The following is a 121,362-nucleotide window of genomic DNA, read 5'->3' as shown; positions in this document are numbered from 1 at the left end:
TGCACACCTGTGGACAAACAAGCCCCTAAAATATGTTCTCCACAGAATCAATGTTTTGAAGGCATTTTACAACTCCAAATCTGTGTATGTTTAAATTAGATAGGAAATTATCTATCTCGAAGTTGGGTTGTTGAATGTAAGCAAAGGGAGCAGAATGAGCACTCTGTGTGAGCAGCCTAATGTGAGAACTCTGCCTCATAACAGTTTGGAGAATGTGTTGGATTGAACACTGTCCCCCAAATCCATGTCTACCCAGAACCTCAAAATAGGACCTTATTTGAGGAAAAGGTCTTTGCAGATGTAATTAACTAAGTTAAGATAAAGTCACATGAGATTAGTGAAAGTATTAATCGCTCAGTTGTATCTGATTCTTTGACCCCAAGGACTGTAGCCCATCAGGCTCCTCTGCCCATGGAATTCTCCAAGCAACAATACTAGAGTGGGTTGCCATTCCCTTCTCCAGGGGATCTTCCTGATCCAGGGATCAAACCCGGGTCTCTGCATTGCAGGCGGATTCTTTACCGTCTGAGCCACTAGGGAAGCCCCCATAGGGTGGGCCCTAAATCAAATGACCGGTGTCCTCATAAGAAGATAAATGAAGACACAGACAGAGACTGGGTGTTGTCACAGTCACAGAATTCCAAGGACTGCTGGGAGCCACCAGAAGCTGGGAAAGAAGGATTCTTCCCTAAAGCCTTCAGAGGGCACACTGTCCACCTTGGTTTCAGACTTTGCCTCCAGAACTGTGACAGAATGAATTCCAGTTGCTTAGATCACCTGGTTTGTGGTAATTCATTGTAGCTGCCCTAAGAACTAATACAGGGCTTCCCAGGTGGTGTAGCGGTAAAGAATCCACCTGCCAATGCAGGAGATAGAAGAGATAGGGGTTTGATCTCTGGATCAGGAAGATCCCCTGAAGTAGGAACTGGCAACCCACTTCAGTATTTTTGCCTGGAAAATTTCATGAACAGAGAAACCTGGCGGGCTATAGCCCATGGGGTCGCTAAGTCAGACATGACTGAGCACACAAGCACGCACACATGCAAGAACTATTACAGTGACTAACAAATTTAATCACAACTTCTCCCATTAGTAGCAACAAATCTGAGCCATTGTCTTGATTATAATTGGGATTATTTTCTAGAAGTGACTGAATGATGACAGAGAGAGGACAATGCCATTGAAGAAAGCATTATTACTCACAGTTCCCAAGGGAAGAGGGCATACTTGCCGGGCTGGGCCACGTAAGAAAGTTCCAGGATTGGTCAGGAGGCAGTAAGAGTGAGCGGAGAACATGGTCTAGAGTCTTTTGGGGGGTTTTCATGGAAAGGAATGAACAAGGCAGAGTAGGCAAGTTTTAGCAAGTTTAGGACTAGATAGCTTGAATAATTCCAGTGGGCTCTGGGCTACAGGCAGGAGATACAAGAGACCTGAGTCAGGAAGATCCCCTGAAGGAGGAAATGGCAACCCACTCCAATATTCTTGCTGGAAAATCCCATGGACAGAAAATCCTGGCGGGTTACAGTCCATGGGGTCACATAGAGTCAGACACAACTAAGCGACCGAGCACACACACATTGGACTATAGGAGTAGTCTTGACTTGTCTGATACTTGGACATGGGGTGGTTTGAGAAAGAAGAAATATTGACTTGATGTGTGAAAATTATGTAAAGGAAGTATTCAGGGATATGAACTTCAAATTACTGTTATGGACTGAATGTTTATGTCCCCACAAATTCATATGCTGAAGTCCCAACATCCAATGTGATGGAATTTGGAAGTGAGCATTCGGGGGTATAATTAGGTTTAGATTAAGTCATGAGGGTAGGACCTTTCTGATGGGATTAAAGTCTTTGTAAGAAGGGGATGAGAAGGAGAGATCTCTCTCCATGAGAACAGGCCAAGGAAAGCCCAGCTGAGCACACAGCAAGAAGGCAGCCATAAGCAAGCCAGGAAGAGACTTCTCACCGGGAACAAATCTGCTGGCACCTAGATCTTGACCTCCCCAGTCTCCAGAACTCCATGTAGATGTCCGTTGTTTATGCCATCCAGTTTATGGCATTTTGTTATAGCAGCTTGAGCTAGGATAGTTGGTTTATATATGAAAAGAATGTTTGAAGGCAAATTGCTTACTCTCCTAGGAATTAGCTAGCCCTGGGAGGGGCAGTCTCTCCTTGGGTCAGCAAGCCCCCAAAATGTTAAAGTATCATAAAACACAGGAAGTAAAAAACAGAAACAAAAAACATGATTGTCAAATGTATAGGCTTTTGCATAGCAAAGGAAACCATAAACAAAATGAAAGACAAACTACGGACTGGGAGAAAATATTTGCAAATAATTCAACTGAAAAGGGTTTAATTTCCAAAATATACAAACAGTTCATACAACTCAACATTAAAAAAAAAAAACAATCCAATCAAAAAATGAGCTGAAGATCTAAATAGACATTTCCCCAAAGAAGACATACAGACAGCCAACAGGCACATGAACAGATGCTCAACTTCTCTTAATTGTTAGAGAAAGTCAAATCACAACTACAAACAGTTATCACCTCACACTGGTCAGAATGGTCATCATCAACAAATCTACAAATAATAAATGCTGGGGAGGGTGTGGAAAGAAAAGAACTCTCTTAAGCTGTTGGTAAATTGGTGGTCATTATGGAAAACAGTATGAAATTTCCTTAAAAAACTAAAAATACAACCACCATTTAACCCAGCAATCTCACTCCTGGTCATGTATCTGGAAAAAACAAGAACTCTAATTTGAAAATATATGCACCCCAATGTCCATAGCTGCACTATTTTCAATTGCCAAGACAGAAGCAATCTAAGTGTCTATCAACAAATGAATGGATAAAGAATATATGGCATATCTGAACCACTTTGCTGTATACCTGAAATTAACACAATATTGTAAATCAACTATACCTCAATGATAAGTATACAAATAAATAAAAACATGATCATTACAGACATACAAACAGAAGTTACCAGAAGCAGAAGCAGTAGAGAGAAGTTGAGACAGAAGGAGGCAGAACCTGAAATTATCTTTCTTTTCAGAGCCAAATTTCTTGAAAGAACAACTTACATTTCTTGCTTATTTCTCATTTATTCCTTACCAACTACAATTTGACTTTTTCCTTTACTTCTAAAAAATTCCTCTTATGCCAAATTCAATGAATGCTTTCACATATGTCACCTTTGTATGAATCCTTTTGTTTTCCCCTGCCCTCTACAGGTAGAATTGGTCTCTCCTGCATTAGCATTCTTTGGGAACCTTATGGAAAATTTTATCAAGTGCCTTAAATAATTCACTGTACATATTTGCTTATATAAATATTCCTCTACCAAAATGTAAACTACCAAACTCTGAATTTCTGTCCTTAATATTTAGAATTGCTCCTATTCTTAATGTTTAGAACCTAACACAGGCTAGGCTCCCAATAAATATTTTACAAATGAATTTAAGGACTAAAAGTACTCCTCTGGAGCAGAACTTATCATTTTGGACAGTCTCTTGAGTTTCTAGGTGAGTTCCTCCCTCAGTGTCTATGGCCTTTTTGTCTTCCTGATTTTTCCCCAATTTCTTACTATTTCTTTTCTATCCCTTTTTTCTCACATTCTTTCAAGATTAGTGTTTCTAAGTGTTCCCTAGTGTTCCCAAGGACTTCATAAAATCTCCCTGGATGATCTCATGTACTTTCCTGTTTTCAGTTTCCACCTTCATGCTGATGACTTCAACAGCTGTATGTCTTGGCTACTACATCCTCCACCATAGCCCCAAACTGCCTCAAACTCAGCTGAATTCACTATCCCCCTTTCTGTGACATTTCATAATCTCCTGGTCAGGCCCTATTTTGAAATCGGTTCCTAAATGTCTCTTAATTCCATATTCTCTTCTACATCTCTCTGCCCCAATCACAAAGGACCCATTCTCTCCTTCCTCCAGGTCATTCTTTCTATTTGAAGACTTAAAAAGAGAATCAGGTCAATGTTTTTAGTGTTTCAGTAGTTCTCTGTATACTTCAGGAAATCATCTTTCCCTAAACATAACACGCCTCTTCCTTTGTCTTCTACCTGGAAGATCCCTCCTGTCTCATTAGCCAGCCAGTCTCTTGGCCATGTAAATAACTTTAATGTGTGCCTTCTATGTGCAAAACCCTGGGCTCAAGTATCTTTCTTCAAAAAGCTTCCCTGATCTGTCTCCTCATTTCATAAGATGGCCACATTCATAGAATTTGTCAAACTCTATTATGATTACTTACCTACATATTTTTTCCCTCAGCTTTATTGAGGTATGGTTGAGAAAATAAAATTGTAAGATATTTAGTGTACAACATGATGATTTTGATACATACATACATTTGTGAAAGGATTTCCCCTTCATCAAGTTAATTAACACATCAATCAACTCACACATTTCCCTTTTTTCTAGTGAAAACATTTAAGTTCTATTTTTTAGCAAATTTCAACTTGTGTCTCTTATCATCTCTTTCCTGTGGAGCCTATTATAACATCCAACCCATATCAGGCATTTAACAAATTACCACTAATGGGATGGACGATTGAATCTTTCATCAGATCAGATTAGATCAGTCGCTCAGTCGTGTCCGACTCTTTGCGACCCCATGAATCGCAGCACGCCAGGCCTCCCTGTCCATCACCAACTCCCGGAGTTCACTCAGACTCATGTCCATCGAGTCGGTGATGCCATCCAGACATCTCATCCTCTGTCATCCCCTTCTCCTCCTGCCCCCAATCCCTCCCAGCATCAGAGTCTTTTCCAATGAGTCAACTCTTGAGAGTCCCTTGGACTGCAAGGAGATCCAACCAGTCCATCCTAAAGGAGATCAGTCCTGGGTATTCGTTGGAAGGACTGAAGTTGAAGCTGAAACTCCAATACTTTGGCCACCTGATGCAAACAGCTGACTCATTGGAAAAGACCCTGATGCTGGGAAAGATTGAAGGGAGGAGGAGAAGGGGATGACAGAGGATGAGATGGTTGGATGGCATCACCGACACAATGGACATGAGTTTGAGCAAACTCCAGGTGATGGTGAATGACAGGGAAGCCTGGTGTGCTGTAGTCCATTGGGTCGAAAAGAGTCGGACACAACTGAGTGACTGAACAAAAACAACAGTGCGATTACTAAGTGCAATAGGCAGACTTCTAAGATAGTCTCATGATTCTCCCTGTCTTGTACTCATACCTTTATGTAATCCTTTTTTCTTGAGTGTGGAACCTGTGACCTATTTCTAACCAGTAGAAAATTGTAGTGGTGGTAGGATATCACTCCTGTAATTTGTAGTTAGGCTACATTATATGGCAAAGGTAAGGTATGTTGCAGCTGTAATTGAAGCCCCAAATCAGTTTATGTTAAATCACTTAAAAAAGAGATTATCTTGGGTAGACCTGAGCTAATCAGTTGAGCCATTTAAAAGAGGGACTGAGGCTCTCCCTAAGTTCAAAGAGATTCTCCTGCTGGCCTTGAAGGAATAAGCCACCAAGAGTTCTAAAGCTGCAGGGAAATGAATTCTGCTGACAACCCTTTGAGCTTGGAAGAACATGGCATGCTTCAGATAATGTAACAGCCCTGGTCAACACCATGGCTGCAGCCTCGTGATATCCTCAACAGAGAACCCAGCTGAGCCATGCCCAGACTCCTGACCTATGAAAACTCTGAAATAAAAATATGTCTTGTTTTAAACTGTTATCTAGGTGGCAATTTGTGATGCAGCAGTAGAATACTAACACACCAGTGGAAAAAGAATATGAAGAGAACCGAGGAGGTTCAAAAAATTCTGACAAATATATCCACATTTGAGTGACTGGGAAAAGAAATAGGTACACTAAGAATTATTAGAAGGAGGTGGTGGTCAGATGGTGTCTTAGGTAGTGTGGGCTGCTATAGGAAGAATTCTGGAGACTCAGTGGCTTAAATAATAGTTATTTCTTATCATTCTGGAGGCTGGAAGTTTTAGATCAGGGTGAAAGCATGGTCAGATTCTGGTGAAAGTCTTCATCTTGATTTCCTTATAATGTGAAGAAAGAACTTAGGTTTCTTTAACCCCATAAGAGAGCATGAATCCCCTCATAGGGACTCTATCCACATGACCTCATCCAAACCTATTATTCCTAAAGGCTACCTCCAAATACCATCACACTGGGGATCAAGGCTTCAACAATACGAATTTGGGAGGGGAGGATGTAAACATTCTGTACATGGGAGGTGGAGACTTCCTCATAATAATACAGCAGCTGATACAAGAAGCTGCCTCTAACTCCAAACACATAGAAATTTTGAATTTTTAAAAAATTGTTTAAAATTCATAGCCAAGCCAAAAGCAAGAAAGAACAACCTCATTTGCCAGAAATGAAGATAGGCCCAAAGTAAGAGCACTAAGTAGGAGCTAAAGCAAAACAACTCACAGGGGTGAAGGAAATAGAAATCTTTAGCACTCAAGTTTTACTACTAGTGAGAAGAATAAGCACATAGACTCAGACCCAGGCTTGATAGAAAGCTTGAATAATCTTCTGGACCACATGAGGTTGACTTTGTTAGTGAAAATGGTACAAGGAAAACTCCATCAAACAAATACACTAAGATAATTAAAAAGAATTAGAAGAGATAAAGTTTGCAAATTTTTTGGTGATATATTTACATAAAATAAGATAAATTATAAAACCAATAAGATAAACTATTATAAAAGATTTTTATAATAATTTATCAGAACAAGATCTGTATATAAAAATCAACATCAGTGCCTCCTGGTTCCAGCAATATCAATTAGAAACATAATAAAAAGATTTCTTTTATAATAGCAACAAAAAATAAAATTGGAATTAACATAATAAGTAATGTCATACCTATATGTAGAAATTTCAATTAAAAATTATTCATAAAACAAGCATAACATACATACAGTTCAAAAATTTAAAATACATAAAGAAAGAAATAGTACTTTAAAATGCCCTTCTACCCTTTCTCAGCCACTTAATTCCCTTTTCCTTATAATGTGGAAATCATCTTGGTTTCTTATGCATTTTTTCAGAGATACCCCAGGGATACATAGGCAAAATCTATTTTTTTCTTTTTGTTTAATAAGATGGCAACAGAGTGGAACATTGCTTAGTATCCCAGCTTTCCTCATATATCAATATATCTGAGATAATTTTACATCAGTACATATGAAATTGCCTCATTCTTTCAAAATGTAGCATTGCATTCCATTTACATAACCAGTCCCACACTAATTAATATTGGTACAAACAATGTTATTGTGAAAATACCTGTACAAAATATCTCAAGCTCAAATTGCTAGAAAAGGAAGTAAGTCAAAAGTTATATGACTTTTAAGTTTTTTTTTATGTTTAAGTTTGCATTTAAAACACTGATAAATAAGACAAGTAAGCCAAAAAAACCTCCCTAGAGTAGCACTCATTCACATTCCCACCAGCAGTGTTGGTGAGTGCCTATTTTCACACAGTGTACTCTCCATGTCAGTGTTTATTCAAAATTTGATCTATGTCAATATGATAGGGTTAAAAACGGTCTCATGCAAGTAAAAACCACAAAGAGGTACTTCACACACAGTAGGATACCTAAACTAAAAAAGACAGATACTAGGTTTTAGTGAAGAATCTTTACACACTGCTGATGCTAGACATGTTAAATGATTCAGCCACCTTGGCAACATATTGGACATTTCTCAAAAACTTAAGCATACAGTTACTATATTAGACCAAACAATTTCACACCCAGGAATATGCCCAAGGGAAATGAAAGCATATGTCCACACATAATTTTGTACATGAATGCTTATGTTATTCTTGTTGTTATTTAGTCACTAAGTCAAGTCCCACTTTTTGCAACCCCCTCCCCCCCATCCCCAGATTGTAGACCAGAAGGCTCCTCTTTCCATAGGATTTCCCAGGCAAGAATACTGGAGTAAGTTGCCATTTCCTTCTCCAGGGGGTCTTCCTGACCCAGGGATTGAACATGCATCTCCTGCACTGTCAGGCGGATTCCTTACTGCTGAGCCAGCAGGAAGCCCTATATGAATGCTTACAGCAGCATCATTCCAACAAAAGATAGGAACAACTCAAATGCCCATCAATTAATGAATGGATAAACAAAACATAGTTTATCAATTGAGCATGTACATCACTTACCACTCAGCACTTCTGTTGATATTTCTGGGTGCACACCTTTGAGAACATTCACATACATGCACAAGAGATATTCAAGAGGATGTTCAACATATTATTTGTGGTAGCAAGGAGTTGGAAGCACCTGAGAAGCCCATCAATATGAGAATGAGTGAGGAAACGTGGATTAAGCTTTTGAAGGAATGCTATGCAGTAAGCTGAAACAATGAACCAAAGCTACTTGCAACAGTGTGGATTGATCATAAAAACATGATGCTGAGAGGGAAATAAAAGTAAAAACAGTATTATATTTAAATAGCAATCAGTTCAGTTCAGTTCAGTGGCTGAGTCATGTCAGACTCTTTGCAACCCCATGGACTGCAGCATGCCAGGCCTCCCTGTCCATCACCAACTCCCGGAGTTTACTCAAATTCATGTCCATTGAGTCAGTGATGCCATCCAACCATGTCATCCTCTGTCATCCCCTTCTCCTCTTGCCTTCAATCTTTCTCAGCATCAGGGTCTTTTCCAATGACTCAGTTCTTCACATCAGGTGGCCAAAGTATTGGAGTTTCAGCTTCAGCATCAGTCCTTCCAATGAATATTCAGGGGTGGACTGGTTGGATCTCCTTGCAGTCCAAGGGACTCTCAAGAGTCTTCTCCAACACCACAGTTCAAAAGCAGCAATTCTTCGGCGCTCAGCCTTCTTCACAGTCCAACTCTCACATCCATACATGACTACTGGAAAAACCATAGTTTTGACTAGACAGACCTTTGTTGGCAAAGTAACGTCTCTGCTTTTTAATAAGCAATCTCGGTTGGTCATAGCTTTTCTTCCAAGGAGCAAACGTCTTAATTTCATGGCTGCAGTCACCATCTGCAGTGATTTTGCAGAATCCCCCAAAATTAAGTCTCTCACTGTTTCCATTGTTTCCCCAATATTTGCCATGAAGTGATGGGATCAGATGCCATGATCTTCGTTTTCTGAATGTTGAGTTTTAAGCCAACATTTTCACTCTCCTCTGTCACTTTCATCAAGAGGCTCTTTAGTCCTTTTTCACTTTCTGTCGTAAGTGTGGTGTCATCTGCATATCTGAGGTTATTGATATTTCCCCCGGCAATCTTGATGCCAGCTTGTGCTTCCTCCAGTCCAGCATTTCACATGATGTACTCTGCATATAAGTTAAATAAGTAGGGTGACAATATACAGCCTTGACGTACTCCTTTCCTGATTTGGAACCAGTCTGTTGTTCCATGTCCAGTTCTAACTGTTGCTTCCTGACCTGCATACAGATTTCTCAGGAAAAAGGTCAGGTGGTCTGGTATTCCCATCTCCTGAAGAATTTTCCACAGTTTGTTGTGATCCACACAGTCAAAGGCTTTGGCATAGTCAATAAAGCAGAAGTAGACGTTTTCCTGGAACTCTCTCTTTTTCGATGATCCAGTGGATGTTGGCAATTTGATCTCTGGTTCCTCTGCCTTTTCTAAATTCAGCTTGAACATCTAGAAGTTCACGGCTCACGTACTGTTGAAGACTAGCTTGGAGAATTTTGAGTATTACTTTACTAGTGTGCGAGATGAGTGCAATTGTGCAGTAGTTTGAGCATTCTTTGGCATTGCCTTTCTTAAGGATTGGAATGAAAACTGACCTTTTCCAGTCCTGTGGCCACTGTTAAGTTTTCCAAATTTGCTGGCATACTGAGTGAAGCACTTTCACAGCATCATCTTTCAGGATTTGAAATAGCTCAACTGGAATTCTATCACCTCCACTAATTTTGTTCGTACCGATGCTTCTAAGGCCCACTTGACTTCACATTCCAGGATGTCTGGCTCTAGGTGAGTGTAAGTGATCACACCATCGTGATAATCTGGGTCGTGAAGATCTTTTTTGCATAGTTCTTCTGTGTATTCTTGCCACCTCTTCTTAGTATCTTCTGCTTCCATTAGGTCCATACCAGTTCTGTCCTTTATTGTACCCATCTTTGCATGAAAATTTCCCTTGGTGTTCCTAATTTTTGAAGTGATCTCTAGTCTTTCCCATTCTATACAGCAATATCATTTATTTAAAATTTTAAAACTTTTAGTTTTAAGTTAGATACTTTTAAAAGTTATATACTTTTAAAAAGTTAGTTACCTAAGTTAATCTAACTTAATCTAGATCAGATCACATCAGATCAGATCAGTCACTCAGTCATGTCCAACTCTTTGCAACCCCATGAGTCGCAGCACGCCAGGCCTCCTTGTCCATCACCAACTCCCGGAGTTCACCTAGACTCACGTCATTCGAGTCAGTGATGCCATCCAGCCATCTCATCCTCTGTCGTCCCCTTCTCCTCTTGCCCCCAATCCCTCCCAGCATCAGAGTCTTTTCCAATGAGTCAACTCTTCGAATGAGGTGGCCAAAGTACTGGAGTTTCAGCTTTAGCATCATTCCTTCCAAAGAAATCCCAGGGCTGATCTCCTTCAGAATGGACTGGTTGAATCTCCTTAATCTAAAGTTATCTAACTTAATCTTAAAGTTATCTAAGTGAATCTAAAGTTATCTAACTTAATTTAAAAATTATATAAGTTAGATACTTATCAGAAATTCATATTATGTAAATAAACACACAGAATGCAGATTGGAAAGACACATTATATAAGAGAGAAAGTAAGGATAGTAGGACTGGAGCCTGACAATAAGAAAGGAAAAAAGAAAAGTAGACAAAACTTTTAAAGGGGGCTATGAACTAGACCTGCCTCTTGAGAAACCTATATGCAGATCAGGAAGCAACAGTTAGAATTAGACATGGAACAACAGACTGGTTCCAAAGAGGAAAGGGAGTACATCAAGGGTGTATATTGTCACCGTGCTTATTTAACTTATATGCAGAGTACATCGTGACAAATGCTGGGCTGGAAGAAGCACAAGCTGGAATCAAGATTGCTGGGAGAAATATCAATAACCTCAGATATGCAGATGACACCACCCTTATGGCAGAAAGTGAAGAGGAACTGAAAAGCCTCTTGATGAAAGTGAAAGTGGAGAATGAAAAAGTTGGCTTAAAGCTCAACATTCAGAAAATGAAGATCATGGCATCTGGTTCCATCACTTCATGGGAAATAGATGGGGAAGCAGTGGAAACAGAGTCAGACTTTACTTTTTTGGGCTCCAAAATCACTGCAGATGGTGACTGCATCCATGAAATTAAAAAATGCATACTCCTTGGAAGGAAAGTTATGACAAACCTAGATAGCATATTCAAAAGCAGAGACATTACTTTGCAAACAAAGGTCCGTCTAGTCAAGGCTATGGTTTTTCCAGTGGTCATGTATGGATGTGAGAGTTGGACTGTAAAGAAAGCTGAGCACCGAAGAATTGATGCTTTTGAACTGTGGTGTTGGAGAAGACTCTTGAGAGTCCCTTGAACTGCAAGGAGATCCAACCAGTCCATTCCAAAGGAGATCAGTCCTGGGTGTTCTTTGGAAGGACTGATGCTAAAGCTGAAACTCCAGTACTTTGGCCACCTCATTCAAAGAGTTGACTCATTGGAAAAGACTCTGATTGTGGGAGGGATTGGGGGCAGGAGGAGAAGGGGACGACAGAGGATGAGATGTCTGGATGGCATCACCGACTTGATGGACATGAGTTTGGGTGAACTCCGGGAGTTGGTGATGGACAGGGAGGCCTGGCGTGCTGCAACTCATGGGGTCGCAAAGAGTTGGACACGACTGAGCGACTGAACTGAACTGAACTGAACGATGAACTAGACTCACCAAAAAGAGAGATAACTCAAATAAATAAAATCAGAAATGAAAGTGAGATGTTACAACTGATACTACAAAAATACAAAGGATTATAAGAGACTATCACGGACAATAATGTGAAAGAAAATTGGACAGCCTAAAAGAAATAGATAATTTCCTAGAAACATACAAATTACCAAGACTGAGTCATTAGGAAATGGAAAACCTGAATAGAATTATTACTAGTAAGAAGATTGAGTCCGTAATAAAAATCCTCCCAACAAATAAAAGTCCAAGACCAGATGGCTTCACTGGTGAATTCTAACACTTAAAGAAGAACTAATATCTAGCCTTCTTGAAAGCTTCCCAAAAATAGAAGAGAAGGGACTCCTCCAAACTCATTTTATGAGGTCAACATTACTCTGATACCAAAACCAGAGAAGGTTATTACAAGAAAATTGCAGGTCAATGTCCTTGGAGAGCATAGATGTAAAAATACTGAACAAAATATTAGCAAACCAAATCCAATAATAACTTAAAAAATTGCACACCATAATCAAGAGGGATTTATTCCAGAGTGCAAAGATGGTTCAACATCCACAAATCAAAGTGCTATATCATATTAACAAAAAGAAGGATAAAAATCATTTGAACATGTTGTAGACACAGAAAAAGCATTTGACAAAATTCAACATTTATTCATGATAAAACTCTCAACAAAGTGGAAACAGAAGAAACAAACCTCAACATAATAAAGCCCATGTATGACAACTCTATGGTTAACATAGTACTCAGTGGAGAAAGGACTTCCCTTGTGGCTCAGCTGGTAAAGAATCCGCCTGCAATGTGGGAGACCTGGGTTCAATCCCTGGGTTGGGAAGATCCCCTGGAGAAGAAAAGGCTACCCACTCCAGTATTCTGGTCTAGAGAATATCATGGACTGTACAGTCCATGGGGTTGTAAAGAGCTGGACCCAACTAAGTGACTTTCACTTTCATTTTCAGTGGAAAAAAGCTGAAAGCATTACCTCTAGAATCAGGAACTAGACAAGGATGCCTACTCTTTCCACTTTCATTCAACTTAATACCAGAAGTCCTAGCCAGAACAATTAGGCAAGAAAAAGAAATAAAATGCATCCAACTGGAAAGAAAGAAGTAAAACCACCACTATTTGCAGATGACATAACAGTATCTACAGAAAACCCTAAACACTCAACCAAAAAAAAAAATCATTAAACTAATAAACAAATTTAGAAAGTTTCAGGATAAAAAATCAATATACAAAAATAAGTTATGCACTAACAATACACTATTAGAAAGAGAAAATAAGAAAACAATTCTTTTTACAATAGTATCAAAAAGAATAAAACACCTAGGAATAAATTTAATCAAGGAGGTGAAAGACCTGTCCATTGAAAACTATAAGACACTGATGAAAGAAATTGAAGAAGACATAAATGAATTAAAAAATAACCCATACTCATAGATTGGAAGAATTAATATTGTTAAAATGTCTATACTATTCAAAATAATCTACAGATTCAATGTAATTTCTATTAAAATTCCAATGGCATTCTTTCACAGAAAAAGAACATACAATTCTAAAATATATATGGAGCCACAAAAGATCCTTAATAATCAAAGCAATCTTGAGAAAGAAGAAAATGCTAGAGACATCATACATCCTGATTTCAAACTATATTACAAAGCTGTAGTAATTAAACAGTATGATATTAGCATAAAAAGAGACACAGATTGATGAAATGGAATAGACAGCCCAGAAATAGATGCACATGCATATGGGTTTATGACAAAAAAGCCAAGAATATACAATGGAGAAAAAATAGTCTCTTTGATAAATAGTGGAGGAAAAACTGGAGAGATACATGCAAAAAAAAAAAAAAAAAAGAAGAAAGAAAAGAAACTAGACCACTTTCTTATATCTTACACAAAATTAACTCAAAACAGATTAAAGGCTGTTGAACATGACACCTGAAACCTTAAAACTCCTAGAAGAAAATATAGGCAGTTAACTCTTTGACACTGGTCTTGCAATGATTTTTGGATTTGACACCAAAAGCAAAGGCAGCAAAAGTAAACAAGTGGGACAACATCAAACTCAAAAGCAAAGGAAACTGTCAACAAGATGAAAAGGCAACCTACTGAATGGGAGAAATAATTTGCAAGTAATATATCTGATAAGAGGTTAATATCCAAAATATACAAAGAACTCAAATACTCAGTAACAAGAAAATAAACAACTTGCTTAAAAAAAATGGACAGAGAATTTAGCATTTTTTCAGAGACAATATAGAGATGGCCAAAGAGCACATGAAAAAGTGCTCCATATCACTAATTATCAGGGAAATGCAAATTCAAGTCACAATGAGATACCTTTTCACATCTGTGAGAATGACTATTATTAAAAAGATAAGAAATAGCAAGTGTTGGAGAGGATGTGGAGAAAAGAGAACCCTTGTGCGCTGTTGGTGAAGATGTAAATTGGTGCAGTCACTGTGGAAACAGTGTGAAGCCTTCTTAAAAAAATTAGAACTAGAGTTACCATGCTGCTGTTCTGTGCTTAGTCGTGTCCTACTTTTTGTGACCTCATGGACTGTAGCCCACCAGACACCTCTGTCCATGGGGATTCTCTAGGCAAGAGTACTGGAGTGGGTTGCCATACCCTCCTCTAGGAGCTCTTCCCAACCCAGGGATCAAACCCAGGTCTCTGGCACTATAGGCGGATTCTTTACCAGCTGGGCCACCAGGGAAACCCAGAGCTACCATATGACCCAGCAATTTTACTTCAGGAAAGAAAACAAAGACAATGACTTGAAAAGATTTCTGAACCCCCCCTGTTCACTGCACCACTATTTACAATAGCCAAGATATGGAAACACACTAAATGTCCATCAATGGACAATTAGATAAGTTGTGAAAGTTCAGTTGTGTCCAACTCTTTGCAACTCCATGGACTGCAGCATGCCAGGCTTCCTGTCCGTCATCAGTTCCCGGAGCTTGCTCAAACTCATGTCCATTGAGTTGGTGATGCCATCCAACCATCTCATCCTCTGTGATCCCCTTCTCCTCCACCTTCAATCTTTCCCAGCACCAGGGTCTTTTCCAATGAGTTGGTTCTTTGCATCAGGTGGCCAAAGTATTGGAGTTTCAGATTCAGCATCAGTCTTTCCAATGAATATTCAGGACTGATTTCCTTTAGGATGGACTGGTTGAATCTCCTTGCAGTCCAGGGGACTCTCAAGGGTCTTCTCCAACACCACTGTTCAAAAGCATCAATTCTTTGGTGCTCAGCTTTCATTATGGTCCAACTCTCACATCCACACATGACCACTGGAAAAACCATAGCCTTGGCTAGATAGACCTTTGTTGGCAAAGTAATGTATCTGCTTTTGAATATGCTATCTAGGTTGGTCATAACTTTTCTTCCAAGGAGTAAGCGTCTTTAATTTCATGGCTGCAGTCATCATCTGCAGTGATTTTGGAGTCCAAGAAATTAAGTCTATCACTATTTCTGTTGTTTCCCCATCTAATTGCCATGAAGTGATGGGACCAGATGGTCTTTGTTTTTTGAATGTTGAATTTTAAGCTAGCTTTTTCACTCTGCTCTTTCACTTTCATCAAAAGGTTCTTTAATTCCTCTTTGTTTTCTGCCATAAGGGTGGTATCAACTGCATATCTGAAGTTATTGAATCTGAAGTTATTAAATCTGAAGTTATTGATGTTTCTCCCAGCAATCTTGATTCCAGCTTGTGCTTCATCCAGCCCAGCATTTCACATGATGTACTCTGAATATAAGTTAAATAAGCAGGTTGACAGTATACAGCCTTGAGATACTCCTTTCCCAATTTGGAACCAGTCTGTTGTTCTATGTCTGGTTCTAATTGCTGATTCTTGACCTGCATACAGATTTCTCAGGAGGCAGGTAAGGTGATCCAGTATTCCCATCTCTTTAGGAATCTTCTACAATTTGTTGTGATGTACACAGTCAAAGGCTTTAGCATAGTCAATGAAGCAGATGTTTTCCTGGAATTCTTTTGCTTTTTCTATGATCCAGTGGATGTTGGCAATTTGATCTCTGGTTCCTCTGCCTTTTCTAAATCCAGCTTGAACATCTGGAATTTCTTGGTTCATGTACTGTTGAAGCCTAGCTTGGAGAAGTTTGAGCATTTCTTTACTAGCATGTGAGATGAGTGCAATTGTGCAATAGTTTGAACGTTCTTTGGCATTGCCTTTCTTAGGGATTGGAATGAAAACTGACCTTTTCCAGTCCTGTGGTTGGATGTAATATCATGTAATATTATTCAGCCATAAAAATGAAGGAATTACTGCCATTAGAAACACTGTGGATGGATTTCAAGGGCATGCTAAGTAAAATAAGTCAAATAGAGAAAAACAATGCTGTATGATCTCACTTATACATGGAATCTAAAAACCAACCAAACACTGAACTGATGAATACAGACAACAGATTGGTATTTGACAGAGGCAGAGGATGGAGGGTGGATGAAATTGGTGAAGGTGGTCAAAAGGTACAAACTTCCAGTTATAAAATAAATAAAAAACAAAAGTTGCTAAGTAAATCTTAATATCTCTAAGTAAAAAAATCTTGAGGGCTTCCCTGGTGGCTCAGTGGTAAAGAATCTGCCTGCCAATGCAGGAGAAACAGCTTCAATCCCTGGTCTGGGAAGATCCCACATGCTACAGGGCAACTAAGCCTGTGTGCCACAGCTATTGAGCCTGTGCTCTAGAGCCTGAGAGCTGTGATTACTTATCCCATGTGCCACAACTACTGAAGCTCAAGCGCCCTAGAGTGTGTGCTTGGCACCAAGAGAAGCCACTGCCCCACAATGAGAGAGTAGCCCCTGCTCTCTGCGACTAGAGAAAAAGCCTGTGCAGCAATGAAGACCCAGCACAGCCAATAAATAAATAAAACTATTTTAAAAAATCTTAATAGATCTCCTCACTTTGAAGGAAGAGACTAGAGATATGAAGATAGAAGTATGCTGTTGTAAAGTGCATGCATTATACATTATTTGAAGGTAAGCTGAGATAAATTAATAATACATATTTGTAAAAACTATCAGACACATGAAAGATGTTCATAGTCAAGGATATATGGTTTAAAGCAATGAAATACCATTTCTCAACTGTTATATTAATAAAAATTACAGAAGATGGATAGCATTCACTCTTCGTGATGATGCAGTATGCCAGTAGGACTGTAATTACTATAGTTTGGACAATAATCTGACATAATCCTTTACAGTAAATAAGCTCAAACCCTTTGATTCAACAAGGCACACATGAGATTTTATTACACACAAATAAAAGCACTATACATTTGTACATGTTTATATTTAAGAATATTTTTATTTTGGTGAATATGCTGTATTTTTGCTTGGAGGACAATTGGAAAAAAAAACTGAAGACCTATAAATAAAAGAAAAATTTACATAGTATGGAATACCTGTAGCTATTAAAAAATAATTAGATCTGTTATGTATGTTGTGGAATAAAGTTTATGCCATGTGGTAAAGAAAAACAAAAGATTGATAGATAGATAGACTGACTCAATTTTTGTTTAAAGCAGAAAAAAGCCCTATCATACATTTATATAGGCATGAAGAAAAATGTGGAAAGATTCTCACAAAACTATTACTTTAGGGGGATTTATCCTATTATTACTGTATTGTGTTTAACTTATAACAACAGATACTTAATTGAGATTCTTTCTGTCTCAGTTTTAACAGAGGTCCTACAGGCTAAAATCAAAAACTCTAATGTTAATACATCACCCAGCAGATAGCAATGCTTCAGACCAATAACTTCTGGTGTTTCACATTTTTTTTTCCTTTCCAAAGTGTAGCATTCATTGCTCCTGTTCCATCACTTTATATTGTGGGTGAGGGAGTGGGGTGCAGGTAACATGTATGTGGGGATTATAGGTGGTAGACCAGAGAAGTCATCGCCAGCGAGGCAGCCACTACTGTTCACTACCCAGAGAACTTGGCTCTGAGGTGGATACTTTGAAGGGACCGGACTGGAAGCTGTCTCACTTCAGAAATCAGAGAGTATTTTTTATATATGGGAAGCATAGAGCAAAGAGATACTTGGAGCCTAAAAGATGGATGCAAGGAGATCAAACCAGTCAATCCTAAAGAAATCAATGCTGAATATTAACTGGAAGGACTGTTGCTGAAGCCAAAGCTCCAATATTTTGATCCCCTGATGCGAAGAGCCAACTCACTGGAAAAGATCCTGATGCTGGGAAAGATTGAGAGCAGGAAGAGGAGGAGGTGACAGAAGATAAGGTGGTTGGATGGCATCACTGACTGAATGAACATGAGTCTGAGCAAACTCCAGGAGATACTGACGGACAGGAAAGCCTGGCAGGCTGCAGTCCATGGGGTCGCAAAGAGTAGGACACAACCAAGTGACTGAACAATGACAACAAAAGACTGATACATAGAAAAGAATATTAATGCTCACCAAGCATCTATGTTTAAGAATGTCCTTCACTGGACTTTCATTGAGCAAATCTGTAACTAACTTAAATAACTACTGTGTGATTTTTGGTTAGAAATGTTTGTTAGAAACCTGACTTTTATGTGAATCACTCTCCTCTTTTGGAGAACCTACAATACACTTTCTCTTGAGCCACAAAAGTTCTGCTTCTGATGCCCAGGTTACAAGTTATTACATGATGTAATCCGTGAATCCTGTGTATCATGTCTCTTAGATTTAGCTGTTGAGAAGTGCAGAGTCAGGCTGTGGATCCAATTTATGTTGTGTGGAACCCTGTGGCTGTCAGTGTTTTAAATTTGCCCCATGTCTCATTTTACTTTTTGATATTTATTTTCATTTAACAAGGCTTCTGGCAACCTAAAAAGCTCTTGAAAATGCATTGCTCCTATCCAAGACATGGCATCTTTCATGTGGTTTGTTCCTTTGTAAACAACATCTGTGCTTGCTGAATGTCAGTTGTGGGAAAGTTACAATTCTACATTTTAAGAATCTTTGAGGATTACTAATAATTTAAGTATTTTGCACTACAATATTTTACGTAAGCCTTTCAACATATGACAGTACAATTATATTTAGGGGTTTTATTTGGGTCCTGTAAATGTAACACTTAGGACAGATGAGTAAAATTGATAACTAAACAAAAGCTTTCAGAAATGGAACTTTTGCAAAGTGAAGTAGTAAGGATGAATAATTCATTTTAGATTCTAATCTCTTTCTTAAAATAAAAGTTTAAAAATGTATGTCTGAAACTTCTTACCAAGTTTAACTGGTGCCAACATTTGTCTGATACACTAAATCACTATGTTGGCAACCATCTCAATATTTATTGACAAATGACACTCAGTTATTCATAGCACACTGAAAGTGTTTTCAGGACTTTTGGTATCAACAATGAACCAAAATAGACATTTAAAGGAATGGAAAAATACTAGAAATGGAAACTGAACTAGTATTTCCTAGAACACTATTTGTCATTGTGGTTATTCACTTAATTGAGCTTTTGATTTGCAAGTGCATCATCTGGTTCTAGATACACAGATGGCCATCTCACATCTACAGACTTAAAAATCATCCTAATCATCATACATGGATAATTTGGTTTGTATGTCAGGTTCTTGCATCACCAGGCTTTCTTCATTATCTAGGGCTTGTTCTCAGAAAATATAGAAGCAAGATTTTCTTTTCTCTAACTAGACAGGTAACCACAGACAACCACCATGTATCTACTAGGGAAACTCCCCAGATATTAAAAGAAGAAGGAGGAAGAAAAGGAAGAGAAATGAAAGAAAACAGAAAGATATTGACTGATGGTTAGATTCCATATGGAAGGGTCACTGAGCTACTAAAAAAAAAAAACCCAACTACTATATATAATTTTCTAACTATTCTTTTTTAAAAATTCTGTTGCAAATTTTAAGATTCAACATCACTTATAATCTTGATTGATCACAGAGAATGAGATTTCTCCAGAACAAGTCAATTCAACTCAACAAATATTTGTTGAGCCCCTGTTCTGTACCACTCACTGTCCCAAGTGCTGGAGATAAGAGAGTAAATAAGATATGTGGTCCTTGCACTTATGGAGCTTATAGTAACAAGGAGGATTCAGGGAGGATGGGAGCACCTTTGTTTTTAGCAACTATTAACACAAGCCTTCCTTCAATATTTAATTGAGGGATATAGTTAATTGAATGATATACTGATGGATTTAAAAGAAGATGATTTCTCTAATAATACTTATGTAAGATTAGTCATCTTCTGGTTTATTTGCCTCTTGGGAAAAGAGAATAATGAAGGTTATCATTGTTGCCTGCATCTTAAAGTTTTCTCATAATTTGTTTTGCTGCTTAACAAATTCAAGTTCTTTCTCCATTACCTCTCATCTGTTCTCCTACAGAAAATAGCTCAGATGCACTGGAACATCATCTTGTATCTGACTCAGCAATTTTGTAACATGCTGCAGTTAGAGGTTAACAGACTAGTGGTTTTTAAATATTTTAGTCTGTCTGTGGCTTTTAAAATTAAAGGGATTTGTGCATATATCCCCAATATATGTTCAGTTTTTTAAATTAACTTATAAATTTTATATATACATAATAAGTATATTTTGCAAATACACAGTTACAACATATATACTGTAAAATGTACACTAAAATATAAATTAATTTTTAAATGAGATAGAATAAAATACATATTGATAATTTATTGACAAAATAAAAAGTCTTTCTTCTCACTAAAAATAAGAGAAAAATAAGCTAATTCATGAATTATACAAGCCTATTATTTACATTTGGTTACCATAATTTTACTACCCCTGATACTGATTAGTTGTCCTTTCAAACTGAGTAGATGCTGCTCTATTTTCATACTTTTAAACAAAGGGTTCAAAATTCACTCACTCAATTGAAAGATTGAAACAAAATATAAAATACTTGTTTGTAAGTATTTTAAAGTGCTTTTTTGTAGGTGACAGATGAAGTTACATAATTTTTAACAAAACAAAACAAAAAACCCCAATAATGGTAATATTTTGAAACATTTGTTTTCAAATTTTTTCTTTATAGCACTTTCTCCTTCAGTGTGGAAATGTATATTTATTTGAAGGGACAAACAAACCTTGTTTTTTATTTTTTTCCAGAAGAGTCTATTAGGTAACATACTACTAAGAGACATATCATCACAGAAAAGATAGGCAGGTTTAAAATATTTGCCTTCTTTGGTAAAAAATTAATAATAATAATTGAATTCTTTTAACTTTGATGCAAATAATTTTCATAGTCACTATCTCACTACCCAGTGCTATTAAGATTCTACAATTTAAGGATTTGTTTTTTATCAAAATATTCACATAGACAAATTGTTGGAGTGTTTAAACTTCAATGTTACAGTCTCAGAAAACTAATTATACACTGTCAATTCTAAGATGCACACTTTTCATATTTAACAGCTCCAAAATTACTAAGTGTCTTATGCCTACCACCCAAACAGTATGGTGAGGTAGTTAACTTTGCACATGCTTAGTGAGCCTGGACTGGTTTCAGAGGAAGGGAAGAACATCCCAGGGGTAACAGTGGGACGTTCTTGTAAGAAATGCGGCTTTCTTATATCACAACACAGATATCATATGTTGATATGATATCAATATCAACACTCATATCACAGAGGATGATATCAGGTGAAACCCAAAAAGTGATCAGGAGTATGATCACTGAATGTGAAGGTATCTAAAGACTATTTTAAACAAATTTATTTGTTTCTTTTTGAATGAGCAAGTGACCGATAATAAACACATATGTCTAATCAGCCTAAAAGAGGTGTTTTTAAAATAAGAGTGTAATTACAAATATTCTAAGTGACAAGGAAGCATTATGTCATAAGTTTTATGTGACAGTTCTTTTTATTTCTTCCTAGTATATAAAAAAACAGTCTTACAGTTGAATTCCTAGATTCAATGGAATATTGTCATAAGTAAAGTCACCTCTGTCATCCCCTCTGCATTTTGGGCAGTTTTTCCTCTTCCCTCAGAACCGTACTTACAACATATGGAACATGGGATTTTCCTGATGGTCCAGTGGCTAAGACTCCCGGTACCCACTGTAGGGGGCCCGGTCCGATTCTTGGAGGGGGAATTAGATTCCACATGGCCCAACTAACAGTCCGCATCTGATTCAGCCAAATAAATAAATAAGTGTTAAAAAACAAAAAAACATATGGAACATGGGACCATTTAGGGTCGGGGTCATGCCAACTATTAAATGTACATTTTCCCTTACTTTTTAGTTACCAAACACCAATGAAAGTTCTAGTATTTTCTTCCTACATCCAGTCTTTCACACAGCCCCGTTTGGAAACCGCGGTGTCGTAAGCGCTGGGCAAGCGCAGAGGAAGAACATCTCTGAGGAAAGTTTTCTAAAAGAGTGTCAACGAAGTGCCGCTTTCCTGTGGCAAGAACACAATTCTGTGGTGCTTTTCACACCCTGGCGCTTACTTTACCTGCCCAACCCTGTGAGCCCTCGCTCAGGCTGATGAGCCAGGCTTTCCGACCCTCGTGTACCGAAGGGGAACCAGAGGTGTGGAGCGGTAATTACCTTGCTCCGGGACACACGGACACAGCTCGCCCGGGAGGAACCCGAGGCTCGCCGGCCGGCTTCCACCGCTGACCGCGCAGCTGCCTTCCCTCCGCCGACGGTCCCAGCCACCGCCACTGCCCGGGCCCCGCCCGCCTCACGTCCCGGCGCGCCCCGGCGCTGGAGCACCCACCCCCGGGCCGGCGGCGGGGTAGGCGCCGGCACCGGGACGCCGGGAGCTCGCTCGGCCGGCGCGGCACGTGCGCCCCACAGCACCCCGGCCCCCGGCTCCGCGCCGCCCCGCAGCGGAGCCGCGGGCAGGCGACGCGCGCGGTGAGTGACCGGGGCTGGGGGGGTCGGGGCACCAGAGACCCCGGGGTTGCGTGCCTCGCTTTTCCCGTGGAGGGGGGTTGGGGGACGACCCCTCCTAACCAAGGTCCTGGCGGGCTATTCGCAGGAGGGTGCCGGGTTGGGGTAGGGGGTCAGATGGAGGGGAGGGGGCGCTCAGATTCATCCTCCACTGAGCTTGTTGAATGGTGGGAGTGCTCAGTGGCGGATGCGCGGGTGGCTGTGGAAAGGGCAGCGGGCACCCCTCTAGCCTTGGACAAGGCCCACGGGAGTGACTCGGGGCTCGAAAGCGGACCTTCTGTGATTAAGATATTGAGGAATCTTAACTTGGTCTTGCATAGGGCTGAATTCTCCTTTTCTCCGCAGCACTTGTCTGGGGGCCTCTGTAGACCCAGAGTCCCCACCTGGCCAGTCACTAGCAGAATGCTCTGGGGCCAGGCGCCTGGCCAGACTCTTCTCTCATCTGAGATGTCTCTTTAGAGAGGCCCTTTTCACCTGGTTGAAGGGCACTAAATAAAAGCATTGAAAAAGATTATGTATCCCTATGATTAGATCTGTTTTATGGACAGCAATCCAAACCCATGCTATAGTCTAAAGAGTAGGCAATGGCACCCAACTCCAGTACTCTTGCCTGGAAAATCCCATGGACAGAGGAGCCTGGTAGCCTCCAGTCCATGGGGTCGCCAAGAGTCTGGCACAACTGAGCGACTTCACTTTCACTTTTCACTTTCATGCATTGGAGAAGGAAATGGCAACCCACTCCAGTATTCTTGCCTGGAGAATCCCAGGGACAGAGGAGTCTAGTGGGCTGCCGTCTATGGGGTTGCACAGAGTCGGACACGACTGAAGCAACTTAGCAGCAGCAGCAGCAGCAGCATAGTCTAAAGAACAGGGCAAAATTAGACTTTAGCCTTTTTAAAAACTCTAAATGTTTGTTATAATCCCTTCTGTGTGTGTCCCATGTGAATAAAAATCATTGAGCACCTACTGTGTACTTGGCCCTTGGGTATCATTGTTATACTCTATAACTCTTTAAAAACCCAGTGAACCAGTTATAAGTATTCCCATTTTACAGATGTGGAAACTTTCACACAGATAGTGGGTTACAGGTTTCTGCCTCCAGACTCTGTGCTTCTTGCCTTTGCACCTCTGACTCAGAACATTATATCCACTTCCACTTGGGTAAACAAACATTAGATTCTAGTTCCCATTAGCAAGGAATGGTACAGTGCCCTATTTCCGTGGCCAGCATATAACTAAAAGGACCTTAGTGGCTGAGAGCTGACACTTTTCCCCTCCATTTTTATGTGAAATTCTCAACTCATTACTGTCACTTTCTTGGGCACAGAAGACTGGTAAAGAGTTTGCAACATTCTTTTATCATGTATCATGTTTCTTGAATGTCATGATGCTTACATAAATCCCCAAATTTTGGCAAGCTCTTAATCTTTCCTGCATTAGAATTGAGTTACAGTGTAGAAAAATTGTAAAGCATGTGGGAGAAAAATCCTATAAATACAGTAGATGTTGTACATCATTTCTCAATTGTGGACTTTTTGTTGTTGTTGTACCTGCTTTGTTCTTCGGCCAGTTATTTGTCATCTTTGCAATTACACTTGCAACACTGCTCTTAACTTTTGCATGTACGTTTATGTAGGCTAAATCCCAAAGAAAGAAAACCAAATCCCAAAGAAGCCTTGTCCAATTTCCTTTGTCCTTGGAACATTGTGGTGCTCTTTGCTAATGGTAACAATGTTTTTTAAGTACATATTGAAAATCTGTTATGTTCAAGACACTGTGCTCATCATCATAATAAATATAAAGAAATGTAAGTCTCAGTTCCTGTCCTCAAGTTAAAACCGTTTGTGTCCATGCTCAGTTGCAAAGTTGTGCCTGACTCTTTTACGACCCTGGTGGACTATAGCCCACCAGGCTTCTCTGTCCGTGGGATTTCCCAGCCAAGAAAGATGGAGTGCATTGCCATTTCCTTCACTAGGGGATCTTCCTGACCCAGGGATCGAATCTGCACCTCCTGCATTGCAGATGGATTCTTTATGACTGAGCCACTTTGTCATAAATGATAGGTGGCATAAAATCACCTTTTATGTAGCAGGTGTAGTATCTAGTTTTAATCAAACTAATCCTTCAGTGGTGAGCCAGATGACTGGGCCAAGAGAGAGGTCAAAAAGCAAGACTGTCTAACTTAATTCTAACAATGTCCTTGATAAGTAAGTGATACTATCTTTTTTCTTATAAGAATAATAATGGATGATAATATTTACTGAGCTCTTGCTATATACCAGGCACTTTGCTAAGAGCTTCTCATTTAACTCCCACAATAATCCTGTGAAGTAGGTGCTATTTTTATTTTATAATTGAGGAAACTCAAGCATAGAAGGTAGTTCTAATTTATCTAATTCTGAATTTACTTGTTGTTTTTCTTATTATTGTGATCAACTTGCAGATTTCTCCACTTGTAGAATAGAAATACCAATAGTTAACTTTATTTAGTAGGAAAGCAAATATTAAAAACTCTGCATTTTGGTAAATTGCTAAGTAAATGCCTATAAAAGATTATTAAGACTAGAATCTTAATTTACATCTCTTTTGCAGTAATATGCAGAAGAAAAGGAAAATATTAAGTAAAACATCAGGCAGAGATGCTGAAACATGAGGTTGTTAGTGCAGACGTTTGGGCTGAATTATTAATTCTAGAAGAAGCCTTGAGGAGTATTGTATTGTATGCATGGTGATCACTAGTCTTAGTCCCCCCAGCCCCCACCCAGAGTGCCTCCAATGATATTAAGATAATTGTGAAATTCCTAGAAAACTCTTAGAACAAAGTAATCATAATGTGTTTTAATGTTTTTAATGCCTCATAGCACTCAGAAAAGACTCAGGGATTGATGTTACAAACATACCAAGATGTTACACGATCCAAGGATAAGCCTGCCACTCCCATGCCATAGCCCACAAATAGAGACTTAAAGGTTGAATGTGTCCAAGGAGAGACCTTTCCAATTAACTAATGAAGAAAAGTTAAGAGAGAGAGAGATTTAATTTTCTCAATAAATATGGATTGCCATTTTTCAAAGTTACTTGCAATGACACGAATAGAAGTGGAAAAACCAGGATGGCACCCAGCCCCAGGATGGTCCTCTGGCCCCACACACCATGCTGTTTTCAGAATACCATCCTCTCCAGGAAAAGATGGCTTCTTTTACTTATAACTCTTGAAGTATGCAGAGAGTGAAAATAGAGAAGGTTGGATTGTTGCAACTTAATTGAACAAGTGCCTTGAAAATTGTAGCCTTGTGGAGCTAAACGAAGAAATAAAACACATTGCAAATAACACCAGTTGATTTGAAAGTACCTTGTTTTTTCCAGACTCCATCCATGTCTTATGTCTTATTCTTTTATTTCCTTTTTATTTCTATTGTAGGAGTGCTTGTTCAATTTATAAGGCAGTTCACAGTACACATGATTCTGCAGTTGGGTCCTGATAAGATTCCCTAATAAGTTTTAAATGTAATTTGTTTACACACAACATGTCTGGAGCCTGCCTGTTATGTCCAGTGTGATATATCTGAAGTGGAAATGAAACAAATAGGACTGAGAAATAGAACATTCTAGAAAAATAGGAAAGAAGGGAGAAAAGCAAAAGAGATCTTTGTTAAGGAAAATGATTTAAAAAATCATAAAGAGGGAAAGGAGAAAACACTCTGAAATTTAAAAAAAAAAAAAAAAGGAGAAAGGAACCCTTGAATTCAAAAGAAGAAACCAAGAGTAGAAAGTTCCTGTACATGGGTAAAATTAGGACTACAGATGCTTACCGGTGAGATAAGCCAAAATTCAAAAGAGCGTCAGCAGCTGCATGAGAAAGAAAAACAGGTGTGTGTCCAATTTGGCTCATGTAATGGCGTTTGGAACTGTTGGTTAAAAAGAAGAAAAAGCAGAGGGGGTTGACATGGTTACTTTCCATCCCCTTTAAGCCATCTGGCATTTCCAGGTGGCACAGTGATAAAGAATCTGCCTGAAGAAGCACAAGCTGGAATCAAGATTGTTGGGAGAAATATCAATAACCTCAGATATGCAGATGACACCACCCTTATGGCAGAAAGTGAAGAGGAACTAAAAAGCCTCTTGATGAAAGTGAAAGTTGAGAGTGAAAAAGTTGGCTTAAAGCTCAACATTCAGAAAACGAAGATCATGGCATCTGGTCCCATCACTTCATGGGAAATAGATGGGGAAACAGTGGAAACAGTGTCAGACTTTATTTTGGGGGACTCCAAAATCACTGCATATGGTGACTGCAGCCATGAAATTAAAAGACGCTTACTCCTTGGAAGAAAAGTTATGACCAACCCAGATAGCATACCGAAAAGCAGAGACAGTACTTTGCCAACAAAGGTCCGTCTAGTCAAGGCTATGGTTTTTCCTGTGGTCATGTATGGATGTGAGAGTTGGACTGTGAAGAAAGCTGAGCACCAAAGAATTGATGCTTTTGAACTGTGGTGTTGGAGAAGACTCTTGAGAGTCCCTTGGACTGCAAGGAGATCCAACCAGTCCATTCTGAAGGAGATCAGCCCTGGGATTTCTCTGGAAGGAATGATGCTAAAGCTGAAACTCTAGTACTTTGGCCACCTCATGTGAAGAGTTGACTCATTGGAAAAGACTCTGATGGTGGGAGGGATTGGGGGCAGGAGGAGAAGGGGACGACAGAGGATGAGATGGCTGGATGGCATCACTGACTCAATGGACGTGAGTCTGAGTGAACTCCGGGAGTTGGTGATGGACAGAGAGGCCTGGTGTGCTGCGATTCATGGGGTCGCAGGGAGTCAGACACGACTGAGCGACTGAACTGAACTGAACTGAATACAGAAGACTCAGAAGACATGGGTTTGATCCATGAATTGGAAAGATCCCCTGGAAGAGGAAATGACAATCCACTCCAGTATTCTTGCCTGGGAAATCCCATGGATAGAGGAGCCTGGAGGGCTACAGTCCATTGGGTCACAGAGTCAGACACAGCTTACCGTACCTGCATTAAGCCATCTGACGTGACATTATGAAGGGGCTGATTTGATAATCTGGGACTTGTGGGCCAGGATTTGTCCATATTATGGCTTGTTAGACTTTTCAACAAATAGTAGTCTTAGAAGCAAAATGGAGATGATGTTTTGGGTAAGGAACTCTTTTTCATAACATCACTTGTGAAAGGCTTGAGGAGAAGTTTGGCTCCAAAGGCTGAGTTTCAAGTTAGCTATTTGGTGGACTTTTCCTTTTCTATCCTTACAGTGGAATAGGTCATTAGAAATGGATATATATATTGTGCGTACACTGGGTTTTGTCATTTGATCTTTGTTTGAGGGAAGTAGGTGATTCAACCTTCTGAACACTAAAGCATTAGGCACTGTAAGTGCTTTACTAGATGGGTATCACAAAGACTGGATATAATGTGCAATGACCATAATAAGAGATCAACAAACAAATTCCTATTAGTACTAAGAGCATTGTTCATATTAGTTCTAGTTCTAGTTTTATGCTGCTACTATTGCTACTGATCAGAAGCAATTGCAGCTGCAAGAAGTAATGTTGGATTAGAAATTATAAGACCATCATTCTGATCTAGATTCTGCTATTAATGTGACCTTTGGCAAGCTGCTTCCTTTCTTTAGGGCTCAGTTTACCTACCTATAAAATGAGGAATGTAGAATATATGACTTCCAAAGTGTTGTCTTTATATGCTGATTTGCCACCAGTAAGACATAGGACCTGTCCATTACTTTGCCAGCAGAAGAGAAGGATTTTGTACCCTGCCTCAGCAAATCAACTGGGTAATTGATGGTCTGTATTTGTAAGGCACACAGCCTTCATGCACGTTCAAAACAATCACTTTCTTGTTCTGTGGTGGCCCAGACTCAAATGTCAGCTGTTGGGAGGGGAGGGGAGCAGTAGGGCATGGTTATTATTAGCTAATCTTTGAGGTTCCTTCTTCCTCTGAGTTCTTAAAGTCTATGAAAGCCAGGGTTAAGATTAACTAACGTATGACCTTTTACCTAGTCTAACAAAACATACAATTCAAGTACGTTGAAAGTCATAAGCGATTTAGAAAAGAAAGGCAAAACCTGGATCCAGAAGGAAATGGGGGAGCTAGTCTCAGTGGAGTGCCTACCCTGTGCTGGGTATTCTTAGGAGTCCATGCCATGGACATATTCATCCTCCCAGTAACTTGGTCTAGGTAGGTATCCCTGTACTCTTGGCATGAATGAGTAAATGGCACCCTGACAGTTAACAGCACACAGTGGAACTGAGACTCTCTAGCCTTTTTCTTTTCCACCATACCATGCTGCTCCTTGAGCTTACTATGGTGCTACAGAAAAAAAGCAGTGTGGAAGTAGGAAGAGTTCCTGCCTACATGAAATTACCACCCTTGATGACGGTTTTTCCTAGCCTAGCCAAATATGATTTTGAAGTAGTTGCTTATTTTGTGCTTCTTCCTGGAGCAGTGGGGAAAGAGAGGCTCATGGAGGGGGATTCTTTCTCTGCCCTCCTGCCAGTGGCTGTATTTCTGGCTGGTCCCTGCCTCACTCACTGAGATGTTGTTTTCATTGTCTGGAAACTGTCACCACTTGAGTGATGAGTCAATGACAGCACACTTTGATTTTCTGATTCAAGACAGAGTTGTAGTTTTAATATCGACCCTCCAGGCAGACTGTATGAAGGATGTTTACAGTTGATAGAAGGTTTCATTTTATTGGAAGATACCTCATTTACTTGAAGGTCTTTGGGGTTGTTTCTTATAAATGAAGAAATTGTTTTACCTGGTCATTCAGAGAAAATAAGCATGTTTGTATTTGGATCAGTGTACTATGTAAACTCAAATCCTCTATTTTGTCTAGTTCATATGTAGGTGTATATATATATTTCATATACATATGTACATTTTAAAAATTCTTATTATAACCAACTAATATTTTACTATTCGGAGAATGTTATAACTTCATAAGTTGCAATGCACATTGAAAAATAATACACTGTGGACACGCCTTGCAGTTAGGAAGCAGAAACCTTTAATCCCTGTATATCTGTTCATTCAGTTATCTTCTAGTTCAATCCATTGTTTCCTTTATGCCAGAATATTCCAAAGTTTAATGAAAACTTATTTTAAACTGAACTAAGATAGCTACAACAAAAGGTAGCAAAATGAGATTTAATGTAGTTTTAATGTACTGTAGTCATTTTAAACTAACTAGAAGCAAAAAACAGAAAAGCCATTTAAATTTCATTCAGTTCAGCATGTGTCTTTTATTTTTAAACATCACTGTCTGGATGTGGACAATGTTGGTCCTAAATACTTCTTTTTATTTTTTGGCTATGTGATGTGACTCTTAGTTCCTCCACCAGGGATCAAATTGTGCTCCTTGCATTGGAAGCCTAGAGTCTTACTCACTGGCCCACCAAAGAATTTGCCAGCATATGTCTTCTATGTGCCACAAATTGTGGCTTCTGCCCATGAGGAGTTTGCAAGATAATGGAAGATATAGGCAGATACCTAAAGAAATTAGTTCTACTTACTATGGCAGGTGCTAAGATAGGAGGATGCCAGAATGATATGAAGATACAAGTAGGATACAAGATACAGTCTGACCAAAAGATATCAGTAAGGCTTGTAAGATCTGGCTACTTCTCTCCATCTCTGCTGCTATCCCTCTGGTCCACATCACCAGTATTGCCTACCTGGCTGTTCCCAGTTGTTTCCTAACTGATCCATTTGCTTCTACTCCAGCCTCCATACATGGAGCCAAGACTAGTTTTTCTGTTTGCTTTTGTATTTGTGTGTATGTTTTATATAATTCATATCTTGTTTCTCCCTAACTAAAAGCCAGCTAAATAAATAAATAAAACCGCTAATTATGCACAGTGGTTTCCCATTGATTGGAGAGTAAAATCCAGGCTCCTTTCCATGGCAAACAAATCCATGGCAGATCTTGCTCCTGCCTTCTACAATTTCATTTCATATGACTCTGCACACAGTTACTTTCCCCAGCTACTCTGACCTTATTTCTGTGCCTCAACCAAATAGCAAGCCCGTTCCTCTGCCTTCAGGCTTTGCACTCAATATTTATTCTGCCAGGAAAAATCTTTCTGAGCCTTCACCTGGCCTGTGCCAATCGCAGCTCAAGTTTCACCTCTAGAAAAGCCTTCATTGTCCAGCTTCTCTGCTCCCCAGGGACTCTCTCCCCTTAGCCTCTCTTAATCTTTTGTTATTATCTGAATGTATCTGTTTGTTATTTATTTACTTTTTGTCTACCTACTCCAAAATATTGGCTCCATGCAAGCTGAAACTCTGTCTTGTTCTCCACTCTCAAGTCCTTGGCACCTGGCAATTGCTAAATTCTTATTTATCGAGTAAATGACAGAATAAAAAGTGTCTGAGCTGAGTTGGGATACATGAGGAAGACTTAAGGAGTCCAAGAACAGTGGAAAGGTAGGAGAATACCACGAACAAAGACACAGAAGCATGAAGTGGCACGGGATGTGTGGGGGGACCAGGAGCAGCTCAGTGTTGCTAGGCAGTAGTGTCAGTAGTGGTGGTGTAGCTGGTGATGACGACAGGAATTACCAGTCACAGAAGCCACTGAATGCTATGACCTTGGCCTTTGTGATTTAGAGAGAGCTGAACTGTCAGATTTCAATTTAGGTCAGTGTTTCTCAGACATTTTAAACTGAAGTCTGGAGAATACATGTTATATTTTCTGCAAACTGAGATTCATCTCCAGAGTTCAGAGGCCACCATGTTTTTTGGCCCATAGCCCCTTTCTCCATCTTCAAAGGCAGCAGCCACAGCCCTCACATCATGGCTCTCTGACCAATTCTTCACCCCCCCCTCATCCACTTTTAAGGACTCATACAATTAGGTTGGGCCCTTGTGGGTGGCTCAGATAGTAAAGACTCTGCCTGCAATGTAGGAGGTCTGGGTTCAGTCCCTGGGTCAGGAAGATCCCCTGGAGAAAGGAATGGCAACCCACTCCAGTATTCTTGCCTGGAGAATCCCATGGACAGAGGAGCCTAGTGGACAACAGTCCATGGGGTCACAAAGAGTCAGACATGACTAAGAGACTAGCAGATTTTCACTTGGGTATCCAGGGTAAACACCGTACCTCAGGGTCCCTAACTTTAATCACATCTCCAAAATCCCTTTGTCATGTAAGACAATGTATTTATTCACAGGTTCTGTGGATTAGAGCATGGACATCTTTGGTGGATCACTATGCTGCAGGGCCCACAGGGATGTTTATAGGGGATTTTCTATAACTCATATTCCTCCCCCCCCCCCACTTCCCTTCTTTCTTTCAATGCTTATAAGGCCTTTCTTTTCCATGGCCAAGTGCTCACATACAGCAGCGAGCAAGACAGTCAATGTTCCAGCTCTTGTGGGGGCTTAAATTCTAACAGAAAGGTAGATGACTGATAAGCAATCAAAATAGGAGATTGTTTGATGGTGTAAGTAAAGTGATGTGTAGAAAGGAACTGGGCAAGACCACTTTGGCTGAGTGGTCAGGGAGGGGCTCTTTGAGGAAGTGACACATGATCTGAGATCTGAAGGATGTAAGTCAGTCAGCCACTAAGAGCCAGGGGAAGAGGATTCTAGCAGAAATGAAAAGTACAAGGTTCCCGGAGCAGCAGAGGGCATGTCTTGTTCAAGGAACAGTCTGAAGGCCAATGTGAATGAAGTAGAACAGCTAGGCAAAAAAAAAAAAAAAAAAAAAAAGAGCAAATCATGGTGGCAAGACAGGAGACGTGAAGCCAGCCAATGGCTGAGAGAGTAATGTATGGTAATTTGGGATTTTTTTTCCTAACAGCAAGGGGGATCTACTGATGGGTTTTAAATAGAGATGATACCAAGCAGGGAACATAATCCAATTTATGTTTTTACAGTAGTCAGCTATGTAAAAATGACTTAGAAAGGGGCAGGGATGGACTAGAGAGACACATTAAGGAGCTCCTGCAGTCCTCTGGGGGGAGATGACAACTGAGGTTTGGACTGGGGTGAGGACGGTGAAAGGACTGATCTGTGATATATTCAGGAGGTAAAATTGACAGGACTTAATGGTGATTTGGCTGTGGGGTATGACAGGGTGCAATGAAGGAGGACAGCTAGGTTCTTTTTAGCAAGTCACAGGATAAAAATTTTATTCACGGAGGTATAAAGGGCTAGAGGAAGAACCAGTTTGGAGAAAGGAGACCAAAGTTCAATTTGAACGTGTTAATATGGAGTAGTCACATCTGAGAAGTGATGCCAAGGAGACAGACATAGGAGACTGGCACTCAGTGCAGTGTCTGAGTTGAAGATAAGCATCTGAGAGTCTAGCTTACAGATGGTGTTGAGAGCCAAGAGACCAGAGGAAATCCCTCAGGAAAGAGTAGAAATAGAGAAAAAGAAAATGTCTTGAGTGCTGAGGTCCTCCAAGACTTTCAAATCAGGAGAAAAAGGATGAGCCACCAGAAAAGGCTATTGAAAAGATGCTAAATACAGGAGTCAAAAAAGCTAGGGGATAGTTTCCAGAAAGCCCGCTAGAGCAGGACTGTAGTATCTCTAGCACTGAACGCCGCGCCCGGCACATGAAAGGTAACCGTCACTGTTGAATGAATAAGTGAACTTTTCTGAGGCTCTCCAGTGGTATTCTGGCACATTTCTGGGCATGGGAATAAGAGGTGGACATTGGCTGGTTGCCAACGGCCCAACATCACACAGCTTTTCAGCCTGCTTCTTGAATTTCTGGCCCACTTTTGATAGAATTTAGAGAATTTGCTAGAGCCATTCCTTAGGTTTATATTTGGAAACAAACCGAAATCACCAACTTGCATTTTCCAAATCATTTAAGATAAAAATACTCAGTAAAATAAATAAATAATGAATAAACAAGCAAACAAGTAAAAATGAACTTATGGAAAACCCAAACAGCCCCCTTGGAACCCTTAGAATTCTTTTCTTACTGCCAAGGAAATCAGTCTTTTACTGAGTTCTGGAGTGTGGGGGGTAGTAGTGGTTAAACCACATTTTAATCTCCTGTTACTTCCAGGAGCACATGACTAGATCAGAAATTCTCACTACTCTTGGAATTTTAACACTAGTACATTTGACTATGATGACGCAGACTTGTTTGGAAGGAAAAAGCTTTGGGTGAGACTGAATCTCAGATTAAGTAACTTGCCCATAGGCTCAAAGTATTTAAACCCAGTTCTAAAGGACTCCATAGGTCAGATCTCTTTGCTTACTCTTTGCTGACCCCAAGAAGCCTAAATGACATGGGGGTTAGAGGTGGCTAAGATTTTTAGTTTATTGGTTTTAAACATCATTTTTTAAAAAGTCTCTTAACACAGAGTAAATTAAAGGAGCATTTTAAGCCCTCTGAATTGTTTTGGTTGTGGTATTTTCTGAATGTATTTAACATGAATGAATTTGTGTTCTTTTACAAGGAAACATACAGAGGTGTATTCCAGAATTGACTGTTCATGGCACATACAGTTAGCGGGTGCTCACTGGCACTTATTTTTATCATCATGTTGCTGTTAGTTAAGGCAAAAATAGGTAAGATATTTCTGTAATCTAATCTGCAGAGGAATTTTTGGTTTAAATTCTCAGTTACAGATGAAATATGCATTTGCAGTAAATGTTCTGATAGTTGGTCTTTTTAAAGCAATCGGTCAAGTTTAAGTGGATAAGTTTGGTTCTAAGTATGTTACTAATATGTATTTTATTTCATTATATTAATGATTGAAACTCCAGTGATATCTTTTCTCTTAAGAAAGTGACTAGGTAACCAGGCTAGGAATCATGAATGGATGTTTTAAAAATCATGAATGAATTTTAACAAAGGGTATTCATGGATGGATTCAGCTCTGCTAAAAAAAGAAAATAATGGCTGTCATTTTCTTTGCTTTTTTTATTGGCATCTTATTTTTTACTTTCTAACCCATTAGGATCAAAGAAACAAAAAACAAACATAAAAGTAAGAGAGAGAAAGAGATTTATTTCTGAAAATAAAAATGGAAACTTTTAACTTAAATATTTAATATTTCCTTTATTTGACTTAAGTAACTTTTTACCAATTTGTTTATGGTAGTTGATCCAAGCAATTTTACAATTAACAAAAAAAGACTTTCAGTGGAGGCTTTATATCATATCTAAAAATTCAGGGTGGATCTATAAGGGTTTTTTTTTTCATCAGCAGTTACTGAATACTACCAAAACTGCTAATTCGCAATTAGCTGTTGTATTTACATATACAGAACCACCTGAAGAGTAAGAATGATCTCTCTTTAAGAGTTTATTGTGGGATCTGGCATAAGGAAAATAATATGAACTCTTTTTAAAAGAAAAATACTTTTGTGTACTTTAGTATTAGCTGTATTGGGAGTGGTTCATCCTACCTAGGGTCTTACATCTTGGAGGAATACCATGGTAAGACCTAATTTCCATCCCAGATTCCAACTACAAACATACCAGAGCCCCTAAATATTTTCTGTTTATTATAAAATAATGCTATGGATTACACATACTTTATACCCCTAATATAGCAAGAGCAGGGATTATTCCCCAAATGTGCCCTTTAACATTTGTAGTAGCCTTTTAAGCATTTGTGATAGCTTTTTAATCATTTTGGTATGAGTATTGACGTAAGTGTTATAAATCATAAAAGGGCAGGGAAACAAATGTGATTTATTCTGGGAAGTACTTTTTTGTAGTTTGGTGAATAATTTGCATATAAGACAGATTGGTTTTTCCTAGAAGTGTGTTCCTGAATGTCCTTCCAACCCTATTTTCTCACCACTTTCCTATTTATAGTTCTGGTTATAGTATTACTGTTTTAGAAAGGATGTATACTTTAATTCAGATACAGTTAGACTTTAATATAGTTGCCTTCTGCCCTCACTGTGCTTCCTCAATAGAGCCAGAGCAACGTAGCTTATGTGTATTTTCATGATTTGATAGGGTTTGTTTTATCCAGCTTTGGGAAATTTACACAGCCCTCCAACTGATATAGGTTTCTTATGTGCCGACTCATCTTTTGCATTTGTATCTTGCTGCAGATGTGTGCAAGAGAGGGGATGTGACTGTGCAGCCTTCCCATGTCATTTCATTAGGATCAGCTGTCAACATTTCCTGCTCTTTGAAGCCCAAACAAGGCTGCTTGCCATCCTCCAGTTTTAACAAGTTAATCCTCTACAAGTTCGACAGAAGAATTTATGTTCAGCATGGTCACTCCCTCAGTTCTCAAGTCAAAGGTCTTCCCCTGGGCACAGCCCTGTTTGTCTGCAAGCTGGCCTGCAGCAGCAGTGACGAGATTCGAATATGTGGGGCAGAGATCTCCGTCGGTGGTGAGTAGTCCATCCTGAGTTCCTAAAGACTGGTGATCTTCTGGTATTTGGCATGTATTAAGCAGAAATCCAAATAGAGGACAGTGTTCTTTCTTCTCCCACTTCAAGGATATATTTAATCTTCCTAGTAACATGAGCACCTCAATGTGTTAAGTCCAGAAATCAACAGAACTGGGATCTCGTTTAGTAAATCTCTCCTTTCCTCTCCTCTCTTCTCCTCACCTTTCCTCTTCTCCCCTCTCCTTTCTATCCTTCTCCTCCCCCCCACCCCCTGCTTCTCTCCTCTTTTTGGCCATTAAGACCATTTACCTGTTGCCCTTGGACTCCAAAATCAGGAAAAAGGCTTTCTGCATCTGAATCTACATGCCTTCTTGACTTACAAGAGTTTTTCCAAAGCCACAGCCTCCTAAAAAGAAGAGATGTCTCTCGACTTGTGCAGTTCAGGCTGATACCCAAGGCTGAACACTTCTCCCCTCTCTGACTTAATGTAAAAAAAAAAATAGTTCTTCCATCCACTTCACTCCTGACCACTGATTATCATACTGAGCAGACATTAAGAGAGAACGATCATCATACTTAGTATCTTTCCCTGGGTTTTCTAGAAAACTGCCTGAGACAAAACTGATGTGCTAAGGCTTCAGAATGGGAGAGGAGTTGTCTGGTTACAGGGAAGCAAGAGTGAGGGAGTGAAACCAGGAAAAAAGTGGAGCAAACATGAGGTGGTTAAGTTACTGACCTAGCCACGGCATCACCAGAAGATACAGCTGGTTGCTTGGTAACTAGGGACATCCCCAGAAAGAACATATGGCAATAGAGTGACAGGTGAAAGAGAGAACTGTCTGGTGCAGGTCAAAGTTCACCCACAGAGCACCAACTCCCCCGCACTGCTAGCTTGCACTATGGGTCTCTCCACGCCGCCGCCAGGGGTAAGAACAAAGATGTCAGAGTTGGCGTCTGCAACCTGAGCCGCAGTGCACAGGGTGAGCCAGCAGCACACCTTCCTGCAGCTTGCAGTCTGCAGCCTTGAAGGCCCAGCCCTGCAAGCCAGTGAGCAAGCAAAGGCCCTGAGCCATCCCAGGGCACGCTGTGCCTCTGTGGTTCCCGGGAAGCTCCAAACTGGCAGGTGAGAGGTGTGTGGAAAGTCGGAGGAACTGCTGCTGCAGGCTGGCTGACTAAGATGCACGGACAGGGTCCCTGTCATAACGAGAGTGGTACAGAGCTCAGTGCGACTTATCAGGAAAGATAGGAGCCTCTTCTCTGTGACCTGTAACAGCAGCTCCCAACCTTTTTGACGCCAGGGGCCAGTTTCACAGAGGACAGTTTTTCCACGACCATGGTAGGGGGCTGGTTTCAGGATGATTCAAAAACATTGCATTTACTACGCACTTTATTTCTATCATTATTACATCAGCTCTACCTCCGAGCATCAGGCATTAGATCCTGGAGACTGAGGATCCCTGATCTATAAGGACATGGTTGGTGCCAGGCAGTAATTCCTAGAGGGCCACCACAAGAATTGAGCAGAACACCAAGCATATCTAAGCAAATCATTCGGGGTGTGGAGGCATAAACTAGGTCTCATACCCCTCTTCCAGCACAGGGACTCCTGTTCACAGCTCTGATGGGTTATGTACACTCAGTTCTGACAGCCTGTGATGTAGTAAAAGGAGCATGGGCTTTGAATCCCAACCCAGCCACTAGCAGTGGACTCAGACAGTTTCAGTTCTCTCAGCCTCAGTTTCTCCATCTGTGTGATGAAGATACTAACCCTACCTCCTTAGATGGTTGTGGTGATTAGATGATACCTTGGATGCAAAGTGCTTAATCTAGTACCAGGTACATGCTGCTGCTGCTAAGTCGCTTCAGTCGTGTCCAACTCTGTGCAACCCCATACACGGTAGCCCACGAGGCTCCCCCATCCCTGGGATTCTCCAGGCAAGAACACTGGAGTGGGTTGCCATTTCCTTCTCCAACGTGTGAAAGTGAAGTTGCTCAGTCGTGTCCGACTTTTAGCGACCCCATGGACTTCAGCCTACCAGGCTCCTCTGTCCATGGGATTTTCCAGGCAAGAGTACTGGAGTGGGGTGCCACTGCCTTCTCCAACCAGGTACATAGTGATAGTGATAGTGAAGTTGCTCAGTCGTGTCCGACTCTTTGCGACCCCATGGACAGTAGCCAACCAGGCTCCTTCGTCCATGGGATTTTCCAGGCAAGAATACTGGAGTGGGTTGCCGTTTCCTTCTCCAGGGGATCTTCCCAACCCAGGGATCGAACCCGGGTCTCCCACATTGTAGGCAGACGCTTTACCGTCTGAGCCGCCAGGGAAGCCAACCAGGTACATAGGAGGCACTTAAGTGATGAGCACTAGGTTTGCAGTTCCTTTGGTCTTCCTCTTTTCTTCATGTATGCAGTATGCTGAATGGCTGAGCATGTTTTGCTTGAGAAGAAATGAAGTATTGGTTATAGGCAAAATGAAATTTTTTCTTAAAAACACCATTCGTCCTCACCTCCCTTATCTTCCAAACGCCTGAATATTTTATCCAGGTAATTCACCATCTTATAGACCAACATACTATATTAGTATCAGATATTCTCAGCTCCGTGGTGTCAGGTCCAACTGTTCACAGTGCTGCAGGTGGGTTTTTTAGGGAGCTAACAATGGCCTTGGAAGTCAGTATCTTTGCAGATGTCCTTAAGCCATTCCATGCCATTTCCTATCCTTGCTCAGATGCATGAAAGTGCCACAGCCCCACTCATCCAGAGGTTGTGCATGCACCTGTGGCAACTGAGAGCATCAGGAGATCTGTGGAGATGGTAAGGCACATCTGCCCCGGTGTAGCTCAGTTGGGCAGCGATGCTGGAATGTTGCTTGTGCAGCGTGCTCAGGTGATAACCACACTATTAAATGGCTGCTCTTTGAACAAGTTTAGCACCTTTGAGGTAAAGAACTGACTGGAAGCAACACCTTTTTCTGAGTATGACTAGTCATCCCAAGAAAAGACACAATGAATGTTGGTTTCACCTGGTGCAGTGAGTTTAATTCTATCTGGTGATGGACTGAGCAGCCCATTTCCTCTTTTGTGATAAGTGGTAGTCCAGAGTAACATTGCATACCCCAAGTAGACCTGTCATAAAAGTGACTGGTTCTTCAGGATTGGGAATGGGTAGATGGCCTTGAAGCCTCTTCTTTCTGGCCCCCTTCTGGGCTTGTGCTGCTTTGCCGCTCAGAGCTCATCCAGATTGTTCAGTAACTAAACAACCAGGGCTCTACTTAACCTCAGAGGATTGGGCCACAACTTATTTGGACAACCTAGGAAATAAATGAAAGACAGTAGATGATACTTAGTTGTTTTCAATATATGCTTAGCTGTTGATATTTCTGAACGCTATTTTTAAGACTTTATTTCATATAGTAAGTAGGGCTTTAAAAAATAAGAAGAAGAATACACATAACAATGCAAATAATATTTACATAATACAAATAATAATTACATGGTAAACAATTTTCACTTCAGAGGCTTTGATTTCTGACGTTTTCTTAGCTTCAGCTATTATACATTTATATTGAAGAGAATTAGGTCTGGTTTATCCTGGGACAGACAGTCTCTGCTCAAACCATGTCCCAGCCTGAAGTAGACACCTTAATTTCATGGTCCAGGGAACTCACAATAAGTTGATTTGATTTTGAGTAAAAGCTATGGTGTTTAAAATGAGAGGCTCTGCAAACTTTTAGGAGTAAAGGTGAAAGTGAGACTAACTTTTTCATTATGCAAAAGTGTCAGGTATATTATCTCTATCTCATTTGGTCATCAAAAGACCCTATGAAGCACTGAGAATTGATGGTGGTTTGTACACATGTATTTACTTTCATTCCCCCTGAAATAAAGCCAAGATGCAGTAAAGAAAGTTTTCTAGAGGCATAAACCCTAAAGGACAAAAAGAATGAGAGGGGAGACACAGCAACACAGTTTTGGAAGCTGGAAAGCAGGTGGACCAGCAATCACCGACTTGGCCTATAACTGGCAGTGAGAAATGTCAAGATGTGACCTGATTTAATGCAGAAGCTCCCACCCTAGACAGACAGAAATTGATGATACCATGTACTGCTGTGAGTAAGAGTAGCAGTGGGGATTAAAGTTCTGTCTTTGACTATGAAGTGGCTTCATTTAAAAATACACACCTTATGATAGAAAGGGCCATGCCTACCTTGTACACTTTTGCATTTCCACACCTAATGCTGCCTGGTCCATGGAAGGTTTTCAGTGTCTATGTACATAAAGAATTAATTTATAAATATTCATTAAGTGCTTCAGGTGATGCTGCAGAAATTAGATTTAGGTGGTACATCCCAGGAAGACATGACTAGGGCCAATGGATAGATGTGCCTTGGCAATAAATTTCAAGTCAATGGAGAAAGAAAGACCCTAATTTTTATAAGTTTCTAGTATTTGAACGAGCTTCATTCTAAAAATGTAAACTCATCATCACCCAGGGTATTGGAACTAGCACTGAATGTTCACTTGTCAGGGAAAATAGTAGAATATGATGGTGAAAGGCTTGAACTCAAGTCAGCCACTCCTGGGATGGAGCCCTGATTCCACCACTTCATAGTTTCGTAATGTTGGGCAAGATACTTCATCTTTCAGTGTCCTCTTTGATAAAATGAAGATAATAATAGTATGTACTTGATGTAGGTGCTATAATGTCCAATTGAGAAAACCACTCATAAAATACTTAGTATAGACTTGGCATATAGTAAGAGTAAGTGTTTGATCCATATCCATTATTATTACAATTGTTATTAGAACAAATTCATGCCTAGGAGGCACAGTTGAATTTGATGGGATTTGAAATAGCTCCCAGCTCATCTGGGCATGGGAGACATAGGGCAAGTATTGTTATCTTGTTGGCAAATAACAATAATGTAATTGAAATATCACATGTGTGCTGATTAAAATAGGTAGTTCTATTCTTTTTTAAAAAGTTGTTCCAGAACAGCCTCGAAACTTATCTTGCATACAGAAGGGAGAACGTGGAACTGTGACCTGCACCTGGCACAGAGGGCAAGACACCCACCTGTACACTGCATACACTTTACAGTGAGTAAGACTGTATTTGCAGCCTTTTGGTTGGTCTTCTCTTATATGACATCTAGAAGTATCTAACAGTGATAGTTTTACCGAAAGGAGAAGCAGTAAACACCTCCAGATACTTATATACTTAAAAAAAATATTCGAGTGTTCATCAGGTAAAACTGGTTCATTCATCTAAAGTGTGAGAACTTATGTCTTAGGCCTGAGGACTGACTCAGATCTCTTCAGGGCATCCAAGGCCCACATTATGGATGTTATTCCCTGCTGAATAGGGTTAAACTGGCTTCTCTCTAGGGTTAAACTTCTCTCTTTTGCAGTTGAGGAATCTTGGGTAATGGTTTATAAATAGACTCTTTTTTGTGGTAGCTTTCCATTAGCCCTGGAGGATTTTCTTTTTAAAGCACCTTTTAAAAGACACTTGCTCCTTGGAAGAAAAGCTATGACCAACCTATACAGTGTATGAAAAAGCAGAGACATCACTTTGCCAACAAAGGTCCACATTGTCAAAGCTATGGTTTTTCCAGTAGTCATGTACAGATGTGAGAGTTGGACCATAAAGAAGGTGGAGCACTAAAGACTTGATGCTTTTGAATTGCGGTGCTGGAGAAGACTCTTGAGAGTCCCTTGGACAGCAAGGAGATCAAGCCAGTCAATCCTAAAGGAAATCAGTCCTGAATATTCATTGGAAGGACTGATGCTGAAACTGAAACTCCAATACTTTGGCCACCCGATGCGAAGAGCCAACTCTCTAGAAAATACCCTGATGTTGGGAAAGATTGAGACAGAAGGAGAAGGGGGCAACAGAGGATCATATGGTTGGATGGTATCACTGACTCAATTGACATGAGTTTGAGCAGACTCTGGGAGATAGTAAAGGACAGGAAAGCCTGGCATGCTTCAGTCCATGGGGTCACAAAGAGTTGGACATGACTTAGTGACTGAACAACAGCAAAAATCTGACCTGAGAGTTTACAAAAAGAGAGAGTCTGGGAAATTCTTTCCCTTGGAATTAATTCTGTAATCCCATCCAGAGATCTAGCTGTGGGGCTGTGACTAAGTGAGAAGGAGATAGGGGAAAGGAAGTGGGGCCTAGGGTTCTGACCTGTACTTGGATCTGGCACTTCTGTGAAGTAAATGCCAAGGTGGCCATAGATCCTCTGGATGATTTACTCTGTCCTAAGGAGTGAAGAGGTCGGCCACGATTTAGGGAGTCAAGGCTTTCCTGATGGTTCAGTGGATACAGAATCTGCCTACCAGTGCCGGAGACACAGGTTCGATCCCTGGTCCAGGAAGATCCCACATGTCTCAGAGCAACTAAGCCCATGTGGCACAACTATTGAGTTTGTGCTCTTGAGCCCACGAGCCGCAACTACTGAGGCCACATGCCACAGCTATGGAAGCCGCACACCCTAGAGCCTGTGCTCTGCAACAAGAGAAGCCACTGCAATGAGAAGCCTGCATACTGCAACAAAGAGTAGCCCTTGCTCACTGTAACTAGAGAAAGTCTGCATGCAGCCACAAGGACCCAGCACAAACTAAAATAAATAAAATTATTAAAAAAAAAAGAATTCACCTGCAATGCAGGAGAGGCAGGTTTGATACCTTGGTCAGGAAGATCCCCTGGAAGAGGAAATGGCAACCCATTCTAGTATTCTTGCTGGGAAAATCTCATGGACAGAGGAGCCTGGCAGGCTGCAGTCCGTGGAGTCACGAAAAGTTGGAGATAACTGAAGCGACTGGGCACGCATGCATGCAGTGTAGAGATCATTACTCATCCGTATGAATGTCAAGCACTTCAGTCCTATCAAAAAAAAAAAGGGGGGGGTGAACTGTGGTCCTATGACTGCAGAATACAATATTCCCATAGTATAACCCCTAATAAAACATGTCAAGAATTTTAGATACTTGAACATTTTGTTCCTTTGTGCTAGAAAGAGGCAATAGTACATAAATTGTCTTGCTAAACACAAGCATCTTTCATTTACAGGTTAAATGGACCAAAAAATTTAACTTGGCAAAAGCAATGTAATGATCACTATTGTGATCATTTGGACCTTGGAATCAACCTAACCCCTGAATCACTTGAATCTAGTTACACAGTCAAGGTTACTGCTATCAATAGTCTTGGGAGTGCTTCTTCATTTCCATTCTCATTCACATTGTTGGACATAGGTATGTATAATTTCACTTTTTTAGGTGTTGATCTTAGCCTGTGAACATTATTTTTAGAATCACTTGTGTGATGGTTTCAAAAGGGAGAGTGGTTCATGGAGAGTGGCCAGTAGGCGTTGACAAAGGATAGATGTGTCTTTGGTGTAAGCAAAAGGATGTAGGTCTCAAGCGAGAGACATGGTTGTACAAAATGGAATATGCGACATTATTCTCTGTGTTGGAGAAATAAGAGCCCACTGGTTTCAGATCCCATGAAGGCATAGGCTGCCAGTGATCCTTTCTGAGTGAGGAGAGGGTCATGTGAGGTTCAAGAAGCTCAGTGTAAGCCCTTCATGGTGGAGGTGTCTTTTCAGGGCCACAGCTACTCCATTGTTCTAAGATAAGGCTGCGTGTGGGCCTGCAGGGCTGAAGCAGCCAGGTGCAAACTATAAATAAAGTGTATCGATGTACCAAATGCATCTTCCTCAGAGAACACTTACCTTCACCCCTCTCATCAGCTTGGGAGCTGGAGTTAGCCAGTCCCAGCACATTTCTGAGCAGATGTAATTGGCCCAGTTGAATCAGAGGCCAATTCCAGGCATTCCCAGGTAACACTGAGCTTCTGACCTGCCTGAAGTTCTGGCCTCACAACACGTGTCTCTTTTCTGTCTTCCCAAGGCATCTCATTGCACACATACACACTGTACAGTGTAGTAAATGATGCACGTTAGCATCTACTCTACATTTTGCTATCACACTTTTGCCCATTTTGCCTTCCTTCTCTTTACATTGACCATTCATCTCTAGTCACCTTCTTTCCCTCTTCTCTTCTATTCCTCTGTTGCTGAGTCTCTTTCCTATGGCTTTTCCTACCAAGATTTTTTCTCCTTCTGATGTAATCGCCCGACTAGCCACACCTCTACCTTCTCAGCCGTTGAAACTCTTGGGTTTGGCACATTGGTTTTCTTTAAATCATTGAATTAAGCGAAATCCAAATTATCAGTGATGTTTATGGTAGTTTATCTGTTTAAAAATGAGGGTAGACTAAAGGGAATTACTTTAAGGATTTAGAAGTCAATCCAATTTTTTCTTACTTCTAAAAGCCGGAGACTCCTCTCTTGTTTGTTTCACCAAGTTGGCGGCTGTGCATTTTAGAAATGAGACTTGTTCAACTCTTTATAGCTCATGTAATTATAAGGCAATTTCCAGCTGTGGAGCCTGAATCACACTTTTTTGTTTGTCCTGGTTACCAGTGAGGCCTCTTCCTCCGTGGGACATCAGAATCAAATTTGTAAATGCTTCCGTGAACAGGTGTACCCTTCTGTGGAGAGATGAGGGACTGGTGCTGCTCAATCGACTCAGATATCGGCCCATTAACAGCAGATCCTGGAATATGGTAATGGTCTCTAGAGTGAAGGGGAAACCAAGGAGAAATTCTGAGTAGCACCGCCCAGATGTCTTTTTTCATACCAGCAAAATACAGAGTTTAAGAATGTTTAGCCCAAAAGTACACATATACATGTGAGACATATCAGTCAATCATGTACACTTCTGTTTATTGAGAAGTATCTTAGGGAATTCCCTGGCAGTCCAGTGGTTAGGACTCCATACACTCATTGCCAAGGGTCCAGGTTTGATTCCTGGTGGGGAAACTAAAATCCCATAAACCATGTGTCAAAAAAAAGAAAAAAATGAAAACAAATATCCTAAAATTTGATCACTGATGCTGAAAGTTTTTAAGCCATAAGCTTCTATAAACCCACACTAATTTTCTATGATTTATTTCTAGTAAATGATTCATTTTTCCTTGTTGTTCTACTCCCTACCCCGTTATTACTTCCATTATTACTTTTTGGTAATTTCTTTTAAATTATTTATATATTTAGTCGGCTGCACCGGGTTTTAGTTTCCGCATGTGGGATCTAGTTCCCTGACCAGGATGGAACTCAGGCCCCCTGCATTGGGAGCACAGTCTTAGCCATTACACCACCAGGGAAGTCTCACATTTTAGTAGTTTTTAACCTATTGGAAAAAGAAATATTAGGGAATGTTCAGAGGCTTATCTAAATTGAATATTCCAAAGATAAAACTTTACACTTTGATGTAATAGTGAACATTAAATTTTTACAATAAAAATGTAGGATTATGATTCTTTCCAGTATTTTGTTAAAATATAGTGCCTATAATAATAACAAAGGATCAGTTCCACATAGAAGAATTCCATGGACTATGCCATGGGGTCACAAAGAGTCGGACACGACTGAGTGAATTTTACCCTATTCAAATATTAGTCACTCAGTTATGTCTGACTCTTTGTGACCCTGTGGAGTGTAGCTCACCAGGCTCCTTGGTCCGTGGAATTCTCCAGGCAGTAATACTGGAGTGGGTTGCTATTCCCTTCTCCAGGGGATCTTTCTGACCAAGGGATCAAACTCAGGTGGATTCTTTACCATCTGAGCCACCAGGGAAGCCCTAGTTCCACATATAGAAAGGTATAATAATTAAATGCTTATATATTGTTGTTGTTGTTCAGTCATTAAGTCGTGTCCGACTCTTTGCGACCCCAAGGACTGCAGCATGCCATTTAATAATTTTCTTATATAATTAAATTTTTCTGTTTGGAGCCAGTTTTATGTCTGTGTTAAAACATTCATTGCATTCTAATTGTGGCCAAATAAAAAATAATATCTAGTTAGAAACAAACTTTTTCAAGGCCTTTTTGAAAATGAGTAGTTTTCAGTCTTTACTTGTTTTATAGCTGGTTTCTGGATCCCCCTTGGAATCTATATAGGTGGGTTGTTAGATCCACAAATTTTTTTGTCTTTGTGTTTCTAATGAGACACTATTGTTTCAGATTAACATCACATGTATTCAGTAACCCAGTCATTATATTTCTTCTCATTGAATGACAGATTTGAAAAGTAAAAAGAGTTATCTAGTTTGGTTTTCTTACCTTTATTTTAATTAATTTAGTATTAACAGGCACTTTAAAAAATCTTGTTGGTTTCAAGGTTAATGTAACAAATGCCAAAGGAAGACATGACTTGCTGGATCTGAAACCCTTTACAGAATATGAATTTCAGATTTCCTCTAAGCTACATCTTTATAAAGGTAGTTGGAGTGATTGGAGTGAATCTTTGCGAACACAAACACCAGAAGAAGGTATGTGTCTAAAAAAGGCGGTGGTGGGGGTGGGGAGGAAGGAGGGATGGATAGACAGGATGAAAGATAAGAGAGAGAGGAAGATGTAATAATTTCCTTAGAATAGACTGTAAAATACTGATACTAAATCAAAACATAGTGCATTGATTAACAAGCTCATTTTCACATCAGCTTAAGTATTGAAGCTGTCCGGGGAGATATGTTTATATTGCTTGGAAATTTTTGACATTAGTTAAGTCCTACTCCTGTTTTTCATATATTATCACATTGGTTACAAGCTTTATGCCTCTGTTTGATTTTATCTCTTACTTCTATTTCACTTACTATCTCACTCTCTCTTATTCCACAAAGCTATGACTAGTAATTAATTTCATTCCTTTATCATTAAAACTTGATGCATCTTGCCTTTTGGGTTCTATGAAAATTAATATGGCCTTTATAAGCCATACTAAAAGCTTGGGAAAAGGTAGTCTCTGGAGACATAACATTTTAAAATAAAGTTTAACAGCCAACAATCCTCTCTTTTCCAAATATTACAGCTCTGCACTTCTTCAAACTTTGATACTCACTGCTCACAGGAGTACCATAGATTGCCCATAGCTATGAAGAGGAGGTCAAATATATTTTTCAATCTGATGAGCTTTTTGTTTTTGGTAATTATTGGGAAGACAGTTTTACTGAAGTAAAATCAAATATTTTATTAAACCAAAAATGTTTATATGAACTTTATGCCTCTTCTAAATCTTTGGAGACATAAGAAATAGCCATTTGAGTATTAGTTTTTGAAAGCACTCAGTTAGTGATACAATATACAACTTCATAATTTGTCTGAGAAGTTAAGTTGTATCACATTAATCTAAAATATAAAAATAGGGAAACTCTGGGCTCATAAATTCTTGTCATTTTTACTCACACTTGATAATGACCTGTTTAGAGATGTATGAAAGACTTTTATTTTTTTTTTTCAAGTGTTTATCTGTTGAATTAAAAACCCATCAAGGCAGAATGGTAACTTTCTCATATCCTATAAAATGAACCACTACCATAACAACGAATGCAGCAACTTGTTGTGTTTATGAACTCGTGGATGGTTATGAATTGAACCAAGGAAGCTGGCTTATTCAGAGTAGTTGCAAGCATTCACAAAGAAAGAAACCCATACTCTGAAATATGCCACGTTGACCAAGCTCTGCTGACTTCCTCTCTATCTGAATCGCCCTTTTCTGTGTTTGATCTTTCTGTGGGTTGTTGTAAGATCTCTTTTCTCTTACTCTAAGCTTCATGGTTTTCACCTCTTACCACTGTTTCTGTCATCAGTTTCTGTATGAAACACTAACTGATGTAAACCTAAAAGGTGTGAAATTTTTTTGACACTTCTTCCTTTTAACCCTTGGGATGTGTATGCAAATGTAACTTGGCATTTAAAAAAAAATACTAGTAAGCTTTTTTTTTTTTTTAATTACTGTCTAAAACTGAGCAATGTTATTATGATAGAGCTCTTTGCAGCCTCGGCTACTCAAAACAGCACAATATGTTATCTCTTAGTGGTTTGGGTGCAGTTATTTATAGCATGTCAGCAGTGAATGAAGGCATTATTCACTCCATATGCCCCTTCCCTTGTCATTAAATTAAACTCTTGTCACAGTCCTCCATGAAGAACACTTTAAAAATGACCACTAAGTAAGGGGTGGAAGGAAACAGATCACATTCCTATGCTTAGGAAGACAGTCCATCAATCAGTATACATCAAATGTGGGCCTGACTGGGAAACGAGCAGTCATATTTTGCTTCTAGTGGGAAAACAGTCTTGAGTTTGGGTTGTGTAGTGTCTTCACATGCCTGAGAAAATGCCCAAGTATTGGGGTACAGTGCTTCCTCATCATTTTGAGCACCCAGGAGGAGACTCCAAAATAAAGGTGAATGAACCATTCCTTAGAGCTATATTAACAATTAAGTCTTTCTGCCTATTCATTCTTCATCATTTTTCAGTGTTATTTGTATGTTTGGCCTTGGTAAACTTGACTGTGGACAGTTAATAAAGGAAGTGTTAAATGCTCATACTGGTGCCGGAGCAGTAAAGGAGTCCTCCTCCTCCATCGTGGTGATGGCATAGGTAATTGGTGAGAGATCGCCAAAGAGAGGAAAAAACATGGCTGCAGCCACCCATCTTCCCATTGAGAAGCTAGACAATTGTTCATTCACTTGTGATTTTAAACAGTTGCTAGGATAGGTTGCTGCTGCTGCTCCTAAGTCGCTTCAGTCGTGTCCGACTCTGTGCGACCCCATAGACGGCAGCCCATGAGGCTCCCCCGTCCCTGGGATTCTCCAGGCAAAAACACTGGAGTGGGGTGCCATTTCCTTCTCCAATGCATGAAAGTGAAAAGTGAAAGTGAAGTCTCTCAGTTGTGTCTGACTCTTAGCGACCCCATGGACTGCAGCCCACCAGGCTTCTCAGTCCATGGGATTTTCCAGGCAAGAGTACTGGAGTGGGGTGCCATTGCCTACTCCATAGGATAGGTTGCTGCTGCTACTGCTAAGTCGCTTCAGTCGTGTCCGACTCTGTGCGGCCCCATAAATGGCAGCCCACCAGGCTCCCCCGTCCCTGGGATTCTCCAGGCAAGAACACTGGAGTGGGTTGCCATTTCCTTCTCCAATGCATGAAAGTGAAAGGTGAAAGTGAAGTCGCTCAGTCTTGTCTGACTCTTAGCGACCCCATGGACTGCAGCCTACCAGGCTCCTCCATCCATGGGATTTTCCAGGCAAGAGTACTGGAGTGGGTTGCCATTGCCTTCTCTGTAGGATAGGTTAGGTGTGAACAATTAAATACTAGAGGTTATTTTACCGTCTGTTAGTAAGCAAGATGGTAAGTCTAGCTTAAAAGTAAGCAAATATTTTCTATAAAGGTCCAAAGCTGAAAATATTTATATAAATATTTATATATTGATTGATTAATTAATTTATTAATTTATTAATATATTTATTAATATTTATTTTATATGAATATTTATAATATTTATTATTTTCAGCTTTGCAGACCTATGATCTTTGTCACAACTATTAAAATTTGCTGTTATCACATGCAAGCAGCCATTGACAGTCTAGAAATACATAGACAAAACTGTATCCAAAATTTTATTTTTGCACACTGAAACTTGAATTTTATAAAATTTTTATGTAACTAAAAAGGATTCTTCTTTTGATTGGTTGTCAACCATCTAAAAATGTGAAAGCTATTATCATTAGTTCACTGGCTATATCGAAACACAGAATAGGGAACCAGTCAGATTTGGTCCATGGGCCATAGTTTGCTGATTCCTAAATTAGCTAAACTTGAAAATATCATGCTTGTATCTTTTTGCCTAAGACTTGAGGAAATGAGAATGAATGGTTCTTTACCTACTAAAGGGGCTTAGCGACAAACATTTTCATTAGAGGGAAAATGTTACGTTTGAGATCCAATGAGTGTCCCTACCCTCTTTTCTTCTTCTTGTGGCCTCTCCTAAGCTCAACACCTACCCTGGAAGAAGTAAATGCCTAAGCTTAATTATTTGACAAGATGGTAATCACTCCAATGGGAAGAAATGCTTTTCATGAAACCCTCCAAAAGAAGCCAGTGGGGAGTAAAAAACACTTCTCTGGATGGCCTGTAAGGAATGTATATATGTCAGGAACTATGCCAGGTACTCAGATGCAATGATAACCAGTCAGATCCTCAGATTCAGGGACTTACAGTCTATCTTGGAACATCAGGGAAAATTCCTGGAAGAGATAGCACCAAGAATAAGCTGCAGAGCCCAAAGGAAATCTTATGACCTTCTACCATCTGGAGCATGCGGTCTCCAAGGTACTGCAGTAGAAGGGAAGAGCTATTATTACCTCCTAGAAGTACTTGCTTCTCTTGAGTTCTGTGAAATCTCTTCTACCCTGTTGATTTTTCTTCTACCCTGTTGGCCAATTCTTCCTAGTCTTTTATGCTGGCCATCTTTCTCTTCTTAATCTCAATATACAGGGCTTTGTATTGGGTCTCTTTCTTTTCCCAGCTGACCTCATTCAATCTCATGGCTCTAAAACTAGATAGGTAGGTAAAGAGAAAGAAAGAATATAGTTTCTGTTCTGGAGTCTCTCCAGAACTTCAGATCTGTACTCCAGTCACCTATTCTACATCTTCACTTAGATATCAACAGATACACTAAACCTCACATAGCCTAAAAAGATTGTTTTTCTCCAATGCAAAATGCTTTCAGAATGCCTCTGTTTCAGTCTTTCCTTTCGTGGTTAATGACTCTACCATCTTCCTAGTTATTCAAGTCAAAAAATGGAGAAATTATCCTTAAATTCTCCTTTTCTCCCATTCCCTCATACCAGCATTGAGTCTCCTAAACATATTCAAAATCTATTCATTGCTTCCACTGCTACTCTGACTATCCTAGTTTAAGCTACTTTCTCATTAGAAAACATAACAACAAAATGAACACTTACAAACTCATCATTCAAGTTAAATGCTGTAAAATTACTGATGTATTCTTACCCTGTCACACTTCCCCACAGGTAGCCACTATCCTGGATTGTGTGTTTATGTCATCATCACACTTTTCTCATAGTTTTCAGAAATGTATATACTTCTAAATAGTGATTAGTGTCGCTTGTTTCAAGCTTGATCAAAATTATATGCAGTATATAATCTTTTGCAACTCACTTTTTTTCCCCATCAGCACTCTAACATGATGCCTCCATTGATTTTAGGATAGAGGAAACATCCCTGCTTCTGTTAAGAAATAGGCTCTTCACTTGTGATCTGGATGTTGAAAGATTATCTTTCTTAAAAAGAAAAAAAATAGATGGCGGAGTATTCAGCTATGTCAGATGTTCCTAATAAATCCAGTGAAGTGAGAATAGAGAAGTAATCATCAGATTTGACAAAGCAGCATCAATTTCTGACCAGGAACAGCATAAGTAGAGTTGTGGGGGCATTGAATGAGAGTGAATGTGAGGTGAGGAAATAAAGACAGAGACAATTCACAACTCTTCAAGAAGTTCTGTGAAGGGGAGCAGAGATGTTGGGCAGTAGCTGGAGTAGGGTGTAGCATTAAGAAATTCCTTAATTTTTTTTAGGATCAGAGATAATACAGTATATTTACAAGGTGATTTTAGGACCCAGCAGAGAAAGAGAGATTAATAATACAGGAAATAGGATAATAGTGGGAGAGATATACTTGATGAAGCAAGAGGATGGGACCTAAAACTCAAGGGCTTGGCCTGTGATGGAAGTAGGGAATGCTTCATTCACAGTAAAGTCAGTAGAAGTGATGTATTAGGAAATTGATGGAGAAGTTTGAAAGTTTTCATGGTGGAAATATTAGGGAATCCCTGTCTGATCACTTCCTTTTGCTCAGTGAAGTGTGAGGCAAAGACATGAGGTGAGAGAATCAGATCATTTGAAGTGAGCAGGTAGAGGGACTTACAGCATCAGCCATTGGGAAGAAGCAACCCCTGTGGATGATAAGCCACCAAAAATAGTGACAGAAAGGAGTGAAAAGAGAGAGTGAACAAAGTGTTGAAAGTTATCAAAGAGGAGGAAGGGTGGGGGAGTGTGTAGGGCTTCCCATGGAGACATAGCAGGTGGTAACGTATGAAGGCAAGAGTCTACCACTGAGAAACTTGTTTAATCATGTAGGTGTTTGTGAATCTGTGAATCTATTTGAGTTATTTGAAACTAGATTTTAGAGAAGTGTATCACAGTCCAAAGAGTGGACATTGAGGAACCAAGGTGGTGGATGACTTACTTAGCTCTGTCTTTCCCTGCTTGGAGCATGGCTTGGACCAAAATATTCTCATGGGTTCAATTTAGTCCACTACCTGAAATCTCTCAAGGTACTCCTTTTTCATATTCACTTTGTGTTAAATTCTCTATTTTTACTGTTCTTAGAGATCTTTCTACTCTACCCCACTGCATGCTAAAACCTCGGTGGAGGGATTGCTGTCTACTTGCAATTCAGTTTCTCTCATCCACACCCTTGCACTTGCCTTGGCTTCCGAGATGAATGCTAATCTCAGAAGCAGCACATGGCTTAGCTCTGATTTACTTACCACACGTCCTTTTTCTTTGAATCCTCAAATCTTGGGATTCCCTTGTAACGCAGTCAGTAAAGAATCTGCCTGCAATGCAGGAGACCAGGGTTTGATTCCTGGGTGAGAAAGATCCCCTGGAGAAGGAAATGGCAGCCCATTCCAGTATTCTTGCCTGGAGAATCCCATGGACAGAGGAGCCTGGCGGGCTACAGTCCATGTGGTCACAAGAGTCAGACGTGACTTAACGACTAAACTGCCACCACCAGAGTTGAAAGAACCCTTTGAGGGCAGTTAGGCTGATCTTCTGCTTAATTTAGGATGTCCTCCTTTTTTATATTGGTGATTCCTTCCTCTTTAACCCAGGTTTTTTTATATTGGTGATTCCTTCCTCTTTAACTCAGGTTTTTTCCTTCACATTGATAGTACATTCGTCTCAGGAGAAATGACTTCCATTGCTCAATATTCATATTTTTTATCATTTGTACTCATCCTTTTTGTGTGTGTCACTTGGGACATATGGCCTTTGTCTTTCCTTTTCTCACCTGCCTATGATACTTTTATCTGACTTTTTGATGACACTGAGGTTAGGACTCCCAAGTGATTTTGACAGTTGAATGTCAAAGATTCTCTATAATATTAGCCCTTATATTGCTTTACACAGCAGTAGTTTGACTTTTCTAGTCATAAAGTTTTACACTTTGAAACCCATACAGATTTGGCTAATGATTTCTCTCCCATAGAGGCTTACACTACAGGTGGGCACCATTAAAATTTCAGCTTCACTTGCAATTTATCTTTTGAAGAAACTATGACTCTTGAATTTGATTCTTAGCTCTGTAATAATCTGGTAGGTTGTAGAGGCAATGAGTGGCAATGAGAGGCGAGTGTTCCCTTGAAATTTCTCACCTATATGTAATTAACTGAAGACATGTAGCACCATGGAACGTGTCATCTGGCCTAGACACTGAGCACACCGTAGTTTCCAAATTCTGATTATGTGGTCAATGTCTGGATCATCTAGTCTGTGGCGTGTTCAGATCTTTGCTCAACACGGTGAACGCTAACAGACGAGCAGGGTCTTTGGAGACAGCAAAACTTGGGCCCAGCTCTCAGCTTTGCCATCACCATCTCTGCAGTTTTTGTAAATCATTTGATCTTTGTCAGCCTCCTTGTCCTCAGCTGCAAAACAGGTCTACTCATATGCTTCCTCTGCATTGTGTGAGGATTAAGTGAGAGCATGGATATATAGTATCCAAAGATTATTTGGCACATGCTAGTTGGACACGACTGAGCGACTTCACTTTCACTTTTCACTTGTATGCACTGGAGAAGGAAATGGCAACCCACTCCAGTGTTCTTGCCTGGAGAATCCCAGGGATGGGGGAGCCTGGTGGGCTGCCATCTATGGGGTCTTACAGAGTTGGACAGGACTGAAGTGACTTAGCAGCAGCAGCAGCAGCAGGTGGTCAATAAATGCCAGGCCCCCTTCCTTTCTGTTGCCTGTGCTTTTTTCCTTTTTACATATGGACTAGCAGGAAAAAAAGTTCTGAGCTCGATTCCTGGGTCCCTGTAATCCTGAAGGATGGAGAGCACTTTCAGAATGTCTTCTGTACACATTTCTTACTGTTAGGTCCTCGCTGCAAGGGTGAATACTATCACTGGTCAGAAGAGAAGGGGAAGAAATGAATGTTTAGAAGTTAAAAGAGATGAAGGTGAGAGAGGCAGGAAGAGGAAGTGACAAAGGAAAAGACTAGAACATGAAAGAGGCACACCCAGTGGAGGACCTAAGTTTTACAGAGACGCTGTAAGCCTTAGCAGAGCCAGGCAACTGCATGATGCAGAGCAAAGATCATAGACCAAACAGAGCTGTGTTCAAAGCCTGGCTTCCCCACTAATTAGTTCTGGAACTTTGATCAAGTTCCTTAACTTCTTTGAACTTCAGTTTTCAGGTGAAGAAAACAACAGCAGCTAAATTGACTGAGTGCTTAACATGTGTAAGCACTCTTATGTTCATTTAAGTTCTCACAATAGCCCCATCTGATGTGTAGAATCATGATCCTCATTTGACAGATGAGGAACCTGGCTTAAGGACAAGTTAGCATTGTTCTGGAGAAGGCAATGGCACCCCACTCCAGTACTCTTGCCTGGAAAACCCCATGGATGGAGGAGCCTGGTAGGCTGCAGTCCATGGGGTCGCTAAGAGTCAGACAAGACTGAGCGACTTCACTTTCACCTTTCACTTTCATGCATTGGAGAAGGAAATGGCAACCCACTCCAGTGTTCTTGCCTGGAGAATCCCAGGGACGGGGGAGCCTCGTGGGCTGCCGTCTATGGGGTCACACAGAGTCGGACACAACTGAAGTGACTTAGCAGCAGCAGCATTGTTCAGGATCACAGAGCCTGGATTTGCCCATAGAGGGCCTGGCTCTGGAGCTCACACTTTAACCACTGCACCAAAGCTAGTGTGTCATGCGGCTGAGGAGGACATGAGATGTCACTGAATGGGCCCACATGGGGCCTGCCCGTGGTATGTGCTGGGACATGTGCCCCCTCTCTGTCCTTCTTTCTCTTCTCCCCTTCCTGCCTGCTTGTCTTCTGCCATCCAGGTAGGACTTAGCTTTCTGGGAATTTCTAGCTGGTTAAATGGAACTTGCTGCTCTAGAAGGAACCCCAAGATAGCTTCACCCTAATACACTCTGAGGGTCACTATTACACAGGTTAGGTTGGCACAATTGAAGCCTGTTTTCAGGGATTGCTTCTATTGATTCCACCCCTGGCTGTAAATCAAAACAAAACTGATAGTGGGAGAAATAAAACTATTTCAGTTCAGTTCAGTCGCTCAGTCGTGTCCGACTCTTTGCGACCCCATGAATCTCAGCACTCCAGGCCTCCCTGTCCATCACCAACTCCCAGAGTTCACTCAAACTCATGTCCATCGAGTCGGTGATGCCATCCAGACATCTCATCCTCTGTCATCCCCTTCTCCTCCTGCCCCCAATCCCACCCAGCATCAGGGTCTTTTCCAATGAGTCAACTCTTCACATGAGGTGGCCAAAGTACTGGAGTTTTAGCTTTAGCATCATTCCTTCCAAAGAAATCCCAGGGCTGATCTCCTTTAGAATGGACTGGTTGGATCTTCTTGCAGTCCAAGGGACTCTCAAGAGTCTTCTCCAACACCACAGTTCAAAAGCATCAATTCTGCGATGCTCAGCTTTCTTCACAGTCCAACTCTCACATCCATACATGATCACAGGAAAAACCATAGCCTTGACTAGACGGACCTTTGTTGGCAAAGTAATATCTCTGCTTTTCAATATGCTATCTAGGTTGGTCATAACTTTTCTTCCAAGGAGTAAGTGTCTTTTAATTTCATGGCTGCAACCACCATCTGCAGTGATTTTGGAGCCCAAAAAATAAAATCTGACACTGTTTCCATTGTCTCCCCATCTATTTCCCATGAAGTGATGGGACCAGATGCCTTGATCCTAGTTTTCTGAATGTTGAGCTTTAAGCCAACTTTTTCACTCTCCTCCTTCACTTTAATCAAGAGGCTTTTTAGTTCCTCTTCACTTTCTGCCATAAGGGTGGTATCATCTGCATATCTGAGGTTATTGATATTTCTCCCGGCAATCTTGATTCCAGCTTGTACTTCTTCCAGCCCAGTGTTTCTCATGATGTACTCTGCATATAAGTTAAATAAGCAGGGTGACAATATACAGCCTTGACGTATTCCTTTTCCTATTTGGAACCAGTCTGTTGTTCCATGTCCAGTTCTAACTGTTGCTTCCTGACCTGAATACAGGTTTCTCAAGAGGCAGGTCAGGTGGTCTGGTATTCCCATCTCTTTCAGAATTTCCCACAGTTTATTGTGATCCACAAAGTCAAAGGCTTTGGCATAGTCAATAAAGCAGAAATAGATGTTTTTCTGGAACTCTCTTCCCTTTTCCATGATCCAGCGGATGTTGGCAATTTGATCTCTGGTTCCTCTACCTTTTCTAAAACCAGCTTGAACATCTGGAAGTTCACGGTTCACGTATTGCTGAAGCCTGGCTTGGATGATTTTGAGCATTACTTTACTAGTGTGTGCGATGAGTGCAATTGTGCGGTAATTGTGCGGTAGTTTGAGCATTCTTTGGCATTGCCTTTCTTTGGGATTGGGATGAAAATTGACCTTTTCCAGTCCTGTGGCCACTGCTGAGTTTTCCAAATTTGCTGGCATATTGAGTGCAGCACTTTCACAGCATCATCTTTTTGGGATTTGAAATAGCTCAACTGGAATTCCATCACCTCCACTAGCTTTGTTCATAGTGATGCTTTCTAAGGCCAACTTGACTTCACATTCCAGGATGTCTGGCTCTAGGTGAGTGATCACACCATTGTGATTATCTTGGTCATGAAGATCTTTTTTGTACAGTTCTTCTGTGTATTCTTGCCACCTCTTCTTAATATCTTCTGCTTCTGTTAGGTCCATACCATTTCTGTCCTTTATTGAGCCCATCTTTGCATGAAATGTTCCCTTGGTATCTCTAATTTTCTTGAAGACATCTCTAGTCTTTCCCATTCTGTTGTTTTCCTCTATTTCTTTGCATTGATCGCTGAAGAAGGCTTTCTTATCTTTCCTTGCTATTCTTTGGAACTCTGCATTCAGATGCTTATATCTTTCCTTTTCTCCTTTGCTTTTCGCTTCTCTTCTTTTCACAGCTATTTGTAAGGCCTCCCCAGACAGCCATTTTGCTTTTTTGCATTTCTTTTCCATGGGGATGGTCTTGATCACTGTCTCCTGTTCAATGTCATGAACCTCCATCCATAGTCCATCAGGCACTCTATCTATCAGATCTAGGCCCTTAAATCTATTTCTCACTTCCACTGTATAATCATAAGGGATTTGATTTAGGTCATACCTGAATGGCCTAGTGGTTTTCCCTACTTTCTTCAATTTAAGTCTGAATTTGGCAATAAGGAGTTCATGATCTGAGTCACAGTGAAAACTATTTCACCCACTGATAATACACATACATACACACACTTAGACATAGGAGTTGATTATTCAGTTTCTTTTCAAAAAATATGTTCAGTTGACTTTCTCAAATTAAATCAGGTCATATTTGACCATTGTTTTATGGATTGGTGGTTATTTCTTCTACTAGTTCAGCCTGTGTTTCAGCATCAAGTAGATGAGATTGCCTGGTTTGTTCATTTGCTTATTCATCATTTAACAAAGAGTAACTGGGAGCCTGTTACATTCTAAGCAGTGCACTGGGTATGAGGAATGCTAAGATGAATGAGGGAGAAGGCAATGGCATCCCGCTCCAGTACTGTTGCCTGGAAAATCCCATGGATGGAGGAGCCTGGTAGGCTGCAGTCCATGGGGTCGCTAAGAGTCAGACACGACTGAGCGACTTCACTTTCACTTTCCACTTTCATGCATTGGAGAAAGAAATGGCAACCCACTCCAGTGTTCTTGCCTGGAGAAGCCTGGTAGGCTGCAGTCCATGGGGTCGCACAGAGTCGGACACGACTGAAGCGACTTAGCAGCAGCAGCAAGATGAATGAGACAGACTTCCTTACAAATAGATTATTGTCTAATGGTCATAAAACTAAATAATTATACTCAAACATAAATCCAGGAATGGAGATGAACACAAAGTTCAGCCTTTGTGTTTGTATTTTACAGGATTGAAAAATGTTTTACTCGTGATTTATGTCTGTTTTTCTGTTGAGAATTATTTATGCATTCCAACAAAAAAGAATTAACCATGTATACTTTCTTTGAGTTATTTTACTAATACACGTTTAAGGGTAAGTTAAAAATGTAATGTCCCCTTGTCATTTTTAAAAGTTTGTTTTTAAGGTGGTTATTTAGTCACACAGTCATGTTTGACTCTTTGTGACCCCATGAACTACAGCACTTTGTTTTTTATGACTTCTGTGGTCAAGCATGTTCATTATTTAACAAAAGGAAAAGGGAAATACTGGGACACAAAGAAAATTGAAATTATCCTATAATTCTACTCTTTTAGAATAATTTAATCAATAACCAATTGACTTTTAAAGTTTTTACGTTGTGTATTTGTATATATGTATATATATATGAAGCTGTGGATTTTTTTCCCCTTCAAAACAGAGCCTATTGGGATGTTAGATGTCTGGTACATGAGACAGCACATTGACTACAATAGACAACAGATTTCTCTTTTCTGGAAGGTAAGTTTGCAGTGTCCACTTAAAATTCAGGAGAACTATATATTTAGTTTTTTTAATTGAGATATAATTGACATATGAAGAGAATTACATATTTGAACGGTAAGTTTCAAAGCCGAAGAACTTGTTCTATAGTTGCTTTAATATGAGGCTTCAGAGACTGTGTTGGAACTCATTTTCTCAGCCAGATCTTCACAATGGTTGACTTTATGTCATTTACTTTTCCAACACAAGGGTGAGGACTCTTGACTTCCTGCCTCCACGCAATCATATCTTTCCCTCATCCACTTCCAGTCAGATCAAGGTCTCTTCCCTTCCCGAACTGTGCCCATCCTCTGTCCCCATTCCCCACACCTTCTCTTCTGATTCTGTTCTCCTCTCTGCCATTCCTCCCACCCCACAGATACAATATGCCCTGCAGTGACCACCCCACTTTTTCATTTTAGGGGAGAGTAAAGCTGTGGATATAGATATTTAGGAATATGTTTTCTATGGTCATTGAAAAGTGAGTGGGTGGAAAGTAAGTGCCTCTACCTCAGGAATACTAATAATAGTAGAAAATAAGAGAACTAGGAATAGAAAACAGCCCTTCTTCAGGAATAGTAGTGAAACAGTGGTAAACAGAACAACCTTCCAGCAAACAGTGAGGCCTATTGTTATGACAGGATGTAAAGTTTCACAAAGTGCTGAGAGCTGGCATTATCATTTCACTTAACCCTTACAAAAACCCCAAGAGATGCATACTAGTATCCCCACTAACACATGAAAAAAACTGAGAGTCCAAAAGTGGAGGTTTTTCACAAAGTCAACCACCTACTAAGTGCAGAGCTGGGACTAAAACCCCATCCAGAGCTCTTTCTGCTACAGTATGACTCATTTTGCCCCCCAAAATATATATATTGTTTGAATTGAGCTACCGATTGGCATGTTTATAAGAAGAGGTTTTATTTCTCAAAACCTATGTCCTTTTTACGACATGTCTTCCAGTTAAGGGTAAATAAACAGTTTTGGAATTATGCAGCTGACAAGCATGAAACTAGAAGTCAGAGTAATAAAGTCCTCTGATGGGGTTAGCATGATAGATTTTGATAATCACGGTCTTCTTCAATTTTAAGAAATGAGCTCTTTCTCCCTCTTTCCCTTTCTCTCTCTCACACATAGAATCTCTGGTATAAAAGGAGACTACTGTAAATAGCTTGGTGAGTCATAATCAAGTTCTTCACTTTGAAACTAAAACTGCAGCTTAAAATTTATCTTAAAAAAATGGATTTTTAATAGCAAGATTATTCTTAAAGCAAGGCATTTAGAGCAACCGCAATTTGTAAATAGTATAGAAGAACCTAGCTCAATTCCTGGCTGTTGGCTTTCATTTTCACAAGTAAGCAACTGGTTAAAATGCAAATTCTTCATCCCGTAAAGATCCCTCCTCCAAAAATGTCCTTTACAGTTATCTGAAAATATGCTGTTCTTGTCCCATTTCATTCCTCTCAACTCTGGGGTTTCTCTTGGTAGAATGAGGGTAATGATCAAAGTACCTGCAGAATTCAAGGTGGGGGGCGGAGGCACAAGTAAATGAGAAGGTGCAAACCCAGAAAAATCACTGGGGCTGCCAAGGTAAATTAGATGGTACCGCAACATGATTTTTCTCATAACAGTGTAAGCAACATACCCAGTGCTAGACTTGTGTTTCTTTCTGTCACAAAGAACATTTAGAACAGGCGTAAGCAGGACACCCTGAAACCAGCCTCGGAGCAAAGTCAAAATAACGATTTGTTAGCAAACAGGTAATGTTTAGCAAACTTCCATATGCGGATTCCTCTCTGCTGCTCATCTTAATCTTGTCCCTGTTTCTTACAAAGCTTTAGGTTCTAAAATGAAGTCTTGAAATTCAAAAGGGCTTCAAAACTCTTCTGGTCCACCCTATCTCTCATGAACATTGCTCCTAGTCCAGCCAGAACAGACAGATGTCTCTGCTAGGACCGTCTGGGACAGGAAGAACTGCTCTGGAGACAGCCCACCTTGATGGCATCTCTTGTCTATAAGTTCAGTTCAGTTCAGTTCAGTCGCTCAGTTGTGTCCGACTCTTTGCGACCCCATGAATCGCAGCAATAGGTTTTCTTTTGTGGAGCCAAAATTGTGGGCCCAAGAAGGATTTTTTGGACCGGAATGGATTTGAATCAGAAACCAAAAATGTAAAAACTAGAAGCTCCAAAACCTTATGCTAGATGGTGGTCATGAAAGGGCACCTTCAAAACCTTCAGCGATTGTCCACCCTGAAAAAGGAGAGTTGGAGCCAGCCTTCTGTTTTACAGGGTTGTTACAGGACTTAGTCCCTAGTCCTTCCCAGGTGGCGCTAGTGGTAAAGAACCCTCCTGCCAATGCAGGAAACATAAGAGAGTTGGGTTCTGACCCCTGGGTTGGGAAGATTCCCCTGGAGGAGGAAATGGCAACCCATTCCAGTTTTCTTGCCTGGAGAGTTCCAGGGACAGAGGAGCCTAGCAGGCTACAGCGCATAGGGTCACACAGAATCAGACACAACTGAAGTGACTTAGCACGTGCACACACAGGACTTAGTCTTTTTCTGTTGAATCCTGGATTTCTTCAACGGCCCTACACAGGAAGTGGCAATTAAACCCTGCCCAGAGTTACTGAGATGAGTGGTTCTGCTCTGAGCCCCAGAACCATGAATCCCAGACCTCCAGAGCCAAAGGGCATTTAAGCAGCATGCAGTTCCAGCAATCATTTTACAAACATGGAAACTGCAGTCTGGGGAGGGGAAGCGATTTCTCACAAGGATTTCTGTAATGTGGTGCCTGCTGCTGGGAGCCCTTCCTGAGTGGTATACTGCCCTTCTGTTTGGAAACACTCCCATCCCTCTGACTGGGGATTTCTCTTGCCGCTCTCAGGCAGGACTGGGAGCTGACAGGGCAGTGCTGTGACAGGAGGAACTCATCAAAACCTCAGAACAGCCTGCAGCCAGATCAGGTGCTTTGTGGTGGGGCCCAGTCAGACCTCACTGGGGAAGGGAAGCAAAGACATGCGTGTGGTGGGTGATTTTTCTTTTCTAACTTTGATCAATACTGGGAAACCCAATGAAAGGGACACCCCGCCACTGCAGAGGGGAATTCAGGGCTTCAGCACCAAAGGAAGCCCCAAGTAAAACCCCGTCAGCCTGTGAACACAGAGAGAGCACGTTTCTCTTGCGGCTGGGGAAATGAGAGATGACCTTTCATTTCTCTAGTATGTTTACACTAGAGGAGAACAACTTGATGCTGAATGGGTACAGCCCAGGTGTGTGCTGAGGGTGGGGGCAGGGGGTGGGTGGAGGGAGGGGAGACGGGTCTGTGGTGAGGATGTGTGAGTGTCTGGAGTGGTGTGTCTGCATGTGTGTTGTGTGTGTGTGAATGCACATGTGTATGAATGCATGTTAATTTTATATTCATGGGAGGGATCTGATTGTGTGGGTGTGTAGATACGAGTACATGTGTGAGTGTGCAGGCATGTATGCTGTGCATGTATGTAAGTGTCTTATCACATCTAATAAAACACCATAGTTTGGGGGCTTGTAAATAGCAGAGATCAATTTCTCACAGTTCTGGATGCTGGAAGTCTGAGATCTGGCTGCCAGCATGGTTAGGTAAGGGCCCTCTTCTGGATTGCAGACTTCTCCTGCGTCCTCACATGGTGACATGGTGGAAGGGGCTAGACAGCTGTCTGGGGTCTTAGAGAGTGCTGATCCCATCCATGGGTGCTCCACCCTTATGATCTAATCAACTCACAGAGGCCCCACCTCCTGACACCATCACATTAGGTGTGAAATTCCAGCGTGTGAATCACCATTGCAGTGAGTGAGTGTAAAGGCGTGAATGTGTGGAAGATGGGTGTGTGGGGTGTATGTGGGTGTGAGTGTGGGTGAATATGTGTGGGACTGTGAGTGTGGGGGTTGGTTGTGAATGTGAGCATCTACATGTGTGTCTATTTATGAATGTGAGTGTAAGTGTGTTGAGGGTGGAGGAGACCGCTGTTGTTCTGGTTCCTATGTAGTTCCTCATTTTCCCACACCTTGGTTTCTCCTAAAAGCTACATTTCCTCAAAAGTATTCTGTACTGTTTTTTGCCATAGTTTTTTTTTGGTGGTTTGTTTGTTTTTAATTTTTGGTCACACCACACGGCTTGTGAGATCTTAGCTCCTCGACCAGGGATTGAACCTGCAGTAAAAGCATGGAGTCCTAACCGCTGGACCACTAAGGAAGTCCCCACAGTTGCTTTTAAGAGAAAAAGTACTTTCTATGTTGAAGCCAAAAAATTGAGCCTAATCTATGAATAGAGCAAAAACACCTGGGTATTGTCAAAACAGTAAATGCGGTGGTAGAAAATGTGGCTGCGTCACCAACAGCCCCAGTGTTGGATGAGAGCCCTTCACAAGGGGTCACCAATTCTTTCCCTCACATTCTAACATCCCCTTCTGCACAGACTTTCACATTATTTCCTTTGCTTTGATCAGTTATTTCCATCTGTGATTCCAGTAGACTTTTCCTTCAGTTAATTCAGCTTCCATCCTTTAAGAAGAAAGTCACTTTGAATATAAGCCTTTGACTGTGTGGATCACAATAAACTGTGGAAAATTATGAAAGAGATGGGAATACCAGACCACCTGACCTGCCTCTTGAGAAATTTGTATACAGGTCAGGAAGCAACATTTAGAACTGGACATGGAACAACAGACTGGTTCCAAATAGGAAAAGGAGTCCGTCAAGGCTGTATGTTGTCACCCTGTTTATTTAACTTATATGCAGAGTACATCATGAGAAACGCTGGACTGGAAGAAACACAAGCTGGAATCAAGATTGCCGGGAGAAATATCAATAACCTCAGATATGCAGATGACACCACCCTTATGGCAGAAAGTGAAGAGGAACTCAAAAGCCTCTTGATGAAAGTGAAAGTGGAGAGTGAAAAAGTTGGCTTAAAGCTCAACATTCAGAAAATGAAGATCATGGCATCCGGTCCCATCACTTCATGGGAAATAGATGGGGAAACAGTGGAAACAGTGTCAGACTTTATTTTTCTAGGCTCCAAAATGACAGCAGATGGTGACTGCAGCCATGAAATTAAAAGACGCTTACTCCTTGGAAGGAAAGTTATGACCAACCTAGATAGCATATTCAAAAGCAGAGACATTACTTTGCCAACAAAGGTCCATCTAGTCAAGACTATGGTTTTTCCTGTGGTCATGTATGGATGTGAGAGTTGGACTGTGAAGAAAGCTGAGCACCAAAGAATTGATGCTTTTGAACTGTGGTGTTGGAGAAGACTCTAGAGAGTCCCTTGGACTGCAAGGAGATCCAACCAGTCCATTCTGAAGGAGATCAGCCCTGGGATTTCTTTGGAAGGAATGATGCTAAAGCTGAAACTCCAGTTTCATTTGGCCACCTCACGGGAAGAGTTGACTCATTGGAAAAGACTCTGATGCTGGGAGGGATTGGGGGCAAGAGGAGAAGGAGACGACAGAGGATGAGATGGCTAGATGGCATCACTGACTCGATGGGCGTGAGTCTCAGTGAACTCCAGGATTTGGTATTGGACAGGGAGGCCTGGTGTGCTGCGATTCATGGGGTCGCAGAGTCGGACACAACTGAGCGACTGATCTGATCTGACATATGAAAAGATACGACAGTGGGTTAAAGCCATGTTACCCTTTCCAGTTTCCTCTGTCAGTTTTTTCAGAGTCCTCTCACTGTCTGAAGCATGGCTAATCATAAACTTTCTGAAGTTTAGGTTTAGACCATGGGTCTGGAAGAGAAATGTCTGTGTGCAGATGGAGCTGAATTCCCTTCTTCATTCGCTCACTCCCTCGTTTGTTCATCCACGCGAACAAGTACATTAAAGCCCCTCTTTAGGCCTAGAGCCCATGTTGTATGCAGGGACATGGACATGAACAAGCCAGGGGCAGGCTCCGTGTCCTTGAGCTCACGGTCCAGCAGAGGAGGACAGAAATGCAGAGGGGATGGTGAGGGTCTTCGGGTGTTAAGAAGGAGTTCAAGGTTCAGCTGAGGGGACTATGACCAGGGAGGAGAGGGGTGAGGAGTCAGAGAGGACCTTTCAGAAGGTAATACTGGCAGTTTCAGCATCTCCCATTCTCTGTGCAGCTAACTTTGTGAACCATAGACCAAAGTGAAGCTCAGGCGATGAGTCACTGCGGTTAAAGGGACAGAGCGTCAGGAAGACACAAGGGACGGGAGGGTCTACACATGGAAATATAGGCCTACAATCAGAATCCATGTGAGCATCTGCTTGTAGTTGATGTGGTTGAAAGGATTTGGAGGTGTGGGTAAAATGAGTCAGCAGTCTAGTTGCTGAGGATTAAATAGGGTGAAGTTTTTGTTTGTTTAAACTGAGTTTTAAGGATAAAATCTTTTGGAATATTTAAAAGCTTTAGAAAATATCATGTATTTTCCCTTAAATTGTTTATATTGATTCTGTCCAGGTGTTATTACAGTTTTCTGACTTAAAAAAATATGAGAAGGTAATATTGGAGCTCCCCAGAAGAACAAATTAGTCAGGACAAGGGTGGGAGAACATTTGCTAGGAAGACCTCAGGGGGACATGGCTTTGGCATGTAAAGAATCACATTAGTGAAGTGCTATCCCATAGAAATATTGGGTTGGCAAAAAAGTTCTTTCAGCATAAGAGGGCACACAAACCTGAACAAACTTTTTGGCCAACCCAGTATAAAGCAAGCCACAGATGCAAGCCATATGTGTAATTTCAAACTTTCTCATAGCCACCTTTTAGGACATTAAAAAAAAACAGGTGGAGTTAATTTTAATAATATGTATTACTTAACACAGGTTTATTGAGAATGTTATCATTTCAACATGTAATCAATTTAAAAATTACTAATGATCTATCTTGGGGCTTCTCTGATGGCTCAGTGGTAAAGAATCCACCTGCCAATGCAGGAGATCAGGTTTGATCCCCAGGTTGGGAAGATCCCTGGGAGAAGGACATGGCAACTCACTCCAGTATTTTTGCCTGGAGAATCCCAGGGACAGAGGAGCCTGGCGGGCTACAGTCCATAGGGTCGCAGAGTCAGATACGACTTAAGCGACTGAGCACGCACGCATGCACGTGTCTATTAAGTGCCAGTATGGCACAGAGGCCAAGAGCTCACCCTCCAGATGGCACCCCATCCTATGTCAGGATAGCTTCATTTCAAAAGCTACATGGCTCCCTCCTGTAGTGAGCAAGATTCCTAAGCCTTGACAAGCAGGAAAGGAGAGAGGGGGAAACGCTTGTTTCCAAAAGTGGGGAAAAGATTGAGCAGGGAAAAGATTCATTTGTTAAAAGAAGTAATTCATTTTGATAAATAGCTACCCTCAAACCATAGAAGACAAGGAGAAAGAGAAAAGAGCCAGCCCCATGCTAGTTAACATCACAGCTTCAGAAAGACAGTTGAGATCAGAAGCAGCTTGTTTAGTACATTCACTTGGTTTCTTTCTCCCTGTCTTTGTCTTGGGTGAATGAAAAGTGTTCCAGCCTGTATCACATTGCACTGAAGCCATGAATTCTTTGGCCTCCTCATATGAAAGGGATTCAATAAAAGTAGAAAGTATTATTTGTAACCTGGTTTATATTGATGGAGGACAAAGGTCTATTGTGAATCCCCAGGGAAGATTGGCTGCCAGGAGTCTTATGTAATTATAGGAGCTATACAACATCAGAATCAATATTTAAATACAAAAGCAGCAGATGGGAAGATTAGTTTTGTTGCGGTATTCAACTCTCTCTCCTTCCCTTTCCCAGCCCTGTCCCAACAGGCTGGCACAGAATTGCTGCAGATACTTTCAGACAGAACAGGTTGATTTCCCTTGCTTGCTGGTCACACATGCTATACCAGCTGCAATGCAGGGAATTTGGATTGGATAGCAGAATGTGGTCAGTGACAAAGAGTAAGTGGCAGAGAATTAACAGAACATAGAACACAGACGCAAGGGGAGTTAAAGCTTGCTCTTAAAAAGTTTCCATTATTTTGCTGTTTTCCAGCTATAAAACAAGATAGAAATCATTATGCCAGGGTAACTGCCAGAAGGTAAATCGGTTCAGAGTAACAGAACACCTGGGGAATGTCTACTGAGTGTCAGCATGACAGCAGTTTAAGCCTTCATCCTCCAGGTAGAGCAGCTGTGCTACCTGGGTTCAAGTTCCAGCTTTACCACTTGCTGGCTGTGTGTCCTTGAGCATGGTGCTCAACCTCTCTGTGCCTTATGAGCACAGTGTAGATAATAACAGCATATACTACATGAGATTGCTATGCAAACTAAAGAGAGAATTGTGAAAAGTGTTTGCAAGGTCATTGTTAGGAGGCAAACACTGTGTGTGACACTGAGGATGCAAAAATAAACTGACAGGCTAATGGGGAAAATAGATCCACAGATAGAAATTTCCAGTACAGTGATTTTTAAACCTTCCAGGTAAACACTGTCCTTACTTTGAACTAGGGTTGCTGAAGGCAGTCGTAAGTTGAAAAGTTGAGGTATTCAGGCTTAAACCCACAAATGGTATATATACTTTGTAATCAACTGTATGATATTGGTGAGTCTTCCACAGGGAGCTGTGGTATATGCCAGGTTAAGAATAATAGAAGATTCCTAGAAAAGCCATAAGGGTAAAGTGCCAGTCGTGATAATTTTTATGTTAGAGTGAGTAAACAGTACCCACCAAGTGTCTTCACATCTGTCATGCACCAAACACTGTTTTGAAACAGTCTGTTTTCCTTAGGTCACTGAATCCTCCAATACACCTGTGCTGCACAAAGAATTATCCTCATTTTACACGTGAGGAAACCGAGGCTCAGAGAGTTGAAACAGCTTGCCCAAGGTCACACAGCTGCTAAGTGGTGGAACAGAAAAGTCAAAGATCTGTCCTAATAACAAGAACCAAGTCAGCAGTGTTTCAGAACCCAAAAGGGAAAAAAAACAAAAAAAAAAAACCTCACAGATAAAGCTGTGATTAGTAAATGTTCAAACTCCCCAGCTTTCCAAGGGGTCTTGATTACAGGCTCTCTTCTCTGATATAGGCTAAACTCTAACAGTTTTTAAAAAGTTATTTTTTGCCTGAAGAGAAATTCAGAAGTAAAATAGTACTTTATTGTCAGTACAGTAGTTTTTAAGTCCTAAGAGGAAATGCTTTATCAATTCACAGAAACACCTTTCCTATAATACACTTCCAAACAGAAACGGGGCAGTGCATTCTGAAATGCATCAGACTTTGTGCTTTCTTGGATTGCATTCACCAAGTTATTTTTGATTCTGAAAGCCTTTTCAGGCCGCAGAATTATTATAACGGTTTATAAGGGAGCTCACTCCTTGCTTCTTGGACAAACCAAAGTCAGAAAGGCTAAGTTCACTAAGTTTAGGTCATTTCCCACAGGACAGAGCAGAAAGAAAACTAAAGGGAGAGAAGCAGTGGACACATTTTTCTTTTTAGTGTATTCTTACCAGTAGAAGAAGGTGACAACAGTAATATCACTGGCTGAAATCTGCTCTTAGCACTGTCCAAGAAGAAACAAGAAGTACCCTGTCTTTGTGATGTTCACAGGGACCCCTGGCTCAATAGGAGTAGCGCCTTCATCTCTCACATCCACCAGGGGGCGCACTAAAATCTCACATTACTATGGGGACAAGTTTATTTCTTAACCTCTCTTGAGCTTTAGCACTCTCATCAGAATGGGGACTGTCACATTTATTGTGACACTCATTGTAGAGCTCCTGATTCATGGTATGGCCCAATAGATGATAGATTCCCTCTTCTCACCCACCCAAATAAACACTAGAGGAAAAAATAAGTTTATCTGAAAAGACCCAGCTGGCTCCTCAGGCCAAGGTTCTTTTTGTTTCAGAACTTGTCCCCTTCTGACTCAGAGCCTGTTGGCTCTGGAGAAAGAATTCTAGATCTCCACCCTCCCCAAATTACCAACCTCATGCCCACTATTGATGTTCCACATCAGAGCATACCACAGCCGCACAATTACAGAGGCTGCTTTGCAACTCTGGGCCAGAAGGGTGACTGAGGACCCAACTATGCAATATGGCGCCTGTACTCACCAACTGTCTCAGGCTTGCCAATAGAAGAAGTAGCGAGTCAGAGTGGAGGGGTCATGAGTCCAGCGGTCAGGAGCCCTTGATTCCACTCTCAGCTCCTCCATCTGTCTCTTGAGTGGCCTTAAGCAAATCATCTCGTGTCCCTGGGACTTAGTTTCCTCTGTTGATAAAATGAAACGCTGAATTAATTGTTCATCTGGAAAATCCCCTCCAGTTCTGTTCTTCTGGTATTCTATTCCAGCTATTATTAAAACTGGAATAATTATTCCATTATTTAATTCTGTTGTTATTCCATTCCCTCAGAGCCAGGTTAATCCACGGGTGATGGATTATGTACATGGTTTGCAAACTTAATGTTACCTAATTTTTTTAACTAACCTAATCACACTGTTTTCAGGTACTTCAGGAGACTGCCTGCCTGCTGGCTAAATACTTGTTTCCCCACTGACTCACTGAACTCATTGAATCTTTTATTCTATGGACCTTGCTAGACAAGTTAGGTCCATTTTCCTAACTGATTGATGTTAACCTTTATCCCCAAACTTGAGTTTGACATTTTATACAAGCACAAGTCAAGGGATACCATGTTCCTTTGTCTAACTTGTTGGCCCCATCTTCATTTTCTCACTGATATTTGCAGCTCAAAAATATGGGATCTGAAGAGAAAATGCAAGATAGGTCCAGGCCCTTCGCTGCCCTCCTTCACTCATCTTTCCAACCCACACCTCTGCTTACCAGATCACTGGGATCAGATAGATTTCCACAGCAGTCACTACGTAGGTTTGTTGGACCCAGGAGGACTTGACGTTTCCCCCCTTCTGTTAGCATTCTACCATTGGATTGCATGAGATTACCAAGGTGTCTGTGAAGGACAAAGAGGGGGCCATAATAGAGGCTGTTTCCCTATTTGCCTCCTGGGTCCCTGGCAAGAATGGGGAGCTTTGTGAGCGCCAACTCTTGGGAAGTACATTTGGGTGCTACCCTCTGGAGCTACCAAAGAGACAAGTAGGGAAGGATGGAGTGAGAGAGACCTGACCGAATGGTCTTCCCTACCCAGCTTTTACTTATTTATCTTTTTTTTTTCTTCTGTGGCCAAGGGCATGTTTATTAATAACAGTTCAGAACATCACAATGTCAAAAGCACTCACTTGTTTTAATCCACACAAGATCAGCTGTGATGGACACTTGCCCCACCAAAACTTTGTTGGTTCTTGCCAGGACACAGGATGCCTTATAGGGAAAAGCTGAACATGCACCCCCAAATACCCCCAGCCACATGGCATTCACCCATTGCATTGACCATGTTTTATGATCTAGTCTTGGCCCTTGTGGATCCAGAAAGGCACCTAGGACATGACCTGCATCATTCAAGCTCCCAGAGCCTGAAATATGAAAAAGCTGGATGTTCATGCATTAATTTATAGTGAGAATTGCAGCTGTTGGGCCAACCAGAAAGCCTGAGTCAGCAGATAGGAGCATTCTCTTGCAGCATGCTAATTATTTCAGAAGCCAAATTATAATCAGAAGGACAGTTTTTTCACTTAAAGTGGAAGATACAAATTCTAAATGAAGCAGATATTCATATTAACCCAGCCTCTCCTGACAGATAAAAGACATAGGATACCAAATTATTAAAAGATGGCTTAGGAGCAGGAAACCAGAAAAAGGGGCATTTGCCAACCCTAAGGTGTGTCTTTCAGCATCTTGAGGTGATGCCACACCCCATGGAAGGAAGAGCCTTGCCCAGAAAACTGTGATGCTTAAGTCTGGTGAGCAATGCCTTTCTCTCCCTACACTAGGCATGGACAGGCACTGCCGACATAGGCTTGGGCAGCTCTCCATTTCCAGTGATTCTGTTTCTCATGGTCCTTGTCCTAACAGGGTTACAATATAAAGAATTAGTTTTATGCTTACTTTCTGGGATTGTTCCGAAACAATTCTTTAAAAATTAACTTTTAAAAAATGTTAACTGATTTTTTTCTATAAGTGGTGGAGCTTGGTGGAGCGTAAAAGTGTGTGGTGGAAGAAATGAAAAGATGTAAATAAAAAGGTCACTCTAGTGTAGCCGCCTGCTGCAGGCAGTCATGAGGTCCTAGCATAGAGCATCCACTGACCTTGTCTGAGAGTACACAGTAAGTAAGTGTGTTTTGTTGCAGAATCTGAGTCTATCGGAAGCAAGAGGGAAAATCCTCCACTATCAAGTGACCTTGCAGAAGGTGGCAGGAGGGGAAATCACACTACAGAACATCACAGAACACACCTCCTGGACCTGGGTAATTCCCAGAACTGGGAACTGGGCTGTGGCTGTGTCTGCAGCTAACTCGAAAGGCAGTTCCCTGCCCACTCGCATTAATATAACGGATCTGTGTGGGGCAGGTAAGTACCAAATTTTCTTTAATATTGTTTGTAGGAAACTGTCTTCCTAATCTCTTAGCTCATTCAGGCCCAGCTCAGGGCCTGGAATGAGTAGCACAGGAGTTTAGACTTTGAAATTAACAGGTTTCAGAGGCTGTCTGAAATTTCCTTTTAGCCAGTGAGTATCCAAATGAATTAACACCTCTGAGCTTCAATTTCCCCCTCTCTAAACTAGGGATTACATTACCCGAATTGCAGGTTATTGTGAGTTTAAATACAGAGACTAATAAATACATAATAGGTGTTTGGGGTTTCCCTGGTGGCTCAGCTGGTAAAAAACCCCTTGCCAATGCAAGACGCACAGGTTCGATCCCTGGGTCAAGAAGATCCCCTGGAGTAGGAAATGGAAACCATTTGCTTGGGAAGTCTCATGGAGAGAGGAGACTGGTGGACTGGAGTCCATGGGGTCACAAAGAGTCGAAGATGACTGAGAGTGGGCACACACATATAAACAATAAATTAGTTAAGGAAATATTCATTAAATTGAACACTAATATCTTGCTAATTTTTCCATGAGCAAGAGTAATATGTGTTGTCAAGTTCTAGAAAAAGCATACCTATGGTCAAAACATGTTTTAAAACCAATAGTATTAAAATGAAATTCTGACTGTAAGGAACTATAGTACAATATTGCTATACTATAGCTCTTTATTATTCAAATTTAGATATGTATCCAATTATCTACATTGAAAACCTCCCAACTAGCTAGACATATTTTATAGTCACATCCTCTGAAAGCTACCTTGTCAGGATTAAAGCTGATAATTAGTGAAGAAAATAGATACTAAAACTATTTTCAAGACCCGTATTATAAAAGTATTTTAGTCAAGATTGTCGGCCTAACTTTTTCAAAAAATGCCTGATAGAATAAAACTCTATAATTAGATTCTTCCTTAAAATTCAGTGTAACAGTTTATCCACACTGGGGTCTGAAAGTGAAAGTCACTCAGTCGTGTCCAACTCTTTGCAGTCCATGGAATTCTCCAGGCCAGAATACTGGAGTGGGTAGCTGTTCCCTTCTCGAGGGAATCTTCCCAACCTAGGGATCAAACCCAGGTCTCTCACATTGCAGACAGATTCTTTACCAGCTGAACCACCAGGGAAGCCCAAGTATACTAGAGTGGGCCGCCTATCCCTTCTCCAGCAAATCTTCCTGACCCGGGAATTGAACTGAGGTCTCCTGCATTGCATGCAGATTCTTTACCAGCTGAGCCACCAGGGAAGCAGAGCAATTATTATTTTGAACAAGCTTCTACCAAGAATTCTCATCTTATATATACTATTGAATCTTGGTTATAAGTCTTTTCAGTCATATATCTGTAAAGGTAGAGATAATATAGTAGATAAAAATACAAATAAATATTGATATAACCTTGGGTCAGCATATGAGTTAGGAATTGCTTTTAGGAGTAATAGTTGCTCTTTCTAGAGGCTTGACTATAGTGACTTACTTACTCTCTTATAGAAGAGAAGTTTGGAGGTAGACGGCCCAGGGCTGGTGTGACAGCTGTACACACGGGGACCCCAGCCTCCTTCCTTCTGTGCCCTCTGCCCCATAGTCCAGGGTGACTGCTGGAGCTCCAGCTGTCTCCTTCTAGGCAGCAGAAAAGAAGGGAGACGCCTCACCTCTCACTCTTGAGGAGTTTTGCCCCAAGTCACACAACAACACTTGCAGTATTGACCCTAACTGGTCACCTGGTCACACCCAACTACAAAGGAGACTTAGAAACACATTGTTCTCTTGCTAGAGAAGATGAGAAGAGGGTATTTGGTAGGTAACTGGTAATCTCTGCCTCATGTGGGGGAAGGCATGTAAGAAGAAACCTGAAGGAAAAGATGGATTACCTATGGGAAAAAAGCTTAAACTTTATGCATAGTAAAGTAAGAATTTTTTAAAAACACTGTAAATACGGCTTTTAAATGCAAAGAGCAATTTAGGGAAAGTATATGATAGATTTTTGGCAAATACATATAACTTTTCAAATAAATAAGAGATAATGGGGTATGAACAGGAAACTCAAATATAAAATAAAAGGAATAGGGACTTCCTTCATGGTCCAGTGGCTAAGACTCCACTCTTCCAATGCAAGGGGCCAGGGTTTGATCCCTAGTCAGGGAACTTGATCCCACATGCTGCAACTAGAAGATCCTGCATGCTGCGGCTAAGACCTGGGCAGAGAAATAAATAAATAAATAAACACTTACAAATAAATAAATAAATAAAAGGAACAATACAGATATAAAAACATGTTCAGCCTAACTAGCAATCAATGAGATGCAAGTTTTGAAAGAAAAAAAAACTTAGCAATCAAATCAAAATAAAAAAGAGTAAGTAGCATCAGCATAACCTATACTGGTGAAAGTGTGGGGAAAAGCCACTCTTGTGTGAACTCATACACTTTCTTTACAGTTGAGCCACTAGGGAAGCTCATGAATTGGTACAACTTTCTGAAGAGAAATGTGTCAACTTGTAACATAAAAAACTTCAAATATGAATATATCTTTTGACCAGGAAACTATGCCATTAAAAATACATCCTCAGCAAATAATAAGGCATGAGCTTAAAAAAAAAATGTAAGCTTTTTTGTTGAATGGTTTTAAAATGTTTTTTTTTTGTTGAAATGGTTTTGAAATAATGAAACACTACAAACAGCCTAAAATTTTATAATAGAGGGTGGATTGGTTAAATATATCATAACCTTCACCCACCTTAATCCCACTCCAGCATAAAAGTGATATTGTAGCTGTGTTTTTATTGGTGTGGAAAGATGCACATGATGAGTGAAAAAGTAGGCTTTCAAAAGAATACATGGTATAATGCAATTTAAAATATGAATTTACACAAATAGACATTTTAGCACAGTAAAGAAGTCTAGAAGAATGTACATGGGAATATCAATAGAAGTCATATCTACATTGTGGTATTACAGGTGATTTTTATACTCAAATTTGCTTCTTCATTGAATAAATACTGTACATGTAATTTTTTAAAGGGATCCTGTAGGGGAAAATTGAGATCTTACCACTGTTTAATATCCTGCTCTTGTTAAAAAGTAGTATGTCAAAATACCTTACTTCTTTAAACCTCACTGCAGATGGGTCTTGAGGATATAAGCATCTTGAATTTTCTGGGCCCATTCTAGTTTCTTTACTTAGATTTGAAAACAGCTTCTCAAAATGACGCATTCATTAGGCCTCTGCATTATTGATTCAACAAAAATTTATTGAGATTACTATATAAGGTAACTGGAGTTCAGCAATAGGTAAAAAGTACAGTTACATTTTGTCCAGTGGGAGGGGCAATCATATAAAAAAAGCAAACTGCAGTACAGGATATATGTGAGACAAGAGATATGCACAGGGCACTCTAGGAACAGAGAAAAGTAGAAGCGTGGGCATGGAGGGGAGGCTTCAAGTGAACAGAGATTAGAGAGACAAGTTGGTGTTAGCCAGGCAAAGCAGTGCAGGTATGCAGGCGAGAGGGATGGAATGGGGAGGGAGGAGGGAGGAGGGTTCAGGATGGGGAACACATGTATACCTGTGGCGGATTCATTTTGATATTTGGCAAAACTAATACAATTATGTAAAGTTTAAAAATAAAATAAAATTAAAAAAAAATAAAGTAAGATCTGAGCAGGCATAGAAGTTGAAAAGAACCAGGGTGGGAAAGAGTTGACGAGGAAGGGGAAAGGGGATCATTAAGGGAATGAAGTTCCTGAGGAGCTGAAGGATGATGGATCCAGAAGCCAAAAAGACATAAGAGGCACAATTACCCCTATCAGAATGGAGGAGTGTCATTAAGGATGAGGCTCAAAATAGAGAAATGTGGAGGGGTGGTAAAGTAAGACATTGAAACAGTTCTCTAGACCTGGGCTGTAGCTAAAAAGGTCCTGGTCCTAGACATCTTAAGAGCCCACTGCCTCTCTTAAGGCCACACCTGAGCCATCCAATAGAAGTAGTCAAGCCTCCTAGGGAGACCTGGAGGACAGATTTGCAAATCTCCCATCGGGGAGCTCTCGTGTCCCAAATTCTGCATGATCTGTAGGAATAGTGTACCATGTACTTTTGCTGCTTCTCTTTCAGTATAGTTCACACAACTCACAGAAATAGCTTTCTTCCCAGAAAGAGAAAAATAGTGCCCCAAGCGGCAGAATTATATCGATTTTGAGAAAGCGGGGACAACTTGTTTGTAAAAGGCATATGCCACAGCATTGAATATCAAGAAGTATGAGAATGATTTTGTTGGTTTATGATGAAAACTGAATGTGTGCTAAACAGACTGGTCAAGAAATAAAACACATTTAATATTTCAGACCTGTCCCTGTGCTCAGGAATTTTGGAAATTATGGCCAGAGTCAGAAGCTAGCACAACCATAGAGGCCCACACAGATGTCAGAGACTGAGGCCCCAGGAGGTGAAGTAACTTAGCCAAGATCGTACATCCAATTAGTGGCAAAGCTGGACTGAAAAACCAGGCCACCTGTCAGCAGGGTAATTTTTCCAAATACCTTATGAACTTCATAACTCTATTCCAATGCTCTTAATGAAAATGTAGAGGGAATTTGAATGATAAAGGCTGAAGAATAATTTTGAAAGATGTCACAGAAATGAGTTGTTAGCCAAGTTCTAAAAGAGAGGGCATGCCCTGGCAAACACGGTGGGGAGAAAATTCAGACTGGTTCCTGGCAAGTGTGGTGACTCAGAGACTGGGCAATGCCAAGTTGATTTACTTAGCTAATTGCAACGAGACCAGTGGTTAGAAAAGTTGATTGACTGTGTTAGCCCATCACCTGGCAAAGAGTCTTTCAAACCCTACGTGCTCAATACATATTTACTGAATGAATACGTTTTATTCTCCAAAACAAAAACAAATTTGTGGCATAGCCAGAAAATAAGATACCAAGGCAAATGAAGACAAAGAACCAGGGCTGGGGAATTCCAGTTCCTGGCAAGGTAGCTAACACAGAGGTACCAAAGATGCCACAGGAGAGACAGGACAGGATGACTGAGAACCTGTGAATGGGGAATAGTGAGGAATGGAGAGGACTGAGGTGGCACTGGCTTGTTGCACTCCTTTTTCTTCCCCTTGTTGCCTTGGTATTTTTACTATGGTATTTTACTTGGTATTTTTACTATGGGGCAGGAAAGTCTGGAGGGCAGGGCAGAATGACTATGAGGAAGCCCTGGAACCTAACAAAGAGTGCCTGAGATATTCTCCTGCCCCCCAACCCCATGGCCTGGCAGTTATAGAAGAGAATGACAGCCCCACTCCCCCATGAAGAGCAGTGTCAGCCACAGAGGCATGGGCAGGTTCTGGAGCTGCCAAGTACACCTCCCAAGAGCCAAGCAGAGCTCAGGGTGCATCACTATAGGCTCTCTGGCTCTCCACTCTGAAAAGCTCCTTCTCCTCACCTAAGCTTACCTGGAGGAGCACAAGCTCTGGCTAAGGTTTCACGACTCCCCCCATAGAAAAATGAAGGTCAAGGCTGCTGATCAATCCAAGGAAATAAAACATGACCCCAAAGGAGAAAATTAGGAGAAATCTGAGGGGCACAGTTCTGGGAAGGAAAGGCACCAAGTGGGACTACTTGTGTGGTAGGACACATAATCAGCACAACAGAAAGAGCAAGAGTTTAGAATAAGGGCTTCCCTGGTGGTCTAGTGGATAAGAATCCTCCTCCCAATGCAGGGGCCATGGGTTCAATCCCTGGTCCAGGAAGATTCCACATGCTGTGGAGCAACTAAAGCCCATGCGCCACAACCACTGAGCCCATGTGCTGTAACTATTAAAGCCCGTGTGCCTAGAGACCCTGCTTTGCAACAGGAGAGAAGCCTTTCACTGCTACTAAGAGTGGCCCCCTGCTCACTGCTACTAGAGAAAGCGTGCTCACTGCAATGAAGACCCAGTGCAACCAGAAACAATTGAATAAATAAGAGTTTAGAGTAAGCATAAGAAGTATCCTTAGAAAGATAAGAGAGGATCCTGGGAACATGAATCAGAAACAGGTGGTTGTGGAATAGCCCTAAACAGAGATTCAATATGAAAAGTTCAGTTGTTGAACTAAAGAACTCACCCAATGGGTTGGATAGCAGAAAGGACTTACCTGAAGAGTGAATGAGTGAGAGGAAGATTGGGTGAGAAACTTAAAAGTCATCAAAAGGGGAAAAGAGTTTGAAAAATAAAAAGACTTAAGACATTGAAAGAATAAGTGATGATAATTGCATAAAAGAAATTAAGAGAAAGAAATTAAATTAAAAGAAATTAAGAGAAAACGTGAATCAAAGGGGAACATATTTGAACATATTTATCAAGAATCTTACAGAATGTACTCCTCTGGTGCAGGATGTCGATAATGAGGAAGTGATGCATGTATGGGGTCGAGGGTGTGTGGAAAATGCCTGTATGTCTCACTCAAGTTTGCTGTGAACTTAAAACTGCTTTAAAAAATAAAGTCTATTTTAAGAAGAAAGGAGAAAAGATAATGAGTGCAGAATGATCAAGCAGGGTTGCCCCCAAGAATACAAAGATGGGTCAATATCAGAAAAGTGTATCAATGTAATTCATTACTTTAATACTGAAGGAGAAAAGGGGGTATGTTCTTAACAGATATAGAAATGTATTTAGTAAAACAAAATTTTTAGTAAATAAATAGTATTTTATAAAAATAAAATCTGTTTGAAAGCTATAAAAAAAGGAAAACTTTTTAGCTTTTTAAAGACTTTCTACCAAAAACATGCAGCAAGCATCATCTTAATAAAGATATGTGGGAACATTCTTTTTTAAAATTAGCAACAAGATTTAAAAAAAAGGAAATGAGATTTAGTTCAAAAATTGGGAAGAAGAGATTTTAAGTGTACAACTAATAAGATTGTTACATGGAAAATTTAACAAGGGCCATAGACAAATTATGAGAACTAATTAGAGAGTTTAGAAGGTCGGCTAGAATAAGAATAACACACACAAATTCATAGTGGAAAAGAAGTAGAAAATAAGATGCCATTTTAATAGCAAACTAATAGTATAACATGTCTAGGAATTAACCTTAAAAAGCACATTAAAACTTTAAGGAGGAATTTTTGAAACTCCATTAAAAGATATAAAAAGAGGCCCAAACAACTTCAAAGAAACATCATATTTATAAATGGGACAACCTAACATTGTAACAATATCAGTTCTCCCTGAACTGAGCTGTAAATTTAATATAATTCCAATAAAAATACCAGCTGAAATTTTTGAGGACTCTCATAAACTGATTATAAGAGCTATATGGAAGAATAAAGTTTCATGAATACCCAAGATGACTTTGAAAAAAAGAAGAGCAAAATGAGGAGGGACTTTAACTACCAAATAGTCAGGTGTCACAGAGCCTTGTAATGTGACCAGCGTGTTCTGGTGAAGAAGCTGATCCACACACAAACCCATGAATATGTGGAGCTTAGTGTGTGACCGGGGTGGTACCACATTCGGAAAAATTGACCTGTTGTGTGGAAAAAATAATAAAGCTTATTTCCTTGAAACACACACACACACACACACACACACACACACACCCTTGAGCTAGATTTGGATTAAAAACCTAAATATGAAAGGTATTTAAAAAATAAAACCAAAAGCAAATGGGAGGAAATGTAGTTGAGTATCTTTGTGACCCCAGAATGGAAGGATTTTATAAACAAGACTCAAAATACACATACTGTGGTGAATTTATCCACATCAAAGTAAGTATTTATGTTCAACAAACACATCATAAAATTAAGAGACTTGAAAGACTAGAGTGAGATATTTTTAGTGTTGAAAACTAACATGTGATTAATATCTAGAATATAAAAGTTATTTCTGCAAATCAGGAAGAAGACAGGAAATACAACAGAAAAAAAAAATGAGTGAGGTATGAAAAGGGGAAAGTCAGACAGCTAGTAATATGTGAAGAGCTCAGCCTTGTAAGAAATCAGAAAACGAAAATAAAACCACAATTAAATACCTCCTTGCATATGCCAGCTTGGGAAAATGAGAAAGAAAATACCAAATGTTGGTGGGGAAATGAGAACTCTCATGCTTTTCTTGTTGGAGGGTCAACTGATTTACTGTTTTAGAGATCAGTCTTACCATATTTAGGGAAATGGGTGAATTTAGTTTATAATTGAGAAATTGTGTGCATTTATATGTAGAAAGAGTATATTTTTAAAAAACTGAAGTATAGTTGCTCTACAATGTTGTGTTAGTTTCTATACAGCAAAGTGAATCAGTTATGTAATACATATACATATATCCACTCCACACTGGTTCACATTTGGGAGAAGAGCACGTCATGACAGTATATTGTCACCCTGCTTATTTAACTTATAAGCAGAGTACATCATGCAAAATGCTGAGTTGAATGAATCACAAGTTGGAATCAAGTTTGCCGGGAAAAAATCCAACAGTCTCAGATATGCAGATGACACTACCCTAATGGCAGAAGCGAAGAGGAACTAAAGAGCCTATTGATGAAAGTGAAAGAGGAGAGTGGAAAAGCTGCTTAAAATTCAACATTCAAAAAACTAAGATCATGGCATCTGGTCCCATCACTTCATAGCAAATAGATGGGGAAAAAGTGGAAACAGTGGCAGATTTTATTTTCTTAGGCTCCAAAATCACTGTGGACAGTTACTGCAGTCATGAAATTAAAAGATGCTTGCTCCTTGAAAGAAAAGCTATGACAAACCTAGACAGTATATTAAAAGGTGGAAACATCACTTTACTGGCAAAGGTCCTAATTGTCAAAGCTACGGTTTTTCTAATAGTCATGATTGGATGTGAGAGTTGGACCGTAAAGAAGGCCGAGTGCCGAAGAATTGATGCTTTTAAATTGTGCTGGAGAAGACTCTTGAGAATCCCTTGGACAACAGGGAGGTCAAACCAGTCAGTCCTAAAGAAATCAACCCTGAATATTCATTGGAAGGACTGATGCTGAAGCTCCAATTCTTTGACCATCTGATTCCAAGAGTCTGATGCTGGTAAAGATGGAGGACAAGAGGAGAAGAGGGCAACAGAGGATGGGATGGTTGTGTGGCATCACTGGCTCAATGGACATGAGTTTGAGCAAACTCTGGGAGATAGTGAAGGACCGGGAAGCCGGGCATACTGCAGTCCATGGGGTCACAAAGAGTCAGACACGACTTAGCGATTGAGCAATACTCTTCTGTTAGATTTCCTTCTCATTTAGGTCATCACAGAACATTGATATAGTTCCCTGTGCTATACAATTGGTTCTTATTAGTCATCTATTTTATATATAGTAGTGTGTATATGTCAATTCCAATCTACCAATTCATCCCATCCCTCCTCCTTAGTGACCACAAATTTGTTTTCTAATCTATGACTCTGTTTCTGATTTGCAAATAAGTTCATGTGAACCATTTTTCTGGATTTCACATATTAGTGATATTATATGATATTTGTCTATTTTTGACTTACTTCATTCTGTATGACAATCTCTAGGTCCATCCATGTCACTGCAAATGGCATTATTTTGTTCCTTTTTATGGCTGAGTAATATTCCATTGTATATTTGTACCACATCTTCTTTATCCATTCCTCTGTCAGTGGACATTGAGGTTGCTTCCATGTCCTGGCTATTGTAAAGAGTACTGCAATGAATATCAGAGTATATGCATCCTTTCAAATTTTGGTTTTCTCCAGATCTTTGCCCAGGAGTGGGATTGCTGGGTCATGTGGTAGCTCTATTTTTAGTTTTTTAAGGAACCTCTGTACTGTTCTCCATAGTGGCTATACCAATTTACATTCTTACCAACAGTGTAAGAGAATGAGAGAGACACTCTTACACAGGCACACACAAGGACATGCAAGAGAAGGTTCATTGCATCCTTGTTTGTGTTGACAAAGAGTTGGAAGAAAGCTTGTCACTTGGAGACTACACAAAGAACGTGTTGAGGCAGTAATCTGAAGGAATGAGCTTGATTTTCATATAGCAGAAGAATAGGTGTATCCTAGAAACATATTGTTGAGTGGGAAAATAAAAGTTAGGAAAAGCACTAGATTTACTCCAAATGTGTTTCATGAAAATACAACACACAAACTGAAAGCAACACTAATTCTCAAGGACACATATATATGTAAATAAACATATAGAAGGTAGATTAGAAAGATGCATATTATAGATCACTAGAGCAGGTACCTTTGGGGACACAGAAGTGGAAAGTGAAATGGAAGATGAAGGGGAAATAATTCCATAAATAACACTACACAGGGTCCTGGCACCGATGCCTGTTCTCCAAGAACTGAGAAGCTGGATGAACAAAATCTGTGAACCTGAGTCCTTTAAAAGACGTCGGTTATTGCTACAGCTTTGCTGGGTTGGGTAGTTGTTTTTTATATCTGTTTCCACTGTGATTTTGGTTTTTTTCCCCCCCACCTTTCCCCATAAAGAGTTGCTGGCTCCTCAACAGGTCTTTGCAAAGTCAGAGGGCATGGACAAGCTCATGGTGACGTGGACACCTCCAGATAAAGCTACCACTGCTGTGCAGGAATACGTGGTGGAGTGGAGGGAGCTCCACCCAGGGGCTGGTATGCAGCCCCCTCTTGGCTGGTTGTGGAGTCCCCCCTACAGACTGTCTGCTCTGATTTCAGGTACTTAATATTCACCTTCCTTCTCAAGGGTTACTAAGTTCACGTTTTTCAAGGAAACTTCAGGCAGGAACCCAAAGCCATGCTCTCAGTTACAGCTGCATGAGAAGAGGGGCAGTGATGACCTAGAGCCCATCAGGGTGCACCGCTGCAGCCATAGAAGACCCACTGATTGACTAAAACCTCTAGGATTTATGGAAAACTCATGTGCTGGGACAGTGCCATATATGATGAGTAAATAATGAACCCAACAGGCATGGCTGAGAGCTAAGTAGTAGCCAGTCAGTGTGATGGACACCTTACATTTGGGAGTTCATTTAATTGTGAGAAAAATCATGTAGCAAGAGTTATTTCCCCCATTATTACAAATGAGGAAAGCAGGAGATCTTTCATTTCCAATTCTGCTACTTAATATTTGTGTGATAATAAACCCAGAATTATCTATATGACAGTTGGTTTCTCTCATCCTCAAATTCCAAATCTGTCAGTGGTTACATATATCAAGTGATAGAAAGCATCTGAAAATGCATTCAAACAATTGGACAGAAGTTAATCAGTGTTTTTTTTTTAATTTCATTTTATCCTTGGAGTACATCTTAAATTTCTGTATCATACAATATGAATTTAAACTGAAAAGAAATTTCATAAATAATCATTTAATCCTGTGCATAGGCAACATTGTTGTTATTGTTGTTTAGTCGCTAAGTTGTTTCTGACACTTTGCAACCCCATGGACTGTAGCCCACCAGGGTCCTCTGTCTATGGAATTTCTCAGGCAGGAATACTAGAGTGGGTTGCCATTTCCTTCTCCAGAGGATCTTCCCAGACCCAGGGATCAAACCTACGTCTCCTGCATTGGCAGGTGAATTCTTTACCACTGAGCCACTTGGGGAGCCTATAAGCAACATTGGACAATTGGAAAACAAGGTGGCCAAAGGCTTGTTTAACCATTTTGATAAATGATTGCAGTGGTGTGTGTCTTCCTCTTATCAGAGTCTGATGCTTACCCTTCTACCGTCATGGAAGCAGTCCCTAAATGGGGCTTGTTATTTCTAACCAGTGAAAAGAATCCTTAACCTCTTCTGTCAGAGAGAGCTAGTCCTAATCTCACCGGAGGTGGCTGACATATTTGCCCAACAAACATTAAAGGGCAACATCTCAAGTTCTTTATTTTTTTCAAGTTCTTAATTACAAACTCTGAAGTCTTACTCTGTGAGCCACTGTCAGCTTCTACTATTGTTTTGTGTTTGAAATACTCAGAGGCCTCCCTTACTTACCAATGAATGTTACCAAAGACCAATTAGTGGAAATTTCTTATTTTAATTTTCCCGAAGAGAAATGGTATTATTTGCATGCTAGAGTTAAGCTAGTTAGATGGTCACTTGCTTGAAAATCTTCCAGGATGAATTCCAATGAACAAGGCACGTGTGTCTGTGTGTGTCTGTGTGTCTGTGTGTGTGTGCACGCATGCACATTTGCTGACACATTCAGAAGCCAAAGCTACAGTATTTTCCGCCTTCTATTTTTCTCCTACTAATTGTTGTTCTATAATAAAGCAAAATCATCATAAGATTATTAATGCAAATCTAGGTCATCAGATCACCCCAAATTAATTTTTTAATTTATTTTATTGGCATATAGTTGCTTCACAATGTTGTATTAGTTTCTACTAATAGCAAAGTGAATCAGCTATACATATATTTCTATATTTCAGGAAACTTGAATGAACTCCTTGGCCAGCCCAATATATATCCCTTCTTTTTTTGATTTCCTTCCCATTTAGGTTACCACAGAGCACTGAGAAGTATTCCCTTAAAATGTTGATAAATGTGTTTTCTGTATGGCAATGGATGTGTTAATTTAATGTGTTAAAAATGTCAGTGTGATTTTTAAAGTATAAGTTCAGCATAGTGATGAAAAGTTCTGCAGCCAGGTTATCTGGATTTGAGTCCTGGATCTGTCACTTATCAAAGTGTATGATCCAGGGCAAATTAACTTTTCTGTGCCTCAGTTTCCTTATCTGGAAAATGGGGGTAATATTGCCTACCTAACTGGGTTATTGTGAAGACTAATTGAAGGAGAAAACATTTTTAACAATACCTAACACATTTTAGGGAGAAGGCAATGGCACCCCACTCCAGTACTGTTGCCCAGAAAATCCCATGTATGGAGGAGCCTGGTAGGCTGCAGTCCATAGGGTCGCTAAGAGTCGGACACGACTGAGCGACTTCACTTTCACTTTCCACTTTCATGCATTGGAGAAGGAAATGGCAACCCACTCCAGTGTTCTTGCCTGGAGAACCCCAGGAACGGAGAAGCCTGGTAGGCTGCAGTCCATGGGGTCCCACAGTCGGACACGACTGAAGCGACTTGGCAGCAGCAACACATTTTAAGTGCTCGATAATCTAGCTATCAGTATTATTATTATATGTGATGGAGCTAAGATTTTATAGGTTTTGAAGCTCTAAATCCCATAATATTTTCATTACACCATGACAACCATTGTGCCTGTCCAGGAGGATATACACATCCTGCTTAAGGAGACAAGATTTTCACAGATGAAAAAAACAGAGCATGGTGCATGATACATGACCCAGTCCTTAACTGTGTGCCTCTTTTAGAGTCTGGCTACTCAGACTTCTAGTGGGTTGTGTTCAGTTTTAATCACTGTACTTAAAGAGAATGCTGCCTGGATAACCCTGTGAGCATCAGAGGAAGGTGAGCAAGCCTTTAGGGTCTAGAACTTTTAATGGGGAAACCATTTAGTGTGTAGGAGAGTATTCTAGATTGGGGTGGGAGGTGGTTGATGACTCTTGCTGGCTTCGATATGTATGTAAGAAACAGTATGTGTCCTTTGTTGTTCTGGAGAGCAGAATGAAGGCCCTCTGCATAAAAATTGTAAGAAGACAGATGTCAGCTCAATTTTGAGAAAGTACTTCCCTTACAGTTGATGGTCTCTAGTAGGACAGTTGCTGCCCCTCAAGGCAGTGCATTCTCTGTCCCTAGAGTTGCTGAAGTGGAATCAGTGTTTCTTTAAGGGTGTGTGTGTGTGTGTGTGTGTGTGTGTGTGTGTGCTCAGTCATGTCTGACTCTGTGACGCTATGGACTGTAGCCCACCAGGCTCCTCTGTCCACGGGATTTCCCCCTTCACACTGCAAGAATATTACAGTGTGTTGCCGTTTCCTCCTCCAGGGGATCTTCCCGACCCAGGGATCCAACCTGCGTCTCCTGAATCTCCTGCCCTGGCAGGCGTATTCTTTACCACTGAGCTAACTGGGAAACCTTTTATGACTGTTATGTCCATCAAATCAGACGAAACAGTAGATACTGAACTCTAAACTGCTATATAATTATAAACATTTATTATATTAGGATTTACCCCTTTGGGATAGTTTGAACTATACAGTCCCTACAGATCTTTCTTTTTAGAAATTCTATTAATTCTATACACAGTGCCTAAAATAAATGACAAGAGAGAATTTTTTCCATACTTAGGAAACTAAAATGTTCTTAAGCACTTCAGACATATTCATTTGAATAAAAGCAATCATACTGGATGAGATTAACTATTAATTCAAGTCCTTCTCCTACCTGAAAACACTTGATTAACTATGAGTTTGTTTTGACGTAACAGTCGCTAAGAGTCGAACACGACTGAGCGACTTCACTTTCACTTCACTTCTAGAAATAAACACTTAAAACTTACCTAATTCATACTTACCATGAATTCAAAGTTACCCTCTCCAATCAGTAAGATAACACATTGCCATAAGATCCTTACCAGTTTTTTCCCAGCATCTAGCTGGGGCAGAGTTGGGTGCTTTGGAAGGGGCTACAGTGAAGTTCAACTCCTGGATTATAAGTTGGTGGGGTCTAGGCTAGAGACTGTCAGTCCTGTCTTGTCTAGGTGAAAACAGTTCTGACCTTATTATATAACCACTCCTTTTGGATAACGTAGACATCATGGTGTCTAGAAAACCTTCCCTCATGCCTAGCTATTGGGGCTCATCTTCTGTATGCTCCCATCATACTTCCTCTATGATTGCCTCTCATTGCTGATCATTTAGTGTTTGCCTTCTCCCAGACTTAACAGGTGAAATTAGCTTTCCACAGAAAAACCACTTGAGAGACAGTTTATGAATAGGGAGACAGAGCCTTTGCCCAGGAGTGCTAGGTGTATGTGCATGCATGGGAGTCTTCAGAAATAAGCCTGGAACTCAGGGCCAGACTCTAAAAAGAAATGAAAATGTTAAGAGTATGGGCTTCATCCAGCAGCAGCAAAGGCTAAGGACTTTCTGAGGTGGGGAGCACAGTGATTATGGTGTGTTCGTGCCGGAGACCCAAGAGAGGCAGGTTCGATCCCTGAGTTGGGAAGATCCCCTGGAGTAGGCAATGGCAACCCACTCCAACATTCTTGACTGGAAAATTCCATGGACAGAGGAGCCTCCAGTCTACAGGCCATGGGGTTGCAGAGTCAGACATGACTGACTGAGCACACATATACACACAAGTAAGAATTAGCCAGGAAAACAGGAGGAGTTCTTAAGGTCAGAACTGGGGAACAAGCTTGCTCGGGCTCTACTCTTCATAAAAAAGAAAGTGTCAGCTAAGTTATGGAGCCACATTTTCTTCCCTCCTCCACGTGTTAGTCGCTCAGTTGTGTTGGACTCTTTGTGACACGCTGGACTATAGCCCACCAGGCTGCTCTCTGTCCATGGGATTCTCTAGGCAAGAATACTGGAATGGATTGCCATGACCACCTCCACGGGATCTTCCCAACCTAGGATTGAACCCCAGTCTCCTGCATTGCAGGTAGACTCTTTACCATCTGAGCCACAAGCGAAGCCTGCCCTCCTCCACTAGGGGCAGGTTATTCACAAGAAGCCCAAAGTTTCTGATGCCGCAGTTCCCAAGGCCTCTGCCCTGAACTCACACCTTGCATGGCAAAATGCAATGAAACCGTTTGCCTAATGTGCTCATCTGGAACTCCCACCTGGCACTGTGGTTGATAGGTCCCTTCCAGAACTAGCAACAGAGCTGCCAGGCACTAGCCCCTCCCAAATGAAGCAATTCCATATTCCATGTTGCCCTGTGGATTTCTGGGTCTGGATGCCACCCACAAAGCACTTTAGATGACAGGACTAAGCTGATTGCAGCCTTGTTCTACTTCACTTGGCTCATGAATACGATTTGGAACTTGCCCAGGGAATGAGTTTTTAATCTCCTCATGGACAGTAGTAGTTGCACATTTGGGCTTTATGTACTGCCTACTTGCTGGAATATTTAAGGGATAATGGATTTTTATAGAAAACACACGATGTAGTAAATTATTCTGTGATATAAAATTCCTCTTCCCAAAAAGAAAATGTGAAACCCTAATCAATTGTCAGTGTAGGGGACCCGACCTACCTATGGCAGGGCATTTAACAATGTGGGAAAGAGTCCTTCCTCTGCCCATGTGAGACTACAGTTAGTTACCTAACAGAAGTAATCTTTTTCCTTTAAATTTCCATTGGGAGTTTAAAGATAAGTCACGGGCAGTATCTATGACAGGGGCCTTTTCTTGACAGGAAATTGACATTTGAGATTCATGGAAATAAGGAGTTTGGGCAGGGGAGAGTGCCAATAAACCTTATGGCTGACAGAACTGCAAAGTGTAGCACTTTAAAAGATAGGAAGGAGTATTAGCATCCCCAGGTATCTTCCCAGTCTTCCAAGCTGTGAAGCAACTGAGATCTGAGTGGAACATGGCGGGGGGACTGGGGGCTGGTAGGGCGGGGCAAAGGGGTAGATTACACTGAGCGGCACCCTGATTAGTCACACCAGAATGTGTCACCTACGCTGCCCTGTCAGATCATGATAAGTATCTGGGGAATCAGAAGAGCCATTCAAGTGCTATGCCTACAAAACATCACCCTTACTTTGCTGTAAACAGCAAATAATTTATTTGTAGAAGTCGAAGGTTTTCCTTAAAAGTGAGTTTTGTTTCAGAAGCTGTCTGTGTGGTTTTGTTTAAACCCTTGTTTGAACTGGAATAGCCTCTGTCTTTATGTCTTGCAGAAAACATAAAACCCTACATCTGTTATGAAATCCGCGTGCACGCACTTGCAGGGGACCAGGGAGGGTGCAACTCCACCCGGGGTAACTCCCAGCACAAAGGTGAGTCTTGGGATCTTTCGTCCAATTGTGCTCTAGTTTAATGGTTTGGATTTGGAGGGTGACAAAAGCCTCCTATGTTCTACTTCACAGCACCACTGAGTGGCCCCCACATTAATGCCATCTCAGAGGAAAAGGGGAGCGTTTTAATTTCATGGGATGAAATTCCAGCCCGGGAGCAAATGGGCTGCATCCTCCACTACAGGATATATTGGAAGGAACGGGACTCCAACTCCCAGCCTCAGCTTTGTGGTATGTGTGATAGACAAAGGCAACAGGGCCTTTCTTGTTTAGGTGTTGGAGAAACACAAGCGTGTGCAAGTACCTGCACTGTACCTAGGACTTAGTAGGTGCTCAATAAATATTTGTAAAGTTAATTGAATGAAGAAAAGTAAAAGACATCTAAACACACACACACTCACAAAGTTACTGAATATGTGTTACATGCCAAGCAATGGAAGAAATGAAGTTAATGAATGAGGCTCTCAAGGAGCTCACTTACATGGGGACAGCATTTCAAAAAGCAATAAAGGCACTTGGATATCATTATATAGACCCTTGAGGTTTGCGGGGAATGCGTTTGGAAAACCTTTGAATCCCCACACTCGCAAATACCATCATAGCATGTTATTTTCTCCTTAAATGGATAAAATACAATTTAAGTAACTCCTTATGACCCATCATTATGCAATAATACTAAAGCAATTAAACTCTGGCTAGAGCATTATCTCAAGTGATTTCATCACTCATTCACTGAGCAGCTCCAAATCACTTGCCAGATTTAATGTTTTAATCTTTGATTTATGCAGTTTTGTTTTATTTTTCCTGGCTTAAACCTCCCTTTCGTATTTATAGGCAGCCAGAGTTCTTTCAGGAGCATTTATCATAAAGAAGCAACCATTTTATTCCTTAGTGAGAATTATTGGCTCCAAGAAGAATGTAACAAAGCCGACCTGCCATATAGGTGCCAGCTGCCTGCAGAGTGGTTTTTACCTGGCAAACTTGAGGAACTGGTCCTCTCTCTTGACCTTAGATCTGCAGTATTGCTTTTCTAAAAGTTATGACTTTTAAAGCTAATTATTTTTTATTATATAAGTAATACTTACTTATGGTAAAACCATTCAAATAGTTCAGAAAGATATAAAGTGGGAATTATCCTTTCCTCTATACTTAGGCTGTTAGTAGTTCTTCATGTGTCCTTCCAGAAGAAAATGCAATGCATATACTAGCATACATTTGGGATAACCATCTGTATTCTGATCTGTACCTTACTTTGCCTCTCACTAGCAACTAAACTGGAGAAGGCAATGGCACCCCACTCCAGTACTCTTGCCTGGAAAATCCCATGGAGTGAGGAGCCTGGTAGGCTGCAGTCCATGGGGTCGCTAAGAGTCGGACACGACTGAGCGACTTCACTTTCACTTTTCACTTTCATGCATTGGAGAAGGAACTGGCAACCCATTCCAGTGTTCTTGCCTGGAGAATCCCAGGGACGGGGAGCCTGGTGGGCTGCTGTCTATGGGGTCCCACAGAGTCGGACACGACTGAAGCGACTTAGCATCAGCAGCAGCAACTAAACAACAAAAAACATCACTCCATAGTGAGATCTTTCCACATCAGTCCATGTGGACTTGTCTCATTCTTCTTTTTAACAGTTCTATAGTGTTCCACTATGAGACCTTACAACAATCTGCTTAATAATCCACAATTTCTAAATGCAGCATGTCACTGAACGTAACTGCTCCCCACTGTCAGGGTAAGTCAGTTCTGAAATGTGCCCCCAGTGGTGCTTCATCAATTGATGTAATCCTGGGCCATTTGGAATGCTTCTTGTGACATTTGCTCCCTCTTAAATGTTAATTTTTATAGAATTTAAACTGAGATGTCTATTTATAACAGATCAACATGGTTAGATAGTTCTAAAATCTGTTCTTGTAGATGTTGAAGAAATTACCTACCTTATTTGCAAAAAATCTGATGAATCTGAAGTCTGTATAATGGTATTTTAAAATAAGTTTAAAAGGAAGAAGGTGCAGATTCAAAACCGTATTTTGTACCCGTTTAGATAGTTTCCCTCTTAGCACTTACAGATGAATAAGACCTGTTCCCTATCTTCAGAGAGCTCACAGTCTACCTAGGGTGATGGAAAACTACACAGAAGTGATGTAAATTCTTTAATCAAGGACTGACAACTACCTGTTGCATTTGGCAACCAGAAATTGTTGGCGAATCCACAAGTGCAGTTTCTAGAGAGTGGTAGGAGGCACTAGGTTGGGGAGGAGAGAGAAAGAAACCAGAAAGGCTCGACAACAGCAAAAGGAGCATGGAGTTCCCAGGAGGAAGGACCCTTGTCGTAGGTGTCTTCTGGCCTGGCCCCTAACAGCACCAGCAGGGTGCAGTAAGAGCACTTCACCCGGCCTGAATGGGAGAGAGGCGTAGTGCCGGGGCGGGGCTTCCCCAGGCAGTTCCAGCACACTACCACTCCTCTGGAAGTGTGTGGATACTGCCATGCGCACTGCTCTACAGGCACACACAGCCTACTTATTATTACTTGGCTCTTTTTGCCAACATGAAGACAGAAGCCATGATTATTAGTTCACCATTGTCTCCCCCTTACTTGCAGTACAGCCAGGCATCCAGTAGGTGTTTAATAAGAACAGTATTTTTTGAGTAACAAATGGGTGAATACTGCCTTGCACTTTGTTAAATCAATGCAGATGATCAGATCAAAGCTAATTTCTAGTAACCATGCAACTGTTTTGCCTGGTGTGCTTCCCTTGTGGCTCTGTGGTAAAGAATCTGCCTGCCAATGCAGGAGACGTGGGTTCAATCCCTGGGTCAGGGATTCCCCTGGAGAAGGAAATGGCAACCCATTCCAGTATTCTTGCCTGGAGAATCCTGTTGACAGAGGAGCCGAGTGGGCTACATTCCACAGGGTCACAAAAGAGTCAGACAGAACTTAGTGACTAAACAACAACAACAATTTTGCCTGGTACCACTTGACCTTCTTACTGGCCACCTTTCAGATAATTGGCAACCATTAGCCTCTCCCTAAACTGGTGCCTTTCTCATTTAACCACCATCAGCCTAAAGTTTCAGACCCAAGGACTGAATGGCCTCCTTTATCTCTGCCAGGTCACAGCCCAGATGAGGCAGCAGAACCAGTATTTCCTGCATGACTGCTTTCTCTCATTACTCAACTCAACCTATTTGCCAACCAGATTGCTGACACCATCACTCTCCTTCCTGCTCCTCCCATAATTTCTGTTTTTATTCTTCAAATATATACAATATATGCATGTGTGTGTGTGTGCATGTATGTAAACATTTTTGCCCCAGAAAACTATTTAAACACCTTCCCTTGTGTTCCAACGCCTCATTTGACTCCCTGATGCTCACCATGCATGCTTTGCTGCAGCAAGATGAGCAGAAAGTCTCTCTCAAATTATTTTTTTAGTCCCCTGCCTTGGGAATGAGATACAATTTAGTTTAATCATATAGCTGAAGTCTGTGCAAGCAATTTCATCAGGTTGAAGTAGGGTTGGGAATTTTCCACATGGTACTTTTTCTCAAAAGGATGGAAAATATAGGAATTGCTCTGATAGTCACAGCTGTTAAATGATCTGCTGAGGCCTTAGCTCCTTTGGGCAGAGTGAACGCAGTAATACAGGGCTCCATCTTGCTGGTCACCCATAGTAAGCAGGGGTGTGGGAGTGTCATGGGGTCTGTTATCCCTACTAGTAATGGACGGTGAACTCGTTGAGGCATACTCTGTGTCTTAGTGCCTTGTATGAATAATAAATATGTCTGACTGTTGAAGTAAATTCAGCAAGCAGGGGGAAAATCTAACTTGCCCTAGGATTTGTGTGTGCTCAGTTACTTAGTCTTTGTGGCCACATGGACTGTAGCCCACCAGGCTCCTTTGTCCATGGAATTTTCTAGGCAAGAATACTGGAGTGGGTTGCCATTTCCTTCTCCAGGGGATCTTCCCTACCCAGGGATCAAACTGGCATCTCCTGCATTTGCAGGCGGATTCTTTACCACTGTACCACCTGGGAAGCCCCACCCTGGGATTTGTAAGCCCATAAATGATGTTGAGGCACACAGTGCTGAGTTCTGGTTTCCACTTTGATCACCAGCACATGGACAAGTCTGCTGAGCAAATAAGCTACACCTGTAGAAGCTCCAGCCTTAATTTTACAGTTCCCCTCAGTTTTTGAGAGCTCACTCTGAAACTCACACCCGGCAGATCCCTGGAGGAGGAGACTGCCTGTTTACTAAATGCTACCGACATTCATGTTTCTTGGAGGAGAAAAACAGCATCAACACATTACTCAAAAACCAAATCTTCCCTGCTGAGAACCTGCAGGGGTGTTGAAAGTATAAAGAACTGACAATCTAGGCTTAAACTACCAAAATAAATCTAAGTACTATTGCTCTCATTTTTTAGATTTTATGTCAAATTGAAGCAGATCAAAGATTAAACCCACCAAGACCAATACCCAGAACTTATACAAAAAAAAAAAAAGGAAATCAGAATTAATAAATGTAACTTAAATGTCTATTTCATTAATTGATAAATGCACAAATTTCTAAGAAATATAATTTCTTGAAAATTCTATTGAAAACAATATGTACATTTAATTTCCTCCCCAGGAGTTCTCAAATATACCTGATAAATGTCAGAAACATTATCAGATCAGATCAGTCACTCAGTTGTGTCCGATTCTTTGCGACCCCATGAATCGCAGCATGCCAGGCGTCCCTGTCCATCACCAACTCCGGGAGTTAACTAAGACTCACGTCCATTGAGTCGGTGATGCCATCCAGCCATCTCATCCTCTGTCATCCCCTTCTCCTCTTGCCCCTAATCCCTCCCAGCATCAGAGTCTTTTCCAATGAGTCAACTTTTTGCATGAGGTGGCCAAAGTACTGGAGTTTCAACTTTAGCATCATTCCTTCCAAAAAAATCCCAGGGCTGATCTCCTTCAGAATGGACTGGTTGGATCTCCTTGCAGTCCAAGGGACTCTCAAGAGTCTTCTCCAACACCACAGTTCAAAAACATCAATTCTTCAGTGCTCAGCCTTCTTCACAGTCCAACTCTCACATCCATACATGACCACAGGAAAAACCATAGCCTTGACTAGATGGACCTTTGTTGGCAAAGTAATGTCTCTGCTTTTGAATATGCTATCTAGGTTGGTCATAACTTTCCTTCCAAGAAGTAAGCATCTTTTAATTTCATGGCTGCAGTCACCATCTGCAGTGATTTTGGAGCCCAGAAAAATAGTCTGACACTGTTTCCACTGTTTCCCCATCTATTTCCCAAGAAGTGGTGGGACCGGATGCCATGATCTTCGTTTTCTGAATGTTGAGCTTTAAGCCAACTTTTTCACTCTCCACTTTTACTTTCATCAAGAGGCTTTTTAGTTCCTCTTCACTTTCTGCCATAAGGGTGGTGTCATCTGCATATCTGAGGTTATTGATATTTCTCCCGGCAATCTGGATTCCAGCTTGTGTTTCTTCCAGTCCAGCGTTTCTCATGATGTACTCTGCACATAAGTTAAATAAACAGGGTGACAATATACAGCCTTGACGTACTCCTTTTCCTATTTGGAACCAGTCTGTTGTTCCATGTCCAGTTCGAACTGTTGCTTCCTGACCTGCATAGAGGTTTCTCAAGAGGCAGGTCAGGTGGTCTGATATTCCCATCTCTTTCAGAATTTTCCACAGTTTATTGTGATCCACACAGTCAAAGGCTTTGGCATAGTCAATAAAGCAGAAATAGATGTTTTTCTGGAACTCTCTTGCTTTTTCTATGATCCAGTGGATGTTGGCAATTTGATCTCTGGTTCCTCTGCCTTTTCTAAAACCAGCTTGAACATCAGGAAGTTCACAGTTCACATATTGCTGAAGCCTGGCTTGGAGAATTTTGAGCATTACTTCACTAGCATATGAGATGAGTGCAATTGTGCGGTAGTTTGAGCATTCTTTGGCATTGCCTTTCTTTGGGATTGGAATGAAAACTGACCTTTTCCAGTCCTGTGGACACTGCTGAGTTTTCCAAATTTGCTGACATATTGAGTGCAGCACTTTCACAGCATCATCTTTCAGAATTTGAAAGAGCTCAACTGGAATTCCATCACCTCCACTAGCTTTGTTCATAGTGATGCTTTCTAAGGCCCACTTGACTTCACATTGCAGGATGTCTGGCTCTAGGTCAGTGATCACACCATCATGATTATCTGGGTTGTGAAGCTCTTTTTTGTACAGTTCTTCTGTGTATTCTTGCCATCTCTTCTTAATTATAGGAAATAAAAGGAGTTACTACAACTAAATAATTTCAAAAGCAAAATAATACACATTCTTTGAAAATATTTTTATCACAGAAAAAAAATTTAATTCTTTTAATATACTGTGACATGGGGCCTTCATAAATGATAGTGTCTAGAGTCTTTTAAAGTATTAAGTACCAATGAATTAGGACTATTTTATTTTATTTTTTTTTTAATTTTATTTTTAAACTTTACAATATTGTATTAGTTTCACCAAATATCGAAATGGATCCGCCACAGGTATACATGTGTTCCCCATCCTGAACCCTCCTCCCTCCTTCCTCTCCCCTACCATCCCTCTGGGTCGTCCCAGTGCACCAGCCCCAAGCATCCAGTATCGTGCATCGAACCTGGACTGGCAACTCGTTTCATACATGATATTCTACATGTTTCAATGCCATTCTCCCAAATCTTCCCACCCTCTCCCTCTCCAACAGAGTCCATAAGACTGTTCTATACATCAGTGCCTCTTTTGCTGTCTCGTACACAGGGTTATTGTTACCATCTTTCTAAATTCCATATATATGCGTTAGTATACTGTATTGGTGTTTTTCTTTCTGGCTTACTTCACTCTGTATAATAGGCTCCAGTTTCATCCACCTCATTAGAACTGATTCAAATATATTCTTTTTAATGGCTGAGTAATACTCCATTGTGTATATGTACCACAGCTTTCTTATCCAGTCATCTGCTGATGGACATCTAGGTTGCTTCCATGTCCTGGCTATTATAAACAGTGCTGCGATGAACATTGGGGTACACGTGTCTCTTTCCCTTCTGGTTTCCTCAGTGTGTATGCCCAGCAGTGGGATTGCTGGATCATAAGGCAGTTCTATTTCCAGTTTTTTAAGGAATCTCCACTGTTCTCCATAGTGGCTGTACTAGTTTGCATTCCCACCAACAGTGTAAGAGGGTTCCCTTTTCTCCACACCCTCTCCAGCATTTATTGCTTGTAGACTTTTGGATCGCAGCCATTCTGACTGGCATGAAATGGTACCTCATAGTGGTTTTGATTTGCATTTCTCTGATAATGAGTGATGTTGAGCATCTTTTCATGTGTTTGTTAGCCATCTGTATGTCTTCTTTGGAGAAATGTCTGTTTAGTTCTTTGGCCCATTTTTTGATTGGGTCATTTATTTTTCTGGAGTTGAGCTATAGGAGTTGCTTGTATATTTTTGAGATTAGTTGTTTGTCAGTTGCTTCATTTGCTATTATTTTCTCCCATTCTGAAGCTGCCTTTTCACCTTGCTAATAGTTTTCTTTGATGTGCAGAAGCTTTTAAGTTTAATTAGGTCCCATTTGTTTATTTTTGCTTTTATTTCCAATATTATGGGAGGTGGGTCATAGAGGATCCTGCTGTGATGTATGTCAGAGAGTGTTTTGCCTATGTTCTCCTCTAGGAGTTTTATAGTTTCTGGTCTTAGGTTTAGATCTTTCATCCATTTTGAGTTTATTTTTGTGTATCGTGTTAGAAAGTGTTCTAGTTTCATTCTTTTACAAGTGGTTGACCAGATTTCCCAGCACCACTTGTTAAAGAGCTTGTCTTTAATCCATTGTATATTCTTGCCTCCTTTGTCAAAGATAAGGTGTCCATATGTGCATGAATTTATCTCTGGGCTTTCTATTTTGTTCCATTGATCTATATTTCTGTCTTTGTGCCAGTACCATACTGTCTTGATAACTGGAGACTTTAATACCCCACTCACACCTATGGATAGATCAACTAAACAGAAAATTAACAAGGAAACACAAACTTTAAATGATACAATAGACCAATTAAACCTAATTGATATCTATAGGACATTTCATCCCAAAACAATGAATTTCACCTTTTTCTCAAGTGCACATGGAAGCTTCTCCAGGATAGGTCACATCCTGGGCCATAAATCTAGCCTTGGTAAATTCAAAAAAATAGAAATCATTGCAAGCATCTTTTCTGACCACAATGCAGTAAGATTAGATCTCAATTACAGGAGAAAAACTATTAAAAATTCCAACATATGGAGGCTGAACAACACGCTGCTGAATAACCAAGAAATCACAGAAGAAATCAAAAAAGAAATCAAAATTTACATAGAAATGAATGAAAATGAAAACACAACAACCCAAAACCTGTGGGACACTGTAAAAGCAGTCCTAAGGGGAAAGTTCATAGCAATACAGGCATACCTCAAGAAGCAAGAAAAAAGTCAAATAAATAACCTAACTCTACACCTAAAGCAACTAGAAAAGGAAGAAATGAAGAGCCGCAGGGTTAGTAGAAGGAAAGAAATCTTAAAAATTAGAGCAGAAATAAATGCAAAAGAAACAAAAGAGACCATAGCAAAAATCAACAAAGCCAAAAGCTGGTTCTTTGAAAGGATAAATAAAATTGACAAACCATTAGCCAGACTCATCAAGGACGATTTTAAAATAGCAATGTGCTTTTCTTTTTCAAGTTAAATAAAGCACTAACAAATAAATACGAATAAAAGCCCACATTCAAGTATCTCCTTTAATGCATGCCTTTCCTCCTTTATATTCCTTTCAGAAATTCCCTATAGGATCTCCCCAAATTCACATCCCATAGACAGCCTGCAGCCCAGAGTGACATATGTTCTGTGGATGACAGCCCTGACAGCTGCTGGTGAAAGCCCCCAAGGAAATGAAAGAGAATTTTGTCTGCAAGGTAAGAACCACCCTTAAAGAGGGCAAGTCCACTGGATTCCTCCATAGGAGTATACTCCCATTATGTGATAAGGAGATTATCAGACTTTCTTTAATTTACTAATTATTTGCTTGCTGCTACACCCTTGTGTTTGCCGTGTCCTCTAACCAGAGTGCCCTACCATTTCATTATCTGCTTGGAGACAGTCTCTACTCAGTTTTCAAAACTTAGCAAAAATGTTGCCTCCTCCAGAAAGTCTTCCCAAATGCACATCCATATTTTCTTCATAATGCGCTACACTTGACCCCTATTCAAAACTCTGAATCCAACAGGCAGGAACTAGTGTCTATCACTTATTATCAAGGTCTGGAATACCACCCAGCACATAGTACTTGTCCTCTGATGAAAGATTCAATGAAAGATGAGCATAATCCCAACAAGGATACATGTCTTGCCTATTGTCCAACTCTTTGCAACTCCTTGAACTGCAGCACCCTAGGCTTCCCTGTCCTTCACTATCTCCCTGAGTTTGCTCAAACTCATTTCCATTAAATCCATGATGCTATCCAACCATCTCATCCTCTGTTGTCCTCTTCTCCTCCTGCCCTCAATCTTTCCCAGCATAAGGGTCTTTTCCAATGAGTAGGCTCTTTGCATCAGGTGGCCAAAGTGTTGAAGCTTCGGCTTCAGCATCAGTCCTTCCAATGAATATTCAGGGTTGATTTCCTTTAGAATTGACTGCTTTGATTTCCTTGCAGTCCGAGGGACTCTCCAGAGCCTTCTCCAACACCACAGTTCAGAACCATCAATTCTTTGGCAGCCATCTTTATGGTACAGCTCTCACATCCATACATGACTGGAAAAACCATAGCTTTGACAATATGGGCCTTTGTCAGCAAAGTGATATCTCTGCTTTTTAATATGCTGTCTAGGTTTGTCAAAGCTTTTCTTCCAAGGAGCAAGCATCTTTTAATTTCATGGGTGAGGTCACCATCCACAGTGATTTGGAGCCCAAGAAAATAAAATCTGTCACTGCATCCACTTTTCCCCCTTCCGTTTGCCATGAAGTGATGGGACTGGATGCCATGATCTTACTTTTTTAAACAACTTTTGCATATCAGATAGTTATCATGCTCAAGGCACTGTGTTAAGCACTTTGCACACTGTATTTTGTGTGCGGGAAACTTTGCACAATAACCAAGTAGCTTAAACAACACAGATTAATTTCCTCACAGTTCAGGAGGCTGCAAGTCTGAGAACAAGGTGTCAGCAGAGTTGGCTTCTTTTGAGGGCTGTGAGAGAATCTGTCCCACAGCTCTCATCTCACATCTGGGGCCAATCTCTGGCTCCTGGTTCCTCTGCCTTTTCTAAAACCAGCTTGAACATCTGGAAGTTATGGTTCATGTACTGTTGAAGCCTGGCTTGGAGAATTTTGAGCATTACTTTACTAGCGTGTGAGATGAGTGCAACTGTGCAGTAGTTTGCACATTCTTTGGCTTTGCCTTTCTTTGGGATTGGAATGAATCCTTTTCCAGTCCTGTGGCCACTGCTGAGTTTTCCAAATTTGCCGGCATATTGAGTGCAGCACTTTCACAGCATCATCTTTTAGGATTTGAAATAGCTTAACTGGAATTCCATCACCTCCACTAGCTTTGTTCATAGTGATGCTTCCTACTTGACTTCACATAGGATGTCTGGCTCTAGGTGAGTGATCATACCATCATGATTATCTGGGTCGTGAAGATCATTTTCATCTAGTTCCAAATAGGGAAAGGAGTACATCAAGGCCGTATATTGTCACCCTGTTTATTTAACTTAAATGCAGAGTACATAATGAGAAACGCTGAGCTGGATGAAGCACAAGCTGGAATCCAGATTGCCGGGAGAAATATCAATAACCTCAGATATGCAGATGACACCACCTTTATGGCAGAAAGGAAAGAACTAAAGAGCCTCTTTATGAAAGTGAAGTGAAGTGAGTGAGTGAAGAAGAGAGTGAAAAAGTTGGCTTAAAGCTCAGCATTTAGAAAACTAAGATCAAGGCATCTGGTCCCATCACTTCATGGCAAATAGATGGGGAAGCAGTGGAAACAGTGACAGGCTTTATTTTGGTGGGCTCCAAAATCACTGCAGATGGTAACTGCAGCCATTAAATTAAAAGATGCTTATTCCTTGGAAGAAAAGTTATGACCAACCTAGATGGCATATTAAAAAGCAGAGATATTATTTTGCCAACAAAGGTCTGTCCAGTCAAGGCTATGGTTTTTCCAATAGTCATGTATGGATGTGAGAGTTGGACTATAAAGAAAGCTGAATGCCAAAGAATTGATTCTTTTAAACTGTGGTTTTGGAGAAGTCTTGAGAACCCCTTGGACTGCAAGGAGATCCAATCAGCCCATCCTAAAGGAAATCAGTCCTGAACATTCATTGGAAGGACTGATGATGAGCTGAAACACCAACACTTTGGCCACCTGATGTGAAGAACTGACTCATCTGAAAAGACCCTGATGCTGGGAAAGCTTGAGGGCAGGAGGAGAAGGGGATGACAGAGGATGAGATGGTTGGATGGAATCACCGATTCAATGGACATGAGTTTGAGTAAATTCTGGGAGTTGGTGATGGACAGGGAGGCCTGGCATGCTGCAGTCCATGGGGTCACAAAGAGCTGGACACAACTGAGCAACTGAACTGAATTGAACTAAACTACTCCAGTCCGACCTTATCTTAACTAATAGCCTTTGCAATGACCCTATTTCCAAATAAGGTCACTTTTTGAGGAATTGGAAGTTAAAACTTCCACATATGAATTTCAGGGTGGGAGGACACGATCCAACCCATGTGACACATACTCTCACTCATTTGATCCTGACTGCAGCTGTGTCACATGCCTATAGCAGGCACACTGCCAACCACTCCATAGGAAATGAATGCAGGAATGAGGGCCTAGGGCGTCTTTTTATAGGTATGAGGTACAGAGCGATGACCCAGGGTCATAGAGGTGGCAAGTGCAAGAACTGCAAATCAGACTCAGATTTGAGTTTAAGTTGAATTTGAATATGTGACGAAGTGGCCCAGCTAACATGGGTTTCTCTCCTACCAGCTAAGTTACACTGTTCTCTCTGGCAGTGCCTTTTACATCTGCTCCAAGCATAAGACAAGCTATTCTTGTTTGTGACAAGGACTACCAAGTTAATCATTCAGGACCCTATGCTAGATACTTCTCCACTGGAAAAACTGACAACTCATCTCCCAGCACTCCCATGAAAGTCAACTTGTGAGCAGTTAATTGGATTAAGGACTCAGCATCTTTCTGCTTCTGGTACTCCAGACTTGTCCCATCTGCCCAGAAAGCAAAGCAGATGCTAAAGAAATGTCAGACTGTGCCAGTTGTGTGGGGTGGTAACAAGGCTGCCAGCGTTAATTCCCCTATTCAGCCCTAGGAACAACCCTTCTCATGGGAGTAGCAGGTCTCTGGCCGCTAGTGCCCCCTGCACGCCCTCCCCACCCCAACCTGTTCTTCCCTCTCTCAAAAGAAGAATCTTTCTACAAGATCCCTGTTGCTGGTGTTCTACCTTCTGTTGCAACCCATCCATGTCTCCCAAGGACTTTCAAGCTAGAATTCAAACTGCTTTGTTACCAGTCGCTGCATGACCTGGTCCCATTCACCTGTCGAGCTCCATCCTCTGCCACGCACTCATCATTTGTACTAGAAAGCAAGACCAGACTATCTGTGGTTGCTGAAGCACTCTCTGCTTCCTCCTTCCATGCCTAGTCTGCTAGTCTGTCTGCACTTCCCTAGCTTGTCCGCATAGCTGACTTCTAGGCATCCAGCTCTAAACTTTTGACATCCTGCCCTTGGGGAAACCTTCCTGAGCTGCTCATGAAACCATTTCCCATGTTGTTTTCTGCAACAGGGACTCATATATGCTGTTTTAACATGTATCCCATGGCATCATGGCTTACTGTTTACATGTTTATACATCTGTCATGTGGACTATCTTCATGACTTTTTGCAAAGCCCATGGCCTATTCATCTGTGTATCCAGCATTTAACCTGTCCTGTTACTTGGTTTATACTGAATAAATGTTGGATGAATTAATATAAAATTCCAATACATAGTGAAATATTGTTTAAAGGAAGGAATCAGAACAATTTCAAAGACCCAAGTTAGAAGGCTTATTCAGTGGCTTGGTAAAATTAATAGCTACCATTTCTTGAGGCCTTCTATGTTCAGATAAATGGCTCTGTGCTTTAAATACACCATCTCTAATATTCACAACAACCTGTAAGGTAGATTTTATCATTCACCATTTATAGATCAATTATCTGAGGTCCACACATCAGCCAGTGGCAGAGCCAGGACCAGACTCCAGGGCTTCCAGGTCACAGCCAGTGCTTTGTATACCACACTCCCTTTCCCTCTGCCCCTAGTAGAGGAAGGAGCCCTTGTAGGATTGGAGCTCCTCTGTTAGAACCATAGAATTGGCCCCTTTGTGCCCTTTCTCCCTGAATGGGCAAAAGTGAGTCAGCCTTGTTCCTGAGTCCAGATACGCAGGAGCTATAAAGCCCAGGGAGTTCACACAACTGTCAGTATTTATTTATTTACTCATTTACTTAGCTATGCTGGGTCCTAATTGCAGCATGCAAGATCTTTAGTTGTGGCATGTGAACTCTTAGTTGCAGCATGTGGGATCCAGTACCCTGAAGAGTGATCGAGTAGGCCCCCTGCACTGGAAGCACGGAGTCTCCGAGCCACTGGACCACTGGGGAGATCCCACAGTCAGTATTTAGAAATGTTCACTGAGGACATTTCTAAACTCATTCTAAACTCAGTCACAGGGTTTGCTCACTTTTTGCTGCTGCTGCTAAGTCGCTTCAGTCGTGTCCGACTCAGTGCGACCCCATAGACAGCAGCCCAGCAGGCTCCCCCATCCCTGGGACTCTGCAGGCAAGAACACTGGAGTGGGTTGCCATTGCCTTCTCCACTTTTTGCTGCAGGTAAAGCCAATTGGAGCACATTTGTGGCACCAAGTATCTGCATGGCTGTCATCATGGTAGGCGTTCTCTCAATGCGTTGCTTCCGACAAAAGTAAGTTCATTACACCTGCCAACTTTGGTAAAAGTTGTTTGTTTGTTTGTTTCATATAATAGCTGTTGCTGCTATGGGTCAAAAAAATGGTTTTCTCATACATTGTTGGTAGCAGACTAAGTATATTCAGCTTTTTAGAGTGACAGTATATGTTTAACTTTTTAAAATATTAAACCTTTCCCCTAACAATTCTAACTAGAAATTTATTCTGAGTATATCATAGGTATATACAGATATTTAGTGGCAAATAGGTTCACTGAAGTGTTATTCATAAAAGGAGAACAATTGGAAGCAAACTAAATGCCTGACAACATGGAATTGGATAAATAAATCACAATATATTTTATGCCGTATAGCATACTATGCATTCATTAAAGATTATGAATCATATGAATATTTGCTATATGGCATTTTAAAAAGCAGGTTGTAAAACAAAATGTACTTTCATTTTAAAAAAAATAGTGCATATACACATGCACACAGACATGTGAGATGTATTAGTGAGCATTAGATTTGGTTGTATATAACTTAAAAAGCCAAAATAGTATGACAGATGAGCTAAGCTTCTCACTCAGGTAAAGGAAGTAAACTCAGGTAACGACTGGTGTAGGAGCTCCCTGGTCATCAGGGACCTAGGCTCCTTTTTCTGCTGTGCTGTCCCGACCTTGGCTTCTCTCCTCGTGGTCCTCATGAGGCCCTCATGAAGTTCACCTCAGGGCCCAGTGGCTGCAGGGACTGTGGCCATTGGGCCTACATTCTACAGCTCCAGGGAGAAGGAAGTGCCCGTACCTACCTCTTCAGGAGTCTTCATGTGAAGAAGTCACACGTGACACTTTTTGTTACATCTCATTGGCCAGAAGTTGATGAGGCAAGAGATGCTTAAAACTGTGACTTTTTAGCTGGGCTTCTTGTTGTCCCAGTAAATCAGGGTCCCCTTCCAAGAAAGAGGGGAAAACGTGTACTGGATGACAGTTAATATACTCCTCCCCAAGGATATACACTAAAACATTAATGGTGGTTATAACAGGGGGATAGAATCATAGGTGATCTTAGTTCTGTTTAACTATAGTTTCTAAAATTTCTTTAAACATGTACCACTTGGTATGGAGAATTTTTTAAATGAATTAGTTATTCAATAGTTTTCTTCAGATGTTGTGTAAAGTAGAAGATGTAAAGTAAAACTACAGTAGAAAAGTCATTTTCTACTGGCCATTGAACTTGTTTGAAAGGCCTTCCATTTATTAAAGCTCTCTCATATGTGATACATATTTCAAAGCAGAGCTCTTTTTAGGTAGACTTTGAAAAAGTTGAACTCAAAGAGTCAACTAGAATCCCATGCATCCTCCTGAGGGAAATAGTATCAGTTAGGGTGGAGGCATCTGCTGTTAAAAAATAAATAAATAAAAGAACCTCCAAATATAGTGGCTTTAATAAAATAGCTAATTTTTCTCCCATATAATTCTAAGGTGTGTCATCTGATTGGTCATCAGCTCTGCTCCACACAGCCATTTAGGGATCCAGTTGTCTTCCATTTTATTGGCCCACAATCCTTTGGGTACTTTCCTCATCTGCATGATCTATACTAGGTCACAGGAACCTTTGCTCACATTTCTTTGGGGGAAAAAAACCTAGTCACATGGCCTCATCTCATTTCAAAGGGCTAAATACATCGCAGCAGCTCACTTTTCTTATTAAACAAAGTTTATTAAAGCCACATCTTTAAAACTGCTTCATATTGCTCTTGAATTAAAAAAAAAAAAGGCGAAATAGTTAAGTCATGTGCATGTAAGAAACACTTTTTGGATTTTTTTTCTTCCACATCATAAACTCATTTTAAAGTATCTTCAAAAACCCAGAGATGTGGAAAGAAATAAAAGACCTTCTGATCACCAAATACAACTACTGTTGGATATTTCCATATGGTATTTTTTTCTTGGCTTTTTTTTTTTTTTTTTAAGCTTGGTTATGTCCAAGCTGTTTATGCCACTTGTATCCTGTTTTACTCTTTATTTACTTTTAGCAAAACAGTTTATTTCCCATTACAAGCTCTTTATAAACATTCTAATTTACTAAATAGTAATCTCCCCAAGGGTATTGACCATGTCCTCTTATTTGCTGTTTTATCCATGCAGCATGTGGCACTGTGCTGGTCATGCATTAGGGATTCAGTCAGTGTCTGTTGAATGAGTACTTGGCTGCTCAGTGATAGCTAAACATCATACTGAGGGAAAGTTCCATAGTTTATTTAGCAAACCCTAAGTGGTTGTGGCATGAGCTTTATCATCTGTCCAGACTTCATAGAAAACTAGTCCAGCCTTAGGTGAGGCAACATCTTTCTCCTGCAGTATTTACATTTTATTCATTTGCATAATCCTGCACTGAAATCACTTCACTAAGAACCTGTGTCCCATGCCACTGTGTGCACACTTAACCAGATGTCATGTTGTCTTTTCCTGCAGGGTATTTGTTCTCCTTTTGGCCCTCAGACCTCAGTGGTGTAGCAAAGAAATTCCAGATCCAGCAAATAGCACTTGGGCCAAGAAATATCCTATTGTGGAGGTAAGGTGTAAAGCCATGGTGGTCAGTTGATGGGGTGCTAAGTCTCCCATTGTAGCTACAGGGAAACCTAGGTGCTTAGATCCTGTGAATAAGCTGCCTATCATACCAGGTTACCAGCTGAGTCATCACCCCCACGCATAGTAATTTTCTGAAGCTTATGTGTGCATGCTCATTCAGTCGTGTCCAACTTTCTGCAACTCCATGGACTGCAGCCTGCCAGGCTCCTCTGTTCATGGGATTTTCTAGGCAGGAATGTTGGAAATTTCCTACTCCGGGGGATCTTTCCAACCCAGGGATCAAACCACATCTCCTGCATTGTCAGGCGGATTCTTTTATCACTGAGCCACCTGGAAAGCCCCTGAAGCTTATGACCAAGACTAAAAATCCAAAGCTTTCCATTCCTATCTGTGCATTATGTTCCCCTCCTCACCTCAGCTTACTTCAAAAAAAGATTTAAAAAGCAAGTGTATTTGGTGAGCGTTGGCTCATCCAAATTCAAGAGCACTGAAGCTTTTACTGCGATGCTCCCAGTCCTTTGTGAGCTTAGAACAGATAGAGCCCAGACTATTTTGGTCTTGGCAGGAAGCCAGTAAGTCATTCCATTGTGCAAGGAAAAGGTTTTAAGGCAGGAGAGGTTGCTCAGCTAGCACAGGAGAGTGCTGGGAGTAGAGGACATGCAGGGACCTGCTGCCACACAGTCCCAGGAGGGGAAAGCAGCTCACAGCGGGTGAGAGGTCTCTGGCCAAGGACCTTGAAGTTGAAGGCATCTGAATGCGGAGCCAGAATATGCACTGAAGGGAAATAAAGGGGAACGGGGGCGGGGGTAGGGGGGGTATGTTCTTCCCATCACCTGGGGCCTTAGCAGCCCCACACTCTCACGTCTTAGAGCCCGGTTCCTCTAAGACTCTTCCTGTTCAGTCACCCATGCATTCTCTCATCCACACCCTTTCTCAGGCCAAAAGACAGTGGTACCAGCTGCTCCTCAGGGAAAGAGCTGGTCCCGCTATGTCTGCCTTAGTAGGAATTTAAGTCACCACAGTTTAATGCCTTTGAAATAAGGCCACCTCCGCCACTTACTATGTCAGTGATCCTTGAGGAGCTTGTCTGATGACATGAGCCCTAGTTTCACCCTCCATAAAACAGGAGTTGACAATATCTCTCATATATATTGTTGTGAAGACTAAATCAGATGCCATATAAAGCACATGGATCATACAAGGCAAAGATCATTCATTTTCTTCTCAGGAAGATTTATTCTTTAAGACTTCTTTCTCTGTTGAGGAGTTTTGTCCCTGTTAAGTTACAGTAGCAAGAACAGTATAATAATAACAATATATGTATGTATGCATGTATATGATGTATATTTGAGTATTTATAATGTATAATTATATAGTATATTATGATATGTAACAATATTACACAACAATATGTTTACATATAAAATATAATGTACATTCTCTATGCCAGGCACTGTAAAAAAATTTTCATGTATTAATATCTAACCTGTACAACAGCTTTATGAGGTTATAATGTTATTGTCCCCATTTCTCAAATAAGGAAGCTGAGGCACAAAGGACTCAGTAACTTGTCCAGTAAAAAATTTTCATGTATTAACATCTAACCTGTACAACAGCTTTATGAGGTTATAATGTTATCATCCCCATTTCTCAAATAAGGAAGCTGAGGCACAGAGGACTCAGTCACTTGTCCAGTGTTAGTCGACTAGTAGGTGGATCCTGGGTTCACATATAAGTAGGATGTGCTGTCTGCCATTATACTTTTAAATGTTCTAAAAGATCTTCAGCACAGGGTGAGGGAGGTGTTGCCAGCAGTCAGCGCCTCTGAGCTGAAAAGACTAACTCAAGAGGTGTTCCCACACTGGACCCTCACTTGGAGGCAATATTGTAATGACCTATGGGAATGTACTCAATAAGGATGCCATTGCTAGTATTAGAGGGGATTCAGGTACCAGGAGTTGAATTAGCTGAGCTCTAAGGTCTTTCTCTTCCAATGCTGAGATGCCATAGTCCCATGTCCTGAAAGCCTGAAATAGCACAGTGGGGAGCAGCTCTGGGTCAGTCACGGACACCTGGCTCCCATGCTGGCGGCTTTGGTGTCATGGTCTCTATTTGCCACTGCCTGGGTGTGAGGGGACACAGAGGCATACAGAGCCACTGAAGAGCCCATAAAAAGCTTAGAAGAAGAGGTGCTGAGATAAACAAAGGGTTAGAGAAAGTAACACAGGTAAACAATAACAGAAATTGCCACACACATGCCCGAAGTTGTACACTATGAGTATTTTCATTGCAGCGTTATAAATAGAAGCCAAGCATTACATAATGTAACCTGCCACCAGGGGGCCAGGTTAAACATTTGGGTATATCTGTACAGTAAGGTTATGAAACTACTAAGAACAAAACTGAGATCTGCTGCTGCTGCTGCTAAGTCACTTCAGTCATGTCCGACTCTGTGCGACCCCAGAGATGGCAGCCCACCAGGCTCCCCCGTCCCTGGGATTCTCCAGGCAAGAACACTGGAGTGGGTTGCCATTTCCTTCTCCATGTATCTAAATCTCTAGTATATTTAAAGGTGAAAAAAAGCAGTTTGTATTAATTGTCTAAAGTGGATTCTCATTTGTATAAAAGGAAGATGATTATACACACACACACATACACACACACTCTCCAACATGTGCACAGGATATTTCTGGAAGCCTAAATATGAAACTGGTAGTGGTGGTTGTCTTTGGGGAGGCGGTTGAAGGCATGAAGGCCACTTAATTTTTATTACAAATTCTCTTTGAACAGAAAAAAATTTACAAGACTATGTCCCTATATTTCTTTTGCAAAAAAAAAAAAAAAAAAAACCCAATAAATTAGAAAATTAAAAAAAAACCAAACATGCCATTGCCTTGTGGCAGCCTCAGAACCCCATGTCACCAAACCCTTGCAGGGGTAGACTATTTTTAAAGGCCCAAACTGCTCTCCTGGTGACAGGCTGGGACAGATATCAGAAACCATAGTCTTTTACCTCAAACAAAATGTGCTTTGAGTTATCAGACTTTACATTCCCCTGAAAGTGAAAGTATCAGTTGCTTAGTCATGTCTGACCCTTTGCAACCCCATGGACTGTAGCCTGTCCATGGGGTTCTCCAGGCAAGAATACTAGAATGGATTGCCATGCCCTTCTCCAGGGGATCTTCCCCACTCAGGGATTGAACCCAGGTTTCCTGCATTGTAGGCAGATTCTTTACCATCTGAGCCACACAGGTAAGCCTCCTACCATTTCGTAAAATGTGGCCAAAAAGACATGGTCTTAAAACTCAAGAGGAAAAGGCCCAAGCATAAAGGGAATACTGGGATGTTATCCATTTTGAGCTTGTAAAAGCTTAAAATAGTTCCTATGATATACCTGAGTTATTACTGGTCCAAGAGGCCTTGCCCCGGGACTTGTCAGCCAGGGGGCCTGCTTTGTAAAAGTTCTGAGGTACAGCCTCTGTTGGTACTGCCAGAACTGTCAAAAGGCAGAGCCTTGCCTTATGAATACAAAGTGATCCTCACTCTCTGTGATCCTTCCATAGCGGTGGTTACAGTGTTTTGGCAGCTGCCAGCCATGTTCCAAGCTAGACCAATGTGCCAGGGCTAGTTTGCTTAGCGATAGGAAAAGACAGGCTCTGGAAAGAAAAGTACACACCTACCCAATGGCTGCTCAGGGCCCGTTGTAGAAGTCTACCCTGAGACAGCATTGTTACTCACTTTGGGGACACTTGCCATGCTCGAGGCAAGGGAGGGGACATCAGTGACCAGTATAGATCATACCATTCTCGCACAGCTTGGCATCTTACAGATAAGTGATTCAAAGGCCAGAGAGGTGTATTGAGTTTTCCCAAGCTGTGGATTCTCAGAGCTGGGATTAGACCTCAGGATTTGCCCTAGACAAAGGCTAATTTTATTATCCTCCTCCTATAAGATCTGGTCCCTGCTTGCAGCTGACAGACATGTTTTGGGGTGGGGGTAGGGGTGGGTTATGCCTTTTTTTTTTTTTAGTAACAGTATAAAGCATCTTGTGCCGAGAACCCAACAGCTGGCTTCTTTGCTGTTGTAGGAATCCAGTGTGGGGAACAGTCACTAGGGGCTTCCTGAAAGTGGGCTTTGGAGCTCTGCTTCAGATAAATCAAGCAGGCAGCATAAAAGAAAGTTTCAAGTATGGGGAGAGCCCAATAATGCCTATAAAAAGAAATGTTAATAGAGTGCTTAAACTTGGACTCAGGAATCAGTAGTAAGCTTGGAAAGGAGATGTAACCAACTAGATGTTGAGAAAGAGCAAGAAGAGTAACACACAAAATTAGCTATAGTGAGGAAAGGATGAAAACTTCTTCCAAATAAGTTATTCCAGAGGAGTCCTAAGAGCAGAACTGACAAGGATATTACCCTGCCAAAAACCTTTCAGCAGTTGTATCGAACCCCGAACTCTTAAGTATCCCTTAAAAGTCTCTTCATCATGTGACCTCCTTCTCTTTCTAAAGCCTTAGTGTGCCTGTCCTAAGAAAGAACTAGCAGCTTCCAGAGTAGACCAATCCTCCTTGCCCCACCAGCTCCTTACCTGGGAAAAACTATACACCTCTCAGGATTCAGCTCTAATGTCATCCTTTTAAAGTCTTCCATGCCTCCTCCCCAGACAGATGCAAGCTCAGCCTTTCCTCTGCACCCACTGTATCTTCTATGCTAGAGGAAAAGCAGCTGGTGCAGTTTGACTCACCAGAAACAGCCTAGCTGACGGCTGAGTGGGATAGTGACTCACTCACTGCTGGGAGCTGAGAGGAGTCCACAGCTCGCCAACAATGTTAACTGCCTCTCTTACCTCCCAAAGTTAAGGGCCCACAGTGTTCCGCCTTGAGCTGACTAGGTAGTGCAGGCTGTGGGGCCTTTTGGAACCCTGAACAAGTTGGTTGTCAAGGCTACTTACTCAACATAGCCATATGAGCCTCTTCTTTCCCTTTCTCAGGAAAAGACACAGCTGGCCTTGGATAGGCTCCTGACAGACTGGCCCACTCCTGAAGAACCTGAGCCGCTGGTTATCAACGAAGTCCTTTGTCGAGTGACACCAGTCTTCAGACCTCCCCATCACCCCAGCTGGTCAGAAAAGGGACAAGGAGTCCAAGGTCACTATACCTCTGAGGAAGACACAGGGTACAGTGCCTCAAGCCCACCACCTCCAAGGGCTCTCACAGCAGAGACAGGACAAGGGGTGGATCTATACAAGGTTCTAGGAAGCAAGGGCCCTGACTCAAAGCCGGGAAACCCAGCCAGCCCCTTGACCATCCTCCCAGTGGACTACCTTCCTACCCATGATGGCTACTTACCCTCCAACATGGATTATCTCCCTTCACATGAGGCTCCCATAACTGATCCTCTGGAAGAACTGCCTCAGCACATCTCTCTTTCCATTTTCCCCTCAAGTTCCCTTCGCCCACTCACCTTCTCCTGTGGTGAGAAGTTGACTCTGGACCAGTTAAAGATGGGGTGTGGCTCCCTCATGCTCTGAGTGGCAAAACTTGAAGTTTGGAAAGCTGATGTACCTCCAACCGGCAAGGCATGTCCTGTCTACCCAGCCACCTGCTCCAGTGGTCATTACCTGTGGGTGCTCCCATCAGATCTGGGTGCAGCTAGAGGGCAGGTAAGCCAGCTCAGGGTGAATCTCAGGAACTGAGAGTTGGCTGTAATCAAATCCAGATACCTCATCTTGCCTTCTGCAGAGCCTTAAGATTACATCCTCTGCTGTGTGGACCTAGATATTCCAATCTGGGTTCTTGCAACTTTCTTGTCTATGTTGTCCAGAAAGGAGAAAGGCAAGAGTAGAAACCAAAACTCTTACTAGCAATGGCAAACAGTGCAGAGGACCATTCATTCAACAACCATTTATAGTTGACCTTGAATAATATGTGTTTGAACTGTATGGGTCCACCTATATGCATATTTTTAAAAATAATAAATTCTACAGTACTACATGATCCATTGTTGGATGCTGAGCCACAGATCAGATCAGTCGCTCAGTCGTGTCTGACTCCTCAAAACCCCATGAATCGCAGCACACCAGGCCTCCCTGTCCATCACCAACTCCCAGAGTTCATTGAGACTCATGTCAATCGAGTCAGTGATGCCATCCAGACATCTCATCCTCTGTCGTACCGCCTATCCTCCTGCCCCCAATCCTTCCCAGCATCAAAGTCTTTTCCGATGAGTCAACTCTTCGCATGAGGTGGCCAAAGTACTGGAGTTTCAGCTTCAGCATCATTCCTTCCAAAGAAATCCCAGGGCTGATCTCCTTCAGAATGGACTGGTTGGATCTCCTTGCAGTCCAAGGAACTCTCAAGAGTCTTCTCCAACACCACAGTTCAAAAGCATCAATTCTTCGGCGCTCAGCCTTCTTCACAGTCCAACTCTCACATCATACATGACCACAGGAAAAACCGTATCCTTGACTAGACGAACCTTTGTTGGCAAAGTAATGTCTCTGCTTTTGAATATGCTATCTAGATTGGTCATAACTTTCCTTCCAAGGAGTAAGTGTCTTTTAATTTCATGGCTGCAGTCACCATCTGCAGTGATTTCGGAGCCCAGAAAAATAAAGTCTGACACTGTTTCCGCTGTTTCCCCATCTATTTCCCATGCCATGATCTTCGTTTTCTGAATGTTGAGCTTTAAGCCAAATTTTTCACTCTCCACTTTCACTTTCATCAAGAGGCTTTTTAGTTCCTCTTCACTTTCTGCTATAAGGGTGGTGTCATCTGCATATCTGAGGTTATTGATATTTCTCCTGGCAATCTTGATTCCAGCTTGTGTTTCTTCCAGTCCAGCGTTTACAGGCGGCCAACTAAAAGTTATATGCAGATTTTCAACTGCACAGGGGAGTCGATGCCCCTAATCATCACACTGTTTAAGGGTCAACTGTATATAAAGTTGCTACTATAGACCACATCTATGTATAGATCAGTATGTCCCATCGGCCTGAGATACAAATGTTCTGCTAGGTCATGTTTAGCTTTTCACCCATGCCTCCTGCCATTCCAGACTAACATAGTTCTCCCAGGCTTTATTTGAAAAGCTTAAGCTTCTTCCTTATGTATCTATTCTACTCTGTTTAACTGCTGTGTAGCACCCCCACTGCGTGGTTCCTTGCATCTCCGCAGCTTCAGCACTGGCTTGTCTGCACCCAGGCTGTGGAGCCCCTTGTTTGACTATTACAATAGGTCATGACAGACAAAGCTGCCACCTCAGAAGCAGTCCAAATTGTCACCTCTTGAGAGTAAGAACCAACTTTTATTTCTTGCAATACCTGCTGTTCCTATATTTGCTTTCTTTTGATTACTTAATAGCCATTTTAGCCACTCTTCCCCTCCCGCTTCAACACACAGGTCCCAGTCTCCTTTTTAACCACCCACACCTTTTCCCTTGGAGAAGGAAATGGCAACTTACTCCAGTATTCTTGCCTGGAGAATCCCATGGACAGAGGAGCCTGGCGGGCTACAGTCCATGGGGTCACAGAGAGTCAGACATGACTTAGCAACAAAACCACCACCACTACCTTTTCCCTTCCCTTAAAGCCTCAGGTGGTACTGCAGACCTCAATTGTTTTCTTAAAAGAAAAGTCTCCTTCTAAGTATGCAGAAGCCTCCTCAGCACTCCCTTTGTACAATGCACTTTTTCTCTACTGGACTGTAAGTAACCTGAAGGCAGGGATCACAGCAATCTGATTCTCCAGCACTGTGCCTGGTCCACAGTGCTGGAGAATCAGATTGATAGAGTAGGTTATCAATATAAAGTAAGAGATGTCTCCTGCCACCGCCTCCACCTTGTTCTGTTCTAGAAGGCAGTCCAGCTATGCCTGCTTCCTCTTTATTGAGACAATTGCATTTGCTTGCAATCCTCTTCATTCTCAACCCCCATTCTACCCTACCATTGACTGACAGCACTACTGCAATACATGTTGCTGTTTAGTTGTGTCTGACTCTCTGCCACCCCATGGACTGTTACTCACCAGGCTCCTCTGTCCATGGAATCTCCCAGGCAGAAATACTGGAGTGGGCTGCATTTCCTCCTCCAGGGCACCTTCCCAACCCAGGGATCGAACCCATGTCTCCTGCAAGTCTCCTTCATTGCAGGTGGATTGTTTACTGCTAAGCTACCAAAAACATATTTGAGCATGCCTTTGGCTGCTCACTCTGGCAGATAAAATGCCCTCTTTCTGTAAATGACAGGATAGGTAACCTCATTCTGCCCTTGCTCCAAATAGTTTTTATAATCTTCCTTCCTGGCCACACACAAGTAAAATTCCTAGATCAGATTAACTCATTTACCAAGCCTAGTAGAGCTCACCAATATTCATATAGCCAGGCTTTCATCCCTCAGGAAAATTAGCAATACTTTAAATCCTCATTCCTGATACACATCCCAAAAGCCAACCCAGAAATCTCTGCTCTATTGAAACTATCAAATTCCTGAATTCTCTGGGACCTAAATACTACAAATAGAGTTCAAGTTCATTCTCAGCGAATTCATGGGCATCTCTACCAATTTGTGTGTAAAGATCATTACCTTCAATTATTCATTAAAAAGACCCTCTTTACCAGAAGCCAGAAACTCCATTTCCTGGGCCTCTGTCTTCCTTATAGGCAATAGGAAAGCCAAGCTGTTATCTAGTTCTTTCCCCTTAGTGCCTTTTCCCCTCCACCCTGTCCCAATTTCTCAGCTTCCACGAATAGCCTACAGCTGCAACTCACCAATGCCCAGACACCAGTGAAAGAGATGCCAAGCTAGGCACATTCTATTCTAGTCAGTACCCCTTACTCAATTCTTGGTTTTCTCCATCAGGCTCTTTTTCTTCCACCTGATGTAGTTGTCATCTGTCCCAGTATCACTGCTCAAGCCTTCCAAAGATTTCTTAGTCCTGTTCTTCTCTTTCTAGCCTGCAGGACTCAAGGACATTCACATTATCCACCCTTATGAAAGGCTAATAGGTAAACCCTCAAATTAATCACTCTAGAATAAAGAGATCAGAAAGTCCTCTTCTTCACCCTAGTGGGGGAGGGGTGAAAGGATTAGGAATTTAATCAGTTGGCTAATTGATGATGGGAAGAAACAAGTCATATTTTTACATCAGTCTACACTAGAATAAATTTCCAATAAAAACTTTGCAAAACACACCCAAGTTAGATAAAAATATTTTCAAGATATGCCAGATAACTTACAGATCAATATGAAAAAAGCACCAGCACTTCAAAGAAAAATGGACTGAGTGAGCAACTCACAAAATTCATATAAATACCCAATAAGCATGAAAAACCCCACCTGTTTTATCAAAGAAATAAAAACTAAGTATCATTTTTCCCTTACCAAATTAAAAACATTAAATTGGCTGGTTAAGAGTACTGTTAGTTGGCTCTTTTCTGGAGGCAGCTGGGTAATATTCAGTAAAATTTGAGTCAGGAACTCCTTTCCTAGCAATGTAGACTAAAACTGTATAAATATCATAAAGTGAATAAAAGCTTTATCACAGCACTGACTAGAAGGGGATGGATGTTAAAGAGTAGTAACTGAAGCAATAGATCTTTGAAATACAAGTTTATATAACAAGCCAATTTTTGCCTTTACTCCTATTCTTACAGAAATTGTTAATAATGATCAACAACCTCTAACACAGTACTTAGTCCGTGCAGTTTTCAAGAGGTGTAACTCAGGTCTCACCATGACTAGTTTAAGGTAGGTGTTCTCTCCACTTTAGAGATGAGAAAACTATGGTACAAGTTAACTAAACCCAAGTCATACTATTAGAACCTGATACCACAGTCTGGTTTTAGAGCCTAACTTTCAACTACTCTAATTCTTCTCTATGCAAGTGACTGCACAACAAATTTTTTATCAATTGGGATTCTGACTGTAGTTGACAATACCTGTGATTCCATAAAAATCTTTGAACCTATTGTTACTAGATAATCAAAAACTGGCATTTCCATACTTCTAAAGTTCTAGAGCATTCTTGGTTCTTTAGGAAACTACCTAAAAAGCAGGAAAATCTTAAATGACACCAGGACAAATCTGGCACTAAGTTTGCTAACTTATCTACTCAGCTATCTAAATCTTACAAGGCACACTGTAGGTCACAGATGGGAAGTAACACTTCTGAGAAAGTCCATTATTTTAAGGAAACTGGAAAGTATTTTAAAACTATGAATAAAAACATTATGCCTTTCAAATAGAAAAGTAACCAGAACAGTGTGTTCTCTCTTTAATTAAAATATCTATAACTCCATCCAACTTAACCTGATTTTTTCCAAACATGGCTGTTTCTTAAGTTAAAAATGAATTAGGGCTGTTTTTATTCAGTTGTGTTGCTTGTATTAATTGTTGAAACATAAATGCCTTTCCTTTATTCTATGGTAACTGCTTCCACATTTTGTTGATGGTTCTTTTATTTATAAATGGCAAAACCATTCTTAATTTGGCTGAGATTTCAATCACATCTCCAAGAAACATACAGACCTACTATGTGATGCCACAAGGTCCCTTTAAATTAATTCAGGCCACTTATCAATTTCCACGACTGTGAATAATTCTTCCACAAGGAACCCTGGCCTTGCCTAGGCAAGAGAATGTCAGGTGGAGTCCGTATCTTCCCTTTTCCAATTTCAGATTTTAATACTACCCACAGGTAACTGGACCCAACAAAATACTGTAAAAGCTGTTACGAGATTCTCATCGAGACTGTTTTTCATAGGTCCTGGATTTTCACCAGGAAGATCGTAACCTGCGTTAACATGGTTTTTCCTAAGAACCTCACGACCCTCATCCCTAGCCAAAAATCTCAGGGTGAAAACTGGATGTCACCAGATTTCATTTATAAAAAGAAATCTTAACCTTATTCCATCACAGAGGGCGTTAAAGACCATTTGCCTTCTTTTTCACAATTTCCTGTTTCCTCTCCTCTCCCTGTCTCGCAACTGCAGATGGCTGGATTCCTTTGCACTCCTATAAACACTCCCTTTAGATGCCTCTGGTCTGTGGCAGGTTAACTTTCACAACAGCTGTATAGAGACTTTTTGGTTGTTGTTAAAACACACAGTTTTCATGTGTTTTGCAATAGATGAAAAATAGCTAGAAAGGATAGTTAGCCAATAATTTCTCCAGCTACAGATACTTCTCAAAATTTTTCCTCTAAAAATCTGTAGATAAAAGTTTAATAACTTTAAGTGACAAGAAATTGATGATCCTGAAAAAAAGAAAAAAAGGTAAGGAGGAACATCCATGTTTGGGTGTCATTAGGAGGTGCCAATTATTTAAGTTCTTCAAGCAATAGTATAATGGCAATTTTCTGTTAATAAACTGTCCATTTTCTCCTAAAGAGAACTTCAGATAATTTTTATTTTCACTGAGCAATATACAGCATCCAAAGCACTTCTCTATTTCAGTCTTCCAGCTCTACTTAACTTAAAATGAGGGTGGACCAATTCAAATGTATTGATAGTGTATTGAATTGTATCAATACACTGTATTGTATTTTATCAACTGTATAATACATTGTATCAATACAATGTATTATATTGTATCAATCCACTGTGTGATACACTGTATCAATACAATGTATTGTATCAATCCACTGTGTGATACACTGTATCAATACAATGTATTGTATCAATCCACTGTATTGATACAGTGACAAAGTGCCACTGGATCTCCAATGGATACCCTTATGAACAAAATACAGTGGTGGGAAGCACACACAATATACCTGGCTGGGTATGTTGATTTTCTTCGTATGATTAGTGACCAATGAACACCTTTATCAGAAGTAATTTATCCAATCCAGTCTTCCATGGCCTTTTTAAGTTACTACAACTTAGCACCTAAGTGAAGCCCTGATAAACAAGTACACAGTATCAAGCTGAAACCAAATTTTCTGTAGTTTTTAGGAAAATGTGTTCCTTTTTTGTTGGGGAAAAAAAATGTAGAAGCTTCACTGGAAATTCAGAATTTCCAGAGAAGACAAACCAACTTCATCTATAAACAGAAAAGTTCCTGTGTTTAATTCATTTCACTAGTCACGTAAGCCTAAATATTTTCAGCTATGAAATGCAATTGGGGGTGGAGAGGAAGCCATTTTCTTTTATGTGTTAGATCATTTCCAAACCTCTGGCAGCCTGAGCATTGACAGAATGTCTAAACATGTGCTTATCTAATATTTGTCACTATTTGTCAGTGTGCCTGCCAAACAAAGCAACAACTGACTGTGGATTATTACACCCAAGGTGTGAAACAAGGAATTCAATGTGTAAAAGTTCCCATAATAAAATTTTGGACATTATTCATCAGCTAAATAAGAAAACTTCAGTCCCAAACTGACAAAATTCTGGGCAATAACAAGAACCAAGTTCAACTGGATCATTTTATACATCTCCATTCTAGGTAAATGAAAGCCATTTCTTCAAATTGAAGCGTTTTTGGTCCTAAAATCTGTAAGAGAAGTCAGCTGCAACTGCAATTACAGTGTTATGGTGTAAACAATACTGTCCAAACGAACTACTGCTCACTCTTGCAGCTCAGTTCTCCAAGTAACAAAATCCTAAATATTAACTAGCCCTTTGCTTTTCACATTTCCATGCCAGTAACATTTATGCCGCTATTTAAGGAATAAAGCCACAACCAAGATCAGTTCAGAGCAATTCTTAGCACGTTAGGTAGTCTAGCTGCAGTCCATGAGGTTGCTAAGACTCGGAAACGACTGAGCGACTTCACTTTCACTTTGCACTTTCATGCACTGGAGAAATGGCAAGGAAATGCCATTTCCACAAGGAAATGGCAAGCCACTCCAGCGTTCTTGCCTGGAGAATCCCAGGAATGGGGGAGCCTGGTGGGCTGCCGTCTATGGGGTTGCACCGAGTCGGACACGACTGAAGCAACTTAGCAGCAGCAGCAGCAGTTTGGAAAAATTCAAAGAACCAAAGGTAACAGAATAATTATCACCAAGTATTCTTTGTTTTCCAAGCACAAGACTTAGAATACACATTCAAGTGCACCGGAATGGTCACAGCCTCTCCAACAGGCAGCAAAGGGGACTAATGTTACTGATTTAACACTACCTATGTAATTAGGGGCTTCCCTGGCAACTCAGCTGGTAGAATCCACCTGCAATGCCAGAGACTCTGGTTCAATTCCTGGGTTGGGAAGATCCCCTGGAGAAGGGACAGGATACCCCTTCCAGTATTCTGGCCTGGAGAATTCCATGGACAGAGGAGCCTGGCAGGCTACAGTCCATGGGGTCGCAGTCTGACACAACTGAGTATTTCACCTTCATGTAAATTTCATTTAACTTTCACAGTCATGTAATTTGACTTTCACATAATTAACACCTCCAACAAAAACATAATTTGGCAAGTCATTTTCTAACTTGTATGGGCTATTTCTCACCCTTCCTTTCCATTTCAAAGTGAAATGACTCCCAGATAAGACAGAAGTAATGACACAAAAGCTAGATTCTGCCTAAATGGATATCCTGATTAAGCTGAGAAACAGTTCTCAGAATCCATTAATTCATGCCCCAGTTCAACCTATGAAGTTGACATGTTTTCTTACCCATGTAAAATATTTCTATTCCTCATCTTATGGCACAGTCAGCACAACAGAAAGGTATCATCATTAAGTGATAATTGCCACTAAATGTGAAACCCTGTAACCATGCCATTGTGTCTCAGTCTAGCAAATTATACTTTCCATAACAGCTTTCAGAATCATATTTAAGTTGCAAACTCAATAATTTCTTAAAATATAATAAATCTTTACTAAAAAGCTACTGAATATCTTGCCCTTACTCTGATAAGAGATTAAGAAGTAAAAATTTTTAAATACTTCAAATTTCACAACTTCCCATATAGGGCAATTTAATCTGCACCTGTAACTTAAAAAAACAAACAAACAACTCTTATGTTGACCTAAGTAATGGTGTAGACCAGGGGTCAGCAAACATTTTCTGTGAAGGACCATATATTTTAAACTTTGGGAACTATATACATCATTCGCTTTTAAAAGGTAGAAGCCATTCTTAGCTCAGGAACTGTACAAAAAACAGACCACAGGCAGAAATCTGTTGATGTCTGGCTTAGATGTAGCACTAATTTAAATGATACTCACTTCCAATGTTAGCACTTTCCAGTATGGACAAAATCTTAATGGTTTTAATAATTTATATCCTAACTACTTTCTGAAATTAAGCTTATACTTTTAGGTTACCTTTCCTTACATTACTGATTTAATGAATTCCTCTCAATCCCTTTTCAATCACTTCGCCTATAACCCCCATATTTGATCATCAGATTGATTCTCAAGTTGAAAGAACATGTCAGAGGTAAACCTAGACTGAGCAAAAAATCAGGAGCCCAAATTTCTGAAAGTTGACACTTAATATACAGATTAATGATCAAATCTGACAATTTTACAATGTTTATCTAATCAGGTCTGAAAATCTGATGAGGGATTTTACTGCTTTGTTACTAGATTTTAAGTGTTCTGCCTATTTATTTCAGTAGAAATACAATGTCTGGGTTAGAATCTATTTTCTAAGCATTTAATTGCTTTCTTTATAAAGCAGAGTTGCAGGCACCCAAGAGCCTAGAATTGCTATCAGGATAGATGTCTTCTAGATGTCCACTAGTATACATGATAATGATTTTAAAGTCAAAATCATTCAGGTTCTAGCAGCTCCACATTTCTGAGTTTTTTTAACCCTTTGATATTTGTTGGTTCTTTCCATATGTTAGTCTCTTAAAGATATGTTTAAAAGACCTAATATACAATATTCAGACTTTCTATGCAACTCCCTAACAGCATATAACAAAAATTTTCTATTTCCAACCACCTACAGCAATTAGAAAAAATGAATACCTAATATTCTCCCTCCATAAAACACCAGAAACAATCCCCAAACACATTACTTATTTACAACTCGAGATATATTCTGCCTCCTTTTTAAATGAAACTGAGTAAAGTAACTTAGATGTATAGTGTCTGGTGACACATTTAAAAATCTTTCATAACTGCACAAAGGCCTCAAAATATTTAACTATGAGACCTTATCTCCATCATCTCAATGTAAACTGCAAATCTTAATAAAAAATATAAACTGTACCACTATTTCGCTTTAAAAGCATCAAGACAGAAGTGCATTAGAACATTCTATCAGCCATTATTACCTTATTTGTGAAGACAAACCCTCAACATAAAAGACAAATCCCCGACATTCACTCAAACATGGAGTTTCCTACAAGAAAATTGTCAATTTTCCTACAAGTCAATTGTCATGTCAGTCCTTGAAACTCATTTTGCAAGAATTAAGCTTTGTAATTAAAATAGGTACTCTCCCAATTGCTATTTGACAGACTAGGTTAACAAACACTCCATATAAAAAAGCCTGTTTGTGGAAAAAATGAAATATGAACATTACCTTTGGGGGTACACACATAGGTCAGAAGACACGTGACGATAAATGGGCTCCTATTTGATTGCTTTTATGACTTTTAAGAAGTGAGCATGAAAATAAAATCTTTATTTTCAGTTATTACCCACCAATAAGAGAAAGTTAGGTTCACAGTTTTAGCTCGTGACACAAAGTGAACTAGGAGGCAAATTTACATCCATCAGATACAACTAATGGACTGACTTTTAAAATCCAGGCTATCTTGAAAGCTTGCAACATACCAGATATTGCTGTGTATTCTCTAGTGACAGAATGCCAGCAATGGCTGACAATGAGTAGAACTTATTTTTTTAATAGGTGTTTTCTATATGTTGCTAGAAATCAGGTTTATTACATGTTCGTGTCCAAAAATGAGTTAAGATACTTTAAACACACTACGTATGGGTATGTTTAGGAATGTGTATGTTGCAATCTCAAGAGGGGTCAATAGTCCATATGGACTAAATTAATACTTGCCTCTGGGTAGCAGATGTTTGTAAATATAAAATTATGTTTAACATTAGCACCAGTGCAGAACATGCTCAGCATCATAAGATCCAAAACACCAGCACAAGCTTATCCACCATTTAAAAAAACCAATTACCTCCTTCCTAAAATGTTAAACTAGTAGGTCACTAGATCAATTAATCCAATCCCAATGCGTAACTCTTGTACTGTATGGTTTCTCCTTTAGAAGTACAGGGGAAAACTAATGAGATAAACAGACATTTTATGACTTAATGTCTTATATCAAGTATTTTTAAAATTGGACATTACCACATAGAAAATTACTAATAGTGACAAAAAGATCTTTAAATCTGTAAATAAAGCCCCTTTCCTGTTAATCAATGTTGCAGAAGACTTAAAAAAAAATCCTAGAAAGGCTGTTTATTATTCTCTCCATGTATGTTTTAGTAAGTGGTGATGCTCTTGATCAAAGAATCCATTATTAACCTAATTTTGTAACAGAGGAAGAGGTAAAAAGATAGTTGTTACCTTCTACAGAATCTATCAACTTAAGACAAAAAT

The 121,362-nt window shown here is 40.7% G+C and overlaps 1 protein-coding gene across 3 annotated transcripts; it reads left to right on the top strand.

The window, feature by feature from the left end:
• The first annotated feature begins 34,358 nt into the window (after positions 1-34,358).
• IL12RB2 (interleukin 12 receptor subunit beta 2) lies at positions 34,359-110,376 on the top strand. 3 transcript variants are annotated; one of them, XM_055585524.1, is made up of 15 exons: positions 34,359-34,434; positions 35,937-36,224; positions 41,209-41,323; positions 43,305-43,489; positions 44,722-44,864; positions 46,480-46,630; positions 58,824-58,903; positions 71,159-71,378; positions 81,847-82,047; positions 88,105-88,203; positions 88,294-88,452; positions 97,067-97,204; positions 102,183-102,273; positions 104,733-104,832; positions 109,837-110,376. In XM_055585524.1, exons 1-15 carry the CDS (start codon positions 34,359-34,361, stop codon positions 110,374-110,376), a joined length of 2,586 nt encoding a protein of 861 aa, XP_055441499.1. The 3 variants fall into 3 exon arrangements, with proteins under 3 accessions (XP_055441499.1, XP_055441501.1, XP_055441500.1); XM_055585526.1 differs by lacking the exon at positions 104,733-104,832 and having other exon boundaries at positions 109,837-109,996; XM_055585525.1 differs by lacking the exons at positions 88,105-88,203; positions 88,294-88,452.
• Positions 110,377-121,362: the final 10,986 nt, after the last annotated feature.

This window comes from Bubalus kerabau, chromosome 6 (assembly GCF_029407905.1).
Source record: "Bubalus kerabau isolate K-KA32 ecotype Philippines breed swamp buffalo chromosome 6, PCC_UOA_SB_1v2, whole genome shotgun sequence".
NCBI lineage: Eukaryota > Metazoa > Chordata > Mammalia > Artiodactyla > Bovidae > Bubalus > Bubalus kerabau.
The sequence above is the reverse complement of the archived record's forward strand: the minus strand, read 5'-3'. Positions and strand labels throughout refer to the sequence as shown.

Coding starts and splice junctions, on each gene's coding strand:
- IL12RB2 (XM_055585524.1), top strand. CDS start 34,359: ATGGCACATACAGTTAGCGGGTGCTCACTGGCACTTATTTTTATCATC. Junction 41,324..43,304: donor TACACTGCATACACTTTACA/GTGAGTAAGACT, acceptor TTTCATTTACAG/GTTAAATGGACCAAAAAATT. Junction 58,904..71,158: donor AGATTTCTCTTTTCTGGAAG/GTAAGTTTGCAG, acceptor GTTTTGTTGCAG/AATCTGAGTCTATCGGAAGC.